Consider the following 144,179-nt stretch of genomic DNA (forward strand, 5'->3'; position numbering starts at 1 on the left):
GATATCATTAGATCTGAATATGGCTAACTTGTATGAATTTTGAAAGGTTCTCATTATCTAAACAGCTATTTTCCATAATTACTGAATGTACCCAATTATTCTGCAGTTAATTGCAACTAGAAGGTGGGCATGAGTGAGATTATATATTTTGTAAACTTTAACTTTCCAAAAATATGACTAACAATACAATTTCTGTATTATATTTTTATATGACTGTAGATAGCCAGGGTTAATGTATTTTAGAAATTACTATTAAGGTCACAGTCTTCCTATTAAATTTGAAATTGGAGACCAGAGCTCAGATGCTTACAGAAGCTTGAATTTAGCAGCTAATCAAATTATTGGCCCTTTTAAATTGGAGTTGACATTTCAGTCTGAGGACCAGTTTCCATTACTGGCAAGTATGTGAATTTACAGACTCTGTTCTCCTCTAAATGGCTGCACCACTAAGTGAGATTTGTTCTAAGAAAGATAAGAGTATCAATAGAAAATTGGACTATCTGATGGTTAAGGTTTATTCACCATATTTACCTAGAAGTTACAAATGGTTTATAAATTGATCATTGAGAAGAATTTGATTATTAAATGGGCCTGCTTTAACAATAGTTAAGTCAGACACTGCCTCAACCAGAGGAGGCAACTAGTAAGCTCTTTGTGATTGTCAATTTCTCATGTAATGTCCAACGGATACTCAGTTGAAAGCTACTAAAAAGAACTGCAAGGATTTTGGGCTTTGCAAACATTTATGTATTGTGTAAGACAAATATCGTACTAGTTTCTTGCTGTGTCTTTCTGCTCCTGTATAATACTTGTAAATAAATTTAATTTAGTTCTGGCTTTACTATTGGTCTGGCATTGTGGATTTACTGCCTTTCACAATAGACAGTAATACATGGTATCCCACATGATCTCCAGCATACCATATCCTCCGCAGGGAGTAATTGCCAGTTCTGTGGCATGCCATCCCACTTCTAGCAGATTTTGCTCAAGAGGCTTGTAGAAATTGCCTCTCTACTGTGAGCAACACTACTGGAATGAAGTCCAGTACCACTAAATCTTGAAGTGAAACAGTCAAATATTTAGCCCATCATAGTATTGTATGTTCTTTCCAAGTGTGAAATAACTCATGATTAGCACGTTTGATTTTAAATATGCCCTTTCCTGCAGCATGAGTATATATGGAAGTTCAAAAGTTATAGAATGCTGCAGCACAAAACCAGGCCACTCAACTGCACAAACCTACTTCAGTGTTTTCGTGCAAACTTAGCTGCCTAATCCAATCCCCCACTCCTCACTTACTGAATGTATCCAATTATTCTGCAGTTAATATTCCCTTTAATATTCCTCATTTTAAAGCAACTATTAAATTTATTTTTAAGTTATGGACTCTGTTTTGAGGATGGTTTGTTGCAGAGAATTTGGTTTTGTTAAAGTTTTTTTTAACCTCCCGTTTACTGTGTTCATCTAAATTTGTGTGCTCTGTTTTGACCAACTCTCTTTCATAATCTGTCTTTTTACCATCTGATTTATATCTCATCATTGGGTTGAGTTTATTTGTGTGATGAAGCGAGATGGTAATTCTACTATGGCATCTTGTACTCTTTTGTATCAGATATATGCCAACGATTAGGTGAAACTAATTGGGTAGATTTACAAGTGGTTTGATGATGCAAATGACTCTGAAAGGATAGGAAAAGACTATTGGGCCTGCCCTAACCATCCATGGTTCAACGTCTGCACCCTCTCCCCACCCACAAAACAAAAATGCTATTTGTATCTACTAGGAGATTAGAGTTTGAGCTGGATTTTATGCTTCAGTGGAAGGCTGGTTTTCTGGTGGGAGGGGCTGAAGAATTGGTGCAAATTCGTCCACCACGGAACCCAATGCCTGTTTCCGATTTGCTTTGAGGCATTCCCGTGGCTGCACCTGTGCCGTGATGCAATGGGATTGTAGTTTAAATATGTTAAATACTGTTTTGCATGCATTTGTATCTCATTCGCTGCAATCGTACCAGGCTTTCACAATGTTCTGCATGACGTGCAGCACTCGCGTGCCTTCAATTTTCTGTTTTTGAAAAGCTGGCACTACCGAGGCAAGAGTCCTCGGTGCCTGCAAAGGTTAGGTAAATTATACGTTGTCTTGAATTTTTTTTTCCGCATCAGACATTGTCACTAAACTCAATCTGCAGATGTGAGGGGGGGTTGGAACTCTGCAAGTGGATACCGTGGGGGGAAACTCTGCAAGTGGGTATTGAGGAAGCTCTGTAGTACAAGGATGTAATGGGTTAATGCTGAAGACAGTGAGTGACCCCCTCCCACTGTAAGAGTGTTGATGTAATAGTCACGAGATTAGGCTTCGGTGAAGAAGAGGTAGCAGCATGAAAGATGCTAGCTTAGGAGACTTGATGAGAGTGTATATAGTATTATGTAAATAATACACCTTTCTTAGTTGACCTGAATCTGAGACTTTCTCCAGAACCCTCCAGCTGCGCTACAAAATACAGCAACACACGACATGGTGGCACCAGTTAAAATGACCTGGAAAATTTTAAGATCTTACCTTGTGTAGTAGCACCAGGAGAACCGATCTAGTCGGTGATTGCAACGAACACGATCTGCTTTGTAGCCACAGACGACGCAGACAGTCCATGAGAAAGCTCTGCAGCCTCTCAGACCCCACCCCAGAAGAATGGGGGTCTGCAATGGGACATCTGGGTCCAGCGATCAGGTCAGAATTTCAGCGCCGCTTGGCGGTCCAGGATCGGTTGAGAGATTTTGAAGGGGGTCATTAATGGTTAGCAGCACACTGGGTCACAAATATGGGTAGAGAAGTCAACCTCGGGCCAAGAGGCAACTGGAGAGTCGAGCAGAGTCGGCAGCCATTGTTCAGCCAGACTGCAGAGAGAGGGGGAGTGGGAAAGGTCATAAAGTGTGATCAATCCCCAAAAAGACAGCAAAAACCTCTATTCAAGCCTGAAAGATTTAAAGCCTTGCAAAAGCAATGAAAGTAATATGGAATCAAAATTCAGAATGAAAGTTTCCTTGATCTAAAAGGACTCAATCAGGTACAAAATTGGTCATTATGGAAGGAAAAGATTCCTACGATATAGAATTGCTTCCCAACTCCATACCAAATCAGAAGTAGAACAAGTGAATACCATTATATATTCATAGGAGTGATTGTGGACAGCATGATAGTAAGCAAGGGATAAACGTTCTGATCGCTTTGAAGATGTACTTTGATAAATATTTCAATCTTCGCAGCAATTAGATCCTTGAAAGAGCCAAATTTAACAAGCGGGCACAGAACATGGGTGAAGCCGTAGACTCTTGCATAAATGGTCTGTACATGTTGGCAGAGGAATGCGAATACGGTGAATTAAAGGCAGAACTAATCAAGGACTGAGTAGTTGTCAGCATAACTGATAAATTCTTGCCAGATCTTTTGCAGTTGAAAGAGGACCTTACATTCAAAGGCCATTCAGATTGTGAGATAGGCTGAAGTTCATAAACGGAATCGTACAGAATCGTGTCATTCTGTGGGCTGAAGACCAGTTGTGGATGAGAAGTCATCCAATGGCTGTTCAGTTTGTGAAGTCAAAATAAGAAAAGCACTTTGTGGAAAAGACACACTGGTGAGAAGGTGCTGCAAAATACAACAGAAACTCTGCAAGTGGATACTGTGTGGGGAGGGGAAATCTGCAAGTGGATACAGTTGGGGGGGAAGGGGGGGAATACTGCAAGTGGAAACCGTTGGGTGGGTGGCGGGGGAAGAAATCGACAACTGTATAGGTTCTTTTTGGGGGTCCAGTGCAGGCGACTCAAATGGCATTGGTATGGTCATGATGGCTTGTACTTATTGAAAAGTTGCGAGAGCAACATCAAGTCATACTATAGAGCCCATGTCAGAATCCTGCAGAATCAAAATTAACACAAATCTTTGGATAGATGTACTTGACTTTCTGAAGGAAGCCATAGTTTACAAGGAAGATAGAGATGGGTATATTTCACCCTGTTTTCCTGGATTCCCTTGCTGTGATGAGGCATCTCCACCAGAGGTGGGCCTAAGAGGCAGCTGCAGCTCAACAGCGAAGAAGAGCCTCGATACACCAGCAAGTCTACAGGACTTGGCATGTCTGAGTGCAACTGCCAGAGATAACAGCGGATGTCCAGAGAGGCCATTACATGCCTTTGCACGCTGCTGCATGATGATTTGCAACCAGTAGGTTTTTGTGGTCACTCTATGCTTGTGGCCCTCAATTATCATGGCCCTAAACTTTTATGCCCCCTGACCATTCTAGGGATCCACCAGCGGTATGTGTGGTGTGTCTCAATCTGCAGTGCACCGCTGGATTAAGGAGGTGACCGATGCTCTGTTCAGAAGGGCTGGCGACTATGTACACTACAGGACAGACACTGAGAGTCAGGCTGAGAGGGCCATTGGATTTGAAGCCATTGCAGGATTCCCAAAGGTCTAAGGTGTGATCAACTGCATGTAGGTGTCCATCGAGGCTCCCACAGACCAACTAGCCCCCTTCATAAACAGGCATTTCATTCAATTAATGTCCAGCTAGTGCGCACCCACAGAAAGCGCTTCCTCCAAATGTATGCCTGCTTCCTGAGCAGTTGCCTTGACTCTCACATTTTGCTAGTCCCAGGTGCCATTGCTTTTCACTCCCCCCACTCACCTTCAGGGGTAGATTCTTGGGGTAAGAGCTACCCCTTGATGACATGGCTTCTGACGCCAGTAAGGCTGCTGAAGAGTATTACAATGCCTGCCACAGCTCCACATCAACCATTGAGCAGGCCATTGTAAAGCTGAAGATGCACTTCCGCTGCCTCGATAGATCTGGTAGAGCCCTATCTACCAGACTGGGCTGCGCATATTGTCTGCTCTACCGTACAGAGGCGAGGCCTTGCAAGATGCCGTAGTACAGGGAGATCCTCCAGTGATGAGGACGCAGAAGGCACACAAGGCCAAGCATGCATGCAAAATCAGAGCAGTAATGGAGGCCAGACATGGGGAGCAGCGTGCAAGAGAGGCAAGGCAGAGACGAATTGCGCGTTTCCACAATCCATGCATTTCAATAAATGTTTCCGGTCATGAAGACCCCACCTGCCTCGAAATAGGCATATTAATTTTGTCATAAGCATTAATTTTAAACTGTTGCTGGACTGAAAAGATGACTTGTTTAAAGAGATAGCAGCAGTGGCTGGGAACATTTACATACTAAGAAACAGTTGCCTGGAGAGACAATGGAACTGCTGAGGGTGCCTGCTAAGATGGAGAATTCACAAAAAACGCAGGAGAGTTTGTTGAAAAAACTTAGTCAAATGACTAACCTGCTGGCCAACTTGGAGGTTTGAATTATGCTCCCAGGACAGTTTGAAGATAGGGAGATTGCTTTGAAGGCTAAAGAGAAGGAAGGGCTCTCTCCCTGGCTCTCTTTCTCGAATTTCCAGATCCACTGAAGCCACTTAAACCTCAAAGACTCCTACATTGAAGCAAGTTTGAAAACGTGCACTGGGCACCAACAAAACGGCAAAATTTAGCTGCAATCAAAGACTCCACATCGAACTCAAAGGACAGTAAATAAACTCCAGCTATTGCTTCAAACTTTGCCCCTTTATTCTTTCTCCCTTTTCTGTCTCTGCGTGTGTGTTTATCGCATATGTATGCTAGTGTGGTCATGTGTATTCATAGTAGTTTTAACCAAATTAAGAGTTTTAAGGTTAATAAACTTACACTTTTCTTGTTTAAATCTAAGAAAACCTGTCTGGTTGATTTCTTTGCCTTACAATTGGACAGCAGTGAACAAGGATTCACTGAGGGCGAGCTTAAAAACAGTGTTTTAAAAATTACACCCTGTTATGGTCAAACCAGGCAAAAGCAAAGAGGGAACCCCAAGACCCCTTTCTCACCTGGTCATAACAGAAATTTGGGGGCTAGTGTCCGAGATTCGACCCACAGACAAATGAGAAATCGGAAGTGGGAAGTCAAATTGATCCCAATCAAAACAGAGAAAAGATTTCAATATAGGTTTTCTTGTGGTTGTGTGTGATTGAATACTAACATGTCTGCAACTGAAGCCAGTAGCTCCCCAAGCCAGGGTGAAGTAATTTGGGATAAGTTAAAAGCGCTGTCTTTGGAGGAATTGAGGAAAATGGCTAAGCAGTGTGGGATCACTGTACGTGGCAAGGCTAGGCAGTTTTTTTTTTTAGAATTAGAATTAGAACATTACAGCACAGTACAGGCCCTTCGGCCCTCGATGTTGCGCCGACCTGTGAAACCATCTGACCTACACTATTCCATTTTCATCCATATGTCTATCCAATGACCACTTAAATGCCCTTAAAGTTGGCGAGTCTACTACTGTTGCAGGCAGGGCGTTCCACGCCCCTACTACTCTCTGAGTAAAGAAACTACCTCTCACATCTGTCCTATATCTATCACCCCTCAACTTGAAGCTATGTCCCCTCGTGTTTGCCATCACCATCCAAGGAAAAAGATGCTCACTATCCACCCTATCTAACCCTCTGATTATCTTATATGTCTCTATTAAGTCACCTCTCCTCCTCCTTCTCTCCACCGAAAACAACCTCAAGTCCCTCAGCCTTTCCTCGTAAGACCTTCCCTCCATACCAGGCAACATCCTAGTAAATCTCCTCTGCACCCTTTCCATAGCTTCCACATCCTTCCTATAATGCGGTGACCAGAACTGCACGCAATACTCAAGGTGCGGTCTCACCAGAGTTTTGTACAGCTGCAGCATAACCTCGTGGCTCCGAAACTCGATTCCCCCTACTAATAAAAGCTAACACACCATATGCCTTCTTAACAGCCCTATTAACCTGGGTAGCAACCTTCAGGGATTTATGCACCTGGACACCAAGATCTCTCTGTTCATCTACACTACCAAGAATCTTCCCATTAGCCCAGTACTCTGCATTCCTGTTACTCCTTCCAAAGTGAATCACCTCGCACTTTTCCGCATTAAACTCCATTTGCCATCTCTCAGCCCAGCTCTGCAGCCTATCTATGTCCCTCTGTACCCTACAACATCCTTCGGCACTATCCACAACTCCACCGACCTTAGTGTCATCTGCAAATTTACTAACCCACCCTTCTACACCCTCTTCCAGGTCATTTATAAAAATGGCAAACAGCAGTGGCCCCAAAACAGATCCTTGCGGTACACCACTAGTAACTAAACTCCAGGATGAACATTTGCCATCAACCACCACCCTCTGTCTTCTTTCAGCTAGCCAATTTCTGATCCAAAGCACTAAATCACCTTCAATCCCATACTTCCGTATTTTCTGCAATAGGCTACCGTGGGGAACCTTATCAAACACCTTACTGAAATCCATATACACCACATCCACTGCTTTACCCTCATCCACCTGTTTGGTCACCTTCTCGAAAAACTCAATAAGGTTTGTGAGACACGACCTACCCGTCACAAAACCGTGCTGACTATCGCTAATGAACTTATTCTTTTCAAGATGATTATAAATCCTGTCTCTTATAACCTTTTCCAACATTTTACCCACAACCGAAGTAAGGCTCACAGGTCTATAATTACCAGGGCTGTCTCTACTCCCCTTCTTGAACAAGGGGACAACATTTGCTATCCTCCAGTCTTCCGGCACTATTCCTGTCGACAATGACGACATAAAGATCAAGGACAAAGGCTCTGCAATCTCCTCCCTAGCTTCCCAGAGAATCCTAGGATAAATCCCATCTGGCCCAGGGGACTTATCTATTTTCACACTTTCCAAAATTGATAACACCTCCTCCTTGTGAACCTCAATCCCATCTAGCCTAGTAGCCTGAATCTCAGTATTCTCCTCAACAACATTTTCTTTCTCTACTGTAAATACTGACGCAAAATATTCATTTAACACTTCCCCTATCTCCTCTGATTCCACACACAACTTCCCACTACTATCCTTGATTGGCCCTAATCTAACTCTAGTCATTCTTTTATTCCTGATATACCTTTAGAAAGCCTTAGGGTTTTCCCTGATCCTATCCACCAATGACTTCTCGTGTCCTCTCCTTGCTCTTCTTAGCTCTCCCTTTAGATCCTTCCTGGCTAGCTTGTAGCTCTCAAGCGCCCTAACTGAGCCTTCACGTCTCATCCTAACATAAGCCGCCGCCTTCCTCTTGACAAGCGCTTCAACTTCTTTAGTAAACCACGGCTCCCTCACTCGACAACTTCCTCCCTGCCTCACAGGTACATACTTATCAAGGACACGCAGTAGCTGCGCCTTGAATAAGCTCCACATTTCGATTGTTCCCATCCCCTGCAGTTTCCTTCCCCATCCTACGCATCCTAAATCTTGCCTAATCGCATCATAATTTCCTTTCCCCCAGCTATAATTTTTGCCCTGCGGTATATACCTGTCCCTGCCCATCGCTAAGGTAAACCTAACCGAATTGTGATCACTATCACCAAAGTGATCACCTACATCTAAATCTAACACATGGTCGGGTTCATTACCCAGTACCAAATCCACTGTGGCATCGCCCCTGGTTGGCCTGTCTACATACTGTGTCAGAAAACCCTCCTGCACACACTGGACAAAAACTGACCCTAAGGCTCGTGGCCAACTATTTTTCCTTTGAATCTGAAGAAGCAGAAACAGGGTTAGAAATAGACTCCAACAGGGTTTTGCTCGTAAAGATACAGTTGGAACAGAGAAACTTGAATTTGAAGAGAAAGAGAGATAGGAGAAAGATAAAGAGAGCGGAACAAGAGAAAAAGCAAGAGCGGAGAGAGAGAGAAAGAAAGAGCCTGCTGGAGGGAATGCGAAGAGAAAGAGCTGAGGCGGCCTGAGTTAACTAGGGGGCAACAGAGTAACCCTAGTGAAAGCATAGCCAATATGGAGGTTCTGGGGCTGGGTACAGAATTGTTAAAATTTTCCCAATTTATTCCAAAATTCAATGAGGGAGACGTGGAAGCATTTTTTTGGTATCTTTTGAAAAACTTGCAAGGCAGTTAAAGTGACCAGCTGAGGCTTGGACTCTCCTGTTACAAAGCAAGTAAAGAGGAAAAGCCCATGTTGCCAGATGATCATCAAATTATGCCCTCTTGAGGACTTCCTTTGGCTCGGCAGGTTCCTGTAATTGTTAGCAACTTGGGTGAGGTGCTTCTAGTGTCTGCATTTACATAGGAGGATGTGGGGTCTAACATTTTCCAACATTTCGGGGTTGCGATTCCTCCTGGACTTACTTTAATCTGCCGCCTTTTCCCCGTTTCTTTCTAACCTTTTCCCAGCCTTGTGCCTGCCTGTCCCCTTTTGTCCTCGGCAGGGGTCCCTTACAGTTCACCAGCCCTCTTTTGGATCCTCCACGCACCAATACAGGACTCGGGTGCAGATTTCACTGTAGGTTGGGGTTTCCCCTCAACCTGGCACATGTGGCAACTCCTGCAGTACTCCACCACATCTTTGTGGAGTTTTGGCCGCTCAAACTGCTGTCTTATGCAGCTTTGGTTTTTTGTATGCCGACATGTACAGCCACTGTAATCTCATGGGCCATTCTTAATATTTCTCTCTGGTACCTCTGGAGCACCATTAACTGGTGAATTACTGTCCACTGCCTGTCCTCAGGTCTGTGAGGAAAACTCCACTTCCTCATCAATACATCATTCTTTAAATAGTCGCAATCAGGGACTCCCTCTGCTTCAATTTCAGACTGGGCAGCCTGTGCTAACTCTCTCTCAATACTAGGTCAGTTAGGGAAGATTCATTTAATTCATTCCCTTGGTTACTTCTAACTTTCCAAAGAAAGTCTCAGACAAACAGACAGACCTCATGGTCATCTGCCTGCAGTGCCAATTCAGTCTCCTCCGGGGGAGCTGATGTGATCATGGCCTGATTCATTACATATGCAGGGAAACTGCAGCAGACCATCTCCTGCCACTGCCCTGTCTCTCTGACCTCCTGCGGTCTTTCTTTCACTACTGGGGAAGCTACCACCTTCAACCCTGCCAGATCGTTACTTAGGAGCAGGTCAAACTTGTCCACAAGCAAACCAGGGACAATCCCTCTGGTCGTCGGTCCCAAAACTAGGTTGCACTCCAAGTGCACCTGACGTAAAGGTACAGGCGTACACTGCTCTCCAGTACCATTCACCACTATTTCTGTGTTTACTGCACTCTCTGGGGGAAAGGTCAGGCCTTTTCGCAGTAAAAGGGATCTAATGACCCCTGTGTCCCTGAGGATTACTACGGGCTTGCTTGCCCTACTCGAGGGGTATGGGGTTACTCTCCCTTCAGACAGAAAATCCAGTTGGTTTTTGCCTGCCAAGAAAAACCCAGATCATCTCTCTCTCTTTGGAAAGAAACCCTGCATATCCAGTGTGTCAGTCTCCTGTTTCCTCCTGTATTTGAAGAAACCCTCCGTATTTAATGTGTCGGAACTGAAACCCCTGTTGCCGCATTTCTGCTATAAGACCTATCTGAAGTCTCTGTAGCTTATTTCTTGGCAAGCCTACTCAAATTGATCTTCAACATCGCCTGGAAAAAACTCTTCCAGGAAGATCCCAGTGACAGCTGTCTATATGCATTTGGGGCGCCAAACCAAAACAAATGACATCTTTCCATGTCTTTTTTTTTTCTTCAAGAATAATTCTTCAGCCCCAAGTATTTTTTTCTGACTTTTGTTTTTGGAAATAGAGCTCGAAACTACAATCCCTTTTATTTTTCTGGTTAGCCAGTGTATGTGTGTGTGAGCGAGGGGCTAAGGTAGAAAGGGAGCTTTCATAATTCAATCTGTGTGTTTATGCTTTGCTTCATTCCTGGTTAAGACTTGTTTTATAATAAACTGTTAATTTTTTGTTCAAAGTAACCTGGTTGGTGTGTTTTAGTCTGGGAAAATAGAGTCTACGATTGACTATCGGTAAGTGGAAAAACTTAAATATTGTGATCTCCTGGAGAAGTGGAACTAGAATAAACAGTGCACTCCTCCCACCTCAGTCGTAACACATGATATTATTCATGGAATGAACCATCATGCATGTTGCATGATAATGATGCCAGTGGTCACATTGACAATTCTCTAAGGCTCATGATACAATTGAAAGCCACACAATCACTCCATGGTGGAATGTGGCTTTCAGATAAAGGCAGGAAAACCGTTCTTCCTGTCATCTATCACGGAGGTCTTAGTGCGGGAGAGTCTGGACAAACTGCTAACTCTGGACAAGATGACAAAGGCCATCAGGTCGAGACTTTGCTTCTGGCCGGCAGCATGTCAGAATCCATGAGGAAAGGAATCATTACCCTCATCTACAAGCAGAAGGGGGAGAGGATGGAAATCAGAAATTGGCGGCCCATCTCGCTGCTTAATGTAGACTACAAGGTTCTGTCCAAAGTCATCACGAGTTGGGTCACGTCTGCTCTGGAGTTGGGGATTCGCCCTGACAAGACCTGTACCGTACCCAGCAGGGAGATCTCTGATAGTCTCGCGGGACTCAGGGATATGATCGCCTATGTTCCAGACGAGGGGGTGGACACCTACCTCATTAGCTTGGACCAGGAGAAGCTTTTGACAGGATATCGCACACCTACATGATGGGCGTGTTCTCCAAAATGGGGTTTGGGGGGGGAATCTGCAATTGGATCAAACTGCTCTACACAAACATCACTAGTGCAGTCTTAATTAATGGGTGGAAATCAGAAAGTTTCTCGATCAAATCTGGAGTCAGATAGGGCTGTCCTCTCTCCCCTGCCTTGTTTGCTGTATCGAACCTTTTGCTGAGTCCATTAGGAAGGATGCAGGCATAAGAGGAGTGACAACCCCAGGCAGCAGAGGCACTCAGGTCAAAGCCTCCCTGCAAATGGACGACATCGCCGTCTTCTGCTCGGATCTGCTGTCCGTTCACTGACTGACGAGCATCTGCGACCAGTTAGAACTAGCCTTGGGAGCCAAAGTAAATCGCATCAGGCAGTGGTCTGCACGGAATGTCCTCCAGGCCCTATGGGAAAAGGAAATGGTGGATCCTGTCAGATGGTTCCCCGAGCAGACTGTCAAAATCATTTGACAGAATGCCTCATCACCAGAACTTTCAAACAAGCACCAAAATGTAGCTTGGATGATGGTGAGAAGGGCCCTCCCCATCAGACCCTTCCTGCACGCCCAGAATCTCTCCACCTACGCATGCTGCCCTTGAGGTGGCTGTGGTGGAGAAGAGATTCTTGCCCACCTCCTCCTGGAATGTGCCTTTGCAAAGCGGGTGTGGAAAGAGATGCAGTGATTTTTTTCGAGGTTCATCACAAGCAGCTCTGTAACACAGGAGTCTGTGCTCTACGGGCTGTTCCTAGGGACGCATTCCTGGATAAACATTAACTGCTGCTGGAGGACCATCAATTCGGTGAAAGACGCTCTTTGGCCTGTCCAAAACTTGCTGGTCTTCCAATGCAAAGAGTTGTTTACAACCGAGTGTTGCGGACTGGCACATTCCAAGGTCCAGGTCTACGTGCTGAGGGATGCATTAAAGCTTGGGGCAGCAGCAGCAAAGGCTAAATGGGGGAAGACCTACTGTGTAAGGGCTTTCCACCATAGTGAACTGAGGGGCTGGACCCATGGAAAATAACCTGCAGGCTGTATACAGCAAACATGATTGCTGTAAAATGTACATTGCATGGAAAGTGGAAGGGTGCTGAGGCAACTCACTCCTGTATTGAGAAAACTGATTTCCTTTGCGCTTTCTGGAATGTCAACCTGCTGCTGTTTTGAACTGTTTTGTAATGTATCTTTTACAGATTTTTATGAACAAAGTATATTTTTGAAAAAAAAGGTTTAATTGAAGTGCACATGACATACCTGTCTCACCCATGAATACCCATATGTGTCGCTGGGTGCTCCTTCGCAGTGTTACCTCTGTGCTGGCAGCTGGATTGGAGGCAGGCTGCTGATCAGGACACCCCTTGGCTTGAGATGACTTTGGTGGTCGTCCTCTGTGTGCCTGAGGCCTGAAGGACACTGGTGCAGGACTGTCCTCCGGCATCGTGGCTGTTGGAACTGCACTCACTGGCGAAGGGGCTGAGGAGCCCATGTCCACACTCGAATCACCCTAAGGGGAGACTCTGGATGTGGATGCACAGCCTCTCCTCCTCCCTCTCAAAGCTCATTGGAACCTCCCTCCTCTCCGAAGAAGGACTACGAGTGGGAACGCACTCCAGGCTCCTGGTTCTTCTCTCGCTCTGCCACTGCTGATTTGAAGTCATGGCGTATCTGTGGGATCTGGCTGTCTGAGGGTTGCCAACTTCTCGATGGATGAAGCCATGTGCTCACATGCCTGGGACCTGGCAGCAGTCATGGCATGGATGGACTCGTCAATCATCCACTCAAGGCTGTGCATGGTCTCTGGCATCTCTGCCAGATGTTTCCTTACCTCTCCCTGCAATTCCATCATGGCCTGTGCTGTCGACACCAGAGCCTTGGCATCAGCCTGGGGCTCAACATGGGCCTGGACTCCCACAATCCTCTGACTGTTAGAGGCCTCGACTCACACTCTCAGCCTCAGCCAGCTGCTTGAGGGCGTGTGTGGTTCTCTCACCAGCTGTGACCCCGAATCTAATGCCGATTGGATACCCACTGAGGTGAGATCATCTGCGCTGGTGGAAGATGCAGGAGAGTCATGAGATGGTGCATCCTTGAACGGTTATTTGTCCTCAGAGGTTGTCGTTGTTGCCGCGTCTGTAAGCATTTGCAAGTGCCATCCTGCAAGATACAGTGTGAGGAACAGACATTTAGGTGTTATGATACACATGTCACAATGACGACAGCATTATCTTTCTCTATAAAATGTAATTTTGATTCATTCTGTGTTTGCCAATAATTGCTCTCTTCAACTGGGAGCCTGAGCTCGACATCCGATATGGCACGTGTTCCCTGGCTCCCAGTTAACTTGAGCGCCTCCTCTTCAGCCCAAGACAGGCCACAGGTCAGCACCCTGCTGCCAATCTTGGCCGCCTCCCTGCTGTTGTCGCCCGACTTCTCCTGAAAAGTGAAGGATGCAGTTACTGTTAAGTTCCAAACGTCTCTATGTCATGTCGATGCTAACATGGGCCCCTCTTCTGCACCTGGGAGATGTTGCTGCTCTCATACTGACTATCTGTCATGGGTCTCAATTGGGCTAAGATAGAAATGAAGGAGACTGGGCTCACTTATGCAGTCAGTCATCTGCGATCATTATGCTAAGACCTTCCTATCATTGGAATGGCTGTGTCAACCATACGCCTTTACGCTTGTGGGCAAGCAGATCGCAGCAAGCGATGTAGATCCGCACAAACAATTTACATTGTCTGAGCGTAGGAGGTCATTGACCCTCTTACTCCCTGGATCCAGTAATACTGGGTGACTCCGCTAACCTCAATTGCCCTCTCTGTCGAGGCTTGCTTGGTCAGGTGGGAAGACCTCTTTTTGCCATTGCTGGGGAAGAGGTCCTGATGCCCTTCCCTTGCAGCTTGGAGAAGAATCAGCAGGGAGGCATCACTGAACCGTGAGGCCACCCTCACCTTTCCATCTAACATGGTCAGAATGATGCCTGGGAGGGATGCTTGCTGAGTTGCAAAATTATAGCAAACCACGAAATGTTGCTGCAGTAAGCTGCTATTCAATGCAAGGAGAGTAATTTTTCTTTTTATTCATCGGATGTGGGCGTCACTGGCTATGCCAGCATTTATTGCCTATCCCTAATTGCCCTTGAGAAGGTGGTGGTGAGCTGCCTTCTTGAACCTCTGCAGTCCATGTGAGGTAGGTAAATCCACAGTGCTGTAAGGAAGGGAGTTCCAGGATTTTGACCCAGCAACAGTGAAGGAACGGCGAGATAGTTCCAAGTCAGGATGGTGTGTGACTTGGACGGGAACTTGCAGGTGGTGGTGTTCCCATACATCTGCTGCTGCTGTCCTTCGAGGTGGTAGAGGTCGCGGGTTTGGAAGGTGCTGTCTAAGGAGCCTTGGTGCGTTGCTGCAGTGCATCTTGTAGATGGTACACACTGCTGCCACTGTGCGTTGGTGGTAGAGGGAGTGAATGTTTGTGGAGTGAGTGCCAATCAAGCAGGTTGCTTTGTTCTGGATGGTGTTGAGCTTCTTGAGTGTTGTTGGAGCTGCACCCGTCCAGGCAAGTGGAGAGTATTCCATCACACTCCTGACTTGTGCCTTGTAGATGGTGGACAGGCTTTGGGGAGTCAGGAGGTGAGTTATTCACCGCAGAATTCCTAGCCTCTGACCTGCTCTTGTAGCCACGGTATTTATATGGCTACTTCAGTTCAGTTTCTGGTCAATGGTGGTCCCTAGGATGTTGATAGTGGGGGATTCAGCGATAGTAATGCCATTGAATGTCAAGGAGGAGATGGTTAGATTTTCTCTTGTTGGAGATAGTCATTGCCTGGCACTTGTGTGGCGCAAATGTTACTTGCCACTTATCAGCCCAAGCCTGGATATTGTTCAGGTCTTGCTGCATTTCTACACAGACTGCTTCAGTATCTGAGGAGTTGTGAATGGTGCTGAACATTGTGCAATCATCAGCGAGCATCCCCACTTCTGACCCTATGATTGAAGGAAGGTTATTGATGAAGCTGCTGAAGATGGTTGGGCCTAGGACACTACCCTGAGGAACTCCTGCAGTGATGTCCTGGTGCTCAGATGATTGACCTCCAACAACCACAGCCATCTTCCTTTGCACTAGGTATGACTCCAACCAGCAGAGAGTTTTCCCCCTGATTCCCATTGACTCCAGTTTTGCTAGGGCTCCTTGATGCCATACTTGGTCAAATGCTGCCTTGATGTCAAGGGCAGTCACTCTCACCTCTTGAGTTAGTCTCAGCATACACTGGAATTTTTTGCTGGTCTATGCTTAAAATTTTTGGGCCTTGATCACTCTGCTGGAGAAAATGTGCACTCTATCAGGCAAGCAGCAACATGACTTGCAACCTTATTGAATTCTTTGAAGAAGTAACAGAAAGGGTAGAAAAGAGTTATGATATATTTGGATTTTCAAAAGGCCTTCAATAAGGATGAATAGTAAGCTGGCCACAAAACAGAAAATAGAGGGTGGGGGCTAAAGATTGTTACTCAGACTGGCAAAAGATGAGTAGAGGTGTTCGACAGGGATCAGTACTGGAATCACTGTTGGCCATCCATTTGCACAAACAATTTGGACTCGGGAATCCGAGAACAATTTGAAAATGTGTGAATGACACCAAATTGGGGAGTGTTGTTAATACAGAGGAGGTCAGCATCAAAATATAGGAAAATATTAATAAACATGCAGAATGGGTGTGGCATTGTCAAAATGAATTTCAATATTTATCAGTATGAGGTGTTACATTTTGGTAGGAAGAATATGGAGGCACTTACTACTTGTAAAGTAAATGCCTAAATGGGGTAGAGCAGCCGAGGGATTTGGGGGTGCAAATACACAAATCACTAAAAGTAGTAATGGAGGTTAATCAGGCCAGAATGAAAGTGGACAAAGCACTGGGGTTCCTTTCCAGGGGAATAGAATTGAAAAGCAGAGAAGTTATGCTAAACTTTTATAAAACCTTGGTTAATCTACACTTGGAAAGCTGAGATGTTTCTGCTTAAAGGGAGATCAGATCTAGGGGCCATAAATATGAGATAGTTACTAATAAATCCAATAGGGAATTCCGGAGAAACGACTTTACCCAGAGTGTGGTAAGAATGGAAGTAGTTGAGGCAATGGGCATGGATACATTTAGGGGGAAGCTAGATAAACATATGGGGGAGAAAGGAATAGAAGGATATGATAATGGCGTTAGAGTTGGGGCGGAGGAGGGGGTGTGGAGATAAACACCGGCATAGAGCAGATGGGCCGAATGGCCTGCTTCTGTGCTGCAATTCTTTGTAACTATAGTAAATGTTAAGTATGCTGCACTGGTCAGACATGGGACTGATGGGAAATAAACCCACCCCTAAAATGTTTGTATCCTATCATTATATCATAAGTATTAAATTAATTAAAAAGATAATTCCGCTCCTTAAAGTCCGGTGGAGAATTCCAATATCATTTAACCTGGTTGCAGTTTGTATCTTTCCAATCTGGTTAATATTAAATGCGGCACAGATCAAACACATTGAGCAAGTAGAAAGTCTGGGCAGCTCCTGGCATTGGGCGTTTCAGCTGCACAGACACTCGTATTGGTTCTGCGAACTGTTAAATGTTAACAAGGAAGACAATCGCAGTCATTCGGTCTGATTCTCAACTCTAAACATGTCCTTCGTGAAAGTAGCAGAACATTCGGATTTCCCGATCCAGAACTTACCGTTCGGGGTATTTTCCACTGCAAACAACGTAAGTGAATCGAATATATTTCACGCAAAGAGGCGGGATAGGGTTTCAGAATCATTGATACGAGCAGCAAGTGTTAAAAGCAGATGTCAGTGAGTCAGTTTCAGTGTGGTAACGTGACTGAAATTGACAAACCTTCTGGTCTGGCCTGTGAACCGCTCGGGGGTAATTTCAGCAACGTTAACACTCAATACAGCACTGGAAACACACCAATTGTTTTTATAAATTCGTCGTGAAATTGAAACATGAAAATTCGCAAATGGGGGGGGGGGGGAGAAACGCCCTCGGTGTTGACACACTCCCAGTGGGTTTGTCATTTCCTGATCAGTTTGCTTTGTTTTGTTTGGGAACATGTTTTACAAAGTAGCTTCCCAATCACACAGCTCCCTGTACAATGTCCATGGTGCTCATTAACTATTTGAATTTATACAGAGCCCTTCACATTCTCAGGACGTCACAAAGTGAAATATTTCAGAAGCCTATTCAAGGTTGTAATGCAGGGCACCGACTTTATTTGGTCACAGCAAGGTCCCAGAAACAGCAATGAGATACATGATAATGAAAACGGTGAACATCAACGCAAGCTCGAGGGACAGCATCTCATCTACCGATTAGGCACTCTACAGCCTGCCGGACTGAACATTGAGTTCAACAATTTCAGAGCATGACAGCCCCCCATTTTACTTTCATTTTTAGTTATTTTTTCTTCCTTTTTTTTACATTCTTTTTTTACATTTTTTACAATCTTTTTTTTGCATTTATTTCATTTCATCTTAGTTTGTTCAGTTTGCTTACCCACTTTTTTTTCAGGTTTGCACTTGCTGCTGTTCAATATTCAGTGTATTAACACCTAATCTGTACTAATGCTTTGTCTTTCAACACACCATTAACATATTGTTTGCCTTTGCTCCGTGACCTTTTGGTCAGCTATGTGGCCTGGTCCAATCTAGACCTCCTTTGTTATCTCTTGCCCCACCCCCACCTCACTTGCTTATAACCTGTGACTTTTCTAATATTTGTCAGTTCCGAAGAAGGGTCACTGACCCGAAACATTAACTCTGCTTCTCTTTCCACAGATGCTGCCAGACCTGCTGAGTGGTTCCAGCATTTCTTGTTTTTATTTCAGATTTCCAGCATCTGCAGTATTTTGCTTTTATTGAGATACATGATAATCTGTTTTGAGTGACATTGATTGCAGGATAAATATTGGCCAGAACGCCAGGGAAATCTCCCTTGGTCGCCTTTGAACTAGTGCTGTGTCCACCTGAGAGGGCAGACGGGGCCTTGGTTTAACATCGCATCCTCCAACAGTGCCCCTCAGTGCTGCTGTGGGAGTGTCAGCCCAGGTAAGGGGAGACCACTGGGCTGATCTAGGCCGGAGCTTCTGTTCTTCAGATTCCCTGTTACTGTTGCCATCGTCCAATTAGCCTCATCTGGAAGTGACACAGAGAGGGCTGAGCCAGGGTTAAGATGAACAGTGTGGAGAGGGAGAGTATGTACTCGGGTACAAAGAGACATAGTTGCTGATTATCATTGCTCATTTTGTGATAACTTACATGGAGTGAAGAGCTATCTCAGGCATTTGTAGCGGTTATTTTTGAGAAGGTGTGAAATGGATCCAGTTGCAGGACATTCACTGTTCAATAGCAATATTATCAATTGGCCAGAGATTTTACAAGGCTGTCCTTTGCATACCCCACAATCAGTATCAGAATAAAATAAAAACAAAATACTAAATCGGAAGCAAATTGTGAGAAGCTTTTAACAATGTGATCAAGAAGGAGTATTTCAAGAAATGTTCATTTAATTTCAAGAAAGATTCCATTATATGGATCACACAGTAAGCACAAGGCTTCATTTTCCACGGTCAACGAGTGTTGGGAAGCTAACAATAACACTTGATTTTCCAGCTCTGCATTGATCTTCACAGACACTGGTCTGAGACCTGTATCAGTAGTCAAGATGCCCTTGGATTGCTATGAAGAGGCACACATCACCAGCAATCATTGTTAGAAAAGTCAACAGGATCTCTAAAATTGTGGAAATAAAGGCTACTGCAGAAAATATGTTAATGATTTACAACTTTACATGAAACATAGCACAAAGGGCAGGGAAGGCAGCTCAACATTCCCGGTTACAGGGTTTTCAAACGGGGGGGGGGGGGGGGGGTGGTTTAAAAAGGCAGGGGTTACAATATTGATTAAATAAACAATCACAGCTGTGAGGATGGATGATATGCTAAAAGGAGCATCAAATGAGGTCATATGCATTCAACCGAAGAACAAAAGAAAAAGGGAAATCATGCTGCTGGGAGCTTACAGTCAGAGGGAGATAGTAGAGCAACTATGAAGGCAAATTGCTGAGAACTGCAGAAACAATAGGGCAGTAAGAGTGGGGGATTTCAACAACCCTCATATTAACTGGGATAAAATCAGTGTAAAAGGTAAAAAGGGCACAAAATTCTTAAAATGCATTCAGGAAAGGTTTTTTTGCCAGTCCGTAGCAAGCCCAACAGGAAAAGTAACACCTCTGGATTTATGTTTAGGAAATGATGCTGGCAGGTGGGAGGGTCATAGTGGGAGAGCATTCTGATAGTAGTGATCATAATCAGTTAGATTTAGAATGGTTATGGAAAAAAGATAAGGATGGACCAAGAGTAAAAGAGTTAAATTATGGAAAGGCCAATTTTCCTACGCTCAGATTTGGTAAAAGTAGACTGGAAACAGCTACCTGAAGGTAAATAAGTGTCAGAGCAGTGGGAATCATTCAAGAAGGAGATAGAGAAGATTCAGAACAAATATGTTCTGAGAAAGAAAAAGGGTGGGCTTCCCAAATCTAGACCCCCCCCCCCCCCCGCCCCGGATGTCAAAGAGCATACAGAGTAGGATAAGGCTAAAAGGGAAAGCTGATATCCGATATCGAGGGCTCAATATGCAGAAAAACTAGAGGAGTATAGAAAATGCAGGGTGAAATTTAAAAGAAAATTAGGAAAGCAAAGAGAGAGCATGAAAAAATACTGGCGGGTAAAATCAAGGAAAATCCGAAGATGTTTTATAAATACATAAAGAGCAAGAGGAGAACAAAGGAAAGAGTAGGGCCTGTTGAAGGCTAAAAAGGTAACTTGTATATGGAGGCGGAAAACGTGGACATGATTCATAATGAAACTTTGCATCTGTATTGAAAAGAGGGGGATGATGCAGTAGTTAGGAGGAGGAGTGTGAAATATTGCATGGTATAAACGTAATGAGAGAGGAAATATTAAGGGGTTTGGCACCTTTAAAAGTGGATGTCACTAGACCCAGATGAAATGTATCCCAGTGTGTTAAGAGTAGTAGGAAGGAAATAAGAGGCTCTAACCATTATTTCCCAATCTCTCTGCCTACAGGCATGGTGCTAGAGGACTAGAGGACTGCTAACATTATATCCTTGTTTAAAAGGGAAGAAGGGAGAGACTGAGTAATTACAGTCATGTCAGTCTAACCTCAGTGGTGGACAAAGTATTAGAAGGAATTCTGAGAGACAGTATAAATCATCATTTGGAAAGCACAGATTAATCAAAGACAGTCAGCATGGATTTGTCCAGGGAAGGTCGTGTCTGACTAACTTGATTGCATTTTTTGAGGAGATAACAAGGACCAGATGAGATGCAACCAAGGATACTGACGGAACTGAGGGTGAAAATTGCAGAGGCACTGACCATAATATTTCATATTCCTTAGACTTGGGGGCGGTGCCAGAGGATTGGAGAATTGCAAACATTACACCCTTGTTCAAAAAATGGTGTAAAGATCAGCCCAGCAACTATAGGCCAGTAAGTTTAACTTCGGTGGTGGGAAAACTTCGAGAAAAAATAATTTGGGACAAAATCAATAGTCACATCGACAAATGTGAGTTAATTAAGGAAAGCCAGATGGATTTCTTAAGATGATCATGCTTAACTAACTTGTTGGAGTTTTTTGAGGAGGTAACAGAGAGGGTTGATGAGGGCAATGCTGTTGATGTGGTGTACATGGGCTTTAAAAAGACATTTGATACAGTGCCACACAACAGACTCGTGAGCAAACTTGTAGCTCATGGAATAAAAGGGACAGTAGCAACATGGATATGAAATTGGCTGAGTGACAGGAAACAAAGAGTAGTGGTTAATGGATGTTTTTCGGTCTGGAGGAAGGTTTGTAGTGGAGTTCCCCAGGGATCAATGTTGGGACCCTTGCTTTTCCTGTATATTAATGACTTAGATCTTGAGGTCCAGGGTGCAATTTCAAAGTTTGCAGATGATACGAAACCTGGAAGCATTGTGAACTGTAAGGAGGATAGTGTAGAACTTCAAAAGGACATAGACAAGTTGGTGGAATGGGCAGACAGGTGACAGATGGAGTTCAATGCAGAGAAATGTGAATTGATATATTTTGATAGGAAGAACATAGAGAGACAATATAAAGTAAAGGGTACAGTTCTAAAGGGGGTGCAGGAGCAGAGAGACCTAGGTGTATATGTTCATAAGCCGTTGAAGGTGGCAGGACAGGTTGAGAGAGTGGTTAATAAAGCATACAGTATCCTGGGCTTTATTAATAGGGGCATAGAGTACAAGAGCAAGGAAGTTATGTTGAACTTGTATAAGACACTAGTTCGGCCTCAGCTGGAGTGTTGTGTCCAATTCTGGGCGCCGCATTTTAGAAAAGATGTGAGGGCATTGGAGAGAGTACAGAAAAGATTCACAAAAATGATTCCAGGGATGAGGAATTTCAGTTATGAAGATAGATTGGAGAAGTTAGGACTGTTTTCCTTGGAGAAGAGAAGGCTGAGAGGTGATTTGATAGAGGTATTCAAAATCATGAGGGGTCCGGACAGAGTAGATAGAGAGAAACTGTTCCCACTCATGAAAGGATCGAGAACGAGAGGGCACAGATTTAAAGTATTTAGTAAAAGAAGCAAAAGTGACATGAGGAAAAACATTTTCACACAGTGAGAGGTTAAGGTCTGGAATGCGCTGCCTGAAAACATGGTGGAGGCAGGTTCAATTGAAGCATTCAAAAGAGAATTAGACAGTTATATGGAAAGGAAATATCTGCAGGGTTGTGGGGAGAAGGCAGGGGAATGGAACTGAGGGAATTGTTCTTTCAGAGAGCCAGTGCGGACACGATGGGCCGAATGGCCTCCTTCTGCACTGTAACGATTCTGTGATCTTCAAGTGTAATTCCAAGCTTGTATAAAAATCACAACTCCCTGACATTGTCCTGCCATTTACCTTTTGTCAGTTGGAAGCTGTGTGCTCCATACCTGTAGCCATACCCTACCAGGCTTTGCTTTTCGATTCTTGGGCTAGGATTTTATCCGGGCGATGGGATCTTGACCACTGGCAAAAGTGTGTCGAGAGTCCTGTGTTGCCTCCTCGGGGGAAGGCCCGTCCGATTACATGCCAATTAGGTACTCAAGAGGACAGCGGCAGACCTTACCTGGGACCAAAGACCCCATTGGTGGAAGTCCTGCCTGCTTTGGGCTGTCGGCCAATCAGAGGCTGGCAGCTCTTTAACTGAGCAGCACCACCTTGGAGGCAGTGGCTGCTGTCCATAGAGGACTACCCGAGGCCCTGGACCCAGGCCACAGGTAAGTCTCAGCAGGAGGGGTTTCGCAGGGTGGAGGTCGCGGGGGAGGAGGTGGAGGAGGTTTAGCAGCAAGGGCAGGGGGGTGGCACTCAGCGGGCCCCCCCCTTCCCAATGCCAAGTTCCTCGATCAGGCACTAAGTGCCTTTTAATGAGGAACCCACCCCCTCCATCAGAGCCAGCAAGTAACCTGCATGGGTTTGCTTGATGTGCTCCATGTGCGGCGACAGGCCCACTTGCTGGTGGGATCATTCTGGTGGCGGCATGAGGCCCTTAATTGGGCATTAATTGGCAGTGGAATGGGAAGGCTGTTCATAGGACTTCCCACACTGGACTTAATTTGTGTGGAGGTGGGTCCCCCCTGCCACCATCCCGCCAGATTATATGCTCTCCCACCTCCAAACCTGATGCAGGGAGAGCTTAAAATTCCCACCGTGAAACAGTGACAAGGCAGTGTTCATTAGCCTTTCACTAGTTGTTTTAACGCTACTGACTCACCCACATAAAGTCACACATAGGCCAGACCCCAAGGGTTGTCATTTCCTTGCCTTGCCAGTGTCACCCAAATCTCAAGAACAAATAAATAACTTAATTACACGGAGCCCACTGCCGTAACACCGCAGTATGTCAGGACATCTACATCTCACATCGCTTTTGTGGAACATTCTGGAACTGGCAGTGGAGAGCATGGAGTCAGTAGAGCATTTTCTGAACGTGTTTCTGTCATATTCTCCCCACGGAGCTGGCTTAACCTGAGCAGAAAATCTAGCACTTTAAGACTCATAACTGCTAATCGAAGTTTGGCTGTACATAAAGTTGAGTTGTACATGCACAGGTCTAAAGTGGGCCACATTCTCAATGACAGGAACTTGGCACTGCAGGAAATTACACCATGTAGGAAGCACAGAGCACCGTTGGGTAGTATTGAGCCAATGGTGTGTTTTTTTGGTGACTTCAGGCAGCTACTGGGGTACTTCCTCTCTTCCCAACTTTTTATTGCCCCTCCCCTCAAGTCCTTACTCATGTCAGCTACAGTTCCACAGCTGACAGCACTAATCTGCTACCTCATCTGATTTTGTATGTATGATGAATGCAGCAGTGTCTCTGGCCATGTGACACATTGCAGCCCAATTAGTCCTGTCTTGTCAGTCTAGACCAGCACAGCCCACTCCAGTCAAGTCTTGTCTTGTCCACTCCAGCTGTGTTCAGCCCAACCCAGCCCAGCCCAGTGCTCTGAACTCAGTCCAGTACTGCCCTGCCCTGCCCAGCCCAGTCCAGTCCAGTCCGGACTTGTCCTTACCTGGCCTTTATGCATGTACTTTCGAGCATGGTCATTGAATTGTAATCAGGAGTTCTGGGTCCCATTCTCTGTTTTATCTAATTGAATTGTGGACTGCAATAGCACTGTGTCTGCTACTAAGTAACTCAGCACGAACTGTGCATGGACCTTGAATGGCTGAGAGGCCTCAAAGCAAATATGTGAAATGTTCAGCAGCAGGGATTTGTATAATATTAGAGAATGGTAGAAATTACCATACAGAAAGAGGGCAGTAGACTAATTGGGCCTGTCCATTGTAAGAGTTTTTATAGGTATTTCAAAAGGAAGAGAGTAGCTAAAATAAATGTTGGTCCCTTAGAAGCAGAGACAGGAGAAATTATCATGGGGAATGAGGAAATGGCAGAGGCATTGAACAAATGTTTTGTGTCTGTTTTCACAGTAGAAGACACAAGTTCCATACCAGAAATAGGCAGTAACCTAGGGCTAAAAATTGTGAGGAAATTAAGGAAATTTATATTAGCAGGGAAAAAGTATTGGAGAAACTTAAGGGACTAAAATCTGACAAAACTCCAGGACCTGATGGCCTACATCCTAGGGTTTGAAAAGAGATAGCTGCAGAGATAGTGGAGAGCTATGATTTTCCCAAATTCCTTAGATTTGGGAATGGTCCCATCAGCTTGGAAGTTGGCACTGCTTTTCAAGAAAGGAGGGAGAGAGAAAACAGGAAAATACAGGCCAGTTAGTCTAACATCAGTCATAGGGAAAATGCTGGAATCTATAATTAAGGAAGTCTTAACAATGCATTTAGAAAAGCATAGTATAATTAGAACACGTCAACATGATTTTACTAAAGGGAAATCCTGTTTGACAAATTTATTTGAGTTTTTTGAGGATGTAAGTAATAGGGTAGATAAAGGGGAACCAGTAGATGTAGTATACCTGGATTTCCAAAAGGCATTCAATAAGGTGCCACATAAAAGGTTAATTGGCAAGATAAGGGCTCATGGAGTTGGGAGTAATATATTAACATGAATAGATGATTGATTAACCAACAGGGCATTTTCAAGTTGTCAGGCAGTAAATAGTGAAGTGCTGTAAGAATCAGTCTGGGGCCTCAGCTATTTACAATCTATATTAATGACTTAGATGTAGAGACAGAGAGTAATGTATCTAAGTTTGCTGTTGATACAAAGGTCGGTGGAAAGGTAAGCTGTGGGGAGGGCACAGAGAGGCTGCAAAGAGATATAGACAGGTGAAGTGAGTGGGCAACAAGATGGCAGATGGAGGATAATGTAGGGAAGTGTGAAGTTATGCACTTTGGTCATAAGAATAGAAAAGCAGAATTTTTTTTAAAAGGTGTGAATCTTGTAAGTGTCGATGTTCAAAGAGACTTGGGTGTACTTGTACAAGGAACACAAAGTTAGTATGCAGGTTCAGCAAGCTATTAGGAAGGCAAATGACATATTGGCCTTTATTGCAAGGGGATTGGAGTACAGGAATAAGGAAGTCTTGCTACAGTTTTACAGGGTTTTGGTGAGACCACATCTGGAATACTGTGTGCAGATTTGGTCTCCACATTTAAGAAAGGAGATACTTGCATTGGAGGCAGTGCAGCGAAGGTTCACTAGATTGGTCCCTGGGATGAGGGGGTTATCCTATGATGAGAGGTTAAGTAAATTGGGCCTGTATTCTCTGGAGTTTAGAAGAATGAGAGGTGATCACATTGAAACATACAAGATTCTAAAGGGGCTGGATAGGGTGGACACTGAAAGATTGTTTCCGCTGGTCGGGGAATGTAAAACACAGCACAGTCTCAGGATAAGGGACTGAGATGAGGAGAAATTACTTCACTCAAAGGGTTGTGAATCTTTGGAATTCTCTACCCCAGAGGGTTGTGGATGCTCCATCGTTGAATACATTTAAGACTGGGATAGATAGATTTTTGGTCTCTCAGGGAATCAAGGAGTATGGTGACCAGGCGGGAAGGTGGAGTTGAATCGTAAGATCAGCCATGATTGTTTTGAATGGCGGAAAAGGCTTGATGGGCCATATGGTTTACTCCTGTTCCTATTTTTTGTGTTCTTGTGTCCCAGGGCTAAGTCTCCAACTGGAACTGTCTGCTCTCATCCCATCTTCCTGCCCTTTCTCTGTATTTTTATGTACTTCCTTTTCAAATATTTATCTAGTTCCATTTTGATTGATCTGTGCTTTCAATTTCTCCCTCCAGCTTACCCATAGAATTGGTGTTGCCATTGGAGACCAGATCTTAGACCTCACCGTTGTTAAGCATCTCTTCACTGGCTCGGTTCTTTCCAAACATCAGCATGTATTTGCCCAGGTAACTTGCACCAGTTGCTGGAATTAGTTGCATAGAACACTGCTGGTCTTTCTTTCTTTCTGTGAAATAATTTCTAGTTCCTTTGAGCCCATTTAAACCTTGGTAATTATCAAGTCGCTCCTCATTGAAAGAAAGAACTTACATTTATATAGCATCCTTCACAACCTCAGGGCATCGCAAAGAACTTTACAGTCAATGAAGTACTTTTCTGAAGTGTAATCAGTATTTTAATGCAGCAGCCAAATTGTGCACAGCAAGCTCCCACAAACAGCAATGGGGTAATGACCAGACAACTTGTTTTAGTGATATTACCTGAGTGGTAAATGTTGTCCAGGACTCTGGGGAGGACTCCCCTGCTCTTCTTTGAATAGTGCTGTGGGATCTTTTAGAGGGGGCAGACAGGGCCTCAGTTTAACATCTCATCTGAAAGATAGTGCAGCACTCCATCAGTACTGCACTGGAGGGTCAGCCTGGATTTTGTGCTCAAGTCTCTAGAAAGGGTTACCCACTGAGCCATGCCTAACACCTGGGAAGGTGTGAAAAATTTTGCATATGCTCATTTAGAGCACTACATAATATGGACCAATATAGATTAACACATGGGGAATTATCTTTAGGCAAATTATAATTTATTTCAATTATCAAAAGTTAAAGAAGATTGAAAAGAAATAAGTAAGTAGCTGTAACCTCAATGTGATAGGGGTCAATGTTCGAGGTCACACTACCTGATGAAGAGCCCCTTGTTCCCCCAGCTGGCACTCATCCTCTACACAGTTGGTCAGTGGGTTGCTATGACCAGGTGAGAAAGGGGTCTCAGGGTCCCCTCTTGCCCCATTCCTGGTTTGGCCGTAACAGGGTTTATCTTTTTAAAACACAGTGATTTTAGTTTACCACCTCAGTGAGTCTTTGCTCACTGCTCTCTAATTGAAATTGCAAATGAACCAATCAGACAGGTTTTCTTAGGTTTAAACAAGAAAGATGTAAGTTTATTAGCCTTACCACTCTAAGCTGGTTAAAATTACGAAAATACATGATACAACCATGCTAGCATGCATACAAGGGAAACACACACGCAAGTATTTACAGAGGGGAAGAAAGAATTGGGGGAGGGGGTGCAGGTTGAAGCAGAGTGGGCAATAAATGGAATTCAGTTACTGTCTTCTATCTTTGATGTAAACTCCTTGGTTGAAGCTGTGGTCCTGGAGTTCTTGCTGAGGCCCAGTGTACACTATCAGACTTGCTTCTCTGGTATCAGAAGGCCAAAGAGAGGTTTCAATTGTCTTCTTAGTGGTCACCTGTAAAGTTCTGTAGTCTTGAGACTTACACTGCCACCATGGCTTTCCTGAGACCTTGCTGGAAAGAGAGACAGAAGGAAGTAGACCTTCCTTCTCCTTTCTGTTCAAATCGCAGTCTGTTTCCTTTCTGTGTGGCAAAATTCAAGAAGTCCCCAGTCTGGCCAGCAGGTAGGTCATGTGACCTTCTCTGTTTGAAACAGCATCTTCTGGGAGGGTTGTTGAATTTCAAAGCTTTTCAGTCACACTCGGTGGGGGGTGGAGTTCTGGCTCTTACACAGACAAGATGTGGATCACCACTATTGCCCAGTCCAATCTTGTTAATTGAATCAGTGAGCACTCCCATTATCTCTCTATTCAACTTTCTCTGAGAATGCAAATGTGTAACCATGTTTTAAGCTGTTTAGCGCTGATGTTCTTTTAAACAACTTATAGGCAATGTCCAGTAAAAAAGATTCAAGTAGTGTCCCATATGACAAAATTAATATGTTTCCATTTGGCAGGTGTGATTTCTGTCACAGGGTCAATACCAAATGCTTCAAATATGGTACATAGTGACATTCACTCAGGGACACTGACACCATTATTGTTGTGTGAAATACTTGTTCTCATGTCATGCTATTGCAGGTTGCCACATTATACATGAGTCTATGAACTTCAGCCACACCCAGTCAGATGTGTGATGAAGTCCGCAGTTTGCAAGACCAGTGGAGGAGCATGCACAAGCTATTGTCTGAACAGATGACTTGTTGAATGTTCTGTTCGGGGCACTGATTCTGGTTTCAAAGCTTTTTGTTTTGAGAATAGTCCCAAACTGAAAGGGAAATGAAAACCTTCAGGGTTTTAGGGAGAGAGAACTGATTGGAACAGCCATCCAAGCTCAGATCACAAGATTGCAGTGTGCAGGCAAGCAGAAGAGAATGGAGGCTGAATCCAAGAGCTGGCCATATGCAAATACGAGTGGCTGCAGCTATTTCGGTTACTTAAGGTAATATTGGTGGATCCACACCATCAAAACTATCGTGAACATAGCTGAAGAAGTTCTGGAATACTGTGCTGTTTGTGGTGGCCACTGTATCTTTTATTTTTTTTAAATTTAGCGATACAGCACTGAAACAGGCCCATCGGCCCACCAAGTCTGTGCCAACCAAAAACCACCCATTTATACTAATCCTACAGTAATCCCATATGCCCTACTACATCCCCACCATTCTCCTATCACCTACCTACACTAGGGGCAATTTAGAATGGCCAATTTACCTATCAACCTGCAAGCCTTTGGCTGTGGTAGGAAACCGGAGCACCCAGCGGAAACCCATGCGGTCACAGGGAGAACTTGCAAACTCTGCGCAGGCAGTACCCAGAACTGAACCCGGATCGCTGGAGCTGTGAGGCTGCAGTGCTAACCACTGCGCCACTGTGTCGCCCCTGTGGAGTTTGGGATTGAAGGGGAACTGCTGTTGGATGAGACTTGGTGGCTACATCTTGGAAGACAGGATCTGGAGATCTACCTGTGGAAGTTCAGAGTTTTGAAGGATTTTGGCTGTATTGGTGCCATATATGCTGAGTGGACTGCCCGGCAAATCCATGAGATCCATCTTTGTTGTATCTCAGTCATTGTGTAATTTGTAATTGTCATGAAAGTGGTTCCTTTTTTAAAATATTTTTTTGAGGACTTGTGTTAAAACATAAGATTCCATGGATATGTCTTTGTTACCAGGTTCACTGAAAGGACACTTGAGATGTGGTTTGAAAACCACCTGTGCTGCAAGTCATATGCTTTGAGCTCAGTAAACAACAGAACCCTTGATGACCTGGGGAAAAATGGTTACAGAGAAGCTACATGTTTAGATTTATGGAGGTCAGGAGGTCAACTCTCTGTTTGGGATTTGGACATTGATTTCAATTTAGTTGGGTGTGAACTGCTTAAAGACAATAAGTGTTTTCCTGCCAAGAAAAAAAAGAAACCACCTAGCTCACCTCCTTCTCTACCTCTTAGAAGAAATCCTGCATAGATCCAGTGTGGGGGAGCTAAAATCCCTGGTGCTGCATAGCTCCTGAGAAGCTGAAGAAATATTCCTGCGGTTCAAGTGTGTGCTGACGGAAAACCCTGATGCCACATTTCTCCGAGAAAGCCTACTAGAATAATTCTCAACATCTCCAGTACGGACTGCTTCTGAAATGATCCCAGTGACCCATCTCCAAATACCCAAACATCAGACCAAAAAAGTGACAACTGCCATCCTTCCATTTCTTCTCTTTTTTTCATCAAGAGTTAACAAGAATTTTGCCAAAGTAGCCTTTTTTGTCTTTTTTTGTAACAGATCTCTGCAGAGAGAATTTCTATATTTTTTCCAGTGTGTGTGTGAGTATAATTGGGAATTTAAAAAGAGAACTTTCATATTTCAGCCTGTGTTAATGCTTTCTTCGTACCTGGTTAAGTTTTGTTTTATAATAAACTGATAATTTTGTTGTTTATTAAAGAAACCTGGTTGCTTTTATTTTTGGTAAGTGAGGGAGTTTGGCAAGGAGGGGAACTATAAATTAATTATGAAAAAATACATTAAATCAATACAATAAAGATGGCAGGACAGGTGTCACAGCTGTAGTATGTGGGAACTCCTGGATGCCATGGCAATCCATGGTAACCATGTCTGTGGTAAGTGTCTACAGCTTGAGGAGCTTTGGCTTAGAGTCATTGAGCTGGAGGCTGAGCAACAGACTCTGCGATGCATCAGGACGGTGGAAAGTTACCAGGATGCTTTGTTCCAGAAAGTAGTCATACCCCTTAGGACAGGGTCATCTGTTTTGGTCAGTGGTTAGGGACAGGAGGGTGTGACTGTGAGTTAAGCAGGTAAGGAGAGCGAGAAGATGGGAGTGGAGGACCCTCAGCCCTTGCAATTGAGCAACATGTTTGAGGTTTTTGCAGTTTGTATGGGCAAGAGCGAGGGCTGTAGTGTGGATGAACAGACTGACCATGGCACCATGGTACAGGAAGCCGTTCAAGTGGGGGAGCAAAAAGGAAAGTGATGTTAGTAGGGGACAGTATAGTGAAGGGGATTGACACTGTTCTCTGCAACAAAGAACGAGAGTCCAGACAGCTGTGTTGCCTGCCTGGTGCCAGGGTTCAGGATATCTGCTCAGGGCAGGAGAGGAATTTACAATGGGAGGGGGAGCATCCAGTCATCGTGGTCCATGAAGGTACCAACGACATAGGCAGAACAAGGAAGGAAGTTCTGCATAGTCAGTATGAGGGGCTCGGCACCAAATTAAGAAGCAGAACCACAAAGGTAATAATCTCTGGATTATTACCTGAGCCATGTGAAAATTGGAGTCTGGCAAATAAGATTAGAGAAATTAATGCATGACTCAAAGACTGGTGTGGTAGAAGTCGGTTCCGGTTTGTGGGACACTGGCACCAGTACTGGGAAAAGTGGTGTCTGTACCATTGGGATGGGCTACACCTGAACCTTGCTGGGACCGGTGTTCTAGGGAGTCGCACAACTAAGGAAGTAGAGAGGGTTTTAAACTAAATAGTTGGGGCAAGCGATCAAATTTGGAAAGGTGTGGTTGTCACGGAACTGTAATTATTTTTCTCCTCAGATTAAAACAGTGTGCCTTTAAGACTCTGTTAAATACAGTGTGCCTTTAAGATAGGGAGAGAAGTTTTGGATTTCTGGGGCACAGTGTACCACAGCTGCAATTTGTTACCTAGGCAACAGCAGGAGAGAGAGGTCACATGGTATAATGTTAAGATTTGATTGTGTATAAAACTGGCAAAAACTGGTCTGAACCAGACTCACCAGCGAAGCATACTGAAGAGAAAACAGCTGTCCATTCTCTCTCAGCAGAAATTCTACAAGGAGCTACAGGCCAAATTAATTGCCTAAAGAGGAAATAACCCTTTTAAGAAGGAATTGATAATGCCTGCTATAGCTGAAGAGTTTGAATGCCGATTAAAAACAGACTGCCTCATCAAATCCAAGTGAAGACTTTGAGTAGCATTTGATTATTTCCACATTAGAATACCTCATCCATCAGGAACATAACCAACAAAGACTTATTTATTTATTCTTAAGAAACAGCTAAATTTTAAAACATGATTTTTTAAAAGAAACCAGTTAACCGTGATTTTTGAGTGTGTGTGAATGGGGAAGTTAGGTTAAAATAAGAAGTTATAAGGTCTTTAGATATAGGTTTATCTTAATAGTGTTTAAGATTTAGTTTTATTAAATAGTTAATTTGTTGTTGGTCTAAAGATACCTGGTTTGGTTTGTATTATTCTGGGGGATACCAGAGTGTCTAATTTGGCTGTTTTCTTGTTGGGTGAAAAAATAACTTTAATAATATGCTGCGACTTGTGGAGTGATGGGAATGAATTGACAGTGCGCTGCTCCCGTCGCGGTCATAACAGTGTAAATCAAAGATTAGGGACAAGGCAAGAGAGAAAGGTATTAATATGGGAAAGGATAAACAGACCATGACAGGACGGGATTACAAATCTAAGAGTAAATCAGCAGACAAGGCTAGCGGTTACAAAATTAATTAAAGGACAAAACTAAAGGCTCTGTATCTGAATGTACATAGCATTCAAAACAAAACAGATGAACTGATAGCGTAAATAGAAATAAATAAGTACAATCTGATAGCCATTACAGAGACATGGCTGCAGGATGATTGGGACCTGAATATTGAAGGTTACATGACATTTAAGAAGGACAGCAAGCTAGGAAAAGGTGGAGGGGTGGCTCTGTTAATTAATGATGGTAATGGCACAATAGAGATGGGTGGCCGAAGTTCAGGAAACCAGGATGTAGAAGCGGTTTGGGCCAAGATGAGAAATGACAAAGGCAAGAAGTCACTTGTGGGAGTGGTGTACAGGCCCCCTAACAGTAACCACACAGTAGGATGGGGTATAAAGGAAGAAATAATGAGTGCTTGTGAGAAAGGTACAGCACTAATCATGGGGGATTTTAATCTACATATAGATTGGAAAAATCAGATGGGCAAAGGTAGACTGGATGAGGTGTTCATAGAATGTTTTCTGGATAGTTTCTTAGAACAGCACGTTCTAGAGCCAACCAGAGAGCAGGTTATACTAGAACAAAAGCAAAATACTGCGAATGTTGGAAATCTGAAATAAAAACAGAAAGTGCTGGAAAAACACAGCAGGTTTGGCAGCATCTATGGAGAGAGAAGCAGAGTTAATGCTTCAGGTCAGTGACTCTTCTTCAGAACTGCTGTTCAGAATACCAGTTCTGAAGCAGGTTATACTAGATCTTGTATTGTGCAATGAGATAGGATTAATTACTGACCTCATAGTGAAGGCACCCCTAAGCAACAGCGATCATAATATGATTGAATTTTACATTCAGTTTGAGGGAGAGGAGTGGGTCTAAGACTAGTATTTTTAACTTAAATAAGGGCAATTATGAGGGTATGAAAGCAGAGTTAGCAAAAGTGAGCTGGCAAAGTAGATTAAAGGATAGGTCAATTGAAATGCAGTGGAAGACATTTAAGGGGATATTTCAGAATACGCAGATTAGATGCAGTCCAACAAGACAGAAAAATTCCACGGGGAGGACCCACCATCTGTGGTTAATTAAAAAAGTTAAAGAGAGTATCAAACTTATAGAAAAAGCATATAATTGTGCAAAAATGAGTGGCAGGTCAGAGGATTGGACAGAATATAAAAAGTAGCAAAGAATTAAGAGTACGAGAGAAAGCTGGTGAGAAATATAAAGACAGATAGTAAGATTTTCTATAAATTTGAAAAAAGAAAAGAGTTAACAAAGTGAGCGTTGGTCCTTTAGAAAGTGAGTCTGGATAACTAATAAGGGAAAATCAAGAGACAGCAGATGAATTGCACAGGTATTTTGCATTGGTCTTCACCACAGAGGATACAAATAACATCCCAGAAATAGCTATAAATCAGGAAATGGAAGGGAGGGGGGAACTCAAGAAAATTGCAATCACCAGGGAAGTGGAACTGAGCGTATTGTTGAAGCTGCGGGCTGACAAGTCCTTGGGTCCTGATGACTTCATCCAAGGGTCTTAAAAGAAGTGTCTAGTGAGATAATTGATGCATTGATTTTCCAAAATTCCCTAGATTCGTGGAAGGTTCCATTAGATTGGAAATAGCCAGTGTAACTCTTTTATTCAAAAAGGGAGGGAGACTGAAAGCAGGAAACTACAGGCCAGTTAGCTTAACATCTGTCTTAGGGAAAATGTTGGAAGCTATTATTAAAAACATTACAGTAGGACACTTGGAAAAATTCAAGATAATCAGACAAAGTCAACATGGTTTTGTGAAAGGGTAATCATGTTTAATCAATATATTGGAGTTCTTTGAAGAAGTAACAAGTGCTGTGGATAAAGGTGGATGCACTGTACTTAGATTTCAAGAAGGCATTTGATAAGTTGCCACATCAAAGGTTGTTGCAGAAAATAAAAGCTAGTGGTGTAGGGAGTAACATTTTGGCATGGATAGACGATTGGCTAGCTAACAGGAAACAGACAGTAGGCATAAATGGGTCATTTTCTGGTTGGCAAGATGTAATGAGTGGTGTGCCACAGAGATCAGTGCTGGGGCTCAACTTTTTACAATTTATCTAAATGACTAGGGTGAAGGGACCCAAGATATGGTTGCTAAGTTTGCTGATTACACAAAGGTAGGTAGGAAAGTAAGTTGTGAAGAGGACATAAGGAGGCTACAAAAGGATATAGATAGGTTAACTGAGTGGGCAAAGACCAGGCGAATGAAGTAAAATGTGGGAAAATGTGAAATTGTCCATTTTGGCAGGAAGAATAAAAAAGAAGCATATTATTTAAATGGTGAGAGATTGCAGAGCTCTGAGGTGCAGAGGGATCTGGTGTCCTATTGCATGAATTGCAGTGTCATGCAGGCCCCAACCGACAAGAATGAGGCACATTAATTCTGCCACATGGGCATTACATTTTGAATTGTTGCTGGGAAGAAGAGAAGGCCTGTGACAAGGTGCTGCCGGCCCTATCTGGAAAGACATTTTTGCATATTAACAGACAGTGCTTGGAACAATACAATCCACAAACAGACGTGGTCAAACCAGTTAGTCACATGACTAACCTGCTTGGCAGTCTGGGTTTTTTTCTGAATTCTACAGTTTGAACTTAGAGCCAGCAGAAAGCTATTTGTTCCTGGATTGAAAAGACCTCTCCTGGCTGGCTCGCCACAGCCTCTCCTGTCTGCTCCCATCTCTTTCTCACAATCCTCTGAATCCACTGAAGACACATGAACCCCAAGAGAGAAATGTCTTCTACAGCAAACAAGGTTTAAGTAGAATACTGGGCCCAAACGAAAAGCAAGATCTACCTACAAGCAAGGACTCTACAGTGAGCTCGAAGACCCGGAACAAAAACTCTTCAGATATTGCCACAAACTTTTCCACTTTATTTCTTCTGCTCTTTTCTGTCTCTATTTGCATGTATGTATCGTGTATGCATGCTAGCACGGGCGTGTCGTGTATCTGTAGGCGTTATCCAAATTAGGCATTGTAGTTAAAAAGGAGTGTGAAATATTAGATACGATTAGCATAATGAGAGGGGAAGTATTGGAGGGTCTGACATCCTTGAAAGTGGATAAATCACCAGGGCCGGATGGATTGCATCCCAGGTTGTTAAAGGAAGCCAGAGAGGAAATAACAGATGCGCTGAAGATCATCTTCAAATCCTCATTAGACACAGGAGAGGTACCACACGATTGAAGGTCTGCGACCATTATACCATTGTTTAAAAAGTGTGCGAGGGACAGGCTAATTAATTATAGGCTGGTCAGTCTGACCTCGGTGGTGGGTAAATTTTTTTTTTATTCTTTCATGGGATGTGGGCGTCGCAGGCCAGGCCAGCATTTATTGCCCTTGAACTGAGTGGCTTGCTAGGCCATTTCGAGGGCATGTAAGAGTCAACCATGTTGCTGTGGATCTGGAGTCACATGTAGGCCAGACCAGGTAAGGACAGCAGATTTCTTTCTCTAAAGGACATTAGTGAACCAGATGGGTTTTTACAACAATCGACAATGGTTTCATGGCCATCGTTAGACTAGCTTTAAATTCCAGATTTTTTTATTAATTGAATTCAAATTCCACCTTCTGCTGTGGTGGGATTCGAACCCATGTCCCCAGAGCAATACCTGGGTCTCTGGGTTGCTAGTCCAGTGACAATACCAGTACACCACCGCCACCGCCTCCCCTCATCAATTGTTAGAATCTATTCTGAGGGACAGGATAAACTGTCACTTAGAAAGGTACAGATTAATCAGGGATAGTCAGCATGGATTTGTTAAGGGAAGGTCATGTCTTACTAACTTGATTGAGTTTTTTGAGGAAGTAACAAGATGGATTGATGAGGGTAGTGCAGTGGATGTGGTCTACATGGATTTCATTAAGGCATTCGAAAAGGTCTCACATGGCAGACTGGTCAGTAAAATGAAAGCCCATAGGTTACAGGGGAAGGTGGCAGGTTGGATCTAGAATTGGCTCAGAGCCAGCAAACAAACAGTAGTAGTCAACAAATGTTTTTGTGAATGGAAAGCTGTTTCCAGTGGCGTTCCACAGGGCTCAGTGTTGGGTCCCTTGCTGTTTATGGTATATATTAATGTTTTGAGCTTAAATGTGGGAGGCATGATTGGGAAATTTGCTGATAGCACAAAAATTGGCCGTGTATTTAATAGTGAAGAGGATAGCTGTAGACTGCAGAAAGATATCACTGGTTTGGTTGAGTGGAAAAAGTGGCAAATGGAATTCAATCCAGAAAAGTGTGAGGTAATGCATTTGGGGAGGGCAAATAAAGCGAGCGAATACACAATAAACGAGAGGATATTGAGAGGGGTAGAAGAAGTGAGAGACTTTGGAGTGCATGTCCACAGGTCCCTGAAGATGGTAGGACAGGAAGATAGAGTGGTGAAGAAGGCATATGGAATGCTTTCCTTCATTGGCCAAGGTATCGCATTCAAAAGCAGGGATGTGATGCTAGAACTGTATAAAACGCTGGTTAGGTCACAGTAGGAGTATTGTGTACAGTGCGGGTCACCACATTACAGAAAGGATATAATTGCTCTGGAGAGAGTACAGAGGAGATTTACAAAAATGTTGCCAGGGCTCGAAAGTTGCAGCTATGAGGAAAGATTGGATAGGCTAGTGTTGTTTTCTTTAGAACAGAGGAGGCTGAGGGGCGACTTAATAGAGGTTTACAAAATTATGAGGGGACTAGACAGAGTAGACAGGAAGGACCTGTTTCCCTTAGCGGAGAGGTCAATTACTAGGGGGCACAGATTTAAGGTGATTGGTAGAAGGATTAGAGGGGACATGAGGAAAATCTTTTTCACCCAGAGGGTGGTGGGTGTCTGGAATTCACTGCCAGGAACAATGGTGGAGGCAGAAACTCTCAATTCTTTTAAAAGGCACCTGGACATGCACTTGAAGTGCTGTAACCAGCAAGGCTATGGACCAGGTGCTGGAAGGTGGAATTAGATTGGGCAGCTAGTTTTCTTTTCCGGCCGGCACGGACATGATGGGCTGAATGGCCTCCTTCTGTGCCGTAACTTTTCTATGGTTCGAGAGTTTAAGTTTAATAAAATTTCACTTTTATTCTTTAAACCTAAGAAAGCCTGTTTGTGCTGGTTTCTTTGCCTTATAATTGCAAAGCGGTGAACAAGGATTCACCAAGGGGGAGCTAAAAACATGGTGTGTTTAAAATTAAACCCTGTTACAGTAAGACCAGTTGAACCCTGAAAGGGAACCCTAGACCTCTTTCTCACCTGGTCGTAACAGCAGGTCCAGCAAGTAAATAGGATAGCTAATAGAATGTTATAATTTATTGTGAGGGGAATTGGATACAAATGTAGGGAGGTTATACTTCAGCTATACAGGGCATTGGCGAGACCACATTTGGGGTATCGTGTACAGTTTTGGTCTCCTTATTTAAGGGAGGATATAAATGCATTAGAAGCAGTTCAGAGAAGGTTTACTAGACTAATACCTGGAATGGGCGGGTTGTCTTATGAGGAAAGGTTGGACAGGCTAGGCTTGTATTCACTGCAGTTTAGATAAGTAAGAGGCGACCTGATTGAAACGTATAACATTCTGAGGGGTCTTGTCAGGATGGATGTGGAAAGGATGTTTCCTCTTGTGGGAGAATCTTGAACGAGCAGTCACTGTTTAAAAATAAGAGGTCGCCCATTTAAAACAGAGATGAGGAGAAATGTTTTCTCTCAGAGGATTGTGAGCCTTTGGAACTCTCTTCCTCAGAAGGCGGTGGAAGCAGAGTCTTTGTATATTTTTAAGGCAGAGGTAGATACATTTTCGATAAACAAGGGGGTGAAAGGTTATTGGGGGTAGGCGGGAATGTGAAGTTGAGGTTACAATCACAACAGCCATGAACTTATAGAGGGGCCGAGTGACCTGCTCCTGCTCCTAATTCGTATGTTTGTAGATTCTGGGATAGGAAATAGAGTATATGATTGGCTGTATCAGTAACCGGGTAAACATTTAAATTTGTGTTGTGACTTGTGGAGAAGTGGAACTAGAAAAGACAGTGCACTCCTCCCGCCTCAGTCAGAACATAATATATATGTTGACTGTGATTTGTCTGTTAATTGATGTTTAATTTATGTTGATTTTGGTTTGATTGTTAAAGTAATAGTTATAAAAGTGAAATCTTGTCTGTTTGGTTGTTCTATTGGGGCCGTTCAGTAAATTTGGTTCTTTTGTTGAATCAGTGCTTGAAGACTCAATGTTGGACACTCGATGACGGTCTGGCAATGTTGAATCAGTGCTTGTACAGACTGGCGCCGAAGATCTGCTTACATCCCTTGATGATGATTCACTAATCTGCATTGAGAGAGTTTTGGCAACAAAGTGTTGTCAGCATCTACCAGAATTGAATAGTTATGTACACCAAGAGCAAGTTAGACATAAGCCCTCCATGGAAGAAGCCGTCAGTCTAACAATAGCAACTTACATTTATATAGCAGCTTTAACATAGTAAAACGTCCTGAAGCGCTTAACAGGAACGTTATCAGATAAAATTTGAGACAGAGCCACAGCAAAAGATATGAGGACAAATGTCCAAAAGCTTGGTCAAAGAGGCAAATTTTAAGGAGCATCTTAAAGGAGGTGATGGCCGTGGAGAGATTTAGAGAGAGAATTCCAGAGCTTAGAGCCTAGATAGCTGAAGGCATGGTCGCCAATGACGGAATAAGGGAAATTGGGGATGAGTAAGAGACCAGAATTAGAGGAGTGCAGAGATCTCAGAGGACTGAGGTTAGAAACTCAGCTCGGGGCCAAGATTGTGAATCACGTAGGGTCGGGGAGGCGAGTAGGAGCTGAGGTGGGGGGTGTGTGGGGCTGGTGGGCCAATGCGAATGTGAGGCCTGAGTGGGTCCTAAATTATAAAAGAGGAACAGACTCCCCCAGCACCTTGTGCTGCAATCAAATATAGCTAAAGTGTCTGTTCCTATCATCTCTAATTCTCACTCTATTCTCCATGGTGCTCGCAGTTTAAACATAAGGATTTTGGATCGCACCACACAAGTGCCAGGCAATGACCATCAACAAGAGAGAATCTAACCATCTCCCCTTGACATTCAACGGCATTACCATCACTGAATCCCCCACTATCAACATCCTAGGGGCTACCATTGACCAGAAACTGAACTGGAGTAGCCATATAAATACTGTGGCTACAAGAGCAGGTCAGAGGCTAGGAATCTTGAGGCGAGTAACTCACCTCCTGACTCCCCAAAGCCTGTCCACCATCTACAAGGCACAAGTCAGGAGTGTGATGGAATACTCTCCACTTGCCTGGATGGGTGCAGCTCCGACAACACTCAAGAAGCTTGACACCATCCAGGACAAAGCAGCCCGCTTATTTGGCACCCCATCTACAAACATTCACTCCCTCCACCACCGACGCACAGTGGCAGCCGTGTGTACCATCTGCAAGATGCACTGCAGCAATGCACCAAGGCGCCTTAGACAGCACCTTCCAAACCCGCGACCTCTACCAACTAGAAGGACAAGGGCAACAAATACATGGGAACACCACCACCTGCAAATTCCTCTCCAAGTCACACATCATCCTGATTTGGAACTATATCGCCTTTCCTTCACTGTCGCTGGATCAAAATCCTGGAACTCCCTTCCTAACAGCACTGTGGGTGTACCTACCCCAAATGGACTGCAGTGGTTCAAGAAGGCAGCTCACCACCACCTTCTCAAGGGCAATTAGGGATGGGCAATAAAAAATTCTGGCCTGGCCAGTGACGCCCACATCCCATGAATGAATTAAAAAAGTTCTTCTCTAGCCTCTTTGCTGAGACTCTCTCTGATTGTATAATTTCCTCCAGGTCCTTGCTGGAGTTTATTCGATTATTATATTATATTATATTATATTATATTATATTATTATATTATAATAGGGATATGGGCCCCGGAAGTGCAGAAGGTGTTAGTTTAGGCAGGCATCAAGATCGGCGCAGGCTTGGAGGGCCGAATGGCCTGTTCCTGTGCTGTACTGTTCTTTGTTCTTTGTTCTTTTTTATTACAACACAATGCTGCTGTGCAGTCTCACAACACAAGACTGCAACTACTTCAATTCTCCAAACCCTTTCCCTTTCACTTCTTATATCATTTTGATTTCTTGCAATTCATAGATTAGTCTCAGAAAACACACTAGATCCCAACATCTGACCCCATGTAATGACCAGAAAGGAGTTTGGAAGCTCACTCACTGAGTCCCAAGTTCATATCATCACTACAGCTCAGTATATCTGGTTGACATTGAGTGCTTTACTGTGTCCAAGCCCTTGCAAAAGTACTATGATGTCAACAGACAGGGAGGAACCTGCCATTGTTACCTTCGTCGAAATGTGATCCTATGGACTCACGAGATCAGTTAGTGTTTAGCAACGTAATGGAAGATGTCCTCAATTAGCTGTTTCATAAACCTGTTTGAGATCTTCAAACAACCTGAAATCCACACATTGCATTTATGTTGAATCAGACAACATGAAAAAAGCTTCTCATTGCACGGCCATCGCTGGATTTCCCCCAGGTGCAAGGTGTGATAGATTGCACGCGTGTGGCCATCAAGGCTCCAATGGACCAGTCAGCCACCTTCATCAACAGGAATGGCTTCCATCCCATCAACATGCAACTGGTCGGTGACCACCGGAAGTATTTCCCGCAGGTGTGTGCCCGCTCGTCTACAGGGATGGATTCTGGGGGACAAAGGCTATCCATTGAAGACATTGCTACTGACGCCTGTGAGGAACCCTCACAATGCAGTGGAGGAGATGTACAACACTTGCCAAGACTCCATCCGAGTGACCATCGAGCAGGCCATTGGGCTGCTGAAGATGAGATTCCATTACCTCAATCGATCTGGTGGAGCCCTGCAGTATGTCCCAACGAGGGTCTCACATATCATGATGGTCTGTTGTGCTCTGCACATATTAGCACTGCAGAGTGGGGGACTCTGCATGACGATGAGATGCCTGAGTGACACTCCTCCACGGACGAGCAGGACGCAGAGGAGGGAGATGAGCAAGCAGCACTGGATATTGAAGCCCTTGCACCAGAGGCCAGGCAGATTGAGCGACGGGTCAAGGAGGCAAGAGACAGTCTCATACTTACCCGCTTCCAGCCTCCATGATGGCCACTCAGAGTAAAAACAATAAAGACTCACCTCAATGCATGTAGTCTGTCAACTCCTTTCTATTTGTGTTCCATGCCTAGCGCCCAGCTGAACCATGTGCTAGTGCCGTGGGAGACCATTTTCAAATGAGGGCTGTGCCTACATTGGCATCCACTAAGGGGGAGGGGGTGATGTCAGCAGCTCACAATTAATACACGATAGAATAATCACTTTTACACAATGAAGGTTAATTGCAAGAACAAATGAACTTTGTATGATGAAGCAGATGCCAAATTTCAGACACCTGTGAAACCCCAAGTGTCACTAGATAGTTTTCCTTAGAAGTTATGAGTGCTTCTATGATTTGTGTGCCCTGTGCTAGCAGCTGGGCTAGAGGCAGGCTGCTGACCAGGCTGCCCTTGGTCTGTGATGACTTTGATGGCCGTCCTCTGGCTGCCTGAGGCCTAGAGGGCCCCAGCTGCCGGAGGGTTTCCTGCACTGCTACAGGACTCTTCTCGGGTGTTGTGGCTACTGGATCTGGGCTCACGGGGCTGAGGAGCCGATATCCACGCTCGGAGCACCTTGAAGGAAGAACGCAGCTGTGGAGAGCAGCCCCTCCTCCTCCCTTTCAAGGCTGATTTGAACTTCCCTGCTCACCAGAGAAGGATGGGGAGGTGGAGAAGACTCCAGGGGCCTCGTCCGTGACACTGCTGCGTTGAGCACATGACCAAGGTGATGGTGGACAGGTCTGCATGTATTTGTGGGATCTGGCTCTCCTTGAGGGTCGCCAGCTCTTAATGGAGGAAGCAATGCACACACATGCCTGAGACATGGCAGCACTACTGGCATGGATGGACTCCTCCATTGTCTGTCTGTTTATGGCTGCTCATTGCCTCTGGCATCTCTGCCAGATGTTGCCTTACCTCTCCCTGCAGCTCCAGCATGCCCTGTGCTGTCAACACCAGAGGCTCGTCATTAGCTTGGTGCTCAGCATGAACCTGACCACCCACAGTCCTCCGACTGTCAGAGGCCTCGGCTGTCTCAGCCTCAGCCAGCTTGTGACACTGATTCTAAGGCCGAGCGGAAACCCACCAAGGAGAAAGTATCTGCACTGGCGGAAGGTGCAGGAGAGTCATGGGACAGTGCTCCTCCTCTTCAGAGGTTGACGGCTTTGCCCCTTCTGGTTAAGTCTCCTGCAGATGCTGATCTGAATATGAGAACAGTAACCATGTGTGGGTTGGGCAGATCTGATCAAGTCAACCATGTGTGATGTGTGTCTCCGGAAATGAACTGTATGTCGATGGTAGACAATCCTTACTCTCTTGCGTGGAGACTCCAGTCTCTCCATCAGATATGTAGCAACCGCCCTGGATCCCGCTAATTCTAGTGCCTCCTCCTCTGCTGTGGAGAGAGGCCGAAGTTCTGGGATTCCTCCTCCTGTCCGGGCTGTCTCCCTGGTGTTATGGGCCCTCTTGTCCTGTAAGTAGAAAGAGTGAGATAGTCATACTTCGCAGAGAGATCAACATGACAGTTCGCCTAGTGTCAGCCCCTCGTCCCCTGTTGAGGTTTCCTACATAGCTTATGCCCCCATCCACCCTCAGGGGTGTTAATAGGGGTGAGCTGTGAAAGAAGGTGGTCTGCGGCCAAGACGCAGCCATGAATCTGTCAGGATGAGGTGATGCCTAACCCCCTCTGCCAGTGCAGTTGTGGTGCCTCCCTCCCCATGTCCCACTTGCTCTGACGTAGCCACTTGCAATCACTATAAAGGAGAGAGTTATGGAGCATTCACCTTGGCAGAACAAAGGAGGTCATTGTAGCACAGTACCCATGTCTGGGGCCACGGGGTGTGGGGTGACCCCATAGTTACTAAGCACCTCTGTGATCTCCATCCAGGCTTGCTTGGTCAGGCAGGAAGACCGCTTCTTGCTGTTGCTGGAGAAGAGGACCTTCCGCTTTTCCTTTGCAACCTGGAAGAGAATCTCAAGGGAGGCATTGCTAAACTGTCGGGCCACCTTGTGTCTTGCTTCTGCCATCCTGCGGGGTCTGTCTCTGGGGGGCGGGGGGGCGGGTGCGTGGCGGGGGAGTTTAGGAGTTGCTCCATCACCAGTCCCAGTAGTGAACTGCAAGCAGCACATCAGTCCAAGGCAGCAATGCTAGCGTGGCTGGCAGGGCTTTAAATACGGAGCCAGCACCTGCTCTGGAGTCTTCCGATGCCGTATTCGGCATCTTGCATCCCATCCCCACCTCATGATTGGTCGGGCCCTGCACCTCCACTATGTAAAATGATCGCCCGCCATGTGATCATGGTGATCTGGCCACCCGTGTGACGTGCGGGAACAACGTCCACTTCCGGGTCCACTGCCGAGACCTGCGACGGGCTCACTAAATTCAGCCCCCAGATTTCAATATCTGTTTCCTGATTCCACGTGTAATTCAAAAAATACGAGCAGAGAGACATGGTCTCACACTGCTGTAAATCAGGACCTGATTTCCCAATGATGCACACACCAGTATAACTGCAGCCTTGAGGTTTACCACATAGCAAATCTGCCAATTGATTAACAAGGTTTGTAAAAGTGAGAAAGCTTGTTCTATGCATCCAGAAGAATGTCATTGAATTCGTTATTTGCAATGATAATGTGAATTCGAATCCGAGAATTGTAGGAGGCCATTTGACCCTATAGGCCTGTGTTGAAGGTGTGAGTTACTGCAATTCCTTGAGATTAATGGTTTTTAAAATTTTCCCCATGTGTCTTCCAGCCGACTCTTAACTCCTTCATGGCTCTTGGCCGTGAAGCCTGGACGGAAGCTCGAGCCTTTCTCCAGCAGCTCCTGTCAGCTGATGAATCAATGCTACGGGATAACAAAGAACTGAGGAAAAAGTAAGGATGTATTCATGGAACTGACAACGATAAGGTTTTTTTTAGTACTGTTAAAACTAATATATTTAAATTTAATGTTGGAAGAGTATTGGTTGACCCAAAAATGCACTTTGCTGGAATATCTACTGATTGGTTGCTCGGTTACTGTAGGGCAATGTAACTATTCAGAAGAGATGCATTCCCACCATAAATCCCTACAACAATAACAAGTTGCATTTATATAGCACCTTTAACAGAACAAAACATCCCAAGGTGATTCAATGGAGCATTATCACATAAAATTTGATACTGAGCCACATAAGGAGACATTAAGAAAGGTGACCAAAAGCTTGGTCAAAGAGGTAACTTTCATGGAGCTTCTTAAAGGAACGGAGAGAGAGGAGGAGATGTTTTGGAAGCAAATTCCAGAGCTTAAGACATGCATAGCTGAAGGCACAGCCACCAATGGTGGAAAGACAGAAATCAAGGATATGCAAGAGACCAGAATTGGAAGAGTGCAGAAATCTAGGAGGGTTGTAGGATTGTAGCAGGTTAAAGAGATAGAGAGGGCTGAGGCCATGGAGGGACTTGAAAACAAAGACGAGAATTAAAAAATGTTAGCATTGCTGGACCGGAAACCTATGTAGGTCAACGAGCACAGGTGTGATGGATGAATGGGACTCGGTGCGAATTAGGATATGGGCAGCAGAGTTATGGATGAACTTAATTAAATGGAGGGTGCAAGAATGAACTTTTTAGGGACATTGGTGTATAAATACAGTCCTATATTCAGTTTCTTTTTAACAACAACAACAACTTATATTTATATAGCAGCTTTAACGTAATAAAACATTTCAAGGCGCTTCACAGGAGCATTATAAAACAAAGTATGACACTGAACCACATAAGGAGATATTAGGTCAGTTGATCAAAACCATGATCAAACAATAAGGTTTTAAGGAGGTCTTAAAAGAGGAAAGTGAGGTAGAGAGGCAAAGAGATTTAGGGAGGGAGTTCCAGAGCTTAGGTCCCAGGCAACTGAAGGCACGGCCACCAAAAAAAGAGCAAACAAAAATTCCTAGTTTCAACTTAAATTTCCATTTGAAGTGAATCTTCTCCAATGAAGAGAGCGAGTATGCAGGAAGATGCGATCCCATTAATATTTGGGCTTTTATCCCAACACTCTTACTGTTTGTTCACAGAGAAAACAACCTTTGTTTCTGTAGGGCTCCTCATGTACAGAGAGATATTGTAGAACTCTTTACATAACAGCGGACAATGAAATGGATGCTGATCAGGGAGGAGGAGAGGAAGGACAGGTTAGGTGGTCAATGAGAAGGGATTTAGAAGGCGTGGAGGGAATGCTGAGGACGTGAGGTCCAGAGGATTGGGGTATAGTGGCTATAGAAACATGCACTGACTGTAGAACAGAGGGAGTGGAGAGTGAGAAATGGGTGAGTGTTAGAGAAGCACAGAGATGGTGGGGACCATGCAAGTTGTGAAAGATAACACCATGCCCCATAATCAGCAATACATTTGAAGAAAGTGCAATGTTTGTAAATGACTGAAGCCATTCCAAAATATGCCCCACCAAACATGACCTGCATTCAGCTTCTATTTGTGGCCTTAAGTCAATATAAGGGTCCTGATGCTCTCCTAGGACATCAAATCTCCTGAGAAACGGTTTGGCCTCAGAGAGAAATTTATCTTTACCAGCCTCTGGGAATTTTCTGGATGTCTCCTCTCAAGATTCCCTGTTCCACGGGGATTTGCCATAAGCACTAAGTCCCATGTCCATGGGTGCTATTGTATTCAGGCCTCAGAACCGGGAAGCAACACTCACACCTTGTTACCATGTCATTTGAACATTGTTGCCTGTTCCTGTGTGAGCGGATTCTTCATCCTCTCCCAAAAAACATCTAGAAATGGATATGAAACGTAAAGCAGTGAAAACCCAGTGTTTCACCATCCTTTCTTTCTCAGCTCTGCACCAAGGAAATCAGCAAACCCTGGGGATAAAGTAAGGGAAACCTTTGCTAGCATCAAATACAGGAACTGAAGTGGGGTTAGTGCTGAACTCTGACCTTGAGCAATGGATTGAAGAGGTTGTGGCTTCATGTAGAAACAAAGTCTCTCATGTTGAGTGTTGCTTTCAAGGTGGCCCCCGTTGGGTCCGAATACGATCCAAACCCCAACAATTCAGGGAGCTCCTTGGCGCACTTCTGTCGTAAATCAGGGACAAAGTATGGCAGGTGCCAGACTCTGTTGAGAGTTTCCTCGGAAGCCTGTTTGGAGTGGAACTTGTCAAATATAGGATTCAAGGAAGGCATGGCTAGGGAGAAGGACTCTCCCAGGCTGAGAGTCTCTCAGCCCCGGTTTGTGATCCTCTGGGTGGGTGCTAAGTTCAGTGAAAGGAGGCCTCCAGACTGATGGAAGTGGAGCCCACTTGGGGTCCAATCCTGGATTCTGCCATCCAAGAAGACAAGAGCTGCCATTGCTCCCAAACCAACCTCTTTATAAGTGAACCAATGGACCCAGAAAAATTCTGCTCCAGCCTTCAAAACAGTAAGAAGATGGCAGCACTAATTGCCAGCCAATTCATTTTATTGGTAAATATTGTTTTGAACTTAAATATAGGGCAATAATTGCAAAACAAATGCACCAAGATTCAGACTCCAAGAGCCTGAGAACAAATGTGTTTTTCTATAAACTCTCTCTTTGTTGCTTTGCAGAGCATTTGTCGCCCAGTCTTCAGTCACCATGCATCTCCCTGCACAAATCGGTAGGTTGGATCCATAAGAACAACTCAGTTGATAGAGAGGAGACTCCTGAGGCATATAAACATCTTCATAGACCTAATGGGTCAAATGGCCTATTTCTATGCTCTAGATTTTATATAATGAATTTTCTTCTGTTTAAACAAACAGAAATGCAGGAAAAGACCAACTAGCCAATCCATCCTGTGCCATACATTCATGAGCTTGGAGTTTCCACTTGGTTGCACTGTTTACTCCGATCTATTTCAGCCACAATTCGCGTAACCGATGCAGAAGATTGTATAATTTTAACCGTAAATTACGTTCAGTGCCGTTCCAGTTTCTGATATCTTTTGCACTAGTTTAAAAAGCAGTGCTAGAAACAGGAGCTGCCCACAAAACTAGCGGTGCCCCCAGAGTGAATTAATTACCATTGTGAATTTCCGTTAATTGTGGTCATTTCAAGGCCAGAAATGAAGCTGGAACTTTTGTGCACAGGGTCATTAATAGGTACATTTTAAAATCCTTTGAATGTAATTCTTGTTTTAATTTACTGAGGAAATGACTACTGTACCCCAATATAACTAGTAAATGGTTCCATGTATTTTTAAAGTTATTTTCATTAAGTTAAAATCAGATTACTCACAGGTGGTGGATTGACACTATGATTAAAAATGCTTATTTTTTGTTATAAACCCATTTTCAGCTGTACTAATCAAACTTTATCACATTATCACTTGTAAGCCATTGTATTCAGACCCAGCCACAAACTCTGTTCCCTAGTGACTGACTCGAGCCCTGTCTCTGGGTGAGTCTGAACCAGACTGTTCATAACCTTGGTGTCACAGTTTGACTGTGGGTTGACACGTAGCACAATGTTTCCCCCCTCCACAGAATAACATATTGCCTCCTGCTGCCCCTTGCTCAATATTTCTGCCCATCACCCACTACCTCCAAAAAAATGAACACAGCAGCCCCACTTCTAGCCACCATTTCCCCCCACGCACCACATTGAGCAGCGCTTGCCTCTTCCCTTCCCATCCCCATCTTCCCCTCCCCTCCCCTACTCTTCCCCTTCTCTCTCTTCCCTTCTTCCTCCTTCTCTCCTTGGCCTCTTTCTCTTCCCCCTCCCCCTTCCCCTCCCTTTACTTCTCCCCTCCTTTCCCATTCCTTTTCCCCTTCCTCTTTCTCTCCCCTCCCCTGCCTTCTCCCCTTCTACTCCACATCCTTCCTCTTTACTATCCCCTTATCCATTGCCTGGCTCTTCCATGACCCCGCCCGCCCACCCCCCCCCCCCCCCCCCCCCGGATCAGGGAATTGTCCCACTCCACAGTTGGAAGGGTAACTGCAGGGAAAGAGTTCTTTGCAACCCTCCTGCCCTCGCCCATGTTCCCTTCTCCCATTGAGATGGACAGGAAGGGAAGGTTTAGCTTCCCTCATTATCCCTCCCACCCTCAGATACCCCTCAATGCCAGCATTGTTTCCCTTACATCCCGCCAGCCCAGACTGAGCATCACTTTGGTCTCTGCCCCCTACCCCCTTGCTGAGCAGCAGCTCTGCCCTGTTCCCCCCACTCCCGCACCCGGAGCACAGACCCCCACCCAAGTGCACACATCCATGGGACAGACTAAAGTTCCATACTCACCCCCCCCCCCACCCCCCCACCCCTAAATCTACCTCCAGAACACGAGAACAGGAAATTCTGCAGTGAGATGTGCTGTTAAACCTCTCACACACAAGGTGTTCCTGGTGATTCTGTCAGCTTGTGTCTGCTTAACATCAATTTTACAAACTCAATACTTCAAATATTTTCCCTGACTGATGCTGTCAAACTTTGCTGTACTTTTTAGCTAATATCCAGGTTATTGTCAATAAACTATCGCGATTTCTCCTGGAGCAAGTGTGCATTCGGCAGTTGCTTTGGTTGTTGTACACTGGAGGGAAGCAGAGAGCAGAGTGAATGCTCATTGCACAGCAATCTTCGCTGAACCATCACTAAACCATGGTTATGGCACGTTTTGGTGTGAAAAGTATTCCTGGCTGTTTTGCTCCTAACCTGGCAACATGTAGCTTGTGCTGTCAGAGAAATAGAGGTTGACAAAGGCACTTACTTTGTGTAACTCTTGTTATGGAAGAGTAACAGAGACTAGAAATGTCAATAATATGAGCAGTTGATCTGCATTTAATTTTTTTTTATTTCTAGGGGATTACACAGACTTTTATTCATCCCGTCATCATGCCACCAATGTTGGAATCATGTTTCGAGGAAAGGACAATGCCCTCATGCCCAACTGGTTAGTGCTAATCCTGCAATCCTGTGTTTAAATATTTCAAGCGTGGTTCAAGGAGTTCCAGGTGCCTATGTGCAAGTTCCGAAGTAGAGTTGCCAACTCTGGTTGGACATATTCCTGGAGGTTTCATCACATCACCTCCGATTCTAACTGTCGATGTTTTAAGAACTAGCAAATGATGAAAACACTCAATTCTTTTAATGACCTATGATTTTTCTCACAGTGGAGTCCCGGAGATTAATTTTTAATTCTGAAAACTCCAGGACAATCCTGGAGGGTTGGCAACCCCATGACCATGCCAGTAGTGCAAGTCAGACTTTTGATTGCTCACTGTGGGCGATTATCCCAAAGTTAGAGCTGAAGGTTTGTGGGCACTGCACCCCTGAATCTCTGATTGGCACTCGAGCCAGCAATGCCTCTCCTGGTCGCTGTGACTTGCACCCCTGCGAATCTGACTGATTGGCCATAACCAACAAATTGATTGAATAGCCCATCGTGCTGCCGGCTGGTATTAACTCCAAAATTCCTCTTCTAGCAGACTTGTAAATTCACCGCATCCATTGCACCCCACAAGACTGTAGGTGGAAATTTACTCAGAGCTGCTCCCGCTCCACTCGTGTAACTTTGATGGAAGTGTAGCCGAAACCCCATTTATGTTGGTAAATAGGGTTTCTGTCACACTTGCACTGAAATTGCACTGACGGAACGAGAGCAGCTCCGAGGAAATTCCAGGCCTAGAGCGCAAAACCCACAAATTACTTCTGGTTAAATTGAGGTGGATTTTGCCTCCCGATGTGGGTCTCGAGAGGAGCTGCTGCAGGGTACAGAAGAGATTTACCAGGATGTTGCCTGGTCTGGAGGGTATTAGCTATGAGGAGAGGTTGGATAAACTTGGATTGTTTTCACTGGAATGACGGATGTGGAGGGGGCGACCTGATAGAGGGTTACAAAGTTATGAGTGGTATGGACAGAGTGGATAGTCAGAAGCTTTTTCCCAGGGTGGAAGAGTCAGTTACTAGGGGACATAGGTTTAAGGTGAGAGGGGCAAAGTTTAGAGGGGATGTGCGAGGCAAGTTTTTTACACAGAGGGTGGTGAGTGCCTGGAACTTGCTGCTGGGGGAGGTGGTGGAAGCAGGTACGATAGCGACGTTTAAGAGGCATCTTGACAAATACATGAATAGGATGGGAAGAGAGGGATACGGACCCCGGAAGTGCAGAAGGTTTTAGTTTAGGCAGGCATCAAGATCGGCGCAGGCTTGGAGGGCCGAATGGCCTGTTCCTGTGCTGTACTGTTCTTTGTTCTTTGCTTGCTGCCCTCAGCCTACCTTTAAACATTTGAGCAGCCATGCCCTTCCCTCGGGACCCCCTGCGATACTGCACTGGATGGGGGGGGGCATCAGATTCCATGCCATGTTTTCTGGGGGCCCCTGCATTGGTCGCTGAGCAGCCTTACTCCATGGAAAACAAGTTTGGAGGTTTGGAACACCCACTCCCACCAAAATAAAGGAGCTCCGTCGGGTCTGTGCCCAACTCCAGGGGTAAGCCAGACTCTGGGCATTCTGGGGCTACCTTATAGGGGCAGAGATCCCATGACTCAGGCATCAGCCCCTGTTTCCTGATCTTTGGAACTGGGGACATTAACCTGTTCAAATGGATGTTCTTTCATGCTTAATTTTCTTGCAGGTGTTGGACATTTAGTTTAAAAGGACTGACAATTTGATTCCCAAGTTGGTCTTATGAATATCAAGGTGCCACTGGCAATCTTTGGTCCAGCTGGCCATTTTGTGTTACGGTTTTGAGGGATGTGAGGGGGATTGGACTGGAGGGAATTCTACAAGAGTAACAGAGTAATTGGAATAACTTCCCCTCTAAAGCCTGATGAGTGATGGAATAACTGAAATGTTTTGGTTGGTGTGAGTCAGTGGATTCTGATACTGTATCTGAACCTTGGGTCCTGGCTGTGGACAGTTTGCATTGTGCTGAAAGATCCACAATTGTGCAAGTTTTCCTCCACAATATAAGTACAATATAACTTTATTCCCAAATAATCTTGTGTTTTGCATATTTTTATGTTAAAACCTAGACCAGTGGACAGATAATTCCATGTCCTGATGTTGCTGATCTAGTTGATATGGGTCAGGGAGGAGTGTCCTTGTTTATCAGATGGAATGTAACATGTGACTCAATTATTACATTCTTCTGACTGAGCTACATGAGTGGAGAGAGTGAGGGAACTTTGGTCAGGCTGTGTGTGTGTGTCCAGTTCCGGCTCTGGAGACATTTCAGGAAAGAGCCATAAGACTGATCACTAGTGCTGAATTTTTGAGCCCTGCCAAGGGCAGGAATGGAAGGAGACAAAGCCTGAAATATTGGCAATGGTCAGCGAGCAAGTTCCCCGACCCTGTTCCCAGTGCCGGCCATTTCTGCTGAGATGGGTTTGGGGCTGGCAGGGCTACTTGCCCCTGTGGGACGGGCAGCCAATTAGGCTCATTAAGAGCCTTGTTAAGCACACTGAAAGGAGGCCTATTGGGATTTTCCAGTCGGCCTCCAGTTTCCTTACATGATGGTGGGCAGTTTAACTGCCTGGAAATGGGCACCCAGCAACGGGCTGGGGAGCCAGCACTTCCGGCAGGATTACAGGCCCTCCCTGCCTGCTTGGGTGCAGGTGCATCCAAAGGCCACCCTGTGGGATTTCCCCTACCCACTCCACCCACCCCCCCACCCCCCCTCACCCCTCACACCCCACGGTGGTGGCCTGGCTGCTTTTCATGTTTTCTATGGTGTAAGGGCACCTCCATGTTGAAGCACCCTCTCAGTTACTTAACATCTGCTACAGCCTGCTGCTCCTCTCAAGCTCAAAGGCCTCTGATTGACCCTTCAGCTTTGGAGAGTCCATTTGCTGCCCTTAACTGGACAGGGAACCTGTCTCCATGTTAATTAAGGTGCACCTCCATGAATAAAGTGATTGTTTCACTCCCCCACCAGGGGGTGGGTTAGGAACTCAAACAGTCTCAACTCCTGTTCCCCATCCGTGGATGGAAAGTCCAGCCCATAGCGTAAGAGCAAAGACTGGGGAACTTGGGATTTTGACCTCAAAAGGAAGAGACTGAGAAGTGTTCCGGTGAAGGTTTATACAATGATTATCACAATGAAGAAGGTAAATCTGGAAAAGTTGCTCTAACTAAGCCAAGACAATTGGAAACGGGGACACAAATTTTAGCAAATAAAAGGCAAATTTAAGACTGATGTGACGGAACTCACATCTGCCAAATGGAAACATATTAATTTCGTCATACGGAACAGTACTTGAACCTTTTTTACTGGACATTGAACATAATTTGCTTAAAGGAACCACAGAGTTAAACAGCTAAAAACATGGTTACACATTTGCATTCTGAGAGACAGCTGAATAGAGAGACAATGGGAGCGCTCACTGATGCAATTAGCGAGATGGGTTTTGTCAATAGTGATGATCAAAAGACATTGAGAGCCATTGTAAGAGACAAAACTCCACCGCCCCCCCCCCCCCCCCCCCCTCCCTACCAAGTGTCTGGGAGACTCTGAAGTCCAGCAACCCTCTAAGAAGTTGCTATTTCAAAGAGATAGTCACATGACTTACCTGCTGGCCAAACTGGGGACTGTTTGAATTGTGCCATACAGAAAGGTAACAGACTACAATTTGAAGACCAAAGAGAAGGAAGCAGATACGATAGCTACGTTTAAGAGACATCTTGACAAATATATGAATAGGAAGGGAATAGAGGGATATGGGCCCCGGAAGTGCAGAAGGTGTTAGTTTGGGCAGGCATCAAGATCGGCGCAGGCTTGGAGGGCCGAATGGCCTGTTCCTGTGCTGTACTGTTCTTTGTTCTTTTTGTTCTTTGACCCACGGCAGCAGCTTCAGCCTCAAGACAGAGCAATTGGAAATTGTGCACCGGGCCCCAGTGAGACCTCAGCTTTTATCAAAGACATTCCCTTTATTACAAACTCTACTTCCCCCCCCACCCTCGCCAATTATTTCTTCCCCTCTGTATCTATTTGCATGTGTGCTTCTCTTGTGTGCAGGCTAGCATGGTTGCGTTGGGTATTTTAGTAATTTTAACCAGGTTAGTGTGATAAGATTAATAAACTTACATCTTTCTTGTTTAAACCTAAGAAAACCTGTCTGATTGATTCATTTGCAATTATAATTAGAGTGCAGTGAGCAAAGGACGCACTGAGGGGGTAAGCTAAAATCACTGTGTTTTTAAAAGATAAACCCTGTTGCGGCCAAACCAGGAAAGGGGTAAGAGGGGAGCCTGAGACCCCTTCCTCACCCGATCGTAACACTGATATCAGAAAGTTGTTCACACAGAGTGATAAATATATGGAACAGATTCCCAGAGTGGTGAAGATGAAACAGTTGCTTTGATGGGGGCTGAGGAGCCTTTCTGGATGGGCTGAATGGCCTCCCTCATGCAAAACTAGGTGGTGAGTGACGTGGGGTTCAATCTTACTTGAGACATGTACATGTCTGAGGTAAGTTAAGCTCAATAGAACAAGATCCAGTTCTCTTGTTATGTATGACCACAAAATAAAGTTTGGCCCTGCAGAGATAGCCAGAGTTTAAACCATTTCTCTGTGTGCCACTCCCAGGTTGCACTTACCTGTTGGTTATAATGGCCGCGCATCATCTGTCGTTGTGTCTGGGACCCCCATCAGAAGACCCATGGGGCAGATGAGATCAGATGAGAGTAAGTACGAGACCACATGTAATTAAATTTCTGAGTTAAGTACCAAGCACCAAGAAGTATTTTTAAGCTCCGCGTGTTAGCCTAGAGAAATTGCTTATGTAGAAATCTTTTTAAAGGTTACCTTGCTGCTTTAATTCCTCAAAGCACTGACATCAAAGCTGGATAACAGTAGCTTAATTGACTAGAGTGGAATCCTGCCTCTCTTGAAGTCACGGTTCAGAGATCCTGATGATAATGTCATATTGATTCTGCGTTCCGAATGCCCTTCAGCAGCTGACGAGGGTATACGATAGCGGCAGTGTTTGACACCATTTAATGGAAATTCATTTTAATGATTGTAAATAGTTGTGAGGAGGTGAGATTTCTCAGCAGGGACCATGTGTTAAATGGAAGTGAAACCTTTCCCTTTACTTGGTGCATACATAGCAACAAATTGCATTTATATAGCACCTTTAACATAATAAAACAACCCAGATGACATGAAAATTGGTGGTGTTGTAAATAGTGAGGAGGAAATCCTTAGATTACAGGGAGATATAGATAGGCCGGTAAGATGGGCGGAGCAGTGGCAAATGGAATTTAATCCTGAAAAGTGTGAGGTAATGCATTTTGGGAGGACTAACAAGGCAAGGGAATATACAATGGGTGGTAGGACCCTGGGAAGTACAGAAAGTCAGAAGGACATTAGCGTACTTGTCCATAGATCACTGAAGGCAGCAGCACAGGTAGATAAGGTGGTTAGGAAGGCATGCGGGATACTTGCCTTTATTAGCCGAGGCATAGAATATAAGAGCAGGGAGGTTATGATGGAGCTGTATAAAACGCTAGTTAGGCATCAGCTGGAGTACTGTGTACAGTTCTGGTCACCACACTGTAGGAAGGATGTGATTGCACTGTAGAGGGTGCAGAGGAGAGTCACCAGGATGTTCCTTGGGCTGGAACATTTCAGCTATGAAGAGAGATTGGATAGGCTAGGGTTGTTTTCCTTGGAGCAGAGAAGGCTGAGGGGGGACATGATTGAGGTGTACAAGATTATGAGGGGCATTGATAGGTTAGACAGGAGGAAACTCTTTCCCTTAGTGGAGAGGTCAAAAACCAGGGGGCATAAATTTAGGGTAAGGGGCAGGAGGTTTGGGGGGATTTGAGGAAACATTTTTTCATCCAGTGGGTGGTTGAAATCTGGAACACACTGCCTGAAGAGGTGGTTTAAATGCCTGAAGGGCATTTAAGTGGTCATTGGATAGACATATGGATGAAAATGGAATAGTGTAGGTCAGATGGTTTCACAGGTCGGCGCAACATCGAGGGCCGAAGGGCCTGTACTGCGCTGTAATGTTCTATGTTCTATGTGGTGGAGGCAGGAACCCTTATAACATTTAAGAAGTATTTAGATGAGCCCTTAAAAAGCCATAGCATACAAGGCTACGGGCCAAGTGCAGGAAAATGGGATTAGAATAGTTGGGCGCTGTATGGCCGGCACAGACACGATGGGCTGAAGGGCCTGTTTCTGTGTTGTATGACTCTATAACCCAAGGCATTTCACAGGAGCGTTATCAGACAAAATTGACGCCGAGTCACATACAGAGATTTTAAATCAGGTCATCAAATGTTTGGTAAAAGAGTTAGGTTTTAAGGTGTTTTAAGGTCTTAAAGGAGGAACAAGAGATAGAGAGACAGATAGGAGGGAATTCCAAAAGTCAGGGTCCAGGTAGCTAAAGACACAGGGATCAATACTGGAGTGATTAAAATCAGAGATGATCAAGAGTCATAGTCATAGAGTTATATCGCACAGAAACAGATCCTTCGGCCCATCGTGTCTGTGCTGGCCATCAAGCTCCTATCTATTCTAATCCCATTTTCCAGCACTTGGCCTTATATGCTATGGCATTTTAAGTGCTCATCTAAATACTTTTTAAATGTTGTGAAGGTTCCTGCCTCTACCACCCCCTCAGGCAGTGTGTTCCAGATTCCAACCACCCTCTGGGTGAAAACATTTTCCTCAAATCACCTCTAAACCTCCTGCCCCTTACCTTAAATCTATGCCGCCTGGTTATTGATCCCTTCGCTAAGGGATAAAGTTGTTTCCTATCTATCCTATCAATGCACCTCATAATTTTGTATACTTCAATCATTTCCCCCCCTCAGTCTTCTCTGCTTTAAGGGAAACATATAAACATAGCAAATAGGAGCAGGAGTAGGCCATTCGGCCCTTCGAGCCTGCTCCGCCATTCATTATGATCATGGTTGATCATCCAACTCAGTAACCTGTTCCTGCTTTTGCCCCATATCCTTTGATCCCTTTTGCCCTAAGAGCTATATCTAACTCCTTCTTGAAAACATACAATGTTTTGGCCTCAACTGCTTTCTGTGGTAGCAAATTCCACAGGTTCACCGTTCTCTGGGTGAAGAAATTTCTCATCTCACTCCTGAAAGGTTTACACCGTATCCTTAGACTATGACCCCTGGTTCTGGTCTCCCCCACCATCGGGAACATCCTTCCTGCATCTACCCTGTCAAGTCCTGTTAGAATTTTATAGGTTTCTATGAGATCCCCCCTCACTCTTCTGAACTCCAGCAAATATAATCCTAACTGACTCAATCTCTCCCCATATGTCAGTCCTGCCATCCCAGGAATCAGTCTGGTAAACCTTCACTGCACGCCCTCTATAGCAAGAACATCCTTCCTCAGATAAGGAGACCAAAACTGCACACAATACTCCAGGTGTGGCGTCACCAAGGCCCTGTATAAATGCAGCAAAACATCCCTGCTTCTGTACTCGAATCCTCTCGCTATGAAGGCCAACATACCATTTGCCTTTTTTACCACCTGATACACCTGCATGCTTACCTTCAGCGACTGGTGTACAAGAACACCCAGGTCTCGCTGCATATTCCCCTCTCTCAGTTTATAGCCATTCAGATAATAATCTGCCTTCCTGTTTTTGCTACCAAAGTGGATAAACTCACATTTATCCACATTATACTGCATCTGCCATGCATTAGCCCACTCACTCAACTTGTCCAAATCACCCTGAAGCCTCTCTGCATCCTCCTCACAACTCACCCTCCCATCCAGTTTTGTGTCATCTGCAAATTTGGAGATATTACATTTAGTTCCCTCATCTAACTCATTAATATATATTGTGAATAGCTGGGGTCCTAGCACCGATCCCTGCGGTACCCCACTAGTCACTGCCTGCCATTCGGAAAAAGACCCGTTTATCCCTACTCTTTGTTTCCTGTCTGCCAACAATTTTCTATCCATCGCAATACACTTCCCCCGATCCCATGCACTTTAATTTTACACGCTAATCTTTTACGTGGGACTTTGTCGAAAGCCTTCTGAAAGTCCAAATAAACCACATCCACTGGCTACCCCTCATCAACTCTACTAGCTACATCCTCAAAGAATTCTAGTAGATTTGTCAAGCATGATTTCCCTTTCGTAAATCCATGCTGACTCTATCCGATTCTACCACTGTTCTCCAAGTGCTCTGCTATAAAATCTTTGAAAATGGACTCTAGAATTTTCCCCACTACCGACGTCAGGCTGACTGGTCTATAATTCCCTGTTTTCTCTCTACCTCCCTTTATAAATCGTGGGTTACATTAGCTACCTTCCAATCTGTAGGAACTGTTCCAGAGTCTTTAGAATCTTGGAAGATGACCACCAATGCATCCACTATTTCTAGGGCCACTTCCTTAAGTACTCTGGGATGCAAACCATCAGGCCCTGGGGATTTATAGGCCTTCAATCCCATCAATTTCCCCAACACCATTTCTCTACTAATACTGATTTCCTTCAGTTCCTCTCTTTCACTAAGCCCTGTGTTCCCCAACATTTCTGTTATGATATTTGTGTCCTCCTTTGTGAAGACAGAACCAAAGTATGCATTTAGTTCATCGGCCATTTCTTTGTTCCCCATAATAAATTCCCCTGTTTCTGATTGTATCTTTTTCTCTTCACATACCTATAGATACTTTTACAGTCAGTTTTTATGTTTCCTGCAAGCTTGCCCTCGTACTCTATTTTCCCCTTCTTAATCAATCCCTTGGTCCTCCTTTGCTGAATTCTAAACTGCTCCCAATTCTCAGGTCTGTTGTTTTTTCTGGCGAATTTGTATGCCTCTTCCATGGATCTAATGCTCCTTGTAAGCCATGGTTTCCCGTTTTACTTTTGCGCCAGACAAGAATAAACAATTGTCGCAGTTCATCCACTCGCTCTTTGAATGTTTGCCATTGCCTATCCACCGTCCTCCTTTTAAGTAGCGTTTCCCAATCCATCATAGCCAACTCACGCCTCATACCTCCATAGTTTCCTTTACTAAGATTCAGGACCCTAGTTTCAGAATCAACTACGTCACTCTCCATCTTGATGAAGAATTCTATCATATTATGGTCACTGATCCCTAAGATGTCTCGCACAACTAGATTGTCAATTATTCCTCTCGCATTACACAATACCCAGTCTGCGATGGCCTGTTCTCTAGTTGGTTCCTCAACGTATTGGTCCAGAAAACCATCCCATATACACTCCATAAATTCCCCCTCTACGATATCGTGACTAATTTGATTTGCCCAATCTATATGCAGATTAAAATCATCCATAATTACAGATGTTCCTTTATCGCATGCTTCTCTAATTTTCTGTTTAATGCCATTCCCAACATCACCACTGCAGTTTGGGGGTCCAAATACAACCCCTACTCATGTTTTTTGCCCCTTAGTGTTTCTCAGCTCTACCCATACAGATTCCACATCATCAGAGCTAATATTCTTCCTCACTATTGCATTAATTTCCTCTTTAACCAGCAATGCAAATCCACCGCCTTTTACTTTTTGTCTGTCCTTCCTAAATACTGAACATCCCTGGATGTTCATTTCCCGTCCCTGGTCACCCTGCAGCCATGTCTCTGTAATCCTGATTATATCATACCTGTTTACATCTATTTGCGCGATTAATTCATCCACTTTATTGCAAATGTTTCGCGTGTTAAGGCACAAAACCTTAAGGCTTGTCTTTTTAACATTACTTGTCCCCTTCCCACTATTTTTCACTGTGGCCCTGTTTGAATCTGGCCCTTGGTTTCTCTGCCTATCACTTTTCTTATTCCCCTTACTATCTTTTGTTCTTGTCTTTGATCCCCCGTCCTCTGACTCCTTGTAAAGGTTCCCATCCCCATGCCATTTTAATTTAAACCCTCCCCAACCACTCTAACAAATACTCCCCCTAGAAGATCAGTCCCGGTCCTGCCCAGGTGTAACCCGTCCAGTTTGTACTGGTCCCACCTCCCCCAGAACTGGTCCAAATGTACCAGGAATCTAAAACCCTCCCCCTCACACCATCTCTTCTGCCATTTATTCATCCGATATATCCTGCTATTTCTACTCTGACTGGCATGTGGCACTGGTAGTAATCCTGAGATCACTACCTTTGAGGTCCTACTTTTCAACTTACTTCCTAACTCCCTATATTCTGCTTTTAGGACCTCATCCTTTTTTTTAACCTATGTCGTTTGTACCAATGTGTACCACGACCACTGGCTGTTCACCCTCCCCCTTCAGAATGTCCTGTATCTGCTCTGAGGCATTCTTGACCCTAGCACTAGGGAGGCAACATACCATCCTGGAGTCTTGTTTGCGGCCACAGAAATGCCTATTTATTCCCCTTACAATTGAATCCCCTATTACTATTGCATTCCCACACTTCTTACTCCTCTCCTGTGCAGCAGAGCCAACCGTGGCGCAACGAATTGGGCTGTTGCTGCTTTCATCAGAGAGGATATTTCCCCCCCAACAGTACCCAAAGCAGTATATCTGTTTTGCAGGGGAATAGCCACAGGAGATTCCTGCACTGCCTGCCTAGTCCTCTTGCTCTGCCTGGTGGTCACCCATTCCCCTCCTGCCTGTGGAGTCTCAGCCTGCGGTGTGACCACCTCTCTGTATGTGCTATCCACTATACTCTCCACCTCGCAGATGCTCCACAGTGTCCCCAGCCGCCATTCCAGCTCTGAAACCCGGGCTTCCAGGAGCTGCAGCTGGAGACACTTCCTGCACACATGCTGGTCCCAGGCACTGGAACTGTTCCCGACTTCCCACATAGAGCACGAGGAGTACACCATGGCTTTGAGCTCTCCTGCCATGACTTAACCCTTTAAATTAAACCTTTTGGTAGATGCTTAATATCAAATAATATCAATTACCCTTCTTCCCTGGTCCATGTTACTACAGAACGCCCTAAAAAACACTGCTTACTATATATGAAAATAAACTGTAGACCTTTCTTACCTTAGTTACTAAGCCAGCTATTTAGAGCTATTCCCTAACAGCAGTCACTCAACAACCAATCAAACAACCCTAGCCTATCCAGTCTCTCTTCATAGCTGAATTGCTCCAGCCCAGGCAACATCTTGGTGAAACTCCTCTGCACCCTCTCCAGTGCAATCACATCCTTCCTATAGTGTGGTGCCCAGAACTGTACACAGTACTCCAGCTGTGGCCTAACTAGCGTTTTATACAGCTCCATCATAACCTCCCTGCTCTTATATTCTATGCCTCGGCTAATAAAGGCAAATATCCCATATGCCTTCCTAACCACCTTATCTACCTGTGCTGCTGCCTTCAGGCCAGAGTTAGAGGAGGGCAGAGATATTTAAGGGTTGTGGGGCTGGAGGAGGTTACAACAATAGGAGGGGGTGAGCATAGCGGGATTTGAAAACAGTTATCAGAATTTGCTGGACCAGGTCTAGGTCAACAAACAGAGAGCAATGAGTGAATGGAACTTGGTGCGAGTTAGGAAAGAGGCAGCAGAGTTTTGGATGAGCTCGCTTTTATGTTGGGTAGAGGATGGGAGGCCAGCCAGGAGAGCATTGGAATAGTCAAGTCTAGAGGGAAGAAATGGATTAGGATTCCAACAGCAGATGAACTGAGCCAGAAGCAGAGCTGGGCATGTTACATTGCTGAAAGTAGGAGATCTTGGTGATGGTGTGGATGTGGCATTGGATGCTCATCTCAGGGTCAAATAGGACACCAAGATTGTAAACAGTCTGGTTCAGCCTCAGATGGTCACTGGGGGAATTACCCTGTTGTATGTTGCTTGTTAGCTGTAATTATCATAAGTTATAGGCAGGGAATCAGCGAGGAATTTTCTAGCATTTGTTCTAAATCAGCCTCTCAGCAGATAGCATTGCTGCTGTTTGTAAAGTTGCATTTCCAGCTGACTGGAGCAGGCTTCCACAGTGTGTGTAGGTTTACTCAGTGCCTTTTCTGAAGATTGGGTACACGAGTACAGAAGGGGCCATGTACAGCTATCTATGTACATAACCACTTCTGCAAAAAGGCAGCCCATTTTACAACTCTTTCAATTTTTATTTCATTTGAAGTCAAAGGAGAGGTGTAAAACAGGCTGAGAATTCAATATCACCCACAAAGTCAAAATCTACCCCATCAATTCTTTCCCTTTCCACCCATGTTTGGGGGTTGTGTACATCTTTTCTCCTCATTACAGTGAGAGCTGTCAGTTTTGGTGAATGGGGCTTGTTTCTAATTTTGACTAGATGCAGTCTTATTGCCTCTGTCTAACCCCAATACTGAGCCTTCACCTCAATCTGACTAGTGAGGCTTTCAGTCTTACTCTATTTATTCTTGTGCATCACGGAGAAAGACTCTCAATTTATGGGGAGTTTTTTCCCCCCATGAATCACATCCACTCAGAGCTGGATTAAGACTCCACAATCTGATTATACATTAAATCATTGAAGGGGTTAATGCTGCTGATTCCCAGCTCACTGTGACAGGAGTGCATTTTAATGTGGAGTTACGGTCCATTTAGTTTTCTATCCACTTCATCCACTGGCGATGGATGGGAAATCAAGGATGTTGTGAATCAGGCCGTACACAGACCTCTGATATGGTCTCCCCTCAGGCAAACCTCGTTGCTGCAGTGGTTAAAACATAAAACTTAGCCCACACACTCCTCACTGATGACTGCCATGTCCCAGCTGAATTAGCACCCAGTAAAATATTTGAAGTATACTGTTTGTACTTTATTGTTTAGTAATTTTATGACTGGAAGTGTGCTCAACAGTTCTGAATAATTATTACTCTATTTAATATTGGAAAATTCAAAGGTTTAGAAGAATACATTGCATATGATTGCCATGGTAATGTTTAACTGGTTGCTACAAAACATCCTCATTACAGCGAAGCCGCCTGTGTTTGGAGCTTGCAAACTTCTGGACTTTGAGTTGGAAATGGTATGTTTATTTTATTCACGCTTGGGGTATGGCATCACGAACAAGGTCAGTATTTATCAGTGACACCAGTGCGTCAGCCAATGAGTTGGAAGCAGGACTCACAACCAACAGTCTATTTTACAGCAAACAAAAAGTATTTACTCAGCATATAGCAAAGCAGACAGTGTCTATTTAAACAGCACACTACTGCAAACAGTCTACAGAGTCTATTTAAACAGCACACTACTGCAAACAGTCTACAGTGTCTATTTAAACAGCACACTACTGCAAACAGTCTACAGAGTCTATTTAAACAGCACACTACTGCAAACAGTCTACAGTGTCTATTTAAACAGCACACTACTGCAAACAGTCTACAGTGTCTATTTAAACAGCACACTACTGCAAACAGTCTACAGAGTCTATTTAAACAGCACACTACTGCAAACAGTCTACAGAGTCTATTTAAAAAGAGACACAACAAGTTACAGCAAATGGAACTCATGACTGAAACTACCACAATTAAAGTCAGTCCCAATCACTTACAGCAGTGTGGACTCCAGGCGTGATTGATGGGGGAATTACCCAATTGTCTTCATTATGGCCAGGAATAGTGGTGTCACTATATGCAACCAGCATTTATTGCCCATCCCTAATTGCCTCTGCGAAGGTGGTGGTGAGCCCCCTTCTTGAACCACTGCAGCCCATGTGGTGTAAGTACATCCACAGTGCTGTGAGACAGGGAGTTCCAGGATTTTGGCCGAGTGATGAAGTAGGAACAGTGATATGTGCCCAAATCAGGATGGTGTGTAATTTGGAGCAGGTGCTGGAGGACATGGTATGCCCATTCACCTGCTGCACATTACAAAGTGTTCAGTATTTATGACTCTGATGGTAGTCTTTCTGAATTGGGAGAAATTCAAGTCCATGAGAGTGATTTTTCAACACAGCCTGCCCCTTTTACGAGGGAAATGGCAGGTGCTCCTGAGATGCCCAAGACCCACCTAATGTGATTGTGAAGCAGGCATGTAAGTGCGTGCCCAGCATTCCTGCTTGGACAGAGGGGTTGGGGAGTACTATAGAAATCAGGGTTCTACACTGGGTGTCATTTTCAGATACAAATGGGTGGAGTGTGCATTGGCACTCTGATCTTTTCTATCAGGTGGTAAGAGCCCTGATCAAAGGTTCCAAAAGGGATCACCAGAAACTAGACATGAAACTGTCTGGAAAATTTGACAATACTGTTTGGAGAACAACCCTTTTCTGTTCCCTGGATTGACCTGTGCCCCCATTGGCCAGAATTTCCAGAATGCTGCCAGTTCTGCTATTTTGGTTATTGCAGGGGCTAACCTCAGGTCAAAGGTTCAAGGGAGGGGTCAAATTTAGCCGACTTGATAAAGTGTGGCCACGATTCCAGTCCCACATTACTGTTCACGTCAGATTCAAAGCAGCAATGCAATCACAATTGAGAATCTAAAAGCTAACCAGGTAAATTATTTGCAATTAGATTTGGCCGAGACTTGATGTACAATATTGACCAACCTCAAAATGATAAGAGGGTGTCATCACCCTGCTAAGCCCCCGCCCCCATTGGCTCTGCCCCTGTTGAAGAGCAGACATGCAAACCTCACATTTTCAAATCTGTGTCCAATATTATATTTCAAAAAACTTATACAGCGTTTTTCTAATTTGACAGAATTTATTAAACAATATGTGAGATTTGTATTATTTATCTAACCTTCTTCAAACTCAGGCAAGCTTTGCACAAAGTGTCAGCTTGGCTTAGTTGTCTGAATTCTGAATCAGAAAGTCGAGGGTTCGATTCCCACACCCGAGACTTGAGCACCTAATGCAAGTTGATGCTGCAGTGCTGTACTGAGGGAGTGCTGCACTGTTGGAGGTGCCATCTTTTGAATGAAATGCTAAACTGAGGCTCTGTCTGCCCTCTTAGGTGGACATAAAAGGTCCCATAGCATATTTGCAGCAGGGCAGGGGAGTTCTTTTTGTATGTTTGTTCAAGTTCTCCCAGCATCCTGGACAGCACTGGGAAGTGATCACATTAAGAATTTATTTCTAAAGCAGAGATTTCAAGGGTCAGATGTTGGAGTGTTGGTGAATCTTGCTGCTGTTCCCATGCTGCATCTACAGGAGCTGTGCCATCTATAGAGGGCGGTTAAACTAGCTCTGTGCCAGTAATTATCTGAAAGAAAATGTACTGCAACTTTTACTGCACTTTCTTCTTAAACTAGGCCTTCTTCGTTGGACCAGGCACTGCGTTAGGAGAGACTATTGATGTGTCCCAGGCCCATGAACATATTTTTGGGATGGTTCTTATGAATGACTGGAGCGGTAAGACTGTTTATTTGTAAATCATTATTCCACTGATCAAGAGTAATATCCAGTGAAAGAAAGGTTATTACCTGCTCAGGATGAAGAACTTTGCTCAAACACAAGGGGCAGGAGTTTGGGTTTCGAGTCAGGACCCTGATGTCTGGTCTTATACGGGTCACAACCCCACATTGTGTAGGAAACAGTCACCTTGCAGTGATTTTCCCCGAATTGGCCAATTAGTGGCCAGAGGGCAGGCTTGCTGCCTGTTAGGGATGGCAGGTGGGCTCTCGAAGTTGGACCGCCAATAGGAGGCCTGCTAGCTCGGAAGGTGCAGCAGCCTGCAGTTCAGGTAACAGAGAGAGAGGGTGCCTCCAATTTGAGGCACCCTCTCTGAAACCATTAGAAGTTTTAAACTTGGCCATTGCTCCCATGTTTGATCATTCTCTGCCGCGCTGCTCGAAGAAGTAAGGCAGGCCGCGAGGGGTGACGGGTCGACATAGGAGCGAGTGGCCGAGAGGAGGGAAGCGGCGCGGCCTAGAGCTGGCGGCTGGAGGGGGATGCGGGGAGTGAGCGGCCGGAGAGCGGGGTGGCAGTGGGGGGGATGGGGTGGTGGAGGGAAGCGAGGAGCGGGGAACAATTGACCAAGGAGAGTGGAGGGGAGCAGTGGCGAGGTCTGGAGCGAGCGGCTGAGTGGGGGGGAGGTGGCTGGTAGGGAGGAGGGGGGAGGGGGAGAAAGTGTCGAGGCCTGGAGCAAGTGGCCGAGGGGAGAGAGCAGCCAGTGGGGTGGGAGCGAGTAGCTGAGTGGGGCGATCGAGTGGGCTGAAGCAGCGATTGAAGCAGGGATGGTAGCAGGGAGGACATCATTGCGTGGTGACGTCATGCGCACATTCATACTGGCAGGCTGGCAAATGATCACATACACTGATGACGTCCGCGATCGCTCTGCACATGCTTTGCTTTGTCAGGGGTCACTTTGTAAATGTTTAGCTTCAGGACAGAAAACAGCGAATTATAGTAAATGGTTGTTTTTCAGACCGGAGAATGGTAGATAGTGGTGTTCCTCAAGGGTCAGTGCTAGGACTACTGCTTTTTTGATATATCTAAATGACTTGAATATTGGAATACAGAACAAAATTTAAAAATTTGCTGATGATATCAAACCTGGAGGAGTGGCAAATGGTGAGGATGATACCAATCAACTGCAACAGGACATAGATAGGCTAGCAGAATGGGCAGAGGTGGTAGATGGAATTAAATAGAGAAATATGAGGTGATGCATTTTGGCAGCAGGGATAGTGAGAGGCAGTATAGACTTAATGGTACAGTTCTAAAGCATGGGCAGGGACATAAGGATCTTTGGGTTCATGTGCATTGATCTCTGAAGGTGGCAGAACATATTGCGAGGGTAGTTAGCAAAGCATTTGCAATCTTGGGCTTCATAAATAGATTTATTGAGTCCATAAGTAGGGAAATTATGCTGAACCTTTATAGGTATCTGGTTAGGTCACAACTAGAGTATTGCATCCAGTTCTGTTCCCCACACTTTAGGAAGGATGTGAAGGTCCTTGGGAAGGTGATGAAGAGATTTACAAGGATGGTTCCAAAGATGATGGAATTTAGCTAGAAGGTTAGGTTGGAGAGGCTGGGGTTGTTCTCCTTGGAGTAAAGGAGGTTGAGGGGAGATTTGATAGAGGTGTACAAGATTATGACAGGTTTAGATCAGGTAGACAAAGAAAAGCTGTTCTCATTAGTTGATAGTACTAAGACCAAGGGACACAGATTTAAGATTTTGGGCAAGAGATACAGTGTGATGTGAGGAAGAACATAACAAGTGCTAATGACCTGGGACTCGCTGCCTGTGAGTGCGGTAGAAGCAGAAATGATCAATGATTTCAAAAGGAAATTGGATGGGCACTTGCAGGACTACAGGGATAAAGCAGGGGAATGGGACTGACTGGATTGCACTACAGAGAGCCAGCATGGACATGATAGGCTGAATGTCCTCCTTCTGTCTTTTAATGACTCTATACAGAATTTACAACAAGGAAACAGGCTATTCAGCCCAATGAGTCTGTGTTGATGTTTATCCTCCACATGAGTAAATAATCCTAATCACATTTACCCACCTTATTCCATCTCCCTTGATCATCTTTTTCTTCAACTACCTTTCCAATCTCATCTTCAATGTTGACATAGTTTTTGCCTAGACCACTAATCCTGGAAGTGAATCCACCAGCCTCGCAACTCTCTGTGTGAAGACTTATCTGCCCTCTGTTCTAAATCTCCTCCATTTAATCTTGTACCCGAAACAATCTGTTTCCACCTACAATAAAGAGAAAATAGTTAGAAGTTGCCAGTGTATTTCAAGGGAGAAAATTGTGCTTGACAAATCTCAGAGAATCCTTTGAGGAGGTAACAGACATGGTCTCCATCCTTTCATCATTTGCAACAATTCTGTTATATCACTCCAGAATCTGGATTCTTCCAATGAAAAAGGGCCCAATTTTTCAAGTCTCTCCTGGTTTTTGCATTTCCTCACACCAGGCAGCATCTTAGTCAATCTATTCAGTACTCTCTCTAAAGCCTCAATATCCTTCCTGTACAATGGAGTCCAATATTATCCATTGTACTCTAACTGGGGCCTTATTGAGGTTTTATATAGGCTTGGCTTTTATATTCTATACCATTAGCTGTTTTACAGTCTTATAAGTTTGAGGTGCTGCCTTTAATGTCCTGTGAACCTATTCCACCAAATCCCTCTGTTTTTCAACAGCACTGAGCCTAATTCCATTCAGAGAATAATTACTGCTGTAATTTTTTTTAACCAAATTCCATTACCTTACATTTACTAATAGTGAATTCCAGCTGTCATTTTTTAGCCCATTCCCTCATCTTATTAATATCCCTTCGCACCTTCCTTCGCTTTTCTAAGAAATTAATTTTTCTTCCTATTTTGGTATCATCTACAAACCACTCCCTCAAGTCCAATTTCCAAATCACTGATGTACGCAGTGAACAGAAGTGGCCCCAGAACTAAACCCTGTGGGACACAACTATCCCCTTCCAACCACACTGAAAAACTGCCCGTAACTGCCCAGTTCCGAAGAAGGGTCACTGACCCGAAACGTTAACTCTGCTTCTCTTTCCACAGATGCTGCCAGACCTGCTGAGTGATTCCAGCATTTCTTGTTTTTGTGCCCGTAACTCTTACTGTTTTCTCAGTCCACTTGCTATCCTCTTGCTAATTCCACAATCCTTGATCTTTTCTTGTAATCTTCCATGTGATACCTTATCAAAGTCCATTTATACTACATCTACTGTATTTCCCCCATTTACCATGTCTCCTCAAAGAATTCTAGGAGGTTTGTCCAGCATGACTTTCCATTTTGAAATACATGCTGGCTACTTTTAACTATCTTCTCTTTATCGAGATACAGGGGAATTTCATGCTCAGTTAGAGACTGTAAAATTTCCGTGTAACAAATGTTAAGACAACTGCTCTGTAATTACCTGGCTTAACGCTGTCCCCCTTTTTCAAAATAGGTACTAAATTGGCCACTCTCCAGTCTCCGGCTCACATCCAAACTTAATACACCTCTGAAATATACAGGAGGCAATACTCCTTATAGACCTGGCCCAATTCTTGCCCATTTTATCCATCAACTCCTGCTCCAACTGATAATGGAAACATCCCTGTGAGGAAAGCTCCAAGTTCACCACCAAACACTGTTGCAATAGAGCATATCCTGTTGTGAAAGATTTCAATGTTACAGCTTAACGTCATCAATAGAAAGAAGCAAGGTGGAGGATAGAGAATGGTATTTGTGAGTAACCTGTATGGCTGGTTGTATAGTATTAGCGACAAACACTGGCAATTTGGCTGAAGATTGACATCTGTTTTGGTGTTTTGCAGCTCGAGACATTCAGAAATGGGAATATGTTCCACTGGGACCGTTTCTGGGGAAGAGTTTTGGAACGACCATTTCACCTTGGGTTGTACCGATGGAAGCTCTACGGCCATTCATAGTGGCCAATCCTGTACAGGTAAAATGGGAGGTGACAAAGTTACCTGACATATTGTATGTGAATGTAAACTTAAAAGTGAAATAATTGACTCTGTAGCTGTGGCATCCAATGTCATTAGTTTATTGGAATGAAAAACTTGCATTTATATAGCACTTTTCACAACCGCAGGACATCCCGTTGAGCTTTATAGCCAGTGAGTACTTTTGAAGTGTGTAATAGCAGCTAATTTGCATATGGCAAGCACCAAACAAACAGCAATAAGCCAAGTGGCCAGATAATCTATTTTAGTAATGTTGCTTATGGTATAAATATTGGCCAGAACATGGAGCACTCCCCTGCACTTCTTTGAACAGTGCTGTGGAATCTTTTACATCCACCTGAGATGGCAGGTGGGGGCCTTGTTTAACATCTCATCCAAAGGTTGGCTTCTGCAACAGTGCAGTGTCCCCTCAGTACTGCACTGGAGTGTCAGCCTGACTTTCTGCTTAAGTCCCTGGTGTGGGACTTGAACGCACAACCTCTGATTCAGAGGCAAGGAGGCATGACTGATTACAGTATCAAACTAATGAAGTTTTGTTGCCAGTATAATTTGGAGAATCAGGGATGAATTATGTTCCCACTAGCATGTTACTGACACTGTCGAGAGTTTAACTCTCTACTGTAGCTGGCTTTGTGACGTTGCTTGGACTTACTTCACACATTCAATAGAGAGACTTTCATCCTATCAGAGCTGGAGTCAAACCCTGGTGGTGTGTATCCTAGCATTCAGATTTCATCAGTAACTGAGAGGTCGATTGCACATGTATGTAATGCACAGAGAGAGAGAGAGAGGGACTCGAGACTCATAGAAAGCTAAGATCCAGTTTTTTTATTTTTTATTTATTTAGAGATACAGCACTGAAACAGGCCCTTTGACCCACCAAGTCTGTGCCGACCATCAACCACCCATCTATACTAGCCCTACACTAATCCCATATTCCTACCACATTCCCACCTTGCCTATATCCCCCTACCACCTACCTATACTAGGGGCAATTTATAATGGCCAATTTACCTATCAACCTGCAAGTCTTTTGGCTTGTGGGAGGAAACCGGAGCACCCGGCGAAAACCCACGCAGTTCACAGGGAGAACTTGCAAACTCCGCACAGGCAGTACCAAGAATTGAACCTGGGTCGCTGGAGCTGTGAGACTGCGGTGCTAACCACTGCGCCCAGTTAATCAAGTAATTCTAGCTCTTTCAGTATGAGTGAGGTGGGTTTAGTGAAAGCATTTCATTTGCGGCATATGCGTGGAATAGAAACCTGTTACCAGATTTACAACCGAGGCGGGAGGAGTGCACTGTTTATTCTAGTTCCACTTCTCCACAGGTCACAACATATATTTAAATTTTTTCCCACTTACCGATATGGTCAATTGTAGACACTCTTTTTTTTCCCAGAATGAAACACACCAACCAAGTTTCTTTAATAAACAACAAAATTATCAGCTTATTATGAAACAAGTCTTAACCAGTAATGAAGTAAAGTATAAACACACATAGATTGAAATATTAACGTTCCCTTTTTACCTTAGCTCCCTCATACTCATACACACACGTACACCGGTTAACTGGAAAAATAAAGGGATTTTTGTTTTTAGAGCTCTATTACAGACAAAAAAGCACTTGGGCTGAATACTTACTCATTCTTGAAGAAACAACACATAAGATATGTTTTGTTCCAAAATTGGAATACAGTCTGGCCTCTGAGTACACAAAGATGAGTCACTGGGATCTTTTAGGCTCTTTTCAGGAAACATTGAGAATTAATTCAGCAGGCTTTTCTTTAAAGACAGGAGACGAGATGAGTTGACTTCTCAGGGTCTTTTACAGAGGTACTGGAAAGCTGATCTGGGTTGTCGTCTTCTCTTCTTCCTTTGGAATTCTCTTCTCTCCTTGGAAGTTCTCTCCTTTTTTATACAGTTCAACCCCAACTCAAAACAATTCAAAAGCAAAATCTTTTGACCTCCGTCAATCTTGACCTGTCACTTCTTTGTAAACAACTTCTCCAGGTCTCCAAAATTGTCTGTTGTTTATTGAGCTGGAGGTCAGATGGTCTCCCAGAAAGGCTTATTGTTGTTGCTATAAGTCAGATGGTTTCCTGGAAGGCTTGTTTTTCTCACAAGACCTCTCAGTACCCCTTTTAAAAAAACATTTCCAGGGACTGTTTCTCAAAGTCAAGTGGCCTTTATATGACCTCTTTTGAAAACCCCAAAGTTTAACATTTCTTCATCTTTCAAAAATGAATTGTCAAAAATTATATTTAACAGAACACAGAGGCACTTTTATAACACTAGTATTTGTGAATGGGAGCATTGGTATGGAGGTGGACAATTGAGGTGTTAAAGCCTCATGCCCAGCTTCCCTGGAATAGCCTGAAAATATCACCAAGAACTAATGGCAATGCAGTTGTCTCTGTCAGTGGAAGGTTGATAACCCAGGATCTCATTCACGTTCTGCATTTCCCCACTGAGTCAGTCTATGGGGGAAATGGACAAAAAGTCATGGCAATTGTACGAAAACAAAAGGAAACTACTGCAGATGCTGGAAAACTGAAAAAAAAAAATAAAGTGCTAGAAATACTCAGCAGGTCAGGCAGCATCTGTGGAGAGAGAAACAGAGTTAACTTTTCAGGTCGATGACCTTTCATCAGAACTTTCCAGAGTAAGGGAGGAAGTAATAAAATCTAAATCAGGGTTACTGTGCATGTATGTGAATGCACAGAGTGTGGTTAATAATAGGAACATAGGAGCAGGAGTAGGCCATTCAGCCCATCGAGCCCGCTCTGCCATTCAATTAGATCATGGCTGATCATTTACCTCAACACCACATTCCTGCGCTATCTCCATATTCCTTGATGTCATTTGTCTCCATAGGGTGAGGCCATATGGGTAGAACTTAGAAATAAGAAAGGGGTGATCACTTTGATGGGATTATACTATAGGCCCCCCAATAGTCAGAGGGAAGTGGAGGAGCATATATGTAGGGAAATCACAGATAGGTGTAGGAATTATAGGATTGTAATAGTAGGTGATTTTAACTTCCCTAATATTGACTGCGACTGCCTTAGTGCTAAGGGATCAGATGGGGAAGAATTTGTTAAGTGTGCCCAGGATAGTTTTCTGAAGCAGTATGTGGATGGCCCTACTAGAGAAGGGGCTACACTCGACCTCCTCTCAGGAAATGAGGATGGGCGGGTGGTTGATGTGTCAGTGGGGGAGCACTTTGGGACCAGTGACCATAACTCTACTAGCTTCAAGATAGTTATGGAAAAGGATAGGACTGGTCCTCAGGTTGAAGTCCTAAATTGGGGGAAGGCTAATTTTGATGGCATCAGACAGGAACTCTCAAAAGTTGAATGGGAGAGGTTGTTTACAGGTAAAGGGACGTCTGGCAAGTGGGAGGTTTTTAAAAGTGAGATAGGAAGAGTTCAGGGCCGGAATGTTCCTGTTAGATGGAAGCGCAAGGCTGGCAAGTTTAGGGAACCTTGGTTGATGAGGGATATTGAGGGTCTGGTCAGGACAAAGAAGGAGGCATATGTCAGGTATAGGCAGCTGGGATCGAGCGAGTCCCTCGAGGAGTATAGGGGATGGAGGGCAAAAAGGGGCCATGAGATTTCCCTGGCTAATAAGATAAAGGAGAATCCTAAAAGATTCTATAAGTATATTAAGACGCTAGAGAGAAGGTCCCCTTAAGGATCAGTGTGGCAATCTATGTGTGGAGCCACAGGAAATGGGCAAGGTCTTAAATGAATATTTCTCGTCCGTATTTACCATGGAGAAGGTCATGGAAGCTAGTGAGTTCAAGGGAGGGAACAGCGATATCCTGGAGCATATCAACATTACAAAGGAGGAGGTGTTGGAGGTTTTGAAGCGCATTAAGGTGGATAAATCCCCAGGGCCTGACCAGGTGTATCCTAGGATGCTATGGGAAGCAAGGGAGGAGATTGCTTGGGCCCTGGCAGTGATTTTTGTATCATCGTTAGCCATGGGTGAGGTACCGGAGGACTGGAGGATAGCTAATGTTGTGCCTTTATTTAAGAAGGGCAGCAGGGATAAGCCAGGGAACTACAGGCCGGTGAGCCTTACATCAGTGGTGGGAAAGTTATTGGAAGGGATTCTGAGATACAGGATTTCTATGCATCTGGAAAGGCATGGTATGATTAGGAATAGTCAGCATGGCTCTGTGTGTGGGAAATCATGTCTCACGAATTTGATTGAGTTTTTCGAGGAGGTGACCAAGAAGATTGACGAGGGCCGGGCGATGGACGTTGTCTACATGGACTTTAGCAAGGCTTTTGACAAGGTCCCGCATGGTAGGTTGGTCCAGAAGGTTCGAACACATGGGATCCAGGGTGAGCTAGCCAATTGGATACAAAATCGGCTTGGTGATAGGAGGCAGAGGGTGGTAGTGGAGGGTTGTTTTTCAGATTGGAGGCCGGTGACCAGTGGTGTGCCACAGGGATCGGTGCTGGGCCCTCTGTTGTTTGTCATATATATTAATGACTTGGATGTGAATGCAAGGGGCATGATTAGCAAGTTTGTAGATGACACCAAAATTGGTGGTATAGTGGACAGTGAAGAAGGTTGTCTAAGGTTACAACAGGATATCGATCAACTGGGAAAGTGGACAAGGGATTGGCAAATAGAATTTAACGCAGACAAGTGTGAAGTGATACATTTTGGGAAGTTAAAGCAGGGCAGGACATGTACATTGAATGGCAGGGCCCTGGGGAGTGTTGTTGAGCAGAGAGTCCTTGGGGTGCAAGTACATAGTTCCCTGAAAGTGGCAACACAGGTAGACACGGTGGTGAAGAAGGCATATGGCATGCTTGCCTTCATTGGCCGGGGCATTGAGTACAGGAGTTGGGACGTCATGTTACAGTTGTACATGACATTGGTTAGGCTGCATTTGGAGTACTGTGTGCAGTTCTGGTCGCCGCACTACAGGAAAGATGTGATTAAGCTAGAGAGGGTGCAGAAAAGATTCACAAGGATGTTGCCTGGTTTGGAGGGCTTGAGTTATAAAGAGAGATTGGATAGGCTGGGTCTGTTTTCCCTGGAGCGAAGGAGGCTGAGAGGGGACATGATAGAGGTATATAAAATTATGAGAGGCATAGATAGGGTAGATAGCCAGAGTCTGTTTCCCATGGTAGGGGTGACTAAAACTAGAGGGCATAGATTTAAGGTGAGAGGGAGGAGGTTTAAAGGGGATCAAAGGGGTAAATTTTCCACACAAAGAATAGTGGGTATCTGGAATGAGCTGCCTGAGGAGGTGGTGGAGGCAGGAACAGTAGCAACATTTAAGAGGCATCTGGACAGGTACTTGAATGAACAAGGCATAGAGGGATATGGAATTAATGCAGGCAGGTGGGATTAGTATAGATAGGCATTATGGTCGGCATGGACGCGGTGGGCTGAAGGGCCTGTTTCTATGCTGTACGACTCTATGACTCTACAAATCTATTGATTGGCGAGTTATAGGTGCAGATTGACATGTGAAATATGATGTTGTGGCTATAACAGAGACTTGGCTTAAAGAAGGGCAGAACTGGGTGTTCTATATTGCTGGATACAGGGTGTTCAGGAAAGGTAGGAAAAGAAGAAAATGGGGAGGAGTGGAAGTATTGATTACGCATGGGCATTACAGTGCTTTAAAGGATATACCAGAGGGGTCAAGGACAGAATTGATTTGGCAAAAGTTAAGGAACAAAAAAGGTGCAATTACATTGCTCGGTGTAGTCTATAGCCCACCAACTAGTGGAAAGGATGTGGAGGAATAAATTTGCAAGGAAATTACAGAGAGGTGAAAGAATTATAGAGCAGTTATATTGGGGACTTTAATTATCTGAATATAGACTGGGATAGTAGTAGTGTAAAGGGTAGAGAGAGACAAGCGTTCCTAGAGTGTGTTCAGGAAAATTTTCTACAGTGGTTTTTTCCAGTCCGATGAGAAAGGAGGGACTGCTGGACCTGGTTCTTGGGAATGAGGTGGGCCAAGTGGATCAAATATCAGTAGGAGAACATTTAGGGGACAGTGATCATTGTTTCATAAGGTTTAGGTTGGCTATGGGAAAGGACAAAGAACAATGTGGAGTAAGAATAATTAACTGGGGGAAAGCCAACTTCAATGGAGTAAGAATGGATTTGGGGTGAATAAATTCGAATCAAAGGTTGGCAGGAAAAATGGTCGCTGAACAATGAGCTACCTTCAAAGAAGAGATAGTTCAGGCACAGTCGAGGTATATTTCCTCGAAGGGGAAAGGTAGGGTAAACAAATCCAGAGCCTCCCAGATAACAAAAGAGATTGAGATGATGAAGAAGAAAAAGTGTGCTTATGACAGATGTTAGGTAGATAATACAATAGAGAACCAGTCTGAATATAGACGGTCAGAGAGGAAGTGAAAAAGCAAATAAGAGAAGCAAAGAGAAAGTATGCAAAGAGACTGGCAGCTAACATAAGAGAGAATCCCAATGTCTCCTATAGGCATATACAAAGGAAAAGGGTGGTAAAAGGTGGAGTATGGCTGATTAGAGGGATTTACACACGGAGACGAGGCAATAGCTGAGGTGCTAAATGAATATTTTGCATCTGTCTTTACCAAGGAAGAAGATGCTACCCAGGCCATGGTGAAAAAGGAGGTAATTAATGCACTAGAAGGATTTAAAATTGATAAGGAGGAAGTATTAGATAGGCTGTCTATACTGTTACAGAAGTATTTCTATTATTTTAAATTTTTTTGAGAACTTGTGTTAAAATGGAAAAGATTCCATGGGTGTTTTTTTTTTACCAAGTTCACCGACAGGACAAGATGTCGTTTGAAAGCCAGTTGTGCTGGAGGCCACCTGTGATGTGGGCTCAGAAAACAGCAAAACCCTTGGTGACTTGGGGAAAAATGGCTACAGAGAAGCCACATGTCGAGGTTTATGGAGGTCAGGAAGTCAACTCACTATTTGGGGTTTGAAAATTGTTTTTTTTCTGTTGTGGTGTGAACTGTTTGAAGACAGTTGGTGTTTTCCTGCCAATGAAAAAAAATCACCCAGCTCACCTCCTTCTCTAGCCTTTTGAAGAAATCCTGCCAAGATCTAGTGTTGAGGAGCAAAAAATCCCTGGTGCCGTATAGCTTTTGAGGAGCTGAAAGAAATCCTGCGATTCAAGTGTGTGTTGGCAGAAACATCTTGTTGCCACATTTCTCCTAGAAAGCCTACTAGAATAATTTTCGACATCTCCAGAACGGACTGCTTCTGAAATGATCCAAGTGACCCATCTCTATATACCTGGATGCCAGACCAAAAAAGGGACAACTGACTTCCTTCCATTTCTTTCTTTTTTCATCAAGCATTAGGAAGTATTTGGCCAAAGTAGTTTTTTTGGGTCTTTTTTTGTAACAGATCTCTGCAGAGAGAATTTCAATATTTTTTCCTGTGTGTGTGTGAGTGTAGTTGGGGAATTTTTAGAAAAGGAACTTTCATATTTTAACCAGTGTGTTAATGCTTTGCTTCGTTCCCGGTTAAGTTTTGTTTTATAATAATCTGATAATTTTGTTGTTTGTCAAAGAAACCTAGTTGGTGAATTTTATTCTGGGATAAAAATAGCATATGATTGGCTGTATTGGTAACTGAGTAAACATTTAAATAGATGTTGTGACCTGTGGAGAAGTGGAACTAGAAAAGACAGTGCATTCCTACCACCTCGGTTGTAACAATACTTAAAGTTGATGAAGCACCAGGACCGGATGAAATGCATCCAAGGATACTGAGGAAAGTGAGAGTGGAAATTGTGAAGGCACTAATTTTTCCGTCTTCCTTAGATTCAGGGGTAGTGCCAGAGGACTGGAGAATGTTGAATGTTACACCCTTGTTCAAAAAAGGGTGTAAAGATAAGCCCAGTCAGTTTAACCTCAGTGGTGGGGAAACATGTAGAAACAATAATTCGGCACAAAATTAATAGTCACATGGACAAATACCTGTTAATTAAGGAAAGCCAGCATGGATTTATTAAGGGAAAATTGTGTTTAACTAACTTCCTGGAGTTTTTGTAGGGGTAACTGAGAGGGTTGATGAGGGTAATGCTGTTGAAAGAGTGCACATGGACTTCCAAAAGGCATTTGATAAAGTGCCACACGACAGACTTGTGAGCAAAGTTATAGTTCATGGAATAAAAGGGACAGAAGTAACATGGATAAGAAATTGGCTGAGTGACAGGAAACAGAGAGTAGTAGTTAATGGATGTTTTTCGGGCTGGAGGAAGGTTTGTAGTGGAGTTCCCCGGGGATCAGTGTTGGGACCCTTGTTCTTCCTGATCTATAGTAATAATTTCGACCTCGGTGTATGATTTCAAAATTTGCAGATGATACTAAACTTGGAAGCATTCTAAACTGTGAGGAGGATAGTGTAGAACTTCAAAAGGACCTAGACATGCTGCTGGAATGGACGGACAAGTGACAGATGAAGTTCAACGTGGATAAATGTGAAGAAATAATTTTGGTAGGAAGAACATGGAGAGACAATATAAAATAAAGGCTACAATTCCAAAGGAGGTGCAGGAGCAGAGGGACCTGGGTGTATCTGTGCATAAGTCATTGAAAGTGGCAGGACAGGCTGAGAGAGTGGTTAATAAAGCCTACAGCATCCTACGCTTAATTAGTAGCGGTAGAGAGTACAATAGCAAGGAGGTTATGATGAACTTGTGTAAAACAGTAGTTTGGCCTCAGCTGGAGTATTGCACCCAGTTCTGGGTGCCGCATTTAAGGAACGATGTGAGTGAGTGCAGAAAATATTCACAAGAATGGTTCCCGCAATGAGAAACTTCATTTACGAAGATAGATTGGAGAAGTTGGGCCTGTTTTCCTTGGAGAAGAGAAGGCTGAGAGGAGATTTGATAGAGGTATTCAAAATCATGAGGGGTCTGGACAGAGTAGATAGAGAGAAACTGTTCCCCATCATGAAAGGATCAAGAATGAGAGGGCAAAGATTTAAGGTAATTGGCAAAAGAAGCAATGGCAACATAAGGAAAATTTTTTTCTTGCAGCGAGTGGTTAGGATCTGGAATGCACGGCCTGAGAGTGCGGTGGAGGCAGGTTCAATTTAGGCATTCAAAAGGGAGTTAGTTACCTGAAAAGGAAAAATGTGCAGGGTTATGGGGAGAAGGTGGGGGAATGGCACTAAGTGAATTTCTCACTCGGGGACCTGGTGCAGATACGTTGGGCCGAATGGCCTCCTTCTGTGCTCTAACGATTTTGTGATTCATTGATCACACAAGTGACATGTACAACATGCAGATTAAAGCTTGACTTTATTAACTAATTCAGCAGGTCTGGCAGCATCTGTGGAGAGAGAAACACAGTTAACATTTCAAGTCGATGACCTTTCATCAGAATTCCGAGTTCTAATGAAAGGTCTTCGACCTGAAACGTTAACTCTGTTTCTCTCTCCACAGATGCTGCCTGATCTACTGAGTAGGTCAATAGAGATGCAGTGGCAGACATTTAAGGGGATATTTCAGAATACACAGAATAGATACATTTCAACAAGAAAGAAAAGTTCCAAGGGTGGGACCCAGTATTCGTGGTTAACTAAAACAGTTAAAGTTAGTTTTAAAGAACTTAAACTTAAGGATAAAGCCTATAATTGCACAAAGGTGGAAGGCAGGTCAGAAGATTGAACAGAATGTAAAAAACAGCAAAGAATGACAATAGATTGATAAGGAAGGTAAAATTAGAGTACGAGAGAAAGCAAGCTAGAAATATAAAGACAGATAGGAAGAGTTTCTATAGATAATTAAAAAAGAAAAGTTAACAAAGTGAGCGTTGGTCCTATAGAAAATGAGTCTGGGGAATTAATAATGGATCATAAGGAGATGGCAGATAAATTGGACAGATATTTTACATTGGTCTTCACTATTGGGGATACAAGTAACATCCCAGTGTTAGCTGTAAGTCAGGAAATGGAAGGGAGGAAGGAACTCAAGAAAATTACAATCACCCGGGAAGTGGTACTGAACAAATTGTTGGAGCTGCGGGCTGACAAGTCCCCGGGTCCTGCTAGACTTCATCCTAGAGTGTTAAACGAAGTGGCTAGTGAGATAGTTGATGCGTTAGTTTTAATTTTCCAAAATTCCCTAGATTCGGGGAAAGTTCCTGTAGATTGGAAAATAGCGAATGTAACTCCTTTATTCAAAAAGGGAGGGAGACAGAAAGCAGGAAATTACAGGCCAGTTAGCTTAACATCTGTCTTCGGGAAAATGTTAGAAGCTATTATTAAAGACGTTATAGCAGGGCATTTAGAAAAGTTCATGGTAATCAGGGCAGAATCACCATGATTTTGTGAAAGGGAAATCATGTTTAACCAATTTATTGGAGCTTTTTGAGGGAGTTACATGTGCTGTGGATAAAGGGGAACTGGTGATTGTATTGTACTTAGATTTGCAGAAGGCATTTGATAAGGTGCCACATCAAAGGTTATTGCAGAAAATAAAAGCTCATGGTGTAGGGGTATCATATTGGCATGGATAGAAAATTGGCTAGCTAACAAGAAACAGAGTTGGCATAAATGAATCATTTTCTGGTTGGCAAGATGTAATGAGTGGTGTGCCAAAGGGATCAGTGCTGGGGCCTCAACCTTTTACAATTTATATAAATGACTTAGATGAAGGGACTGAAGGTATGGTTGCTAAATTTGCTGATGCCACCAAGATAGGTAGCAAAGTAACTTGTGAAGAGGACATAAAGAGGCTACAAAGGGATATAGATAGGTTAAGTGAGTGGGCAAAGACCTGGAAAATGTAGGAAAGTGTGAAATTGTCCATTTTGGCAGGAAGAATAAAAAAGAAGCATATTATCTAAATGGTGAGAGATTGCAGAGCTCTGAGATGCAGAGAGATCTGGGTGTCCTCGTGCATGAATCGCAAAAGGTTAGTATGCAGGTAAAGCACGTAATTAGGAAACCTAATCGAATGTTATCGTTTATTGTGAGGGGAATTGAATACAAAAGTAGGGAGGTTATGCTTCAGCTAGACAGGACCACATCTGGAGTACTATGTGCAGTACTGGTCTCCTTATTTAAGGAAGGATGTAAATGCATTGGAGGCAGTACAGAGAAGGTTTACTAGACTAATACCTGGAATGGGCGGGCTGTTTTATGACGAAAGATTGGACAGGCTAGGCTTGTATCCACTGGAATCTAGAAGAGTAAGAGGCAACTTGATTGAAACATATCAGATCCTGAGGGGTCTTGACAGGGTGGATGTGGAAAGGATGCTTCCCCTTGTGGGAGAATCTAGAACTAGAGGTCGCTGTTTAAAAATAAGGGGTCGCCCATTTAAGTCAGAGATGAGGAAACGTTTTTTCTCTCAGAAGTTCGTGAGTCTTTGGAATTCTCTTCCTCAAAAGGCGGTAGAAGCAGAGTCTTTGAATATTTTTAAGGCAGAGGTAGATAGATTCTTGATAAGCAAGGGGGTGAAAGGTTATCGGGGGTAGGTGGAAATGTGGAGTAATCAGTTCAGCCATGAACTTATTGAATGGCGGAGCAGGCTTGAAGGGCCAAGTGGCCTACTCATGCTCCTAATTCATATGTTCGTAGTATACCCAGCATTTTCTGTTTTCATTTCATATTTCCAGCATCTGCAGTATTTTGCTTTTTTCATGAACTAACTGCAGAAGAAGGAACAAATTGAGAAGAGAGCACAAAGCACATAGGATCCAGACTGTCCATTCTGCACGTTGTACACCATTGTTCTAGTTCCAAACACACTAACAGGCACACTGGGACACTCTGATAGGCTGGGCTCTTGACACAAACATGTTTCATGACAGCCCTAAACAACCCAATCACATCTGAGGAATCAACAACAAAATCTTGTATTGATATAGCGCTTTTAACATAAAACATCCCAAGCTTCTTTACAAGAACATTATGAGACAAAATTTGATATTGAGGATATTAGGGCAGATGATCAAATGTTTGATCAAAGAGGAGTGACTTAAAGGAAGTAGAGAGACAAAGAGGTTTAGGAAGGGAATTCCAGAACTTAGAGTCGAGGCAGCTGAATTATAAATGTTGGGGATTACCAGGGTTGTTATTGAACACATCATAGGGATGATCATGCAGCAGTTCAGGGGTCTCCCACAACTTAGAAGAGTGCTGCTTACTGTACAGTCTTGCCATAGAGAGTGGCCTGTATTCAGAGGAGACACAACAACAGCAGCATTGGACAAGGAAGGTCAGGAGGGCGATGAAGAATCAGGAGGAGGGAAGTCTCAACATCTTGTAGTCAGAAATATGAGGGATGAGTTAATTGTTCAGTGATTCTGGTGACCTGCTCGTTCCCCTGCCCTGAAATCCTACATACATCTCTGCTGCTAAACAGAACCTTGTTACATCCTTTCCCACTTCCTTCATCCTGTACTGAAGAACATTCAAACCATTCAATCAAATTGATAGCATTCTCACCAGCAGGCTCAGAACTTGCGACTAAACCAGACTGAGCACTGAAGTGCCAAATGTTATTAATTTAATGGCGTTGATTAATTTCTCACCTAGATGTTGAACCCATGAGGCCATTGTTAGAACAAGATTCCTAAATCTCTTACTCCTTCAAGGTGCTCCCTCTAAAGGGCAGAGCGGAGCTGATGGAAGAGGTTGTTTGTCGTGTTGGAATGAGGTGCTGTTGACTACTGGCACACGGTGAGTGCCCAGCTGCAGACACCTGCTCCTGAGCTGCTGCTGGGGCAGTCTGGCCCAGCCAGCCTGGTACAACCGTGGCAGGTACTGTAACCAGCTGGGCGGGTGAGAAAGGAGATGTGTTGACATCCACCACTCCCCTCACCTGCCCGAGTTAAAATCAGGGCTAGAGATACTCCAACATGCATTTTTACCGAGGGCTGATTTATCCACGATCATGCAAGTCCAGAGACCACAACTGTGCAGCATTCAGTATATTTTATTATATTTCAATCTGCTTTACAGCATTTTGTTTTCTCAAAATCGAACTCCATTTCATTTTAATTCTCTTAATCAAAAATTGATCCTGGCCTGTTGTCTATATTAAAATATTTTTAAATTCAGACTCTGTGAAGGAAATGTGCTGAAATGGAGGGGGAGAAAACTGTCCCTTGCAAGTCTTGGCTGGGGTGGAATGATGAATTGTTTCAAAGTCTGATAGCTTAGTTCCTAATTTCAGGATGTCGGTTTGTATAAAATACATCTGGATGGCTTGTGGTGAATATCAATGATCCTAGAAGAGTGAATGTTGAGTTTTAAGTATGTATCTCAGAATGCCTTTGGTTAGCCTTTAATCTGTGATCTTTCACTTGTGCAGGATCCCAAGCCTTTGCCATATCTATGCAGCGAGGATCCGTACACTTTTGACATCAACCTTTTTGTTTCCCTTAAAGGTGAGTTAAACCCCAGCGACATTCAGCATGCCAGTATGCCCCTTTTTAAATTCAAGAACAAAAATTTATAAAAGGTAAATTTTTAAAGGTGATTGAACAGTGTGATTTTCATTTTTATTTTATGCATTCATTGTCCCGTGAGACTGAGGAATCATTTCAGTCCCTGATGGAATGGGATTGTTTTGGATTGTCATTTTCACAATGACCCTGAATTTTTTGGGGATTCCCCTAATCCACGCCTGTAACCGACGGGAAGTTGGTTCAATCTCGGTGAAACTACATAAATGTGTTTCTTACCCATTTGACTCATGGAGGAGGAAATCCATGTGCTAATCCATTTGCCCCATATTTGCCTGGACGGTGCACGTGATTTGCATATACTTTGCATTGTTGCGCCCTCTTCAGGCAGAGTCATGTGCTGACACTGGAAAAGTCAGGGAGGAAAGTTTTTGATGCAGAGCAGCTCAGAAACAGAGGGATTGGCTTTCAACTTCCCCTCTGTAATTGCACCCCATTTTCAGCTACTATTTGGGAGCAGTGCAGAACGATTTCACATTAGGGGGCTTATTTATGAATTAGAGTAACTGGCGGGAAATTACAGGTGCACTGCCCATCATTTTCTGATGTCCACCAGTGTGAGGCAGTTCACTATTTGTACACATTTGTGAAATTATCCCTTAGATCCTTCTGAAACTTTGCTGGGATTGTAGCAAAGTGACTTAGTCTCAGGATTATCACTGGATCAGTTAAGGGAAATGTTCGAAGAAATATTCTCAGACACAGAGAGTTATTAGAACATGGAATGCTTTACCACAAGGAGCTATTGAGGCAGAGACTAGAACATCATTTAAAGCAGAATCAGAAAAATATTTTGAATGGAAGAAAAATTAGGGGATACCGGAAAGGGGAGGGAAATGGGATTTGGGCAGACAGGTTCTGCTGAAGCCCAGGCATGATGGGCTGAATGGCCTCCTTCTGTGCTATAATTTCTATGTTTCTCGAGAGACCATTTATATTTCTTCCAGCCAATACAGTTTGAACCTCATTGGATTTAACAAAGCAGTCTTGACCTAGAAATAGACTTTTGTTTAATTGGATGTTCCTGGTGAGATGGGAAGAGGAGGATCAGATGTAACCTGTACCTCATGTTTTAATCAATTGATCAATTTCTCTTCTAATAATACGGAGACTGATGACTGTTTAGTGATCTGGCAATGAATACAGTCGGGTTTGATGTTCAGCCCACTGGTGTAATAGATTCTGTTTAAAAATCATATAAAAATAAATGTGAATACAGTTGAATGAATCGTGCTTGTTATTCCACTGGATGTTTTATTACCATTTTGCGATTGTTTAGAATGTTGAACTGGCTGTCCTGGCTTCAAAAACTTTTCTCTGTGTGCTCGATAACAGGTGAAGGGATGACTGAAAAGACCACTATCTGTCAGTCCAACTTCAAGGTGAGCTTGTTCACCCGTCACTGTCCTTTTCCATTATGAGTTACAATCATTGAATTTGACATCACAGAAGTCCCATTGTGCCTGTTGTGGCTCTTTGAAAAAGCAATCCATATAGTCCCACTTCGCTGTTCTTTCTTCATAGCCCTGTATAATTTTCCTTTTCAAGTATATATCCAATTCCCTTTAGAAAGTTATTATTGAATCTGCTCCACCACTGCACTTTCAGGCAGTGCATTCCAGCTCATAGCAACTCGCTGCCTGAAAAAAAATTCATGTCATTGCCCCTGAGATCCTTTTGCCAATTATCTTAAATCTGTGTCCTCTAGTTACCGACCCTCCTGCCAGTGGAAATAGTTTTTTCCTACTTTATCAAAACCTCTCATGGTCTTGAACACCTCCATTAAATCTCCCCTTAACCTTCTCTGCTGTAAGGAGAACAATCCCAGCTTCTCCAGTCTCTCCACATAACTGAAGTCCCGCATCCCTGGTACCATTCTAATAAATCTTCTCTGCACTGCCTCCAAGACCTTGCCCATTTATTTACTTTGAATGTTTCTGATACGGGATAACAGCACAGGATGGTTCAAGAGTGAAAGAAATGGTTTCTCACCAGGATAGAAAAATGAGCTCTGAAATTCTGCATGGATTCTCCTGATCTCAATTGTACCTCTGGTGGGAACTCTGAATAAACAGCAAAAACTGGGAATAACCCTGTTTTTTGGAGTTAAGATGGAAGTACAATAGGAGACTGGAAGAGCACCTATGGAATTTCAGGCCATGAGCTCCAAGGGTTTAGAATGGTTTTAGGTTAGCACTCCTGGTTCAGAGTTTTGCGCAACAGGAATGCAGATTAGGAATGCACAGGATTCACAACCTTGTGACATTCCATCGAATGACAGAACAGAAAACTGTACAACTGTAAATAGGGTACGCTGAATCACTGATACTGTCAGTATCCTAACTCACACTAAGTCCTATTCACCCATCACCCCGATCTCACTGACCTACATTAACTCCTGATCCAGAAACACCTCGATTTTAAAATTGCCATCTTTGATTTCAAATCTCTCCATGGCCTCGCCCCTCCCTAACACTGTAGTCCAGTGGTTCTCAAATCTTTTCATCCATGGACCACTTAGGCAAGGTAAGAGACCCTGTGGACAACCTGCCACTCCTACCCCACCCATTTTTGCTTGCCGCCGCAAATAATCTCTGCAGAATTAATGGCAACTTATGGAAACTATAAATATTTTGTTGCTTTTTTGCAACTAAATGTAGTAAATTTATGTGCTTTAATTTTTAAATTAAATATCATAAGTAAATTATTAATTCATGCCAGAAACAAAAGTATAGACAGCTTCATATTATAAACATTAATATTAATCTTTATTTGAAACATTTGAAACATTCTAGTATGTTATAAAATCATCACAATAATCTTCTGAGAAAATAATATTTATCTTACATCTATATTAATCAATTCTAAAACTACTTTATTGGTACTTGCGCTTATGACGACTCGTGCTGCGCACATGGGAGCCAGTCTGGTTGTGTGAAGTTAAGTGACTGGTGGGGATGAGGGTTCTGGCCTGTTCTCTTGTATCACCTCGGCCATGGTGTTGTGTGTGAGTGACTTGCATTTTGGACCAGCTTAGGGACTGTCTAGAGGACCCTCGCCGATCACCAGTGGTCTGCGGACCACACTTTGAGAACTGCAGTTGTAACCTCCAAATCTACAGTCCTGCAAGATATCTGCACTATTCCAATTCTGGCCTCTTCAGCATCCCTGATTTTTATCATTCCATCAGCGGTGGCCATGCCTTGAGTTGCTGAGGCCCTAAACTCTGGAATTCCTTCCGTAAACCTTTCCATCTCTCCACCTCTGCTCCTTTAAGTTGCTGCTTTGACTGACCCATTGGTCACCTGTCCTAATATCTCTCTATGTGGCTCAGTGTAAAATTTCATTTGATAATTGCACCTGTGAAATGCCTTGCACTATTGTTAAAGATGATATATAAGTGCAAGTTTTTGCTATTTTGTTGTTGAATGTGTTTTTCAACAAGCAAATCTTCATTCAGTGTGCTTGTTCTCGTTTCTTCAGCACATGTACTGGACCCTGAAGCAACAGCTGGCTCACCATACTGTTAACGGGTGCAACGTAAGACCTGGAGATTTGTTGGCCTCCGGAACTATCAGTGGTCCTGTGAGTAACAACTATCTTTTTTTTCATTTCATTGCTGGGTGGAAGTGAAATCTATCAAACTGGGAATCTTTTGAATAATAGTTATTTCACTATTTTTATGATTAGCAACCATTGTTGTCATTTACTTTGGTGTTTAAAATTAAGTTTACATTGAAATATGCATTTCTACAGTTTAATGGTGCAGTGCCTGTCAGTGACATTGGCAGATTAAAATTCTGTGACTCATTAACTTCAGTGGCACTCAAACTAACATAATGTGACCATCTCAACTTACCTTAAGCCTCTTCTGTGAAATCTCAGAGCAGTTCCTAAATTTACCCATTGATGCTGCAGCAATCTTTTGCCCTGAAAATTGGTGGGCATGTTGGTATAGGTGTATATGAATGTACGAAAATGACGGGCAGGAAAAAACCATTTCGTCCATCAAGGCTGCCCACAAAGTCTTGATGCCTGAACCAGCATGATTGGATATATCCTTAACCATCAGCAACTGCCATCTCCTGGGAGAGGTAACAATCCAGGTTAAAAACCCAAGGCAAATTGGGGGAAAACTCTGGAAAATTCCTCTCCAATCTCCTTAGGCAATCAAAACAAGTCCAGGAGCTTACATTAATTGTGGTTACACTGCCTGGTGTTTTACCTACCTTTTGTAAGAAATGATCTTTGCACCAGGAACTGGTCCAGCTTTCTTTTGAAAGTTTACTGAAAATCAGCACTCACCACATGAGCCTGCAACTTGTGCTACAGTCAACTACCCTCTGAGAAAAGGAGAACCACTTAACATCTAACCTAGCCCGACACACGAGTCTACGAATACACCCAGCTTTCTAAGCCTATCTAAATAACAAAAGTTCATTGGGGTAGAAATTGATCTTTGTTGCACCCATTTAACTGGACAAAAAGGACCATTATTGGCATGATATCCTGCTCCTGATCTGCGCCTGTGATAGGAACACTGCCATATTGATAAATAGAAAGAAAGACTTGCATTTACATAGTGCCTTTCACAACCACTGGAAGTCACACACCGCTTCACAATCAATGAAGTACTTTTGAAATGTAGTCACTGTTCTAATGTATGATGAAGACAGCTTTCCAGGCATCCTCGTCAGTTGCCTGAAACAGGTATTAGGACCCTTGCATATGAAAACCAGGTCTAACACCTGTTTCAGGCCCTCACTGGATATTTGTCTGCCTGGCACCCCAACAAAAGTATGAGCATTTATTTCTAGACTTACCTTTGTGTGGAGCAGGAATATGCCACCCGGTTCTAGAGCATTTCTGTGAACCTCTGGTAGCTCGCACTAGCTCCCCTCTAATTCTCCTCTCTCCTAGAACTTACCAGGTGGCCCAAATTGGAAAATGTCAAACCTGTGAACTGGCTCCAGAGTTGCTCCAGGGGCTGGCACACTGCAACTATTACCCTGAGGCCCAAGGACCAGTTTCTCCTTAGCCTCGTGCCTCTCTCTTTGGGAGCAGGGATCATTCTCCGCATCCATTTTGCATCCAAAAACTGGCCTAAACCAATTTCTAAGGCTGTATATTTTTAGATGGGGGGTCGGTTAGCTTAGAAAGCTAGAGTGTGATGCAGAATAGTTGCCAACAGTATTGGTTCAATCCCCATACCGGCTGTGGTAGTTCGTGGAGGCCTGTCTCCTCACCTTACCCCAAGTCTGAGGAGTGGTGATCCTCAACTACACATCACCAACTGTCTCTCTCTAATGGAGAGAGATGCTGATGGTCCTTTGGGACTATGGCTAGAGCAAAAAAAGCATTTTTTAGATATATCTTGTGAAGTCAAAGTAGATTTTTATTCTTATTGAAGAGGTCAACAGATACATTAGAGTTTCTTGGTTGTATTGGCTCTGGGACCATTGTGGATTTGGGGATGGGGATAATTTATTCTTAATCTTCTCCTGGTCATTGTCCTTGTGGTTCCCCCAGACAACAGTCCAGAGTTGTCGCCACGATAAGGTGTCCAGAAGATGTGTACGAGAGTGTTTATCTGGTTGTAGCCCCTGCAGCAGTGGTAGAGTATGGAGGATGAAACTTGTGGAGTTTGAGATGTGCAAAGTATGATCTTAAGTTGTGTCACTGTATATTTTGCTGCAGGTGATCTGTTTACCCGTCCTCATACCTCTTCCAAAAACTGATGGTTTGGACTTGTTCATTAGATTTGCTGTTGTTTATTTTTATGTTGAGATGAATGTGGTGGAAAGATGGAAAAGTGCCTATGGGAATCTGTTGGGGATTGGAGGAAAAATGCCAGAGTGGGATTGGCTACTGGGTGCTGAGGTAATGCCTCAACTGGAGGTAGTTATACTGGTTTTTCTGAGAAGTGAAATTTGTCAGCCACCAGATCATGATCTAGGACTTGTAAAGGAGCCTTCTGGTCTCATGACTCCATTCTCATGCCAGTTGTCTGAGTTCCCCTGGGAGGTTCCCATTGCGCTAGAGTCAGTCATAGTTACATTAATGCATAAAGAAGGCACATCTGCTTCATTCTGATTGAGGATGTAGCCAAGATCTTTGCTTCTGGATACAATTAACCTTCCCCTTGCTGATCCCTGCAGATTAAACCGGCCTGCACGCTGAGGTGTCAGTTAAGAAATGACATCAGGCCACTGTTCAATTGGTTAGCACTGAAACAAACCAGCTCACAGGCTCTGCTTCTCTCTGTAGATGAATATTTGGCCTTCAACTAGTTTAGGGGAGTATGTGATTTGTGACATATTTAGGCAGTGGATTAAGGTCACAGGCCTCCACTGCCTCGCAGTTTCCTTCCATCAGAGAACCAAACATGGAGACTTCCTATCTTCCTCCATTTCACTTTGACCGTAGAACCCTATTGAATTGCAGTAGCTGTCTACACCATACAAGATGGAGAGACTTTGGGTTTGAGCTCAATGATTCTAAAATGGAGGGTAGGTCTTTCTCACATGCTAGGATCCTACCCCTATGATCAATGACTGATTTTTGATATTTGTATGTGCTTACCAGACCAAGGCTCACTACCCTGTACAAAAGAAATTTCCCATGCATTCCAGCCAGCGAATGAACTAACCTAATTCAATGGAGTAATCTACCTATTTCACTCCTAGGTTAAGCAAATCCACCTCACCTACCTTATCTATTCCACATGCTACCTGTTAAGCCCCTAATTCAGCTACTGAGTGATCTGGACAATCACATCTTAAAGATCGTCTTATGCGCTGATAGTTTGCTCATCAGACGAGGATCCAGAAACATCGCATTGTTGTGCCAATCCTTGCTGTCTGGAGGAAGACCCGAGTCCCACATGAAAGTCCCTCTAGTTTAATCAGCCCCAGTTGCATTGGGGATCAAAGGAAGATTCACTTAAGGTGGATTTAGAGTTTGGTATTCCTATGTGCTTCGGTGACAGAGCTCGAAAACTGAAAGGCAATGTAATTACCACACCAAGTAAATGCTGCTGGAATGAGGTGTAGAAATGGTGCCTCTCAATGGTAGATTGGGTGGTATTTTTTGTTGGCATCACCTCCCCAAACTCGTGACCTCTACCACCTAAGTAGCCGAGGGCAGCAAGCACATGGAAACACCATCACCTCCAAGTTCCACTCCAAGTCTACACACCATCCTGACTGGGAAATATATCACTGTTCCTTCATCGTCACTGGGTAAAAACCCTGGAACTCCCTCTCTAATAGCACTATAGGAGGTCCTACACCAGATAGACTACGACAGTTCAAGAAGAGGGTTCACCACCACCTCTCGATGGGCAACTAAGGGTGGTCAATAAATGCTCGCCTTGTAAACACATGAATATTTTTTTAAAGAATTTTTATGTCCTTTGGGTTCCACTCTTACTTGAGAGTAACAAACTCACTATTTCCATTTGGAGGATGGTGCCATCTCATTAACTCTGTCTTTTATGCTCATTTCATAAAATTTACCTTCCCCATCATCTCCACAGTTTTGCCTGTTGCAAAATTCTTTGACTCAAATGAATCCAAAGTAATTTCCTGTACTCTCAGCAATTTAACATGCTATGTCTGACTGTGGTTTCAGGCAGGATGCAATTTATCTGAAGCAGTCTCGCCACATGTTTTCGGCAGGATTTCTGTGGATCATCCTACTTTCCTCTGAAGTTCACAGCAGGGCTTGACCATAATACTGCGGGAAATCAGCATATTTTCTAATATGGCCAATTTACTTTCTCACTTTGCCACAGGCAATGCAAACAAGGAATATAGGAATATAAGGACAGGAGTAAGGCCATTCAGTCCATCAAGCCTACTTCACCATTCAGTTAAATCGTGGCTGATCTGTAGCTTAACTCCATCTACCCATTATACAGTTTCAATTGACGATTAAAACTAAAGGTACTGAGAATCTACGGTTGAAATTTTACGCCACCCCAGCGAGCCAGATGGTGGTGGTGGGGGGGAGGTGGCATAAAATGGAGTGGGAGGCTCTGGGAGGACTTCCCGACCCACCTCTGCCGCACTTTATATGGGCCGGGGGGAGGGGGGAGTGGCGAGAAACGGATTGCCCACCTCAGGCCACTTAACGTCTACTTAAGGGCCTTTGCCCGCCTCCATGGGGATTTTACCCATGGCAAGCGGGCGTCCGGGAGATGTGAAAGGGCACCCAGTGAAACCTGGCGACCTCTCAGCGCACTATGCGGCAGGGTGGGGGGCGGACCAATGGGCACAGGGTGCCTGATTGAGGCCCACCCCTGCTTCCCCAACCACCCCCAAGACCTGAGATGCCCCTCTTTCCCCCCCCCCCCCCCCAAACGACCATCCTTGCCTCGCCGGGGCGTGACCAATTAGCCTGGCGAGGCAACCCTAACTAGCCTGGACTCCCGGCTCCATGTCCTCGGCTGGGCTGCAGTCCCAGCAGTGGCCACCGCTCCTGGTGGCGCTGCTGGGATGAAGAGCTGCTGGCCCGATGATTGGCCGGCGACTCAATGAAGTGGGACTTCCTCCCTCAAGCGGGTGGAATTCCTGCCTCGGAACAATTAAAGCCCGGGGACCAGTAAAATGCAGGACGGATCCCCGGACCGGGCGGAAGTGGGCTTGCCACTGATCTTTACAGCGGTGGCCAGCTCCCATCCACCCGGCCCAGGGAATCCAGCCCTGCAACTCAGATTTCAAAAGAGCAAATGCCACTAAAATGACAATTTGGAGCGGGTAAATTGGCTAATCCTACTTGGTTGTGATGAGGTTGATGTAGAATACAAATGGAAAGATTTTAGGAGCAAGATCTAAAATGTGGAAGACAAATATGTACCCAAAGTTAAGAGAAGGGATTGTGGTAAGAAAAAGCCAAGGTAGATCATGTACAAAAACAAATAAGATACAAACAGAAATGTTTCTATAAATTAAACAGAGTTGAGTATAAGGAGCAGCTAATGAAAACAAAAGCTGCTATTAGATCAGCTAAAAGACAAATGGAAAAGAGGATCGTAGACAATTGTGGAAGTAATGGGAAAAGCTTTGTCAGTTATGTGAAGAATCTGAGAACTGTCAAAGACTGTATTGGGCCCTTGAAGGATGTTCAAGGACAGGTTACAAAGGACTCACTGGGTCTTGTGAAAATATTAAATGAGTACTTGTACTGATCTTTACTCTTAAAGATGATGCTCGACAATTAGAATTGAATAATTTTAGTAACTAGTTTTTGAAATTACTAGTATTACATTAAATTAACATATTGTTTTATATAGAATTAAGAACTTGAAAATAAATATAGCCGCCAGGCAATATATCCAGTCAAGGGTCTTTAAGGATAAAAGCAAAATACTGCGGATGCTGGAAATCTGAAATAAAAACAAGAAATGCTGGAACCACTCAGCAGGTCTGGCAGCATCTATAAAAGAGAAGCAGAGTTAACATTTCGGGTCAGTGACCCTTCTTCGGAACTTCGGTCTTTAAGGAGATGAGCACGTGCTGTATGAGCCCCTAGCTGGTATTTTTAATAGCTCACTGCACTCTAGGGTAGTTCTGTACACTGGAAAGAGGCTAATGTAGCACTCATCTGTAAAAAAGGTGACAAGATAGATATGAATAACTTTAGGCCAATTAGTTTGACATCAGTAATAGGAAAGAAGTTTGAGGGAATGATGCAATATAAGATTGGCTGGATAGAGAGGGACATATTAAGAACACCAAACTTGAGCTCATAAAAAGGTCATGATTTACAAATCTAATTGGGGGTTGAGGAAAGTCCAGTAGACATTGTCTAATTAGACTTCCAAAAAGCATTTGTTAAGGTACCACACAAGAGGCTTCTCTATAAGATTAAAACCTCTGGTATTAGTGGTAATATATTGAACTGGATTGAGATCTAGTGGGCAGGATGTAGGCAAAAAATTGTTATAGATGGGTTTGGATCTGTTTGGTGATCATTCACCACTGGTGTCCCGCAGGGATCGGTGTTGGGACTGTTGCTCTGAACTATTTTTATTAATGATCTGGATGTAGATGTTGGAGGCACAATAGGCAAATTTGCAGATGACGCTAAGATCTATGTGAATGGTCAGATTGTAGACGACGTTGGACTGCTTCAGATGCATCTGATGTGTTGGGAGGTTGGGCTCATGACTGGCAAGGATTTTTAATTTGGAAATGCTCAAAGTACATACACTCCTCAAGGAATAGCATTGAAGGAGTTGAACAATGAAAGAGATCTGTTCTAGTACTTAGATCGCTAAAGGTTCATGAGCAATGCCACGAGGCAAGAGCGAATAGAGTGTTGAGGCTCTTCCATAAGACACTTGATTATAAGATGAGGTCCTTGGTCAGGCCTCAGCCGGAATATTGTGCACAGTTTTGGTTTCCTCACATGGTGGGTGATATTGAGGCTTTGAAAAGGGTGCATGGAGGGCCACCTGATTAATTCCCAGTTTAAAGCATCTAAACGAGCTGGAACTCTGCACTTTAGAGAAGTGTAGATTTAGGGGTGAGCTGATTGAGGTTTATAAGATGATGAAGGGAAATAGATTGGGTTCCAGTTGACAGTTTGTTGCAATTAAATAGGTTGGGGATAAGCAGGGGGTCACAATTTTAAATTGTATAGGCTAGGTCTAGGTTAGATGCCAGCAGATGGTTCTCTTGGCAGAGAATAGTGTAACTCTGGGCAGGCTGCCAGCTCGTGCGATTGATGTGAATTCTTTCAAGTGAGGGGTGGATCTATTTTTGATTTGGGTGGGCATCACCTCTTACAAAAGGTAGGTATTGCAGGGAATTCAGGGCCAGAGTGATCTTCTGGACTAGTTTTGATTGCCTAGATGGGGCAGAGAGGAATTTCCCAGATTTTACGACCTGGATTTTTATCTGATTTTTTTTGTCTCTCTCGAGAGATCACACGGTTTTGAGTGGGGTGGAGAGTGTATATATTCTAATACACAAGGTATCACAGTTGTGTGGAACAGGCTGGATGGACCAAAGGTCTTTACCTGCCTGTCATTGTTTGTATATTTGAATGTGCCTTGGTTTTGTATTCCCTAATAACCTTACCCAACAAAAATCTATCAATCACAGTTTTAAAATTTTTAACTGATCCGCAGCCTCAACAGCCTATTGAACGAGAGCGTCCCAGATTTCCACTAACCTTTGTGTGAAGCATTGCTTCATGATGTCACCCCTGAATGAACTGGCTCTAATTTTTTGGTTATACTTCCTTGTTCTGAGCTCCCCCACTGGAGGAAATAGTTTCTTTCTGTCTGCCCCATTGAGTCCTTTTAATCAGTCTTCTACACTCAAGGGAATACAAACCTAGTTTCTGCAGCTTGCCCTCATAATTTAACCTTTTTAAGTCCCAGAACATTCTGATAATTGCAAACAAGGTGGCACTAAGTGCTACTGGAGATGGTGTGCAAAACATGGCACTTTCAGAAGCAACTATGCTACCTCAAAGGGAGTAAAACACCAGGACGGAACTGGGGCAGTTCCTGAGGGATCGCTGATATGTAAATATTTGGTGTATTAGCATTAATAGAGGATTAATAGATTGCTGTCAATGTTCCTAAAATTCTTACAATCCAATTCAATTATTGATTATGAAAACAGTTGCGTAGTGTCATTGGTACAGTTTTAAGCATTAATATTTTCTAATTTTAGATCATAGTATTGTTTTTTGGCTGACTGTTTATTTCACATGTCGGTTTGAACTTTGTAAAGTCTGTCTAATGGAATATCTATGGCTATGTTTTAAAGACCCCAGAGAGCTTTGGCTCAATGTTGGAGCTGTCATGGAAGGGAACGAAAGTCATTGACCTCGGCAATGGACAGACACGCAAATTCCTTCAAGATGGTGATGAGGTCACCTTGACTGGTGAGGCCACTTATAACCAAATCAGATAAAGTAGCATTGGTTCTTGTAAGTTTATCTGAATAAGCAGTCCTTACAGAGGGAAATTTTCTAAGGCTGCGCACCCAGGGCAGGTGTATATGAGGTGAAAGCACAGACCCTGAGTCCATTTCCCATCAAGGTGTAAGTTGATGTGCTGCCTGCTCACTGGCTTCTGTCCCTGAATTCCCGATATAAACTCCCAGTGTGCAAGTCGCTGTACAGGAACTCATTTATTAAAATTATCCCTCGTGGATCCAAATCTTATCTTCGAGTCTCATATTCCAGCCTTAATAGTGCTGGAGATGAGACTACTACTCATATATGATTCACCACATCCTTCAATGGAAAATATTGACCTTCAAGCTTTAGAATTGGAAGAAGGATCTTGAGGAGACTAGCTAATTTTTCTAACATACAACACTGGAAACATTAAGAGATGACAGATAGGCAACATTTCAGGAGTGGACCCTTCATTAGAAATTACAGATGAACAGCATTTTAAAAGAAACAGTACAGAAAGGGTGGAAAGGGGAATAAATTACCCAACCACACACAGAGGACAGGTAACATAATGACATTCAAAGTGCTTGAGTGGAGAACAGCAGACAGTTAAATGGCAGAAGGAATATACTCTTTCCTAGGTGTCAGTCGTGGCTCAGTGGGTCTCGCCGCTGAGCTAGCGGGTTAGAGGTTCAAGCCCCATGCCAGATTCTTGAGAACATAATTTAGGCCTTTTGGATGCAATGTTAAACCTAGGCCCCACCTACTCTCGCAGTTGGATGTAAAAGATCCCATGGTACTATGTGAGGAAAAACAGTGGAGTTTTTCCCAGTGTCTTGCCCAATATTTATCCCTCAGTAAAAAAGATGATCTGGTCATCATCTCATTGCTGTTTGTTGGACCTTGCTGTGTGCAAATTGGCTGCCATGTTTCCTACATTACACCAGTGACTACTGTTATGAATGTTAGACTTTGTAGTATGGTTATGTTTTAAAAACTGTGATCACTAATGCAGTGTAAAATGGACATTTGGAGGAGACATGTGACCTCACACAAATTCTGCTCAGAGACAAGCCAGCGGTCTTGGTTACCATGAGAACAAGGAACCCAGATCAAAGACCCTTTTGAAAGTGGGGTGCAAGTTGTAACACCTAAAGGACAATGGGTTTCGCTCTTCCAGACTCTCAGATTGTAAATAGGGAGCCAGAGACTCTAAAATGCAAGTTCAAGTTGCAATTTTTAACATCTGGAAACAAAGCAAGTCCCAGGTGTTTTTGCTATGGTCAGACTTATGGTCTGAGAATTGTAAAAGACAAACGGCTATTGACTTTTGATCTGAATAAATTCGAAAGGCTTTCCCAGGTCAGGAGGCTGAAAGGAAGAAACAAAGACCAGCAGAGTTCCGCTAGAGAGAAAGAAAGAGAGAAACAGCTGCTCTCAGATCACTGATACGGCAAAAGGCTGCTGAGATTTGAACCCGGTTCAAAGTCTCAAGGTTTGCGGAGGAGAAAAGACCAACGACGTCACCAGATGTTGACTTATTAACAGAAGTCCAGTCGAATGTGCTTAGAAGAAGTGAGCAAAGAGGATGTTAGCTTTGAGAAGGACACTGGGAGATCCAACCCATTGCAGCTTGGAGGAGTTTGGGACTTTTAACTGCTAGGATACCTTTCGATGTGAACACTTTGTAACATATAAATGTGGTGTGGGCGTTTTGAGTGTGTTAAATAGTTAATGGGAAATACCTTTCTCTGTAATTTAGTTTATTAGCTACCTACGAAATTCTCTTTAGTTAATGTTGGTTTTTATTTTCGTTGTTATGGTAAAAGTCTTAAAATGTGAAATCTTGCCATGTAATTCTTTAATCGGTCTGGGGAGTTCATATCTCTCATTTTAAGTTAATGGTCTCTATTAAGGTTGTAACACTATGCTTCAAAAGTGTTAAAGCAAAATACTGTGGATACTGGAAATCTGAAATAAAAACGGAAAATGTTGGAAATACTCAACAGGTCAGGCAGAGAGAAACAGAGTTAACTTTTCAGGTTGATGACTTTTCAACAGAATTGGAAAAAGTTAGAGATGTAACAGGTCTTAAGCAAGTACAGAGGCAGAGGAATGGGGAGGGGAGAAAAGGTCTGTGATAGATGGAAAACAGGAGGGATTAAATGACAAAAGGCATGATGATGCAAGGCAAAAGGCGTAAGTAATGGGAGAAGAAAAGAAGCAAAGATTGGTCTCGAGGAGGTGTAAATGACAAAAGTAGAATCATCACCAACAGCTGCTGTCTGAAAAAATGACAACAATGGTAATGATCGGAAATTCTTGAACTCAAATCGAAAGATGAGGGTGCTGGTCCTCGAGCTTCTGTTGAACCCTCTTTCCAATCTCACCCATTGCCATGTTTTAATTGTTCCCTCTGACCTTTCCCTAACTGACCCGTAACAATCATTCCTCCGCAAAGGCCTCAGCTCATCCTGTTATGCCCCCATGTCAGTGAATTTTGAGTTTGGCATGATGCTGAACTCTTCTTCCATCACTTTCACTTCCCTGCCCATTTCTTTGGCCAGGGGTCTTGCCCCTGTTCAGCAGATCCTTCCTCTTCAGAATCCTCATTCCACCTGGACCCCTCCCTCTAGTCTCTTACCCCCTCTAGATTTTTTCATTAGTAACAGCCAGCATGACAGTGGCCATCTCAATTCTTCTGCTTCGTTCACTCACTCCATCCTACCTCCTTCTGAACTTGCAGTATTCCATTCTCTCAGATCCAACCCTAACATTGTCATCAAACCTGCTGACAAGGGTGGTTCCTGTTGTTGTCTGGTGTACCGACCTTGACCTAGCAAAGGCTGAACCTCAACTCTCCAACACCTCTTCCTACCTCCCCCCGGACCATGACCCCACCACCGAACATTGAGCCACCTTTTTCAAGACTGTCACTGATCTCCTTTCTCCTGGAGATCGTCCTTCTATGGCCTCCAATCGCATAGTCCCCAACTCCGAGCAGCTTGCTTCTACATCCTTCTCAAGATCCACAATCAGGACTACCCTGATATACCTATTGTTTCAGCCTGTTCATTCCCCATGGAACAGATTTCTTCCTCTCCCGATTTTTTTTTCTCCCCCTTGTACAATCTATTCCCACTTACATCTGTGACTCTTCCGATGCCCTCCCTCACTTTAACAGTTTCCAGGCCCCAGTCATCTTTTCACCATGGGCGTCCAATCCCTCTACATCTCCATCTCCCACCACCCTCCTCTGTCTGGTTGAATTTGTTCTTACATTGAACAACCTCTCCTTTGACTCCATTCACTTCCTCCAAATAACAGGTCTTTTTATGGGAACCCAAGTGGGTCCTAGCTATGCCTGCCTTTGTATGCGGTAGGTGAAATATTCTTTGTTCCAAACCTACTCAGGCCCCTCCCCTCACCTCTTTTTCAGGTACTTTGATGACTGTATCGATGCCGTTTCCTGCTCTTGCCCCAGACTGGAAAATTTCATCAACTTGGCTTTGAATTTCCACCCTTCTCTCATCTTCACATGGTCCATCTCTAACTCTTCCCTTCCCTTTCTCGACTTCTCTATCTCCAGTTCTGAAGATAATGAATGTTGCACCAATATTCACTATAAGCCCACGGACTCCCACAGCTACCTTGACTATACTTTCTCCTACCCTACTTCCTGTAAGGACTCTATTCCGTTCTCCCAGATTCTCCATCTCCATTGCATCTGTTTGGATGTTCCTTCCATACTTCTCTCTTTCTCTTTGGCCTCCTTGTCTCGAGAGACAATGGGTAAGCGCCTGGAGGTGGTCAGTGGTTTGTGAAGCAGATCCTAGAGTGGCTATAAAGGCCAATTCTAGAGTGACAGACTCTTCCACGGGTGCTGCAGATAAAATTGGTTGTCGGGGCTGTTACACAGTTGGCTCTCTCCTTGCGCTTCTGTCTTTTTTCCTGCCAACTGCTAAGTCTCTTCGACTCGCCACACTTTAGCCCTGCATTTACGGTTGCCCGCCAGCTCTGGCGAACGCTGGCAACTGACTCCCACGACTTGTGATCAATGTCACAGGACTTCATATCGCGTTTGCAGACATCTTTAAAGCGGAGACAAGGACGGCCGGTGGGTCTGTTACCAGTGACGAGCTCGCTGTACAGTGTGTCCTTGGGAATCCTGCCATCTTCCATGCGGCTGACATGGCCAAGCCATCTCAGGCGCCACTGGCTTAGTAGGGTGTATATGCTGGGGATGTTGGCCGCCTCGAGGACTTCTGTGTTGGAGATACGGTCCTGTCACCTGATGCCAAGGATTCTCCGGAGGCAGCGAAGATGGAATGAATTGAGACATCACTCTTGGCTGACGTACGTTGTCCAGACCTCGCTGCCGTAGATCAAGGTACTGAGGACACAGGCTTGATACACTTGGACTTTTGTGTTCTGTGTCAGTGCGCCATTTTCCCACACTCTCTTGGACAGTCTGGACATAGCAGAGGAAGCCTTTCCCATGCGCTTGTTGAATTCTGCATCGAGAGACAGGTTACTGGTGATAGTTGAGCCTAGGTAGGTGAACTCTTGAACCACTTCCTTCCATACTAGTACTTCCAATATGTCTTCCTTTTTCCTCAACTGTGGATTCCCCTCGACCATGGTTGATAGGGATCTCGACCATATCTGATCCATTTCATGCACTTCCCCCAACCTCCCAGAACGACAATAGGGTTCACCTTGTCCTCCCCTTCCCCCCGTCCACCAGCCTCCACGTTCAATGGATCATCCTCTGCCATTTCCACCACCTCCAGTGTGATGCCGCCATCAAACACATCTTCCCCTACTATCCCCTTTCAGTATTCCAAAGGGACTGTTTCCTCTGCAATACCCTGGTCCACTCCTCAATCACTCCCAACACCCGCTCCTGTTCCCACAACACCTTCCCATACAAGCGCAGGAGATGCAACACCTGCCCTTTTACCTCCTCCCTTCCCACCATCCAGGACCCCAAACAATCCTTCCAGTGATTTACTAGTACTAGTTTCAATCTGATATAGTGTATTCACTGCTCATAATGTGGTCTCTTCTATATTAGGCAGACCAAATGCAAATTGGGTGATTGCTTTGAGGAACATCTCCGTTCAGTCCGGAAGTGTAACCCTGAGCTTCTGGTCTCTTGTCATTGTAATTCACCGCCCCACTCCCACTCTGACTTCTCTGTCCTCAACCTCCTAACTGCTCCAATGAAACTCAATGCAAGCTCGAAGAACAGCACCTCATCTTTCGATTAGGCATTTTACAGCCTTTTGGATTCAATATTGAGGTCAACAATTTCAGACCGTAATCCCAGTCTGTTTCCTTTTGCTTTGCAAGTTTCCATTGTTTCAGCTGTTGGTGATGATTCTGCTATTCCCACCCACATCTCCTCTACAGCCAACTTTTTTTTCTTTACTTGTCCTGTCACCCTCTCCTTTTGTTTTACACCATCATCCCTTTTGTCAATTAATCTCCCCTGCCTTCCATATCATCACAGATCTTCCCTTTTGTTCTTTCATCCCATCCCCCTTTTTCCTGCTTCTGTACTTGCTTAAAAGCTTTTGCATCTCTAACTTTTTTGAGTTCTGACAAAAGGTCTTTCTCCGTAGATGCTGCCACACCTGCTGAGTACTTCCAGCATCTTCTGTTTTTTCTTCAAAAGTATTTCATTAGCTGTAAAGCATTTTGGACACACTGAGGTTGTGAAAGTCACTATGTAGATACAAGTTCTCTCTTCCTTTCCCTCATTCGGTTCATTTTTATAAACTGTTGACCTGTACAATCTTCTAGTTCTGCCAATACCGGAAACATCCTTGCCCTGAAAAGACACTGCCCAATCTGCTGTGTATTTCGTAGAATACATAGCACAGAAACAGACTGTTCAATAGCCTGTGTCCATATGCAGCAAGACATGGACAATATCCAGGCTTGGCTGATAAGTGGCAAGTAACATTCATGCCACACAAGTGCCAGACAATGACCATCTCAAACAAGACAGAATCAAACTATCTCCCCTTGATGTTCAATGGCATTACTATCACTGAATCCCCCACTATCAACATAGGGGGTCACCATTGACCAGAAACTGAACTGGACCAGCCACATAAATGCTGTGGCTACAAGAGTGGGTCAGAGGCTGGGAATTCTGCAGCAAGTAACTCAATTCCTGACTCCCCAAAGCCTGTCCACCATCTACAAGGCATAGGTCAGGAGTGTGACGGAATACTCTCCACTTGCCTGGATTGGTGCAGCTCCAACAACACTCAAGAGGCTCGACACCATCCAGGACAAAGCAGCTCGCTTGACTGGCACCCCATCCACCACCTGCAATATTCACTTCCTCCACAACCAACGCACAGTGGCAGCAGTGTGTACCATCTACAAGATGCACTGCAGCAACGCACCAAGGCTCCTTCGACTGCACCTTCCAAACCTGCGACCTCTACCACCTAGAAGGACAAGGGCAGCAGATGCATGGGAACACCACCACCTGAAAGTTCCCCTCCAAGCTACGCACCATCCTGACTTGGGACTACATCGCCGTTCCTTCACTGTCGCTGGGTCAAAATCCTAGAACTCCCTTCCTAACAGCACTGTGGGTGTACCTACCCCACATGGCCTGCAGAGGTTCAAAAAGGCAGCTCATCACCACCTTCTCAAGGACAATTAGGGATGGGCAATAAATGCTGGCAATGCCCACATCCCCTGAGCTAATTAAAAAAACAATGTCCCAAAGCGCTTTATGTCAATAGCATATTTTTGAAGTTTAGTCACTGTGAAAATGTTGTAAACATGGCAGCCAATTTCTGTGCAGCAAGCTTACCCAAACTGCAATGTAATACTGACCAGAGAATTTGTTTCTAGGTGTTGATTGAGAGATATCTAATGGCCAGGACACTGGGGAGAACTCTCCTTCTCTTTCCAAATAGCATCATGTGATCTTTTACATCCAACTGAGAGGGCAGACCTGGTTTTAATGAAAGATAGCCCCTCTGACTGTGCAGCGGACCCTCAGGACTGCACTGAACTCTCAGCAATTCCCAAATCAATCATAACTATAAGAAAAATACTGCTGTTCTGTATCCGAGTCATTTACAAGAAGATAAATGGCTCCTCTGTACCTGTGCTCCATTCCTTTGGTTTGACCACTGCCAGCGCCAGTTTGTGATGCTGAGAAACAACAGGAAGAAGCAAGGAAATACTATGAGAGGTGAACCACTTCCATCATGCAGAGCAGAGGTGAAGCAGCCCTGTTAAAGCTATGGTGTTTTCAGTGTCATTAGGGATGCTACAGATGGGTTTGGTCCACTTCTGCTCAATGGCGAGTGAGGAAAGGACTGATGCTAAATGTTGCAGCTGGCGCCAACATTGGGTGTGTAAAGAATAAGAGCAGAGACAGAGAGGATAAACTGGAGAGGGTGGGAACATATAGAATGGTGAATGAAACAGACTTCACCTGCTTGACAAATCACACTTGCTGTATAAGTGAGCTTAATTGCAAGCTATGATCTGAAGGACGTTTGATTTTTAACTGCACTCAACACATTTAAAAGCAATGCTAATGTTATTTTATTTTTATTTTAGGTTATTGCCAGGGCAACGGCTATCGAATAGGCTTTGGGGAATGTGCTGGAAAAGTGCTTCCAGCAATTCAGATCTAATGCACTGAGCGTGCTCGGAATGGGGAATGAAGAATGCCTTTAAGTTTCTCCTGCAATAGTTACTCAGAGGAGCTGATCTGTACCGAATGTCCCCTTGGTCTGAGTTTCCAATTAGGAAGCAGGCTGTAATGGCACCGTTCATCACATTAATCAGTGTGGGACTTTGTATTGCCTTTCAAACGTAATTCTGCCTTAATTAATGTATTGTGGCTGAAGCATAAATTTGCTTACTGCTGGACTCTCAGCAAAACATCCAAAGACTTTTGCAGAATTAAGTGCTATGAAAACATAACATTTCAATAAGAGTTGCCATTAAGGGTCTATTACCTGCTCATGTGCTTGGAGGTCATGCCTGGTGAGAATAATAAAGAAGAAAGACTTGCATTGATATATCACCTTTCATGACTTCAGGACATCCCAAAGCACTTTGCAGCCAGTGAAGTATTTTTGTAGTGTAGGCACTGTTGTAATGTAGGAAAAGCATCATCCAATTTGAGCATAGCAAGCTCCCATAAATAGTAATGACAGGTAAACTGTTTTAGTGAGGTTGGTTGTGGGATAAATATTGTCCAGGATACCAGAGAGAACTCTAAAATAAAAGCAAAATACTGTGGATGCTGGAAATCTGAAATAAAAACAGAAAGTGCTGGAAATACTCAGCAGATCAGGTAGCATCTGTGGAGAGAGAAGCAGAGTTGACGTTTTAGGTCAGTGACTTTTCATCAGAACTGGCCAAGGTTAGAAATGTGATAGGTTTTAAGCAAATAAAGCAGGGGTGGGGGAGAAGAGAACAAAAGGGAAGGTGAGTGATAGGACAAAGGGCCAGAGAGATTAACTAACAAGGAGGTCATGGGGCACACTCACTTTCACCAGACTATTAGCACGCTCTCTTTGCTTTAGCCCCATGATCACCTTGTCAGTTAATCTCTCTGGCCCTCTGTCCTATCACGCACCCTCCCTTTTGTTCTCTTCTCCCCCACCCCTGCTTTATTTTCTTAAAACCTATCACATTTCTAACCTTGGCCAGTTCTGATGAAAGGTCACTGACCTGAAACGTTAACTCTGTTTCTCTCTCCACAGATGCCGCCAGACCTGCTGAGTATTTCCAGCACTTTCTGGTTTTATACCAGAGAGAACTCCCCTGCTCTTCTTCGATAGTGTTATGGAATCTTTTACAGGTACCTGAGAGGGTAGACGGGCCCTCAGCTTAACGTCTCTTCCAAAAGAGGTAAATAGGTTACATTTTGCTAAGATTCAGTGGTTCTACACCCAGAACCATTTTTCTCGATTAGCCACAGAGTAATTAGCAGGTTGCAACCTTTCCAAAACAAGGTAGTTAAAAGCCACCCGAAGAGTGTCAACGTGGCTCAGTTGGAAGTGCTCTCGCTGCTGAGGGGGGGAGGTTGGCTATTGGAGTCCCACAGTTGGGTTAAGCTTGTAATCTAGGCTGGCACTAAACAACCGTAACCCTGCAGGTCCAGAAAGGAAGCGAGAAAAAAAGGAACTATAAGTTCATCAGTAGTAGGGTAAATGCTAGAATTTATCATTAGGGATGTGGTAACAGTACACTCAGAAAATTATGATATGATTAGGCAGAGTCAACACAGTCTTATGAAAGGGAAATCGTACATCACAAATCTATTAGATTGTTTAAGGTTGTAACTAGTGGGGTAGGGTGCACCAGTAGATGTAGTGTATTTGAATTTACAAAAGGCATTCAACAAGGTGCCACACAAGAGGTTGTTACACAAGTTTAGGACTCCTGGGATTGGGGGTAATATATTATGATGGATTGAGGATTGGTTAACAGACAGAAAACAGCAAATAGGAATAAATGGGTCATCTTCAGATAGTGGAGTGGCATTAGGATCAGTGCTTGGGCTTCAGCTATTTACAATCTATATCAATGACTTAAATGAAGGGACTGTGTATAATGCTGATTTGCTAACAATACAAAGCTAGGTCGGAAATTAAGCTGTTAGGAGGACACACAGCGGCTGCAAATGGATATAAACAGGTTATATGAGTGGGCTAGAATGTGGAAAATTATCCACTTTTGATCTCCTTACCTTAAGAAGGATATACTTGACTTAGAGGGGTGCAATAAAGGTTCACGCGATTGATTTTTGGGATGAGAGGGTTGTCCCATGAGGAGAGTTTGAATAGGATGAGACTATATTCTAGAAGAATGAAAGGTGATCTTATTGAAACATATACAATTCTCCGATGGCTTGACAGCCTAGATGCTGAGAGGTTGCTTCCCTGGGCTGGAGAATCTAGAACTAGAGGTCATAGTCTCAGGATAAATGGTCATTTAACATTGAGATGAGGAGAAATTTCTTCTTCCAGATGTGAATCTTTAAAATTTTCTACCCCAGATGACTGTGGATGCTCAGTTGTTCAGGATATTCAACAACAGCAACAACAATAATGTGTATTTCTAAGCGCCTTTTACATAAAACATCCCAAGGTGTTATAAAACAAAATATGACTCCGAGTCACTTAAGGAGATATTAGGAAAGATGACCAAGAGGTTGGTCCGCGAGGAAGGTTTTAAGGCACATCTTAAAGGAGGAAAGAGAGATAGAGAGGCAGAAAGGTGTAGGGAGGGAATTCCAGAGCTTAAGGTCCTGGCAGCTGAAGGCACGGCCACCAATGGTGGTGGGATTAGAATCTGGGATGCTCAAGAGGCCAGAAATAGAGGAGCACAGGGATTTCAGATGAATGTGGGGCTATAGGAGAGTACAGAGATAGGGACCAGTGAAGCCATGGAGAGATTTTAAAAGAAGGGTGAGACATTTCTTGACCAGGAGCCAACATAGCTCAGGGAACACAGGAGTGATGGGAGAATGGGACTTGGTGCAAGTTGGGACACAGGCAGCAGAGCTTTGGATGAACTCAAGTTTACAGAGGGTAGAATTTGGGAGACCAGCCAGGAGTAGTCAAGTCTAGAGGTAATGAAAGCATGGATAAGAGTTTCAGCAACAGGTGGGCTGAGGCAAGGGTGGAGTCAGGCGATATTACAGAGTTGGAAGTAGGCGGTCTTAGTGATAACATGGATATGTGATTGGAAGCTCGTCTTGGAGTCAAATACAATACCAAGGTCGTAAACTATCAGGTTCAGCCTCAATTGCCAGGGAGAGGGATGGAATCGGTGGTTAGGGAACGGAGTTTGAAGCAGGGACTAAAGACAATGGAACAAAAGCAAAATACTGCGGATGCTGGAAATCTGAAATAAAAACAAGAAATGCTGAAATCACTCAGCAGGTCTGGCAGCATCTGTGGAAAGAGAAGCAGAGTTAACGTTTCAGGTCAGTGACCCTTCATCGGAACTCACCTGAGATGTGATCCTCAGGGAACCCACCTGAGATGTGATCCTGAATGACAACAGGCCAAATCCTCTTCAAAACAAAAATCCGAAGTTTTAGTGAAAAGAAGAAACTGCTGCACTGTAAGAAGTGCTGTCCTTCAGATGATTATTGCCCATCCCTAATTGCCCTTTGAGAAGGCGGTGGTGAGCCGCCTTCTCGAACTACTGCAGTCTATATGATATAGGCACATCCACAGTGCTGCTGGGTAGGGAGTTCCAGGATTTTGACCAAGTGATGATGAAGGAATGGCAATATATTTCCAAGTCAGGATGGAGTGGGACTTGGAAGAGAACTTGCAGGTGGTGGTATTCCTATGTGTCCGCTGCCCTTGTCCTTCTAGGCAAAAAAATAATGGATTTGGGAGGTGCTGTTGAAGAAGCCTTGGTGAGTTGCTGCAGTGCGTCTTATAGATGATACACACTGCTGCCACAATGTGCTGGTGGTGGAGGAAGTGAATATTTAAGGTGGTGAATGAGGTGTCAATTAAGTGGGCTGCTTTCTCCTGGATGGGGTGGAGCTTCACTTATTCAGGCAAGTGGAGAGTATTCCATCTGATGAAGGGTCACTGACCTGGAATGTTAACTCTGCTTCTCTCTCCACAGATGCTGCCAGACATGCTGAGTATTTCCAGCATTTCTAGTTTTTATTTCAGATTTCCAGCATCTGTAGTATTTTGCTTTTATTTTAGTATTCCATCACATGCCTGACTTATGCCTTGTAGGTGGTGGAAAGGGTTTGAGGAGTTAGGAAGTGAGTCGCTCGGTGTAGAATATCCAGTTTCCGATCTGCTCTTGTAGCCATAGTATTTATATGGCTGGTCCAGTTAAATTTCTGGTCAATGGTGACTCCCAGGATGTTGATGGTGGGGAATGCAATGATGGTAATGCCGCTGAATGTCAAGGGGAGATGGTTAGATTCTGTCTTGTTGGAGATGGTCATAGCCTGGTACTTGTGTGATGTGAATATTACTTGCTACTTATCAGCCCAAGCCTGAATATTATCCAGGTCTTGCTGCATGTGGGCATGGATTGCTTCATTATATGAATGATACTAAACTGCAATCATCAGTGAACATCCCCATTTCTGACTTTATGGTGAAGAGAAGATCATTGAAGCAGCTGAAGGTGGTTGGGCCTAGGACACTAACCTGAGGAACTTCTGCAGCGATGTCTAGGGGGCTGAGATCATTGGCCTCCAACAACCACAACCATCTTCCTTTGCACTAGGTATGACTTCAACCAGTGGAGTGTTTTCCCTGATTTCAATTTTGTTAGGGCTCTTTGATGCCTCACTTGGTCAAATGCTGCCTTGATGTCAAGTGCAGTCACTCTCACTCACCTTTGGAATTCAGCTCTTTTGTCCATGTTTGGACTGACGCTGTAATAGGTCTGGAGCTGAGTGGCCCTGGTGGAACCCAAAGTGAGCAGGTTATTATTGAGTAAGGGATACTTGAGAACACTGTCAAAGACACCTTCCATCACTTTGTTGATGATAAGAGAGTAGGCCGATGGAGTGGTAATTGGCTGGATTGGATTTATCCTGCTTTTTGTGGACAGGATATATCTGGGCAATATTTCACTTTATTGGACTAGAATCACTTGGCTAGAGACACAGCTAGTTTTAGAGCACAAGTCTTCAGCAATGTAACCAGGACATTGTCAGGGTCCATAGTCATTGCTATATTCAGTGTGCTCAGCCATTTCTTGATACCACATGGAGTGAGTCGAATTTGCTATTGATTGGCCTCTGTGATGCTGGGAACCTCAGGAGGAGGCTGAGATGGATCATCCACTTGGCACACTGGCTGATTCTGGTTTAAAACATTTCTGCCTTGTCTATTGTACTCATTTCCTAGGCTCTGCCATCATTGAGGATGCGGATGTTTGTGGAGCCTTCTCCTCCAGTTAGTTATTTGATTGTCCACCACCATTCACAACTGGATGTGGCAAGACAACAGTTTTGATCTGATCCATAGGTTGTGGGATTCCTTTGCTCTGCCTATAGCATGCTGCTTCCACTGTTCAGCATGCATATAGTGATGCTGGGTCAAAATCCTGGAACTCCCTTCCTAACAGCACTGTGGGTGTACCTACCCCAAATGGACTGCAGCGGTTCAAGAAGGCAGCTCACCACCACCTTCTCAAGGGCAATTAGGGATGGGCAATAAATGCTGGTCTGGCCAGCGACGCCCACATCCTGTGAATGAATTTTTTTTAAAGTGTTGTTTCACCAAGTTAGCAGCTCAATTTTAGGGATATATTGATGCTCCTTATTGAACCAGGGTTGATCCCCTGGCTTGATGGTAATAGTAGAGTGGGGGATATGCTGGGTCATGAGCTTACAGATTGTGGGTGTTTTGTTCAGTGATATCAGTAGCATTTCAGTAAATTGTAATGGTGGGCGTAATTTTCATACATCTAAGTAAACCATGAAAAACACCTGTAATATAATTGTAGATTCTGTTTACCCAATCTTGGGTTGTTTGCAGAGAATATTTTGTGCTGGCAGTAACTGAAGATGATATCCTGATGATGGCAATTTGACATGATCAAAATGTATTAAGGTGGTAGTCCCTCAGCTACTCTCTATGGGGAAAAGGCAGGGGAGTGGGTCTAAGTGAGTTGCTCTTGCACAGAGCTGGCATGAACATGGTGGGCTGAATGGCCTCCTGTGCTGTAGCCATTTTATGATTCTATGCTGCTGCTGATGGCTCACAGTGCCTCGTGGATGCCCAATTTTGAGATGCTGGATCTAATCTGAATCTATCCCATTTAACACAGTGGTAGTGCCACACAACAGGATGGAGGGTATCCTCAGTGTGAAGACAGGATTTCATTACAAGGACTATGCGGTGGTCTCTCCTACCAATACTGTCATTGGCAGTTGTATCTGTGACAGGTAGATTGGCGAGATCAAGTAAGTTTTTCCCACGTGTTTGTTCTCTCACCGCCTACTGCATGCCCAGTTTGGTAGTTATGTCCCTCAGGACACATGCAGACAAAAAGATGTGAGGGCTATGCCTCCCAGCAAACCCTTGAGAGGATTGTTCATCTCAAGGCCCACAGTAGACCAGATATGAAGGAGGTTCCAGAAAAGTCTCTAGACAACTGAGCTAAAAACAGAAAATGCCAGAAATACTCAGCAGGTCTGGCAGCATTTGTGGAGATAACTGGAAATAGTTAGAAATGTAATAAGTTTTAAGTAGGTCAAATGGGGAGGGTGGCAAAAGAACAAAAGGGACGGTCTGTAATAGGATGGAAGACTGGAGACATTAAATGACAAAACATTTGATGGGACAGAGCCAAAGGGCGTCATAATGGGACAATTAAATAAACAAAATATGTGTCCAAAGAAGAAGTCATTGGCAGAATAATGAACATCTGCCATCCAAAAGCAAAACAGGAGAAAACAAGATTAAAACTGAAACATGGAAAGTGGAAAAAAATGGGAGCAGGGATTCTGGTCTGAAACTGTTGAACTCAATATTGAGTCCAGAAGGCTGTAAAGTGCCTAATTGAAAGATGAAGTACTGTTCCTTGATTTTGTGTTGCGGTTCATTGGAACACTGTAGACGGCTGAGGACAGAGATGCCAGCGTGAGAATAAGGTGGAGAATTAAAATGACAGACCACCAGAAGTTTGGGGTCATGCTGACAGACTGAATGGAGGTGTTCTGCAAAGCGGTCACCTAGTCTTCATTTGGTCTCCCCAGTGTTGGGCATACTGCATTGTGAGCAGCGAATACAGTATACTAAATTGAGTGAAATGCACATAAATCGCAGTTTTACCTGGAAAGAATGTTGGTGCGTTGGACCATGAGGAGAGAGGAGGTAAAAGGACAGGTGTTGCATCTCTTGCACTAGGACGGAAAGGTGCCATGGGGAGGGGAAAGGGTGTTGGTGTAATTGAAGAGTGAACCAGGTGTTGCGGAGGGAACAGTCCCTTCGGAATGGTGAAAAGGGAAGGGAGGGGAAGATGTGTTGGGTAGTGCCATCACACTAGAAGTGGCAAAAATGGCAGAGGATGATTGGTTGAATATGGAAGCTGGTGGGGTGAAAGGTGAGGACAAGGGGAGCCAGGGATAGGCAGTGACATGCTGCAGCATGGACATTTGACCAAAGCATTGACTCAGCCATGGACATGGGAGCAATTAATCTGCATGTATAGTATATAGTTAATCTAATACCATCGAAACACGGTACAATGTAAAACACATTTCACCCTATAAATAAAGTAGCTAAGCATACAAATATCATGTTGAACTCTGATTTAGTGAGATACCGGGCATTTTTTTTGCTTGCACAAGTAGTCAATGTTTGCCTGCACACTTGTAGAGATGTGGAGTATTCCAGATAGATGTCCATTGTCAGAAGTGATTTTGATCACTCTCTCACTTCTCCTTCTCTGTGTCTGTCCCTCTATGTTGCTCTCTCTCCCCCTCCCTCTGTGTCCCCCTATCTGTGTTCCTCCCTCTTTGTGTTGTACCCCCACTTTGTGTATCCCTCCCCCTATGTCGTCCACTCTCTCTCTCCCCCCCTTGTTCTCTGCCCCTCTTTCTCTCTCTCTCTCACTCTGCCTCCTCTCTCTTTCTTTCTCTGCCCTCTCTCTCTCTGTACCCCCTCTCTCACACTGTCTCTGTCCACTCTCTCTCTGTCCCTTTCTCTCTCTGTCCCCCTCTCTCTGTCCCCACTCTTTCTCTCTCTCTCTCTTTCTCTCTGTCCCTTTCTCTCTCTGTCCCCCTCTCTCTGTCCCCACTCTTTCTCTCTCTCTCTCTTTCTCTCTGTCCTCCTTCTCTCTCTGTCCCCGCTCTCTGTCCCCCCTTTCTCTCTCTGAACCCTCCCTCTCTCTGTCCCCCTCTCTCTCTGTCTGTCCCTTTCTCTGTCCCTCCCTTTTCTCTCTCTCTGTCCGTCTCCCTCTCCCTGTCCTTCTCTCTGTCTCTGCCCCCCTCTCTATGCCCCTCTCTCTGTCTCTGTGTGTGTGTGTGTGTGTCTCTCTCTCTGTACCCCCTCTCTCACACTGTCTCTGTCCACCCTCTCTCTGTCCCCCTCTCTCTCTCTCCCTCTCTCTGACAGTTGCAGAGAATGGGAGCTCTCAGCTTTGTGATTGGTCCATTTAAAAAAAAAAGATCAATACCTGCCAGAAAACCCTGAACGTGTCCGAGGTTTGGAAACACTAAGAATCTGTCAGCTATGAAAGTGACGGCTGAAATTTTTTAAAAATTGGACTGGTCTGGAAGAAGAAGCCAATGGGAAATTTCTCATCCCTGAAATTACCAGCCCTGGTTGATGTCCATCTGAGAGGGAAGATGGGTTCTTGAACATAAGAATGTAAGTTCTATGTTCTATAATAGTGTAGGTCAGATGGTTTCACAGGTCGGCGCAACATCGAGGGCCGAAGGGCCTGTACTGCGCTGTAATGTTCTAAAACATAAGAAATAGGAGCAGGAGTTGGCCTTTAAGCCCTTCGAGCCTGCCCTGCCATTCAATAAGATCATGGCTGATCTTCTACTTCAACACCATTTTCCTGCACTATCCCCGTAAACCTTGATGTTTTTCATATGTAGAAATCTATCGATCTCAATCTTAAACATACTCAATGACTGAACCTCCACAGCCCTCTGGGGCAGAGAATTCCAAAGATTCACCACTCTCTGAGTGAAGAAATTCTTCCTCATCTTAGTCCTAAATGGCCTGCCCCTTATTCTGAGACTGTGTCCCCTGGTTCTAGACTCCCCAGCCAGGGGAAACATCCTTCCTGCATGTACCCTGTCGAGCCCTGTAAGAATTTTCTATGTTTGAATGAGATCACCTCTCATTCTTCTAAACTCCAGAGAATAATCTTTCCTCAAATGGCAATCCCTCCATCCCAGGAATTAGTTTGGTCAACCTTCGTTGCACTCCCTCTATGGAAATATATCTTTCGTTAGGTAATGTGTCCAAAACTGTGCACAATACTCCAGGTACAGTCTCACAAAGGCTCTATATAATTGCAATAAGACATCTTTATCATATACTCAAATCCTCTTGTAATAAAGGCCAACATACCATTTGCCTTCTTAATTGCTTGCTGTACCTAGATATTAGCTTTCAGTGACTCATGAACAAGGACACCCAAGTCCCTTTGAAGCTCAACACTTCCCAGCCTCTTACCATTTAATAAATACTCTGTGTTTCTGTTTTTCTTACCAAAGTGGATAACCTCACATTTCTTCACATTGTATTCCAGCTGCCAAAATTTTGCCCACTCCGCTTAGCTTCTCCAAATCCCCTTGAAGCGGCTTTGCATCCTCCTCACAACTCACACGTCCACTTAGTTTTGTGTCATCTGCAAACTTGGAAGTATTACATTTAATCCCCACATCCAAATTATTGATATAGATTGTGAATAGCAGGGGCCCACGTACTGATCCTTGCGGGACCCCACTAGTCACAGCCTGCCAACCTGAAAATTACCCATTTATTCCTACTCTGTTTTCTGTCTGTTAACTTGTTCTCAGTCCATGCCAGTATTTTCTCCCCAATCCCATGTGCTCTAATTTTGTTTACTAACCTCTTGTGTGGGACCTTATCAAAAGCTTTCTGAAAATCTAAATATACCTCATCCATCGGTTCCCCCATATCTATTCTGCCAGTTACATCCTCAAAAAAGCTCCATCAGGTTTGTTAAACATGATTTCCCTTTCATAAATCCATGTTGACTCTGCCCAATTCAAGCATTATTTTCTAAGTGACCTGTTATCATATCCTTTATTACAGATCTAGCATTTTCCCCACAACTGATGTTAGACTAACTGGTCTGTAGTTCCCTATTTTCTCTCTCCCCACTTTCTTAAATGGCAGGGTTACAATTGCCACCTTCCAATCTTCAGGAACTATTCCAGAGTCTATAGAATTTTGTAAGGCGGCCACCAATGCATCTATTATCTCTATAGCCGTCTCTTTCAACACGATTAATTTCTCGAGTACTTTTTTAACCAATATTAATATCTTGCAGTTCCTCGTTTGCACTAGTCCCTTGATTCTCAGTTATAGAGTCATAGAATCATACAGCACAGAAACATGCCTATCAACCCTATCTATGCCCTTCATAATTTTGTATACCTCTATCAGGTCTACCCTCAGCCTTCTCTGCTCTAAGGAAGTTTTTAGTATTTTCCTTGTGAAGACAGACACAAAGTAATTGTTTAGTTTCTCTGCCATTTCCTTATTCCCCATTATAAATCCTCCTGACTCTTCTTGTAATGGACCCACATTTATTTTTGCTAATCTTTTCCTTTTTACATACCTATAGAAGATATTACAGTCCATTTTTGTTTTATCGCTAGTTTACTCTCATATTTTAGTTTCCCTTTCTCAGTCTTTTTCTTGGTCCTCCTATGCAGAATTCTAAAATGCTCCCAATCCTCAGGCTTACCATTTTTTGGCAACTTTATATGCCTCTTCCTTTGATCTAATACTTGATTTCTTTTGTTAGGTATGGTCGGAACGCTTTCCTTGCTGGGTTTTTGTGCATTAAAGGAATGTATTTTTGTTGTAAACTATGTATTAGTTCTTTAAATGTGAGCCAGTGCCTGTCTACTGTCATACCTTTTAACATAGTTTCCCAATCCACCATAGTCAAGTTGTTTCCTTTGCTTAGATTTAAGATCCTAGTTTCTGATTGAATTACATCTATTTCAAAATTAATGTAAAATTCTATCATACTATGGTCATTCTTTCCTAAAGGTCCCTTTACAACAAGATCATTAATTAGCCCTTTTTCATTGCACAATACTAGATCTAAAATAGCCCGTTCCCTAGTTGGGTCATCAACGTACTGCTCTAGAAAACCATCTCCCATACATTCCAAGAATTCAACCTCCGTATCATTATTACTAATTAAGTTTACCCAGTTTATATGTAGATTGAATTCCCCCATGATTGCTGCAGTACCCTTGTTACATGCTCCTCTAATTTCCTGATTTATTCTGTGATGTACATTACCACTGCTGTTTGGTGGCCCATTAACAACGTTCACCAATGTTTTCTGCCCCTTGGTGTTTCTTAGTTTGAGCCAAACTGATTCTACAGGGGTAGTTCTATGCAGTCCGTAGCGATGGATTTGGTGGCATGTGGGGTGATACAATTAGGTGGGAGGTGTTTTTTTGGATTCCCAACAGCAGAATATTTTAGAGGAATTAAGTCAGCAACAGGTTTGCGGCATTCTGGGGTTCCTCGAGCACGGTGGCCGATTGCAGCTTTGTATTTATTTAAATAACATTAATGTTCATTATCCTACACTTAGTTATGATTTAGTCCTACCTGCCAGATTAAGTGAATGGCAAGTGGTATTCCCAGTTCACGAATATTTCAACGTGGCATGCAACAGTCGGATTTGTGCAGTTGAGTCTCAGCACTGTGCTCTTCTCTCTTTAACTCAGCCGCTAAACTAGCACTGGAATGGATGTTTGCCTCCGGACTCGGCACCAGCAACGGTGAATCATCTCAGAGATTTGCGGCGACGCCATGGGCAGGAGTAACGTAGAGGAGCAGGGGAGGGTTGTCTGGGAGGGAAGGATGGGGCTGATTGAGAGGGTTGAGTGGAGTGTCCAGATTGATGAATGGTTGATGTTGATGGTGAAGATGTCGGCTGCGGGGGTGGTGGGTGGATTAGATCAGTACAGTGTGAAGATATTTGGTAAAGGCCGAAAGCGAGGGATGAGAGCTGTCGACGTCGGGGAGCTGTGGGGCTATTGAGGGTACTGGCTAGCAGAGGGAATGGTCACAGTCATAGGGGGCAAATGGATTCTGTAGGAGGGAAGGTCAAGACTAATGGGTGGGTATTTGTTGATAGCTTCATATGGAGGGGAATGGGACTTGGCAACAATTGTCAGTTTGATGTAAAGAGATTCAAGAGTAAGAGTCGGCATGTCAAATTGGGGAAGGGATGGCATGAATACATTGATGGTTACACTGCGTACGGTAGTGGGGGAGTTTCAATGGTAACAGAGGGAAGGGTAACGGTAACATTGGGTGGATCAAGGGTGATGGGTTCAAGCTGGGAGGTTGCAGGAGGAGGTTGGAAGGTGGGGAGATTTGCCCTGAATTCCATATGCACTATTTTCTCCAATGATAATGGAAACCACATGGACACTCAAGGATTGCAGAGAATGGAAGGAGGAAAATGACAGTGGGTGTGTCTTCTAACTGGCTGTAATCTGAAGGCAGATATTGCCTCAATGTTTCAGCTCACTAGCAACAGAAGGTTGAATCGTCACGCTCTGCTTATTTATTGTTCAAAAAAGCCACAGTGACATGTGTCTCATACATCCAATTTATCTAGTATCATGGGAAGAAGAAGAAAGGGAGAAACTAAGAAGGGCTCTTTTCCCTCAACTCATGATGCCTGAGCACCAGCAACAGGCAGAACAGGAAGATGAGGCTGCTCTGAATGATAACTTTGAGGAATGGCTTTATCAAAGACGGGCACGAGCACATCATCGCATCCTCAGGACAAGGACAAATTACCTAAAAATGTCACAGAGACAATGCCAAAGATGCCAAAGGATGTCATGTGAAATGATCACAGAAATATGTAGGATCCTGCAGCATGACCTACAGCCACCAGCTTCAGTGGGAATCCCATGCCAGTTGCCCTCAAGGTGACTGCTGCACTCAGTTTTTTTCTCCAGCGGCTCCTTTCAGGGATCCATGGGTCACATATGTGGCATCTCACAGTCTGCAACCCACAGGTGCATCAAAAAGGTGACCAATGCCTTTTTTCGACTTCCAATGAGTTCATCTACTTACCTGTAGACAGCCAGACAGCCAGGCAGCGAGGTCTGTGGCCTTTGGTGCCATCGCTGGGTTCCCTAAAGTGCAAGGAGTGATTGACTATACTCATGTGGTCATTAGAGATCCCTGGAACCAGCTGGCAAAGGCTTCCACTCATTAATGTACAGCTAGTTTGTGAGCATAGAAGAATTGTGTATGTTTGCGCTCATTTCCCAGAGAGCTGTTATGATTCCTACATTTTGAGGAACATCCAGCTGCCAGCAGTTTTCGAGGAACCAGCCGAAGTGGACGGATGGATCCTGGGTGACAAGGATTACCCATTTTGTACATGGTTGATGACACCAGTAAGTCATCCCCAAACGCTGCCAAAGTGAGGTACAATGTCACCCACACATCCACCAGACCTATCATTGAACACACCATTGGCATGCTGCAAATGCAATGTTGTTGCCTTGACTGGTCTGGAGGGGCTCTTCAGTAAACACCACAGAAGGTGTCACAAATAATCATTGTCTGCTGTGTCTTGCACAACCTTGCAATTAGATGCAGCAATATTCTGCAGGCAGAGAAACAGGAGAAACACCAGCCCTCCTTAGATGAGAACGATTATGAAGAAGGTGAGGAGGAGGACAACAGTGACAACAATGCCATCATCAATATGAGGGCCATGGAGATACATGCAAGAGACATCAGAGAGAACCTCATTTATGCACATTTCAGCCAACAATAAGCCACATCATCAAGGAATGTTGGGAGGAGAAACATAACAATTCCCCACAGAAACTTCCTTGTGCATGAGGTCTTATTCATCGCTGCACTCTTACCAGAGCATTGCTGTACTTCCATGTGATTGGCATTTAAAATCATCTACGGGGCTACGATGAATGTGACTACACACCACTGCAAGCAGCATTAGGTATAACTGTAGAAAACAAACATAAGGCATGACAGTATTGGAAAAAGTTATCATTAATCAATAGGAAAACAGCCATCATTGAAGAGTGAAGGCTCAAATTCCAATGAGATCTGGACACAGGACAGTTCCTGAGATGCTTTGTAAGCTTCATTGCATTCCTGCCTTAGGCCTCCAAAAACCATCTTTGTATCCATCTGTAACTAAGCAAATCATTAGTGAGTGGATCAAATTTTGCATGAAATAAAACTGTTTTAATACATCTTTGCAATCATGACAATTTGTACAGCACCTGTACCACCTTTGTGATCAAAACTCTTTCAACTTCCTTTATCTTCCACTACATCTAGGTGCTACCCTGCCATGAGCATCTGAGGTGGAGGCAGTCTGCTCTGTGCGCTGCCCCGTTGCTGCGGATGACAGTGGTGGGCATTCTCTGGAGGAACAGGACCTTGATGGATCTGTCCTACTGGGGGTCTGTAGCAATGGTGCTTGAGTATCCCCCTTATGCTCACCTGCTGGAGGTAAGGGGGTCAATGCCAGGGAGGGGAGGACAAGATGCCGCTTATCCTGGGGGTTTAGTTTAGTTTAGATATACAGCACTGAAACAGGCCCTTCGGCCCACCGAGTCTGTGCCGACCATCAACCACCCATTTATACTCATCCTACACTAATTCCATATTCCTACCACATCCCCACCTGTCCCTATATTTCCCTACCACCTACCTATACTAGGGGCAATTGCTAATGGCCAATTAACCTATCAACCTGCAAGTCTTTGGCTTGTGGGAGGAAACCGGAGCACCCGGAGGAAACCCACGCTGACACGGAGAACTTGCAAACTCCACACAGGTAGTACCTGGAATTGAACCCGGGTCACTGGAGCTGTGAGGCTGCGTTGCTAACCACTGCGCCACTGTTCTGAGAGGAAGGCCCCAGAAAAGCTGGCATATGTGCATCTTCCATCTGGGTACATAATGGCACCTGGCTGTCTCCCTGAGGGGAAGGGTCACCTGGAGAGAGGTCCAAGTTCCTCGTCCCCCTCTTGCTAGACTCTGCTGTATGGAGCCCACGGCAACAGCAACGGAGTCAGATCACATATGGCTCGAGTGCTCAACCAGACTCGCCACAGAGTTCGCCAGACTGTCGACTGAGAAAACCATATACTCAAATGCCTGGGACATGGCAGATGTCATGGCTTACATGGACTCTTCCATGGCACACGCAAAGCCACGCATAACCTCAGGCATCTCCAACATATTTTCCACATGGTTTGCTGCACATCCAGCAGACTTCACATAGCAACAAACAGAGGATCATCATGAGCGTGGGGCTGAGCAGGGGTCTGGTCCCCAGCAGTCCTCTGATTGACAGGGGACCCAGCTGGCACATGCTCCCTCAGTTGCTGGGACGTGTCTGTGTCGTAAACACCAGCTTATCACCCAGATTCTAATCTTAAACAACCACCACCGCCTCCCCCCCCCCCCCCCCCCCCCGCCACATCCCCGGCCAACTGTGTGGATGTATCTGCGCTGGCAGAGCTGGAAGAAGAGGCAGGTGGCGTTGTACCCTCTGGGGCATTGGCTTCTCCTTCCCCAGAGGAGGCTTCTTGGTACATGAGGCATTCTGCTACTCGAGTGTGGGCACCTGCAGTGGAGACACAAACAGAGGCACTTTAAGCATGTGCTTCACATGAGTTCACACAATTTCCTTCAGTTTCCACATATGGCTGCAAGAGCAGAGATGACACTTCATCCTTACGCCTTGTGGCTCCTGTCTTGCCATCTGCGCTCGCCCTGCCTCCCTCCTTTCTCATGATCTCCAAAGCCTCCTCCTTAGCAGTGGTTAGCAGCCTAATGTCAGGGACCCCTCCTCCTGTCTTATCACACTCACGCTGGTTGTGGCTTTGTTTATCCTGCAGCAGACAGTGCAGATTGAAAGACATGGCAAATGATGCATCACAACCATTACACACATGCATCAACATCACTCATTCTGCATTGGCTTTTGCACGGGACATTCAATCACATAAATAATACCAATCTTCATCATTCAGTGAGTGGCACCAAGGCTGCTCACACATTCCACTGCATTCCTTACGCACCCTCTGCCTTAAAGACAGGGAGCCATGGAAGAACTCAATGGAGCAGCTTCGCCAGGACCACTATCCCCCACTGATCTGAGCAAGTCATTGATGCACTTACGGCACTGCACCCATGTTCTAAGAGTTACCTCACGGTTTGAGACCTCCCCGTAACCTCCATCCAGGCCACCTTGGTGAGGCAGGAGGGTCTTCTGACTCCATCTGCAGGGAAGAGGACCTCCCGCCTTTCCCTGATGGCCTGACGGAGAACCTGCAGGGAGGCATCACTGAACCATGGGGCGGGACGCTGCCTGCTGGCTGCCATGTCATTCACTTTGGCTGTAGGGAAAATAAATGATATGAAGTTGATGGCAAGTTTCACAAAATAAGGGAGGCAAAAACATTTTGATTTAAGTGAAAGCTTCAACTAAGTTATTCTGAAGATACTTTTGGGATTAGAACTGTTAGTTGTTTGATGGCCGGCACGGGCACGATGGGCCGAATGGCCTGTTTCTTTGCTGTATATCTCTATGACTCTGTGACTTACATGAAAGGAAAGCTGCTGCTCCTTGAGGCTGAAGCACAGAATGTTTTATATCTGTGGCGATAATGGTGCTTGGGGTAGTGATGGCGGGTTCCACCAATGATAGGCCGCATGATCCCACATGTTCCCCGTTGCCTCATGGCTAATTTAAATACAGAATCACATGGGAAATGGGACTTGCAGCGGGAGCGGAAGTTATGACAACTTTCGGTCCCGCCTTCAGGAATGCTGAGACAATGATAAGATTCCACCCGATGTCTTGATCTTTAGAACTAAGGTCATCTCTCACTGCAGTCTTAATACCCTCTTTAATTAACAGAACTACACCATCACCTTTCCCCAGCTTCCTGTCTGTCCTGAATGTCATGTATCCTTGGATATTCAGGTCCCAGCTTTGGTTTCCTTGTAGCCACATCTCTGTAATGGTTATCAGGGCATACATATGAATTCCTATTTAAGCTGACAATTCATCTGTTTCATTGAAAATGCTGTGTGCATTCAGATACAGAGCCCTTAATTCAGTTTTTGTAAACTCTGGCCCTATCTGCTGGCACACTCTTAAGTTTGCAATCACTGTCCATTCTTCCCATGCTCTGATTATCTTATTGCTACCTTGATCTATTGCCTTGTCATTTCCCTTTCAAATTTACTCAGACTTCCCCTACATGATCCCTTCCCTCCTCTATTTAATCGAAAGCCCACTCTACTTCCCTAGTTATATGACTCGCTGGAACACTGGTCCCAGCACGGTTCAGGTGAAGTCCATTCCAACGGTACAGCCTCCACTTTCCCAGTACTGTTGCCAGTGCCCCACGAACCGGAATCCACTTCTCCCACACCAGTCTTTGAGCCAGGCATTCATCTCTCTAATCTTATTTACTCTGTGCCAATTTGCACGTGGCTCAGGTAATAATCCAGAGATTATTACCTTTGAGGTTCTGCTTTTTAATTTAGTGCCTAGCTCCTCATAATCCCTATGCAGAACCTCTTTCATCATCCTATCTATGTCATTGGTACCTATGTGGACCATGACAACTGGATCCTCCACCTCCCACTGCAAGTTCCTCTCCAACCCTGAACAGATATCCCAAACCCTGGCACCAGGCAGGCAACACAGCCTTCTGGATTCTCACTCTCAGCTGCAGAGAAAAGTGTCTATCCCCCTGACTATTATGTCCCCTACTAACACAGCATTCCTTTTAACTCCCCTCACTTGAATGGCTTCCTGCACCATGGTGCCATGGCCAGTCTGCTCATTCACACTGAAGCCCTTGCTCTTGTGCATACAAGCTGCAAGAACCTTGAACTTGTTGCTCAATTACATAGGCTGAGGCTCCTCCACTCCCGCCTTCACGATCCCCTTACTTGTGTGACTCACAGTGACATCCTCCTGTCTCTGACCACTGACCAAATCAGACGATTCTATCCTAAGGGGTGTGACTGCCTTCTGGAACAAAGTGTCCAGGTAACTTACCCCCTTCCCTGATGCATCGCTATGTCCACAGCTCGGCCTCGAGCTCATTAACTCTGTGCCGAAGCTCCTCCAGCCACAGACACTTACTATAGATGTGGTTGCCATGGATTGCAGTGGCATCCAGGAGCTCCCACATGCTGCAGCATGACACTTCACCTGTCCTGCCATCCTTATTGTGTTAATTAAATTTATTTTTCATAATTAATTTATAGTTCCCCTCTTCACCGAACTCCCTCACTCAACAAACTGCCAACATCACATTGTGCACTCAAGCAGAACTCAGTGCAGACAAGCAGCACTCAGACACCCCTGTATTTATGCTGTCTGAAAAATAATGATGAACTTAATGCCTCATCCAAAAGATGGTGATTCTCATGTTTAGAGCAAGGGACTTGTCACTCTGAGTACTTTAGCATCACTCGGATCCACTGGCATTATCACATAAAGTCATAACATTCAGGCACTAATTCACACCACTTGCAGTAACTGTAGAAAATCACTTGTCCCAGTCATGGTCTCAACCAGGCTGATGTTTTGCTCTCACACGATGCAACTAACAAGCCTTCAGTGTGAACTTATCAGAACTAAATGCCAGTCTTGAAATCGCTGGAAGTCAACCAAATATTCCCCCAGAGTCCTGTGTCACCAAGAGTGAATTCTAGTTGTAGCTGGATCCCTTCCAGATTCCCAGCTCAAAAGCTAATGGACAGACTCGTAGAAATGAAAATTAACTTGTACTTGCATCATTGCTTCTCAATGGTGCGAATGAAACAGAATCCACTGCAGATGCAAGGAGACTGCAGCAGTTTATTTAGTTGTGATAAAGTGCAAAGACTTCATGCTTTGCAGGTCATACCCCTTTATAAATCACTGGTTAGCCCTCAACCAGAGTATCATGTCCGATTCTGGCACTGCACTTTAGGAAGGATGTCAAGACCTGGGAGAGGAGGCAGAAGAGATTTATGAGCACGGTGCCAGGAATGAGGAACTTTAGTTATGTGAAGAGAAAGAAGAAGCTGGGATTCTTCTCCTTTGAGCAGAGAATGTTAAGAGGAGATTTGGTAGAGGTGTGCAAAATCATGAATGATTTTGACAGAGTAAAGAAGAGGAAACTGTTTCCAGTGGCAGAAGGGTCACTAACCAGAGGATACAGATTGAAGGTGATTGGTAAAAGAACCAATAGGGAGATGAGGCGAAATGCTTTTACACAGAGGGTTATCATGATCTGGAATGCACTACTGAAAAGGTGATGGAAGCATATTCAATAGTAACTATCAAAAAGGAATTGGATAAACACTTGATAAGGAAAGTTTGCACGGCTATGGAGAAAGAGTGAGGAAGTGGGACTAATTTCAAAGAGCCAGCACAGGCAAGATGACTGAATAGCCTCCTTCTATGCTGTATGATGCTATCATTCTACAGATCTATATCCCTCTTAAACTGCTCCTCCAAAATCCTGGCCTTGCACTTGAATGAAAGTTTCACAAAGCATGTTCATGTCTACTGTGGTAATATTTATATAAGACCCCTGGGGATATTTAGGTGGTATTGGAGCTTCTGGAGGAGCGTAGTTCAAGAAGTTTCATTGTCCCATGGCAAGTGTGTGCATTGATGGGGATGATGGGCTTTTCCCATCTTCCTTTATGTATGTAACATAACTCTAAAGAACGAGTTCCAAGTCACCCCCTGAGTGCACATGTTGTCTTTCTGGAGTCCTATGGTGTGTTTGGATATACATAATGTCACTGCAGCTTAAGATCAATTACAAAACATCTGTGTATAAAGATTGCTAACCCTTCCCTGGACCGTTAGTGTGCATCCAGAAACATGGACTCCTGTCAGGATACAAAGCCATTTGGGCCAAAATGGAGACCATGCCACAGGGCCTCTTATTTCCAGGGGTTCTGGGCCTCTTCCTCCTTCCAGTAGACCAGCAATTACTCTCAGCATCTGAGCTCCCAGCCCTCTCCTTATCATATATGTAATCTGTGGGGATCTAGTACACTGGGTGAAGCTACTGCTTGAGAATGTGCTTAAAATGAACATATCCCTTAATCACTGTCATCTTCCAGATGATCTCATTCCTCATTCAATGTGGACCTAAAAAATGATAGGTTGATAGGACTTTAATTTCTATTTAAGGTAAGTAGGCCTCAAAGTCCTCCAATTGTGAACTCATGGTGGGGGTTTGGAGGGGTGGGGGGTGTTGATAAACATTTGCTCTTTGCTTCTTCTACTGGGGAGATGGTGGCGAAGTGGTAATGACACTGAACTAGTAATCTAGAGGTCTGCAGTGATGTCCTGTGAACATGGTTCAAATCCCACCATGGCAGCTGCTGGAATTTAAATTCAACTAATTAATAAAAATCTGGAATTAAAAGCTAGTCTCAATGATGGTGTCATGAAACTATCATTGATTGCTGTAAAATCCCATTTGGTTCACTAATGCCCTTTAGGGAAGGAAATCTCTGGCCTACAGTTAACTCCAGACCCACAGCAATGTTTTTGACTCTGAAATGGCCTAGCTAGGCATTCAGGTGTCAAGGGCAATTAGGGATGGGCAACAAATGCTGGCATTACCAGTGCTGCCCACATTCCATGAAAGAATAAAAAACCCACTTGACTACACAGCTCCAGTGTATCAATGCACCTCTTGCCAATCAGTGAGTCATACTAGGAGGAATGCTGCGACCATCTATAGTTGGGTACCAAACAATCCATTGCCCCTGGCACACGGGCATCCTTATAATGCCTTAATACCTTATGCTGATATTTTTGAACACATTGGAGCCCCATCATTTGGAAGGCATGAGGGAGACAGATTTCAGCAATGATTATAGGTGGGCTGGAGAGAGCCTTTGGTGTAATGGTAGCATTCCTGCCGCTGGGTCAGAAGTGCAGTGTTTGAGCCCTGTTCCATAGAAACAGTGAATTGAAACCAGAACTCCAGCTCTGAATTCTGGGTCAATATCCAGTTGGATACTTGCATCCGGTAGGTGCGGGCATCTCCCCACTCCACCCTCATTTTGGGAGCCCATAGAACTGTCTCACCATATAGAACTTAACCACGCCCCCACCACCCACCTCCCCCTATCTACTGGTATAAAAATGGTTACAGCCATAGATGGAGTGTTTATGTCACACCCTGTCAAATGGTTAATCAGCCTCCGAGCCCTTCCACTCCTTCATACTGTTCTCCAAGGGAAGAATGTGAAGATATGGAAACAACATAGGAGAGCAAAACAGTGTATGCTGTACGCTGAACAGAAGAAAAGGAAAAATGGTGAGGCCTACAATGTTTTTAATCATTTTCTATTTATTTATGAGCATATGGGTGATCCAAGCAAGGCTGCATCTAGAGGCCAATCCTAGTCAGACTCAGAAGGTGGAGATGGACCTTCTTCATGACCAGCTGTCGTCCTTTTGGCAACAAGTTCCAATTGGTGGAGGATTCAGGCAGGGAGGCCAATGAGGAGAACATTCAAGAAACCAAGCTTCGAGTTCCTGAAGACATGGATTAGGGATTAATGGAGGGGGACGGACAGCGGAACACGGGGTAATGGTCCAGATCGGGGGAAGGAAGTTGAGCTCAGGAGTGAGCAGTACGCGAAGGTTCTTCACTTCCTAAGGTGCTTTCTGCAGAGGGTGAAACAGTCATAACCAGAGACACCACATCAATATCATTATCCCCTCTCCCCTACCTCACCAGAACTCACAAGTATGTAACTAACCCCGAGGGTCGAACACAACTCCTTACTTTCTGGACTTACTCTATGGTTGAACTATATTTGGTGGTCACATCCGGTTGAAATGTGACCAGGTCAATCGAGGGAGGGGGCTAAGGTGAAATCAGAATTTCACCTACACTGGGAAAGGCTAGAATACAGAATACGGCAGTTGGCTGCTTGCTGGATAGTTGTCACAATGTTGATAGTGGGCGCCATGCAGAATTTATAAATATATCTTTTCACTGACATTAGAGTTGCCACCTCTGGTAGATGTATGTCTGGAAGTTTCATTGCATGACGTCCAATCTTCTCATTCAGTCAAAAAGTCTCTTTTCCTTTCTCTGATATTTTTATATCAAGACAAAATACTGCGGATGCTGGAAATCTGAAATTAAAACTGAAAATGCTAGAAATACTCAGCAGGTCTGGCAGCATCTGTGAAGAGACAAACTGAGTTAACATTTCAGATCGATGACCTTTCGGCAGAACTGGAAAAAGTTAGAGATGCAACAGGTTTTAAACAAGTACAGAAGGAGGGAAAGTGGGGAAGGGGGGAAATAAGAAAAGGGAAGGTCTGTGATAGGGTGGAAGGCAGGAGAGATTAAATGACAAAGGGGATGATGGAGTGAGACAAAAGGAGATGATAATGGGACTAGAAATGAAACAAGAGATGGGTCTGGAGGAGCTGCAAACAACCACAACAGAATCATTATCAACAGCTGCCATCCAAAGAAAAAATGGGAGCAATGGATATGATCTGAAATCTGCATGAGTCCTCCCTATGCTTGCCATTTTGTGAGATATGTGGAACATTCTTTGTTCCATTCCTACTCAGATCTCTTCCCTCACCTTTTTTTCCAATACATTGATTACTGGATTGGTGCTGTTTCCTGTTCATGTCTCGAACTGGAAAATTTCATCAACTTTCCTTCTAATTTCCGCCCTTCCGTTGGTCCATCTCTGACGATTCCCTTCCCTTTCTCCATTTCTCTATCTCAATTTCTGGGGATAGGCTGTACTTCTTTCAATCTACTATACTGTATTCACTGCTCACGATGCCGTCTCCTCTACACTGGGGAGACCAAACGCAGATTGGGTAATTGTCCTGTGGAACACCTCAGTTCAGTCTCCAAGTGGGACCCCAAGCTTCCGGTTGCCTGTCATCTTAATTCACTGACCCACTGTCACTTTGACCTCTTTGCCCTTGGCCTCCGAAACTGTTCCAATGAAGCTCACTGGATGCTTGAGGAACAGCATGTCATCTTTCCATTCTGCACTTTGCAGCCTTTCAGACTCAATATTGAGTTCAACAATTTCAGATCATAATCACTATTTTCATTTTTTCAGTCATCAGCTGTTGGTGATGATTCTATTATTGCCGTTTACACCTCCTCTAGACACGTCTTTTGTTTCTTTACTTGTCCCATTTCCATGTCTTTTTTTCCTTGCACCATCATCGGTTTTGTTATTGTTATTTAATCACTCCTGCCTTTCATCCTATCACAGGCCTTCCCTTTTGTTCTTTCTCCACTGACTTCCCCTACTTCAATACTTACTTAAAATCTGTTACATTTCTAACATAAGAACATAAGAAATAGGAGCAGGAGTAGGCTATTCGGCCCCTCATGCCTGCTCCACCATTCAATACGATCATTGCTGATCTGATCTTGGCCTCAACTCCACTTTACTGCCTGTCCCACATAACTCTTGACTCCCCTATAGTTCAAAAATATGTGTATCTCAGTATTCAATATACTCAATGACCCAGCCTGCACTTCACTCTGTGGTAGAGAATTCCAAAGATTAATGACCATCTGAGAGAAGAAATTCCTCCTCAATTCCACCGTAAATGGGCAACCCTTATTCTGAAGCTGTTCCCCCAGTTCTAGATTGCCACACGAGAGGAAACATCCTCTCAGCATCCACCCTGTCAAGCCCCCTCAGAATCTTATACATTTCAATAGGTTCACCTCTCATTCTTCTAAATTCCAATGAGTATAGGCCCAACCTGCTCAACATTTCCTCAGAAGACAAACCCCTACATCGCAGGAACCAACCTAGTGAACCTTCTCTGAACTGCCTCCAACGCAAGTATATCCATCCTTTAATGAGGAGACCAACTGTACACAGTACTCTGGGTGCAGTCTCAGCACCACCCTGTACAGTTGTAGCAAAACCTCCCTAGTTTTATGCTCTATCCCCCTTGTAATCAAGACCAACAATCCATTTGCCCTCCTAATTACTTGCTGCACCTGCATGCTAACTTATTGTGATTCATGTACGAGGACACCCAGATCCCTCTGTACTGCAATATTTTGCAATCTCTCTCCATGTAAATAATATTTTGTCTTATGTTTATGCTGGTTTTGCTGGATATTTATATATCTGATTTATCTCAAAGCAATGCAGAGATCACACTTGTATTAAATCACCAACTGGCTCATTTACAGTACTTTAAAATATCTCAGCACTTACAAGATTTCAGTACAAAGCCTTTCTCAGGACAGTCCATGTTACACAGTAGAACATTCTAGCCCTGTCTCTTTTAGCTTCATTTTCAAACTCTTAAGCTCCACCCATAGGCTTAAGTAGTCAAACACAGTGAGCACTGATCAGTGGACAGATTAATACAATCAAACCCAGATCAATCAAACACTACATTTTCCCCCTTTTGAATAAAGACATTTTTAAAAATTAAACTAGTCTATACATCAAACTTATATCCATCAAGTTATTTCTTGGTTTTCCACTTGTCCGTTTTCCTTGTCCGTACAGAAATAATCTTTGAGATAGAAGGTCTCTTACGTCTGCGATTAGATTTATGAATTTGAGGTTGTGGATCATAGAAATCATAGAATCATAGAAGGTTTAAGGCACAGAAAGAGGCCACTTGACATTGTGTCTGTGCTGGCCAAAAATGATCCACCTAGTCTAATTCCACCTTCCAGCATTTGGTCCGTAGCCCTGCAGATTATGGCATTTGAGGTGCATATCCAGACTCCTTTTGAATGAGTTGAGGGTCACTGCCTCAACTACCCTATCAGGCAGTGAGTTCCAGACCATCACCAGCTTCTGGGTGAAAACGTTTTTCCTCAACTCCCCTCTAATTTTTCTACCAATCACTTTAAAAATCTATGCCTACTCGTCACTGACCTCTCTGCTAAGATGAATAGACCCTTCACAATTTTGTACATTTCAATCAGATCTCCCCTCAGCCTTCTCTGTTCCAAGGAGAACAACCCCAGCCTATCCACTCTTTCCTCATAGCTGCATTTTTCCAGTCCTTGCAACACCCTCGTAAATCTCCTCTGTACCCTCTCTAGTGCAATTACATCCTTTCTGTAATAAGGTGAACAGAATTGCACACAGTACTCATGTTGTGACCTAACCAATGAGTTATATAGTTCCAGCATAACCTCCCTGCTCTTATATTTTATGCCTAGGCTCATAAAGGAAAGGATTCCATATGCCTTCTTAACCACCTTATCGACTTGTCCTGCTATCTTCAGGGATCTGTGAACATTCACTCCAAGGTCCCTCACTTCCACTGCACTTCTCAGTATTTTCCCATTTATCGTATATTCCTTTGCCTTGTTTGACCTCCCCAAATGCATCACCTCACACTTCTCCAAGTTGAATTCCATTTGCCACTTTTCCGCCCATCTGACCAGACCATCAATATCTTCCTACAGCCTACAGCTATCCTCCTGGCTATCTACCACTCTGCCAATCTTTGTGTCGTCCACAAACTTCTTGATCATGCCCCCTACATTTATGTCCAAATCATTAATATACACCACAAAAAGCAGAGGACCCAGTCCTGAGCCATGCAGAATGCCACTGGAAACAGCCCTCCGGTCGCTAAAACACCAGTCAACAATTACCCTTTGTTTCCTGCCACTGAGCCAATTTTGTATCCACCTTGCTGCATTTCCCTGGGTCCCATGGGATTTTATTTTTGTAACAAGTCTTCCATGTGGGACCTTGTTAAAAGCCTTGCTAAAATCCATGTAGACCACATCAACTGCACTATCCTCATCTATCTTCCTTGTAACTTCTTCAAAAAATTTGATCAAGTTGGTCAAACAAGATCTTCCCATAACAAATCCATGCTGACTATCCTTGATTAACTCTGTGCCTTTCTAAGTGACAATTTATCCTGTCTCTCAGAATAGATTCCAACAATTTGCCCACTACTGAGGTTAGACTGACTGGCCTGTAATTATTTGGTCTATCCTTCACTCCCTTTTTAAACAGAGGTACAACGTTAGCAATTCTCCAATCCTCTGGCACCACACCTGTATCCAGTGAGGACTGGAAAATGATGGTCAGACATTCTGCTATTTCCTCTTTTTCTTCTTTTATCAGCCTAGGATACATTTCATCTGGCCCTGGTAATTCATCAACTTTCAAGGATGCTAATCCCATTAATACTTCTTCTCTCCCTATGTTTATCACATCCAATACTTCACACTCCTCCTCCTTAACTACAATATCTGCATCGTACCCCTTTTTTTGTGAAGACAGACGCAAAATATTCATTAAGAACCATACCAATATCTTCTGTTCCTACACATAGGTTACCTTTTTGGTCTTTTATGGGCCCTACTCTCTCCTTAGTTATCCTCTTACTCTTAATGTATTGATAAAACATCTTTGGGTTCACCTTGATTTTGCTTGCCAATATTCTTTCATGCCCTGTCTTTGCTTTCCTAAATTCCTTTTTGATTTCACCCCTTCACTCTTGGCTTTCTGTAGTATTGAGTTCTCGGTATCGGACATAAGCTTTCCTTTTCTGCCTTATCTTACCCTGTAGGCTCCTTGACATCCATGGGGCTCTAGATTTGGCCACCTCACCCTTTTTCTTTGTGGTAACATGTTTACCCTGAACCCCTTGAATCTCCCCTTTGAATGCCTCACACTGTTCTGACACTGATTTACCTTCAAGTAGCTGTTTCCAGTCCACTTTCGCTAAATCACTCCTCAGTTTAATAAAATGGGCCTTGCCCCAATTGAGAACTCTAACTCCTGTTCTATCTCTGTCCTTTTCCATAATTATGTTAAAACTGATTGAATTATGATCACTACCACCAAAATGCTCTCCCACTGCCACTCCTTCCACCTGCCCATCTTCATTTCCTAAAACTAAGTCTAACACTGCGCCCTCTCTTGTTGGACTTGCTCCATAATGGGTAAAAAAGTTCTCCTGAATGCACCTCAAGAATTCTGCTCCCTCAATTCCTTTCACACTAAAACTATCCCGGTTAATATTGGGATAATTAAAATCCCTTACTATTACTGCCCTATTGTTCTTGCACTTCTCAGAGATTTGCCTACATATCTGCTTTTCTATCTCCCTCTGACTGTTTAGGGGTCTATAGTATACTCTCAGCAGTGTGATTGCCCCTTTTTTGTTCCTTAGCTCAATTCATATGGCCTCATTTGATGAACCTTCCAACATATCATCCCTCCTCACAGCTGTAATAGTTTCCTTGACCAAAATTGCCACTCCCCCTCCTTTCTTATCCCCCACCTTATCGCGTCTGAAAACCCTGTAACCAGAAATGTTGAGCTGCCGTTCCTGTCCCTCCTTAAGCCATGTTTCTGTAATAGCTATGATATCATACTGCCATGTGTCGATCTGTGCCCTCAGCTCATCTGCTTTATTTGCTATACTCCTTGCATTGAAATAGATAACCTTGAGCACTGCCTAACTCTTTTTATAAATGTTCTAACCCTCGTTTCCTCTGTCTTCCAGAGTGATCCATTAATTTTCCACCTTCCATTTTAATTTCTAATTTTGTCCCAGCTGAGTCTACCCTCAGGTCTCCATTCCCCTGCCAAACTAGTTTAAACCCTCCCCAACAGCAATGGCAAAATGTTCCGCAAGAAACTCAGTCCCAGCTCTGTTCAGGTGCAATCTGTACAGGTCCCATCTCCCCCAGAGCCAGTCCCAATGTCCCAGGAATCTGAAGCCCTCCCTCCTGCACCATCTTTCCAGCCATGCATTCATCTGTCTTATCCTTCTATTTCTGTACTCACTTGTGCGTGGCACTGGGAGTAATCTGGAGATTACTACTTTTGAGGTCCTGCTTGCTAATTTCTTACCTAGCTCCCTAAATTCTGACTGCAACATCACATCCCTCTTTCTACCTATGTCGATGGTTCCGATGTGGACCACGATGTTCACCCTCCCCCTTCAGCTGTGTAGCCGCTCAGTGACATCCTTGACCCTGACACCAGGGAGGCAACACACCATCCTGGATTCACGTCCGCAGCCACAGAAGCGCCTGTCTGTTCCCCGACTACTGAATCACCTATCATTATGGGTCTTCCAGTCCTCCCAATACCCCTCTGTGCAGCTGAGCCACCCGTGGTGCCATGGACTTGGCTCTGGCTGCACTCCCCAGGTGAAGCATCATTTTCCTCAGTATTCAGAACTGAATACCTGTTGGAGAGTGAGATGCACTCAGGGGTCTCCTGCACTACCTGCCTGATTCTTTGTGAGTGTCTGGTCATCACCCATTCCCTCTCTCCCTGTATACTCTTAAGCTGTGGGGTGACCACATCTATAAACGTGCTATCCATGAAGCTCTCATCCTCATGAATGCACCGCAGTGTCACCAGCTACTGCTCAAGTTCCAAAACCCGGAGCTCAAGCTGCTTCAATTGACGACATTTCCTGCACAAATGGTTCTCTAGGATACGGGAAGCATCCTCGAACTCTCATATTGCACAGGAGGTGCACTCTGATCTGTTTGATCAGAATGATGAGGTGGATTATTAACATCAGTCACAGGAAAAGGAAATGTATCCTCATAACCACCATTCTTAGTATTTCCTGGTCTGCTCCCTATCGAACGTCTTGAATTCCACTTGCTTCTGTCATCCAACAGATAAGCATTGGTACCGAGCAAATGTTTAATCTGCTTTGGACCTGATACTGATGAAGCAAGTTTATGGTTGCAATTTGGCCGTTTGATTTGAACCCAATCTCCAACTTTAAATTGTGGTTTCCTTGCGCCTGTACATTTGTCAAAGTGTGTGCTTGCTTTACCTTGTCGCTTTGCAATTTCATCTGCTTTCGTTCTGGCATCCTCATTAACTGGTAGTGATGGCTTAAGAATGGTAAGTGGCGTGCGAAAGTTACGAGGTATCATTAGTTCATGGCAGGAGATCTCGCACCTGTGATATGCTCCTCCTTCGCTTTGTGGGAAATCAGGGGCACTTCCAGTGTCTCTGCTGAGCATGTGTGCAGGAAGTGTATCCATCTGCAGCTACTGGCTACCCGCACTATGGAGCTAGAGCTGTGGGTGGATTCACTGTGGATCATCGTGGATAGCATACTTAGCAAGGTGGTCACACCACAGGCAAATGCTGCAAAGGTAGAAAGGGAATGGGTGACTACCAGACAAAGTAGAGGAAGGAAGGCAGTGCAAGAGTCCCCTGTGGCCATCCCCCTCTCTAACAGATATACTGCTTTGGATATTGGGGGAGATGGCTCAGGGGAAACCAGCAAGAGCCAAGCTCATGGCACCATGGGTGGCTCTGCTGCATAGGAGGGTCAAAGAAGGGTGGCAAGGCTATAGTGATAGGGGATTCAATCGTAAGGGGAACTGACAGGCATTTCTGTGGCCTCAAAAGAGACTCCAGGATGGTATGTTGCCTCCCTAGTGCAAGGGTCAAGGTCGTCTCTGAGCGGCTGCAGGGCATTCTGAGGGGGGAGGGTAGGCAGCCAGTTGTCGTGGTACATATCAGTACCAACGACATAGGTAAAAAAAGGGATGAGGTCCTGCAAGCTGAATATAGGGAGTTAGGACGTAAATTAAAAAGTAGGACCTCAAAGGTTGCAATCTCAGGATTACTACCAGTGCCATGTGCTGGCGAGAGCAGAAATAGCAGGATATATCAGATGAATACATTGCTGGAGAAATGGTGTAGGGGGGAGGAATTCAGATTCCTGGGGCATTGGGAGCGGTTCTGGGGCAGGTGGGGCTAATACAAGCTGGACGGGTTGCATCTGGGCAAGACTGGTACCAATTTCCTCGGTGAGGGGTGGGGGGGGGGGGTGCCTGCTAGTACTGTCGGGGAGGGTTTAAACTCGAATGGCAGGGGGATGGGAACCTGACCAGAGAGACAGAGGAGAGGGAAACAAGGATAGGAATGAAAGACAGAAAGGTAAGAAGCAAAAGTGGAAGGCAGAGAACATAGAACATAGAACAGTACAGCACAGTACAGGCCCTTCGGCCCACGATGTTGTGCCGACCCTTTAACCTACCCTAAGGTCAAACTACCTACATACCCTTCATTCTACTATCATCCATGTACCTATCCAAGAGTCGCTTAAATGCCCCTAATGTATCTGCTTCTACTACCACCGTTGGCAGTGCATTCCACGCACCCACCACTCTCTGTGTAAAGAACCTACCTCTGACATCTCCCCGAAACCTTCCTCCAATCACCTTAAAATTATGTCCCCTGGTGATAGCCCTTTCCACCCTGGGAAAAAGTCTCTGACTATCCACTCTATCTATGTCTCTCATCATCTTGTACCCCTCTATCAAGTCACCTCTCATCCTTCTTCGCTCCAATGAGAAAAGCCCTAGCTCCCTCAATCTTTCTTCGTAGGACATGCCCTCCAGTCCAGGCAGCATCCTGGTAAATCTCCTCTGCACCCTCTCTAAAGCTTCCACATCCTTCCTATAATGAGGCGACCAGAACTGAACACAATATTCTAAGTGTGGTCAAACCAGGGCCTTATAGAGCTGCAGCATAACCTCGCAGCTCTTAAACTCAATCCCCCTGTTAATGAAAGCCAACACACCATACGCCTTCTTAACAACCCTATCAACTTGGGTGGCAACTTTGAACGATCTATGGACATGGACCCCAAGATCCCTCTGTTCCTCCACACTACCAAGAATCCTGTCTTTAAGCCTGTATTCCGCATTCAAATTTGACCTTCCAAAGTGAATAACTTCACACTTTTCCAGGTTGAACTCCATCTGCCACTTCTCAGCCCAGCTCTGCATCCTGTCAATGTCCCGTTGCAACCTACAACAGCCTTCCTCACTATCCACAACTCCAGCAACCTTCGTGTCATCGGCAAACTTGCTAACCCAGCCTTCCACTTCCTCATCCAAGTCATTTATAAAAATCACAAAGAGCAGAGGTCCCAGAACAGATCCTTGTGGAACACCACTGGTCACCGAGCTCCATGCTGAATACTTTCCATCTACTACCACCCTCTGACTTCTATGGGCCAGCCAATTTTGTATCCAGACAGCCAATTTTCCCTGTTGCCAAGGGCAAGAAACAAATGAGGCCATAGTGTAAAATAAAGCTAAGATGACTAACAATGTTAAAAAGACAAGTCTAAAGGCATTGTGTCTTAATGCATGGAGCATTCGCAATAAGGTAGATGAATTAATAGCTCAAATAGATATAAGCGGTTATGATATAGTAGCGATTATGGAGACAAGGCTGCAAGGATGGGAACTGAACATCCAGAGGTAATCAGTATTTAGGAAGGAGAGGCAAAAAGGGAAAGGAGGAGGGGTAATAAAGGAGGAAATCAATGCAATAGTGAGGACGGATATTGGGTCGGAAAATCATGATGTGAAATCTGTATGGGTGGAGCTAAAAAACACCTAGGAGCAGAAAATATTGGTGGGGGTTATCTATAGGCTCCCAAACAGTGGGGGAGATGTAAGGGATGGCATTAAACAGTAAATTAGAGACGCGAGCAATAAGGGTACAACTGTAATCATGGGTGATTTTACTCTACATATAGATTGGTCAAACCAAATTAGCAATAATACTGTGGAGGAGGATTTCCTGGTGTACATGACAGTTTTTTAGACCAATACGTTGATGAACCAACTGGAGAACAGGCTGTCCTATACTGGGTATTGTGCAATGAGAAAGGATTAATTAACAATCTTGTTGTGCGAGGTCCCATGGGGAGGAGCGACCATAACATGATAGAATTCTTCATTAAAATGGAGAGTGAAGTAGCTGAATCCGAAACTAGGGTCCTGAATCTAAATAAAGGAAACTACAAAGGTATGAGGCGCCAGTTGGCTATGGTAGATTGGGGAACTTTACTAAAAGGGTTGACGGTGGATAGGCAATGGATAATATTTAAAGAACGTGCGCATGAATTACAACAATTATTCATTTCTGTCTGGTGCAAAAATGAAACTGGAAAGGTGGCTCAACCGTGGCTTACAAAAGAAATTCGGGATAGTATTAGATCCAAAGAGGAGGCATATAAAATTTCCAGAAAAAGCAGCAAGTCTGAGGATTGGGAGCAGTTTAGAAATCAGCAAAGGAGGACAAAGAGGTTGATTAAGCGGGGGAAAATAGAGGAGAGTAAACTTGCGGGGAACATAAAAACTGATTGTAAAAGCTCCTATAAATATGTGAAGAGAAAAAGATTAGTGAAGACAAATGCAGGCCCCTTACAGTCAGAAATGGGGGAAATTACAATGGGGAACAAAGAAATGGCAGAACAATTAAACACATACTTTGGTTCTGCCTTCACAAAGTAGGATACAAATAACCTCCCAGAAATGTTAGGGACCAAAGGTCTAATGAGAGGGAGGAACTGAAGGAAATCAGTATTAATAAAAAAAAAGTGCTAGGGAAATTAATGGGTTAAAGGCTGACAAATCCCCAGCGCTTGATAATCTACATCCCAGAGTACTAAAGGAAATGGCCCTGGAAATAGTGGATGCATTGGTGGTCATCTTCCAAAATTCTATAGACTCTGGGGCAGTTCCTACAGATTGGAGGGTGGCAAATGTAACCTCACTATTTACAAAGGAGGGAGAGAAAAAACAGGGAATTACAGACCAGTGAACCCTACATCAGTAGTGTGGAAAATGCTAGAGTCTATTATAAAGGATGTGATAGCAAAACACCTGGAAAGCATAGACGGGATTGGACAAAGTCAGCATGGGTTAATGAAAGGGAAATCATGCTTAACAAATCTACTGGAGTTTTTTGAGGATGCAACTATTAGAATAGATAAGGGAGAACCAGTGGATGTGGTGTATTTGGATTTTCAGAAGGTTTTTGATAAGGTCCCACATAAGAGGTTAGCGTGAAAAATTAAAGCACATGGGATTGGGGGTAATATACTGGCATGGATTGAGAATTGGTTGACAGACAGGAAACAGAGAGTCGGAACAAACAGATCTTTTTCTGGATGGCAGGCAGTGACTAGTGGGGTACAGCAGGGATCAGTGCTTGGGCCCCAGCTATTCACAATATATATTAATGACTTGGGTGAGGGAACTAAATGTACCATTTCCAAGTTTGCAGACGACACAAAGCTGGGGGGCAGTGGTGGAAGTGAGCTGTGAGGAGGATGCAAAGAGGCTCCAATGTGATTTGGACAAGTTGGGTGAGTGGGAAAATGCATGGCAGATGCAGTATAACGTGGATAAATGAGGTTATCCACTTTGGCTGTAAAAACAGAAAGGCAGATTATCTGAATGGTGATAGATTGGGAAATGGGGAGGTGCAACGAGACCTGGGTGTCCTTGTACACCAGTCGCTGAATGCAAACATTCAGGTGCAGCAAGCAGTTAGGAAGGCAAATGGTATGTTGACCTTCATTGCAAGAGGATTTAAGTACAGGAGCAAGGATGTCTTACTGCAGTTATACAGGGCCTTGGTGAGACCACATCTGGAGTACTGTGTGCAGTTTTGGTCTCCTTATCTGAGGAAGGATGTTCTTGCCACGGAGGGAGTGCAAAGAAGATTTACTAGACTGATTCCTGGGATGGCAGGATTGACATATGAGGAGAGATTGGGTCGACTAGGCCTATATCCACGAGAGTTTAGAAGAATGAGAGGGTATCTCATAGAAACCTATAAAATTCTAACAGGACTAGACAGGTTAGATGCAGGGAGGATGTTCCCGATGGCTGGGGAGTCCAGAACCAGGGGTCACAGTCTTAGGATATGGTGTATGCCATTTAGAACTGAAATGAGGAGAAATTTCTTTACTCAGAGGGTGGTGAAACTGTGGAATTCTCTACCGCAGAAGGCAATGGAGGCCAAGTCATTAAATATATTCAAGAAGGAGATGCATATATTTCTTAATGCCAAAGGGATCAAGGGATTTGGGGAGAAAGCAGGAACAGGGTACTGAATCAGACGATCAGCCATGATCTTTTTTGAATGGCGGAGCAGGCCCAAAGGGCCGAATGGCCTACTCCTGCTCCTATTTTCTATGTCTATGTTTTTTAGTTCGGCTGTTGTCTTTCTGGTCAGAGAGTGTGTAGTCTTTACTGCAAATGCTGTCACTCTGTAATCTAGAAAGTCAATCTCAAGTGCCACAAATATGCATTTATCCTTTTTTAGCATCAAATTATGTTTTGCAAGTTGAGTGGGCACTGCTGATAATCATTGGTCATGTTCAGCTTTGTCCGTTCCATGGACAACGACGTCATCAATTAGGCTGAGCGTCCCCTTAACATCCGACAAGACTGACGAAACAATCTTCTGAAATGTGCTAGGTGCTGAACATAGTCCATAGGGCATTCTGCGGTACTGAAACATACCTTCCTGAGTAACAAAAGCTGTAAGAAATCAGCTTTGTTCTTCTAGAGGTTTCTGAAGATAAATCCTTCTCATATCAAGCTTTGTGAAGATGGTGGAGTCATGAAATGATGCTGACAATTTTTGGATTGTAAGAAGTGGATGCGTGTCTGGTTTGATAGCTTTATTGACTGCCTTAAAATCATTGCATAGTCTAAGTTCTCCATTTTTTCACCATGCAATGACTAGATTTGATATCAACGGCAATGAGTTAATTTGCTTAATGATACCATCTGCTTCTAGTTGTTTCAGCTCCTGTGACCTTCGGCATGGATTGAAAATGGCAACCGGCTCAAATTTGCTAAACTGGTTGAATTGATGTGTCAAAGCGAGGAACTTGACAGTCCCCTTTGATCTCCCAAAATCCAGTAAATAAGGAAGGATACCGGCATGTATAATCTTCATTATCAATCCCATTAATGTGTGCTCCATTGGGGTCTTCCAGTTTGAATCCTAGACTATCGAAAAGGTTATCCCCATAAGCCTTTAGCTACATAGCAAGTGAACCTGTCAAGGGTGACATTTTTGTAGAGTACTGGAACTGTGATCATCTCCAACATTGGAATGATAGTATCGTCATAAACTTGAAGAGTGTTTGTTGCAGGAGTGAGAGAGAATTACGAAAATACTGATAGTAGAGTTGGTCAGTCAAAATAGATACTTTTGCATCAACATTGATAAAAAGTGAGATTGCAATCTCAAACGAGCACTCCTTAAAATGATCATTTTGTGATGGTATATACTTATTGTATCTTATTCTCAGGAAGAGACTCCCCTACGTGTCGAACCAATGAAGTCTTTTTCTTTGGCAGCCTGCACATCTTTGCAAAATGATTTCATTTTGCTAAGAAAGCCAAATAAACAGTAAACTACATGAACTCAAATCTACAGTCACAAGGCTCATAGGATATGTAACTATCTACATCAGTATTGGTTGAGTCTCTTTAGACAAATATTACACATTACTGAGGTTCCTACTCGTGTTAAAGGAGATCCCTGCATACATTTCAGAAAAAGCTTCTTACTGGCACACCAATCTGATGCTTTAAGAAGTGCAGTTTCACTTCCTGAACCAAGTCATCTGTACACCTCTTTCACAAACTGTGTCGAACAAGGCAGGTGCAAAGGTCGCCACTTTCTAATTATAGCAAATATAACAGAAGGGCGACACTTCAATTTTGACAGAAAGCACTGCTAAAAATAATTACTTCACATTAGGAATATAAATCAGCTCTCACTAAATTTATTCACTCATGTCCATATCTTCTTCATGGTGGTCGTCACCGTTGACCTTTGACTCTTTAACATCTGAACGTTTTCCCTCAAGCTGGACATGAAGTTGCAACTCAATGAGCCTTTTCACAATTTGGGCACCCGTTTGAAGGTATCTGACCTTGAGGGGGCATGTTTTGATGAGGCTGCTGAGGTGTTCTTGTCCATAACCCTTGCGCTGAAGCTGGTTGGGCAAGCTGTGTCTGCAACATTGAGTCAAAGGGTGTATGTGTGTGTAACCTTTTTGAATCTAACATGGCTTTTTCAAGTTGGACTGCTAAAGTCATGGCTTTTTCCAAGGTTAAATATCATCCTCCATGAGGAGACATTCCCCAATTCACAGAATTGAAGTCTTTTCAATTAGTTGGTCACAAATTAGTTTTTTGGTTAGTGTGCCAAATTTACATGTGGGCACCAATTGCTGCAATGCTGCCACGTGTTGTTTAATGGGCTCACCATGTCCCTGGGATCTCTGGTGGAATGTGTATCACTCTATCATCACACTTTTGTTTGGCCCGAAGTATATTTGAGAGCACTTACCGCCATATCAAACATAGACGTAACTTCTGTGAGGTGCTCGTATAATCGCAGGCCCGCTATTCTGAGACAATGTATGAGTATCGCTTTCTTGCCATTCGCTGTTACCTTGGAGCTGTCCATCCCTATCGTGAACAAATAGGTCTTGAACCCTGAAATCCATCATGCCCAGCACAAGGGTGGATTTTCCAGAGTTAAAAAAAAATGGTTCTAGAGCTGATAAAATTATATTTTGCTGAAACATCTTGTCGCCACTTTCTGTTACGTTTATGCCAGTTTTGCTGGATATTTATATATCTGATTTATCTCAGAGTAATGCAGATATCACACTTGTATTAAATCACCAACTAGTTTATTTACAGTACTTTGAAATATCTTAGTACTAACAAGATTTCAGTACAAAGCCTTTCTCAGAACAGTTTGTGTTTTTCAGTAGAACATTCTAGCCCTGTTTCTTTGATTTCATTTTCAATGTCTTAAGCTCAACCCATAGGCTTAAGCAATCAAACACAGTGAACACTGATCAGTGGGCAGACTAATACATTCAAACCCAGATCAATCAAACACCACATTTTGTTTTTCTTCCTACCAAAGTGGATAACCTCACAGTTTCCACATCATACTCCATCCGGCCAAACTTTTGCCCACTCACATAACCTATCCATATCTCTTTTCAGACACTTTGTATCCTCCTCACAACTTGCTTTCCCACTTATATTTGTATCATTAGCAAATTTGATTACAATACACTCAGTTCCTTCATCCAATCAATTAATATAGATTGTAAATATTGATTGCCCAGCACTGATCCCTATGGCACCCCACTAGTTACAGATTGCCAACCCGAAAATGATCCATTTATCTCGACTCTCTGTTTTCTGTTAGTTAGCCAATCCTCTATCCATGCTAATATGCAGAAAATACGGAAGTATGGGGTTGAAGGTGATTTAGAGCTTTGGATCAGAAATTGGCTAGCTGAAAGAAGACAGAGGGTGGTGGTTGATGGCAAATGTTCATCCTGGAGTTTAGTTACTAGTGGTGTACCGCAAGGATCTGTTTTGGGGCCACTGCTGTTTGTCATTTTTATAAATGACCTGGAAGAGGGTGTAGAAGGGTGGGTTAGTAAATTTGCAGATGACACTAAGGTCGGTGGAGTTGTGGATAGTGCCGAAGGATGTTGTAGGGTACAGAGGGACATAGATAGGCTGCAGAGCTGGGCTGAGAGATGGCAAATGGAGTTTAATGCGGAGAAGTGCGAGGTGATTCACTTTGGAAGGAGTAACAGGAATGCAGAGTACTGGGCTAATGGGAAGATTCTTGGTAGTGTAGATGAACAGAGAGATCTTGGTGTCCAGGTGCATAAATCCCTGAAGGTTGCTACCCAGGTTAATAGGGCTGTTAAGAAGGCATATGATGTGTTAGCTTTTATTAGTAGGGGGATCGAGTTTCGGAGCCACGAGGTCATGCTGCAGCTGTACAAAACTCTGGTGAGACCGCACCTGGAGTATTGCGTGCAGTTCTGGTCACCGCATTATAGGAAGGATGTGGAAGCTATGGAAAGGGTGCAGAGGAGATTTACTAGGATGTTGCCTGGTATGGAGGGAAGGTCTTACGAGGAAAGGCTGAGGGACTTGAGGTTGTTTTCGTTGGAGAGAAGGAGGAGGAGAGGTGACTTAATAGAGACATATAAGATAATCAGAGGGTTAGATAGGGTGGATAGTGAGCGTCTTTTTCCTCGGATGGTGATGGCAAACACGAGGGGACATAGCTTCAAGTTGAGGGGTGATAGATATAGGACAGATGTGAGAGGTAGTTTCTTTACTCAGAGAGTAGTAAGGGCGTGGAATGCCCTGCCTGCAGCAGCAGTAGACTCGCCAACTTTAAGGGCATTTAAGTGGTCATTGGATAGACATATGGATGAAAATGGAATAGTCTAGGTCAGATGGTTTCACAGGTGGGCGCAACATCGAGGGCCGAAGGGCCTGTACTGCGCTGTCATGTTCTAATTCTAATTCTAATTCTAATATTATACCCCCAACACCATGGGCTCTTATCATCTGCAGTAACTTTTATGTGGCACATTATCAAATGCCTTTTGGAAATCCAAATAAACGACAACTGGTTCCCCTTTATTCAACCTGCTTAGTACATCTTCAAAGAATTCTAATAAATTTGTAACACATGATTTCCCTTTCATAAAACCATGTTGACCCTGCTTGATTCTACTTTGATATTCTAAATGTCCTGCTGCAACTAACTTCTTCCAGTTCTGATGAAAGGTCATCGACCTGAAACATTAACCCTGTTTCTCTCTCCACAGATGCTGTCAGACCTGCTGAACATTTCCAGCATTCTCTGTTTTTATTCCAATATTTTTATAATTGATAATATCCCAGTGATTATTCTTCCAGGTTGCTCCTAGCAGTGTCCTGGAGATTAACCTTTAATTCCTGGAGAATTTAAGACAATTGTGGAGTGTTGGCCACCCTCCCTAAACTGCACTGTGCATGTACCTACACCAGACGGAATGCAGTGGTTCAAGAAGGCAGCTCACCGCCACCTTCTCAAGGACAATTAGGGATGGGCAACAAATGCTGGCCTGGCCAGTGATGCTCACATCTGATGAAAGAATAAAAAAAATTCTATTTTCTAGTTTCAGTGAACCACACAGATAGACTAATTACACATAGCAGCTCAAAGGGGAGCATCTAACTTTGATGATGGTGAAGGCATCCATCCATCTTGGGAGACAATGGATTGCGCCCAGGATGTACGTCACTTCTGAATTGAACATTGTTTGTTGTGGCTGTAGAGGCTGACTGTGTGTGGCAGTCCCTTCCGCAGTTGGCATAGATGAATAGCGTTGGCCCGAGATCGACTGATGTTTTTTTCCTCCCACCGGGCTCTCTTTTTCACCACCTGGTCATTTATTTTTCCACACTCTTCCTGACTGCTTGTCTCCAGGCATTCCGATCAACAGCAAGGAATTCCCATGCATTGTGTCCAATCCAGGTCAATTAGAGGTCTCGCTTGCAGACATCCTTGTATTGTCTTATGCCAATAACAAGCTCGCCATAGAGGTGCAGCCATCATCCATTTGGCTCACATGACTCAGTCAATGGAGCTGTCGCTGACTCAAGAGGGCAAACATGCTGGGGATCCCTGCACGCTGGTGTACTTCCATATGCAGCACTCTGTCCTGCCAAGAGATGCCCAATATCCATCTGAGGCAGCGGAGGTGGAAGCTGTTCAGCTGCTTTTCTTGGCTTCCAGGGAAAACAAATTGATCAAGAGAAGGAAAACTAATGGATCTCAGAGACACAGATTCTTTGCGACTGGTAGCTTAGAAAAAGGCAAGGCTATAAATATTTGCACTACATCTTGTACACCTTTTCACTATCTTTTAATACAAATTCAGAAAACCAGATGGGATATACTATGTCTCTTTACTTATTGGTCTTTAGTGAAATGCATATATATGTTTTTTGTTGAGTGTTTGGATAATTGCCAAGGTGCAGAGTAAATATTCAAGTTTCTATGAGTTGCTCTCCAGAGTTTGTTGGAGTAATTTGTTTCCTTTCAGAAACTGACATTTTTCTGGCGCTATTCCATTTCATTAGATAAATTTTCAGCCTTCTGGGGCTCTCAGGTTGGAGCTACAGTTGGGTTGGATTTGACGCAGTGGAAGGTTTAGTAACAGAGGAATCTTATTATAGCCATTGAACAAGCATGTATGCCTTTTTCACTAATTATTAGCAATTTATTTTCATTAAGTTAATCAACTCAACTCACCCTATGAATAAAGCATATTGTGTTCTGGCAAGTGCAATGAATGTGGATTCAACTCATGCTCAATGTTGTCGCCCATAACCCACAAGCCAATAGCCCTTGGGGACAAGCCATGAGTGAAATTCTCTAGGAAACAAGCAAACATGAAAAACTTTCAATTTCCATCTTATCGTTTGACCAATAGTGAGGGAACGTCTCACGTCGGTGAACCTCCACAGCTGATTGGTCTCTGCTCCCTGAGCATTGGCCAGTGTTAATATGTGTAGCAGTGAGCTTCAGACAACAGGGCCGGGAATTTTCCCCAGCAGATGGGAGCCATCCACCGACTGAAAAGTATTGCAGATGCTGGCGACAGGTTGGTCTTGTGCCAATAACAAGCTCGCCATAGAGCATGTCCTGAAAAGTCGGTGGCGAGCCCGCATCGCCCTGGCCTGGGGATCCGACTCGTATTTTGCGGTTCCCCGGCCTTTAACTGTTCTGAGGTGGGACTTCCACCCGTTTGAGGCAGGAAGTCCTGTCTAATGGAGCTGCCGGCCAATCAGCAGGCTGGCAGCTCTTAGTCCCAGCAGCGCCACTGGGAGCGGTGGCCACAGCTGGGACTGCAACCCAGCTTGAAGAAGGAGATGTCGGGGAGCCCCGGAATGCAGGTAAGTTTTTGTTGCCTCACCGGGGCTGATCGGTCAGGCCCCAGCAAGGCAAGGCTGCTCGATTGTGGGGGATGGGTGGCATGTTGGGTGTTGGGGGTGGTTGGGGCAGTGCGGGCAGCCCTCCGTCGGGCACAGGGTGCCCGATCATGAGGACACCCCTCCCCCCAGGCTGTCAGAGAGCAACCTGCTTTTGTCAGGAGGCTTTTCTCGGGCCTGAGCCGTCTACTTGCCAAGGGTAAAATCCTCATGGCGGTGGGTGGAGGCGGGAGCAGGTCGGGAAGGGTCCCCCGAGCCTCCGCTCCATTTTACCCTGCCACCCCCCCTGCTCTTTGGAGGGGCATAAAATTCCGGCCCAGTTTTAGCTGCCCAAACAAAGGATGAATCGATGACAGAGGCTAACTTTAATATTCCTGTTAGTTTCATCCAATAGATATAGTATACTGTAGAAAGGGAGAGCATCTGATTTCTGGGATTTAATTGAGTTGTAAAATAGATAAAGATCTTGACATTATCTGATAGTGTAAACCAGACTGATATTGCTGTAACCTTCATTAAACATTGCTTCATCTAATCATGGAGATTTGTATTTTATTTTGTTCTGCATTCTAAGCAGATTAAGTCCTTTGTCCCAAGAGGGACTACTCTCCTAAATGACTTACTGTCGGGAATAATGGTCTGTCTTTTCACAACATTACTCACACAATCTATAAATAGGCCCAGTATCTACCCAGCACCCAAAGAATCTATGCCCAATCAAACTAAAAATAAACTGGCCCATAAATGCTGACTTGGCTCTAGAGTAACAGTCTTGCTTCCAAAACAAAGAGCCCCGATCTGGAGACTTCAGCACTTAATCTATGCTGACACTCCAGTGCAGTACTGAGGGAGTGCTGCACTGTCGGAGGTGCTATTTTTCTGATGAGGTGTTAAACTGAGGCTCCGTCTGCCCTCTGTAGTGGGCATTAAAAGATACTATGACGCTTTTTGAAGATGGGCCAACATGTAAATAGATGATCAGGTTATTGATCCCATTTCCTCTCTGTGGCATTTGACTGCCATGCTTACCTACAAAACAGCAGAGACAACACTTCAGAAATATTTTGATGTCAGTGAAGCAGGTTAGACTGTTTGGAGGACGTGAAAGGTCCAATATAAAGGTTATGGTTGAGAAATATGGGTGTGCCCATTTTGGGGGTACAGAGAGACAGAATATAAGCTGAATACTGAGGCTTGAGGCACCGCCTATATTCAGTAATGTCAACCCCACTGCCTCATACGTCAAGAGACAAACTCTTAAAAATCAAGAGGTTTAACTTCAAAATCATGTTGCTACTTTCTCCAAACGTAAGCCAATATGGATTAATAGTTGGTTTATAAAACTCATTAGTGGGTTTGTTTAATCTCTAACAGATCAGAGTTCTTTATAAAAACTACATTTCTGCATCTGAAAATGATTTACAAAAATCTTTTGAAAAATCCTACCTGTTATCTAGGTATGATCATGATGGAGGGACCCAATTTCTTCTCAGAGGCCAATGAGCCTGCTGTAAAAGGCACTGGGTGCAGAACTTGTGCCTCACAGCTGC

General features: G+C 44.1%; 1 protein-coding gene across 1 annotated transcript; it reads left to right on the top strand.

Annotated features, from left to right (window-relative positions):
- The first annotated feature begins 17,197 nt into the window (after positions 1–17,197).
- Positions 17,198–102,235, top strand: fah (fumarylacetoacetate hydrolase (fumarylacetoacetase)). The gene is made up of 14 exons (XM_068017712.1): positions 17,198–17,328; positions 26,435–26,545; positions 44,269–44,390; positions 47,102–47,151; positions 49,329–49,419; positions 54,052–54,149; positions 62,352–62,404; positions 64,633–64,732; positions 68,628–68,758; positions 82,097–82,172; positions 83,586–83,632; positions 85,734–85,835; positions 94,037–94,154; positions 101,775–102,235. The coding sequence occupies exons 1-14, from the start codon at positions 17,248–17,250 to the stop codon at positions 101,849–101,851; spliced, it is 1,257 nt and encodes a 418-aa protein (XP_067873813.1). The 5' UTR covers positions 17,198–17,247; the 3' UTR covers positions 101,852–102,235.
- Positions 102,236–144,179: the final 41,944 nt, after the last annotated feature.

This window comes from Heterodontus francisci, chromosome 38 (assembly GCF_036365525.1).
Source record: "Heterodontus francisci isolate sHetFra1 chromosome 38, sHetFra1.hap1, whole genome shotgun sequence".
Lineage (NCBI taxonomy): Eukaryota > Metazoa > Chordata > Chondrichthyes > Heterodontiformes > Heterodontidae > Heterodontus > Heterodontus francisci.

What these genes read in the sequence shown, in the direction of transcription:
- fah (XM_068017712.1), top strand. Translation starts at nt 17,248, where the DNA reads ATGTCCTTCGTGAAAGTAGCAGAACATTCGGATTTCCCGATCCAGAAC. An exon ending in TATTTTCCACTGCAAACAAC is followed by an intron (nt 17,329 to 26,434) that starts GTAAGTGAATCG and finishes TTCTCCCTCCAG; the next exon opens with CTTACCCATAGAATTGGTGT. An exon ending in AATGCCCTCATGCCCAACTG is followed by an intron (nt 49,420 to 54,051) that starts GTTAGTGCTAAT and finishes TGCCACTCCCAG; the next exon opens with GTTGCACTTACCTGTTGGTT.